Raw genomic sequence first — 144,179 nt, forward strand, 5'->3', positions numbered from 1 at the left:
TAGTAAACAATATTTTAACCTTCTTTTTGCATTGTTACTATTTTCTTCTTCATTATTCACATTGATTAATACATTGACTTCAATCTCTTGGCTTCACCGATTTTATTTATGTTCGTGAACCATTCATGAACTCGGTCATTTCCTTAATGAACGAACACAAACATTAAATCTTGTTCGATAAGTTTTTGTGAATCGTGCATGTACACATTATTTCCATAAAGAACGAACATGAATAATCCCTTGTTAGAATTCGTTCGGTTTGTTTGCATCCCCACTTCTTACACTTTGTAGTATAAAAAATCATTATGCTTGATACTTACATATGCGCGCGCGCGTGTGTGTGAGAGAGAGAGAGAGAGAGAGTTTGTGTGTGATAGAGAATCGTGTAGGGTGTGAAAAAAACGTAAAACCGATAGGCGTAACCGAATAGTATATGTACCAAAAAATCGATTCGAACTGCGAATTCATTTGATTTTTGGATATAAAATTTTTAACATAGGCTTATTCTGTTATCTAATTTAACATTTTAAATTTAAAGTGAGAGATTCTTTTTTTCAATGCCCAACCCAAACTCCAGCGTGTCACACCCAAAACACGGTCTAGGAGCGTGACGACTATGTTGGTACCTGTCACACCCGGCCCTGAGCGGCGGAAACAGCCGGGCGCGCGCGAGTGGGGATTGATAATTAAGCACGGGCCATTGCAAACATTCAAAGTAAGATTTTCATTGCGCATGAAATGTTTAATACAAATACATTACATTGTTTAAAAATTACATAAAAACATCCAAGTATAAAAACTGTTGAAGATTTCCACGCCATATCCCCTTGCGCGGCGGGAACAACCACGCGCATCGAAGGGATAGAACTAAAATCTTCCAAAAAGCTAGTTTTAGATGTTCAGCGTGAGGTGCTCTAAGTGTGACTCCATGCGCTACCTAGTTATCTCCTGAAAGACACGTAAAAACATTTGAATCAGTATAAACTGAGTGAGTTCACAAGTTTTAGTAACTTGATAAATCGCATTGCATCATAGTCTTAATAAAAATCATATTGAAACACATTTCTGATTTCATGTCTAAACATATACTTGATAATCCGTATGAAAACATAGATCTGACACATATTTCTGATAAAAATCGTTCAGCGGGCTACGCGCGAACATTACTGGGAATCGTGCTCGTCTGTGTAAGTGGCGCTGCCACTACGAGCGAAATAAGTAATACCGTCCCGCGGGTTACGCGCGAACGTTTCTGGAAAACGTGCTCGTCCATGCAAAGTGGCGTTGCCCCTACGAGCTAAATAATGTAATGCCGTCCCGCGGGTTACGCGTGGACATTTCTGAAAAACCGTGCTCGTCTATGCAAAGAGGCGTTGCCCCTACGAGCTAATCAATAATACCGTCCCGCGGGTTACGCGCGGACGTTGTGCCGGAAAACAAGGCGCTCGTCCATGCAAAGAGGCGCGACCCCTACGAGCGGGCTCAAACCCATAGTACTGCCCCATGACCATACTAGGCACTCGTCCATGCAAAGAGGTGCGACCCCTACGAGTGGGTGGATCAAACCAGCAGTCCCTACCCTTAGAGTTCCAATGGTAAAGTGATTACTTACTCGAATTCTAGCGCACATACATCGAAAACCATAGATAACCGTTCGCATTGCTCATCATGAAACATAATTTAAACACATAATCGTTTGCATAGCTTGTAAGTATACCATGATAAAACATTATTTAAGTACGTGTCCCTCGCCCCGAAAACAGTTTAAAAGTAGTGAAAACAGGGGCTGTGAGACTCACCTGTGGTTCTTGTTAAGGGATTAATCGAGATTCAGGTTTTCTTGGTGTTGGCCTCGGAATCGAAGGTCTAGAATATGATTAAATAACAAGAAGTATATAAGAAATAGGAGAATATAAGGGTTGGAAAGTAGATCTCAAGGTTATATTCTCGGCTTACCTAGTAACAACAACGGATGCTTGGGAGAGGATTAGTGCAAGTTTGCAGTTCTTAAGAGAGAAGTTTGAAGTGTGTTTTGGGTGATAATTTAGGTTACATATTTATAGGCAAACTCAAGGGAACACAATCCCTTGCTTTAGGGGATTGTAATCTTTTCATATCTAGGTGTAATGATGATAAAGTATGGAAATTATTATTATTTATTTAAAAGTGGAGTAGTGGATAAAAGATTTTGATTTGATTTGGACAGGACATGCAGGTCTGTGGTTGGTGGGAGTAGGGTGGCTGACAGTTGACTTTTCATGTTACAGTGTGCTTTTTCAGGTACTTTTGTCAGTGTACAGTAAAAAGTGGAAAATCTCTGAAACACGCTACTGTTTCCTTTTGGGCGGGAGTAATCTCCTTACATCTGGAGAATAGACTAAGTGTTCTGCGCGTATCACTTTGTGCGCATAGCTTTCTGCGTGAAGGACATTTCTTTGCTGCGGGTAGGTACGTAACCTTCTCGCAGTCAGGGACATTGAGTTTCATTTGTAGATTCTCCAGGTGGTCTTGGTATTTCAACATAGTGATCAGTTATGTTGAAGTCAATTCCATCTTGGAGCTTCAGACAAACTAGCTCTCAATGTTCCCGCCATGCGGGGAGGTTAGTTCCCTTTCCGCACGCGCATAAACGATTTGGGATGCACCCGCCTTAGCATCATGCGAGACGGTCAACCCAATAGACAACATTATGGATACATAAAACCAATACACTCGCGCATGGCGCATATAACATATGCCCACGCAGGTTCTTAACATGGTGCGCTCGCGCAGGGCGCACATAACATGCCCGCGCTGACTAACATGGCGCGCTCGCGCACGGCGCATATAATAAATGCCCGCGCTGTTTCTAACATGGCGCGCTCGCGCACGGCGCATATAACAAATGCCCGCGCTGATTCTAACATGGCGCGCTTAATATTTACAATCACCTAATTATTAGGTTGATTACTTAGTTTATAGGATTGGGAAATTACCGGGTGTCACATTCTCCCCCTGTTAAGAGAATTTCGTCCCGAAATTTAGGAGACGTCGCTGGCAGAAGCCATGCTCTGAAAGAGGTGTGGGTAATTCTGGCGCATTTGATCTTCTCTTTCCCAAGTGAATTCAGGCCCACGCCTTGAGTTCCATTGAACCTTTACTAACTTGATTCGACTTCTGCGCAACTTTTGTTCTTTCCAATCGGTTACGGCTATAGGCTCTTCTACGAAGTGCAGTTGTTTGCCGATGTGAATCTCTTCCAACGGTAAAATCAACGTTTCGTCAGATAAACACTTTTTGAGGTTGGACACATGAAACGTATCATGAACTCCACTGAGTTCGGCGGGTAAACGGAGTTTATAAGCAACCGGACCGATCCTTTCCAGGATCTCAAATGGTCCAATGTAGCGCGGATTTAACTTTCCTCGCTTGCCGAAACGGGGGACTCCTTTCCATGGAGAGACTTTCAAAAGTACTCTATCCCCTACTTGAAACTCCAACGGTTTCCTTCGCACATCTGCGTAGCTCTTCTGTCTGTCGCGCGCTGTCTTAAGGCGATCCCGTATCTGAAAAATCTTGTCTGTTATTTCTTGGATCAATTCTGGACCAGTCATTTGCTTGTCACCCACTTCAGCCCAGCACAGTGGGGATCTACACTTGCGCCCATACAAAGCTTCAAACGGCGCAGCCTTGATGCTTGTGTGATAACTGTTGTTGTAAGAAAATTCAACCAATGGGAGATGAGCATCCCAGCTACCACCGAAATCGATTGCGCACGCGCGCAGCATATCTTCCAATGTCTGGATTGTTCGCACGCTTTGCCCATCCGTTTGGGGATGATATGCCGTACTCATGTCAAGACGAGTACCTAAAGCCCCTTGTAACGATCTCCAAAATCTTGAGGTGAACCGACTATCTCTATCAGAAATGATGGACACTGGGACTCCATGTTTTGAAACTACTTCTCGAATATACAATCGGGCTAACTTTTCCGTCTTATCGGTTTCCTTGATCGGCAGGAAGTGCGCTGACTTAGTTAGCCGATCTACAATAACCCAGATCGTGTCGTAACCCCCAGGTGTCCTTGGCAGTTTGGTGATGAAGTCCATAGAGATTTGTTCCCACTTCCACGTGGGAATTTCTGGCTGCTGAAGTAACCCCGACGGCTTCTGGTATTCAGCCTTTACCTTCGAACACGTCAGGCACTTACTGACATACGTCGCGATGGCGCCTTTAAGATTGGGCCACCAATACAGCGCTTTAACATCTTGGTACATTTTGTCTGCTCCAGGTGGTACGGAATACCGCGTCTTGTGAGCCTCGTTTAATACTTGCTCGCGCAATCCTCCCTTGGGAGGGACCCATATGCGGTTAGCGAAATATAGATTGCCGTTCTCCTTAAGTTCCAAACTCTTAATCATACCCCCAAGGGATTCGTTTTTAGCAAACTCTGGTTTCAAGGCTTCTTGCTGAGCGTCTCGGATGCGGGTAGAGAGATCTGCACGAATGGTCAACCTTAGAGCCTTGACTCGTAGCGTTTTTATTCGCTCCTTCCTACTTAGCGCGTCTGCTACCACATTCGCCTTTCCAGGGTGATACTTTATTTCACAATCATAATCATTCAACAATTCAACCCATCTTCGTTGCCTCATGTTTAAATCCTTTTGATCAAATATATGTTGAAGGCACTTGTGATCCGTAAAGATTATACACTTTGTACCATAGAGGTAATGGCGCCAAATCTTTAGCGCGAAGACAACCGCTCCAAGTTCCAGATCATGCGTTGTGTAGTTCTTTTCATTGGTCTTGAGTTGGCGCGAGGCATACGCTATGACTTTGTCTCGCTGCATAAGGACACATCCGAGTCCCTGATGTGAAGCGTCGCAGTAAACGACGATGTCATCCGTCCCCTCGGGCAGAGACAAAATTGGCGCACTACATAACTTCTGTTTCAACATTTGAAACGCTGCTTCCTGATTTTCGCCCCAAACAAACTTCTTGTCTTTCTGAGTTAGCGCGGTCAGAGGTAGAGCTATCTTGGAGAAGTTCTCAATGAAGCGTCGATAGTAGCCAGCTAGTCCTAGGAATTGCCTCACCTCAGTTGGGGTTTTTGGCGCTTCCCAGTTTTCGATGGCCTTGACTTTGGAAGGATCAACGTGTATTCCTTTCTCGTTTACAACGTGACCGAGAAAGTGAACTTCTCTAAGCCAAAACTCGCACTTGGAAAACTTCGCATACAACTTTTCTTTCCTCAACAATTCCAAAATCAATCTCAGGTGTTGCTCATGCTCGGCCTTGGTCCGAGAGTAAATCAGAATATCGTCTATAAATACAATCACAAACTTATCCAAGTATGGTTTGCACACGCGGTTCATCAGATCCATGAATACAGCCGGCGCATTAGTTAGCCCGAAAGGCATCACTAAGAACTCATAATGGCCGTATCTAGTTCGGAAGGCTGTTTTCGGCACATCTTCCTCATGGACCCTAAGTTGGGGGTATCCGGACCGTAGATCTATCTTCGAATAATAACTGGATCCCTGCAACTGGTCAAATAAGTCGTCAATCCTCGGTAAGGGGTACCGATTCTTGACTGTCAGCTTATTCAGCTCCCTGTAGTCAATACACATTCTGAACGAACCATCCTTCTTCTTAACAAACAGTACTGGAGCTCCCCAAGGCGAAAAGCTTGGGCGTATGAAACCCTTATCCAATAGTTCCTGTAACTGATTGGATAGCTCTTGCATCTCAGATGGAGCTAGTCGATAAGGCGCTCGAGCTACTGGCGCAGCTCCTGGGACTAAATCAATACGAAACTCGACTTGTCGCGGCGGCGGTAATCCGGGCAAATCTTCAGGAAAAACTTCTGGAAATTCGCGCACTACTGGTAAGTCTTCAATTCTTCGCTCATCTCCTTTCTTCTCTACTACATGCGCCAGGAAGGCATAGCACCCTTTCCTTAGGCACTTGCGCGCCTTTAGGCACGAAATCAGTTTCGTCGCGACTCCCCTTCTTTCCCCTTGAATCACCAAGGTTTCTCCGTTCAACAGTGGGACCCGAACCTGCTTCTCATGACAAATAACTTCCGCGTGGTTCTCGACTAACCAATCCATACCTATCACAATGTCAAAACTTCCCAAGTCTATTGGCAACAAGTTAATATTGAACCCGTGACCTCCCATGACTATTACACATTGTTCAGTTCTTTCGTTCGCGCATAACTGCCTACCATTGGCTAGTTCTATAGTATAAGGTGTGTCAAGCCTACTGGTTGCTAGGCCTAGGGAGTCTTTAAACTCAGCGGATATAAAACTTAGGTCAGCGCCAGTATCAAATAAGACAGATGCAAAATGACCGTTAAGCAGAAACGTACCGGTTACCACATTCGGCTCTTCTTTAGCTTCGCCTGCGCCGATCACAAAAGCTCTCCCGCGAGCTTGGTTTCCCTTTTGCGGGTAATCCCGACTAAAATGCCCTGGCTTCCCGCATGCGTAGCAGTTGTCGCTCGCTCCAGCTTCTCTGATACGGCAATTCATCGCCTTGTGCCCTGGTCTGCCACATTTGGCGCATTCGATTCTTGCGCATTCACCCTCGTGGTGATACTTGCATTTGTTGCACCATGGGCGAGGCCCGCTGTATCCTTTTCGTGGTGGCTCCGCGGCCTGAATCGCATAAGTCCTTGCGCTTTCTTGCTTCTTGAACGGTGGCTGCTTGGAGTCGGACCCTCGGTGGTGAGAGTTCCACTTCCTCTTGGGATCAGAGGTTCGCTGCTCGATTCCGCGCGTAGTCAACATACCCACACGGACCGTATCCCTTGTAAGGGTGATGGCCCGCGCTACCGCCTCATCAAAGGTTGGAGGCGCTGCGGCGTTGAGCGGAACCCTAACAACAGGAGGTAACCCAAAGATATACCTCTCGATCTTCTTTTCCTCCGTGTTTGCCATGTCTGGCACCAACTGGCAAAGCTCGTTGAACAGGTTATTGTAGGCGTCGATATCCGTTCCTACCATGGTGTGGTTCCAGAATTTCTGTTGCAGACTCTGAATTTCTGCGCGAGAGCAGAACTTTCTCATCAACATTTCCTTCAGTTCCTCCCAGGTCTTGTGAAGAGCAACTTCTCGCCCCAAGGTCTTCACTTGAAGCTTCCACCAAGACGAAGCTGCTTCTTGGAACATGCAGGTCGCGTAAAGGACCTTCTGGTTCTCACTACATCCGCTAATGGAGAGAACTGTCTCCATCTTGTCAATCTAGTTGTAGAGCCCAATGGCCCCTTCGGTACCCTTGAATGGCCAAGGCTTACAGGCCATAAATGTCTTGTAGGAGCATCCTTTGTCCAAAGCTCCTGATTCGGGTTCTGAGGTCTCGTTCTCCTGACGACCCTGACTAGATTCGGCCTTGCTGGCCTCATGTGTTGCGATCGCTTGCGCGATTATTTCCGCGAGTTCCTCGGGTGTCATGGTAATTCCCTTGGCTCTAGTTGGAGGCATTCTCGCTTTAAAAGAGTGAAAATATATCAACTTAGAGCATGTACTCTGAGCACATAATGTTTTTATCTTTATTTACTAGACACTGTGTGACCCGTGTTCCTAAGTGTGTGTATAGTTTCTTTTGAAAATATTTTCTTTGAAAAATATTTCATGCGATTTCCCCAACGGTTATAGTCTAGGTTAAAACTACTTTTCCTAGTTCGCTATAACCAGTGCTCTGATACCAATCTGTCACACCCGGCCCTGAGCGGCGGAAACAGCCGGGCGCGCGCGAGTGGGGATTGATAATTAAGCACGGGCCATTGCAAACATTCAAAGTAAGATTTTCATTGCGCATGAAATGTTTAATACAAATACATTACATTGTTTAAAAATTACATAAAAACATCCAAGTATAAAAACTGTTGAAGATTTCCACGCCATATCCCCTTGCGCGGCGGGAACAACCACGCGCATCGAAGGGATAGAACTAAAATCTTCCAAAAAGCTAGTTTTAGATGTTCAGCGTGAGGTGCTCTAAGTGTGACTCCATGCGCTACCTAGTTATCTCCTGAAAGACACGTAAAAACATTTGAATCAGTATAAACTGAGTGAGTTCACAAGTTTTAGTAACTTGATAAATCGCATTGCATCATAGTCTTAATAAAAATCATATTGAAACACATTTCTGATTTCATGTCTAAACATATACTTGATAATCCGTATGAAAACATAGATCTGACACATATTTCTGATAAAAATCGTTCAGCGGGCTACGCGCGAACATTACTGGGAATCGTGCTCGTCTGTGTAAGTGGCGCTGCCACTACGAGCGAAATAAGTAATACCGTCCCGCGGGTTACGCGCGAACGTTTCTGGAAAACGTGCTCGTCCATGCAAAGTGGCGTTGCCCCTACGAGCTAAATAATGTAATGCCGTCCCGCGGGTTACGCGTGGACATTTCTGAAAAACCGTGCTCGTCTATGCAAAGAGGCGTTGCCCCTACGAGCTAATCAATAATACCGTCCCGCGGGTTACGCGCGGACGTTGTGCCGGAAAACAAGGCGCTCGTCCATGCAAAGAGGCGCGACCCCTACGAGCGGGCTCAAACCCATAGTACTGCCCCATGACCATACTAGGCACTCGTCCATGCAAAGAGGTGCGACCCCTACGAGTGGGTGGATCAAACCAGCAGTCCCTACCCTTAGAGTTCCAATGGTAAAGTGATCACTTACTCGAATTCTAGCGCACATACATCGAAAACCATAGATAACCGTTCGCATTGCTCATCATGAAACATAATTTAAACACATAATCGCTTGCATAGCTTGTAAGTATACCATGATAAAACATTATTTAAGTACGTGTCCCTCGCCCCAAAAACAGTTTAAAAGTAGTGAAAATAGGGGCTGTGAGACTCACCTGTGGTTCTTGTTAAGGGATTAATCGAGATTCAGGTTTTCTTGGTGTTGGCCTCGGAATCGAAGGTCTAGAATATGATTAAATAACAAGAAGTATATAAGAAATAGGAGAATATAAGGGTTGGAAAGTAGATCTCAAGGTTATATTCTCGGCTTACCTAGTAACAACAACGGATGCTTGGGAGAGGATTAGTGCAAGTTTGCAGTTCTTAAGAGAGAAGTTTGAAGTGTGTTTTGGGTGATAATTTAGGTTACATATTTATAGGAAAACTCAAGGGAACACAATCCCTTGCTTTAGGGGATTGTAATCTTTTCATATCTAGGTGTAATGATGATAAAGTATGGAAATTATTATTATTTATTTAAAAGTGGAGTAGTGGATAAAAGATTTTGATTTGATTTGGACAGGACATGCAGGTCTGTGGTTGGTGGGAGTAGGGTGGCTGACAGTTGACTTTTCATGTTACAGTGTGCTTTTTCAGGTACTTTTGTCAGTGTACAGTAAAAAGTGGAAAATCTCTGAAACACGCTACTGTTTCCTTTTGGGCGGGAGTAATCTCCTTACCTCTGGAGAATAGACTAAGTGTTCTGCGCGTATCACTTTGTGCGCATAGCTTTCTGCGTGAAGGACATTTCTTTGCTGCGGGTAGGTACGTAACCTTCTCGCAGTCAGGGACATTGAGTTTCATTTGTAGATTCTCCAGGTGGTCTTGGTATTTCAACATAGTGATCAGTTATGTTGAAGTCAATTCCATCTTGGAGCTTCAGACAAACTAGCTCTCAATGTTCCCGCCATGCGGGGAGGTTAGTTCCCTTTCCGCACGCGCATAAACGATTTGGGATGCACCCGCCTTAGCATCATGCGAGACGGTCAACCCAATAGACAACATTATGGATACATAAAACCAATACACTCGCGCATGGCGCATATAACATATGCCCACGCAGGTTCTTAACATGGTGCGCTCGCGCAGGGCGCACATAACTTGCCCGCGCTGACTAACATGGCGCGCTCGCGCACGGCGCATATAATAAATGCCCGCGCTGTTTCTAACATGGCGCGCTCGCGCACGGCGCATATAACAAATGCCCGCGCTGATTCTAACATGGCGCGCTTAATATTTACAATCACCTAATTATTAGGTTGATTACTTAGTTTATAGGATTGGGAAATTACCGGGTGTCACAGTACCACATTTGTAAATATATCAGAGTTGCGTTAATTTAGCGGAAGACTTATAAACTTGTGGATTAAAGTTGTAAATATTTACATATACAAAAGTCGGGATTATAAAAGGTTCCTAATTAAGTTTAATTGTTTTACAAAACCACCATTTATATAACTTAAGTTTATACAAAACGAATCCGAGCCATCGGATATTAGTAGCACTTCGTTACTCCAAGCGCTATCATTGTTCACCTGCAAAATGTAAATAAAATACGTCAGCAACGAATGTTGGTGAACACGCTGACGCTAAAATATTTTCTTTTACTTTATTACCCCTCGAGACTACGCCTGCCTCGGCCCATCGTGGCTTAGGAATAACAAAGTTAAATAACACATTATAAACTCGAGCATCTACACTAGGTCATCTCAGCAAACACCGCAGCGTTCGACTTAGTTAAGTACCCGTAAGTATACACATGGTTGTGCTTCCTATAGGAAAGCGTCCTACGACCAAGCGTGGTGCGATGTGCCCACCGCGTACTACCACATATGTAAGGATCCAGACGCACATATACTACAGCCTGAGGGCTAGACTTATACCCTTATTTATAACGGTTTTAGGAACACATAGTTCCTTGTAAACGATTTTCATATAACATGTTTGACTCATTTGAAAACAAGTTTATAAAAGTTTAGCGGCGTATTCACCTTTTCGCTTTGGGATCGGCTTCACTCACCGTCCGAGGGTCTTTCCCTATTTTATCTCGCACCTATAGTACGAGTATAAATATTTGTTAGTCGGATATACAATCCAGCTTAAGACCTTTAGTCTTATTTTATATCTCTACCTCGATGAACCTTTAGTTCATAAATCTCTTTTACTTGAAAACCTTTAGTTCAAAAGTAATTATAAATCTTTAGTTTATATATAAAACCCGACGTTTCTTCTTCTCCAAGAAACGTATTCTTTTCTTTTTTATTATTTAAGAATACTCATTATTACTTAAATAATATTTTCATAACAAAGAATATACATATATACTTACACACATATATACATATTTACCATTCAATTTTTTATTCTTTTCTTTGTTATGTTTATTTCTCTTTTATCGAGGTATCGAGTATAAACTCGACTTAAGGCTTAAGCCTTTAATATAATATTATATTATATTTATTTATCGTTACGCCTAACCTTATTGGCGTATTGAAAACCCTATGAACTCGAGCAGTACTCCAACGCCGCTTGGTTTCCTTCGTTGTATTGGTCAACGTATCTCCTTGTCGCCAAACGATATCACCAATTCTTCAATACTCGTTGACATGCTTTTCGAGAGTCATTGCCATGAACACACCTTCTTGGTTGTATGCGGGTGGAGGGTGGCATGTATTTTGAGGAAACGTCGGCACGGAAATTGAGGAAATCGGGCACGGTTATCGAGGAAACAAGGCACGAACTTCGAGTTATGATAATATGGCTAGAGAGATGTTAGAGAGAGAAATGAAGGCTGAATTTGGTGTGCCTTGAATGAGATCCCGGACTTGCTATTTATAGGCAAAATCTGGGATCTCATCGCGGTACGCGACGGGGTCCTTGGTACCCGTCGCGTAGCGCGACGTAGCCTTGCGCAGTCACTGCTTAGGTCTGCCACGTGGCAGACGGTGTGCCACGTGTTGACACGTGGTGGACGTCGTGCCACGTGTGGCCACGTGGCGGGACCCAGACGACAATATTCGTGAAACTTGGCGTTGTATTCATGAAGGTTCGTCCCCACGACCTTAAGATTGAGAAATTTCGTTTGGATTTGGTCGGTCTCATGCATGGGGCAAAATTTTCCCATTAAAAATGCCTTGAACTCATCCCAAGTCAGGCCATACATCACTTCTACCCTTGCTCATTATCATCGTATTCCACCACTCAAATGCCTCTCCTTTGAACATTAAGGCAGAATATTGGATCTTTTCCTCATCAGAACATTTGCTTGTTATCACTATTGTTTCCATTTCCTCAAGCCACCTCACGGTTGAAATGACTCCTTTATCACCATGGAATTCCTTTGGTCCATAGTACTTGAAATCCTTAAACGAACACCCACTAACCTTTAACTTTTTAAATTTTTGCCTAACTTCTCCATCAGTGTTAGACTCATGAACACTTTCCTCGACACGAGACGGTTTCGGACGGGATTTAACAGATTTGGAAGGATTAACAGATCGAGAATTTCTAGATTGTCTAGAGTGAGTTCTATTCATGGATTCTTCTCTAACCGCATCCTTAATCATCTTTTGTATTTTATTCATATATTTTTCGGGAATTTATTCTTCTCGTTCGTTCTCGGGGCCTTTCCCCTTGTCTTTTATTTCTTTTTCTTTCCGTACGTTTTCGTTGTTATTACCTTGTTCAGACATTTTTCTTTTTCAATATGTCTTTAACTGAAATTTAGCAAATTTCTTATGTTAAACACATGTTTTATTATATATATATATATCACGAAAGAATATATATATATATATATATATATATATATATATCATTTGATAGATATATATATATATAGATCATCCTATCTTTATTTCAAGAACGTTTCAACGTTCTTGTTTCATACATATTTTACATAACATACAAACTATATTATACACATAACTTCATTTTGCATCCATCTTCATCATCTTCGATCCTTCAAGAACTTCTTCACCACCTTTGTTAACTTGTTGCATTTGCGAAGAAGTGTTTCTCCTACTTTCTTCTTTTTCTTTCCTTCATCGGCCACCTTCTTTCTCCAATCGTCCGTTTCATGCAGAGCACGATCCAAATGTTCTTCGTACGACTGCGGGACTACGTTGGGGTATCCATATTGTGGGGGTGGGTCGCGGTAACCCAATGTCACTATCTCATAGTGATTCCTTGGTTCTTGATACAGAACGTAAGTCATGTCGGATGCTAAGTAGAGGAAGGTTTTAGCAGCTCGGTTTTGTTCTCGGATCTCATCTGCTTGCTCTTCTTCTGTTGGGATCATGCCTTTGAATGGTGGAAAACTTGATGAAGCTTGATTCTTGAGCTTCTCGAGATATTGGACATATGGATCAACAGAACCGTAGCTTGGGTTTTGGGAAGTCAGTGATCCCTCCTTTGATGTTGATACTTCATTGGGATTATCGGGATGCTCTTCTTCCGGTTCAGATTCCTCCTCAGGATCCTCATTCTAGGCATGCGGGACGATCCTTCACCGTTGTTTGGTTGGGAGTTGACTTCGTTGAAAGTGGAGTTTCCGGTATGCCATCATCGTTGGTCGGAGTGGCATAGCATCTAGTCAGAGGATGGGGATCTTGGTTCTTCCTTGATGGGTAAGTTGGAAAGGAAGGCATATGATGGATGAGGATTTGGTGGTAGGTATTTAGTTGGGTGGTATTGTGGTTCCTTAGAGGGTTGGTAAGTGGGGATCTCAGATGGATGGTACGTCGGTATTTCAGAAGGATGATACATTGGTATGGTTGGTGGATGGTAACTTGAGTGCCTTGGTGGTTCAATTCTTTGTTTTGGTGGACTTTCGGGAACGTCTATTGGATAGTGTTTACTTCTGGGGTAGTATACAGGTTTGGTTAAATCATGTTCCACATCTTGGTCAAAGTATGCCTCATAGTATCCTTCACTCATGTTATCCTCGGGGTAAGGTTCGGCGATTCCGGCCTCTTTTACCTTGCGCACATAATTCTCTATATGAGCTTTGAATGACATTTATTAAGGGTGGTTTAGAATGTGGAGGAAAAGAAAAAGGTTACCAGCCTATCTTATCCCTATAACAAATAAACAATTATTTCATATACTTGGATCGAAGCTTGGGTATTGTTTTATGATACCCAATTCCCTAAGATTGATGGCTCTGATACCAACACTTGTCACACCCCAAAAAACGGCCTAGGAGCGTGACGACTATGTTGGTACCACATTTGTAAATATATCAGAGTTGCGTTAATTTAGCGGAAGACTTATAAACTTGTGGATTAAAGTTGTAAATAATTACATATACAAAAGTCGGGATTATAAAAGGTTCCTGATTAAGTTTAATTGTTTTACAAAACCAGCATTTATATAACTTAAGTTTATACAAAACGAATCCGAGCCATCGGATATTAGTAGCACTTCGTTACTCCAAGCGCTATCATTGTTCACCTGCAAAATGTAAATAAAATATGTCAGCAACGAATGCTAGTGAACACGCTGACGCTAAAATATTTTCTTTTACTTTATTACCCCTCGAGACTACGCCTGCCTCGGCCCATCGTGTCTTAGGAATAACAAAGTTAAATAACACATTATAAACTCGAGCCTCTACACTAGGTCACCTCAGCAAACGCCGCAGCGTTCGACTTAGTTAAGTACCCGTAAGTATACACATGGTTGTGCTTCCTATAGGAAAGCGTCCTACGACCAAGCGTGGTGCGATGTGCTCACCGCGTACTACCACATATGTAAGGATCCAGACACACATATACTACATCCTGAGGGCTAGGCTTATACCCTTATTTATAACGGTTTTAGGAACATATAGTTCCTTGTAAACAATTTTCATATAACATGTTTGACTCATTTGAAAACAAGTTTATAAAAGTTTGAGGGCGTATTCACCTTTTCGCTTTGGGATCGGCTTCACTCACCGTCCGAGGATCTTTCCCTATTTTATCTCGCACCTATAGTACGAGTATAAATATTTGTTAGTCGGATATACAATCCGGCTTAAGACCTTTAGTCTTATTTTATATCTCTACCTCGATGAACCTTTAGTTCATAAATCTCTTTTACTTGAAAACCTTTAGTTCAAAAGTAATTATAAACCTTTAGTTTATATATAAAACCCAACGTTTCTTCTTCTCCAAGAAACGTATTCTTTTCTTTTTTGTTATTTAAGAATACTCATTATTACTTAAATAATATTTTCATAACAAAGAATATACATATATACTTACACACATATATACATATTTACCATTCAATCTTTTATTTTTTCTTTGTAATGTTTATTTCTCTTTTATCGAGGTATCGAGCATAACCTCGACTTAAGGCTTAAGTCTTTAATATAATATTATATTATATTTATTTGTCGTTATGCCTAACCTTATTGGCGTATTGAAAACCCTAGGAACTCGAGCAGTACTCCAACGCCGCTTGGTTTCCTTCGTTGTCTTGGTCATATCTCCTTGTCGCCGAACGAAGCGTTCGACTTAGTTAAGTACCCGTAAGTATACACATGGTTGTGCTTCCTATAGGAAAGCGTCCTAAGACCAAGCGTGGTGCGATGTGCCCACCGCGTACTACCACATATGTAAGGATCCAGACACACATATACTACATCCTGAGGGCTAGGCTTATACCCTTATTTATAACGGTTTTAGGAACACATAGTTCCTTGTAAACAATTTTCATATAACATGTTTGACTCATTTGAAAACAAGTTTATAAAAGTTTGGGGGCGTATTCACCTTTTCGCTTTGGGATCGGCTTCACTCACCGTCCGAGGGTCTTTCCCTATTTTATCTCGCACCTATAGTACGAGTATAAATATTTGTTAGTCGGATATATAATCCGGCTTAAGACCTTTAGTTTTATTTTATATCTCTACCTCGATGAACCTTTAGTTCATAAATCTCTTTTACTTGAAAACCTTTAGTTCAAAAGTAATTATAAACCTTTAGTTTATATATAAAACCCGACGTTTCTTCTTCTCCAAGAAACGTATTTTTTTCTTTTTTGTTATTTAAGAATACTCATTATTACTTAAATAATATTTTCATAACAAAGAATATACATATATACTTACACACATATATACATATTTACCATTCAATCTTTTATTTTTTCTTTGTAATGTTTATTTCTCTTTTATCGAGGTATCGAGCATAACCTCGACTTAAGGCTTAAGTCTTTAATATAATATTATATTATATTTATTTGTCGTTATGCCTAACCTTATTGGCGTATTGAAAACCCTAGGAACTCGAGCAGTACTCCAACGCCGCTTGGTTTCCTTCGTTGTCTTGGTCATATCTCCTTGTCGCCGAACGATATCACCAATTCTTCAATACTCGTTGACATGCTTTTCGAGACTCATTGCCATGAACACACCTTCTTGGTTGTATGCGGGTGGAGGGTGGCACGTATTTTGAGGAAACGTCGGCACAGAAATTGAAGAAATCGGGCACGGTTATCGAGGAAACAAGGCACGAACTTCGAGGTATGATAATATGGTTAGAGATATGTTAGAGAGAGAAATGAAGGCTGAATTTGGTGTGCCTTGAATGAGATCCCGGACTTGCTATTTATAGGCAAAATTTGGGATCTCATCGCGGTACGCGACGGTGTCCTTGGTACCCGTCGTGTAGCGCGACGTAGCCCTGCGCAGTCACTGCGTAGGTCTGCCGTGTCGCCACGTGGCAGACGGTGTGCCACGTGTTGACAAGTGGCGGACGTCGTGCCGTGTGTGGACACGTGGCGACCGGTGTGCCACGTGGCAGGCCACGCGTCTCACTGTCATATACCCCATCGCGTATCGCGATGGGTCTCTCTTCTGATCCATCGCGTAGCGCGATGGGTCAGGAAATCAAAATTTTCATTTTTAACCATCAGGTTTGGAATTTGGCAATTTTAGTCCCTAGACTTTAAAAAGTTTACATTTTGAACTCAAAATTTCTCGATGTTACACAGCGTGTAAACCCAATTACTCCAAGCCCATCCCCTCCATGTGGCAAGAATTCTTTCGGAACCTTGTGGGGGTTTTAGGTCAATTCCAACAAGCGTATGCCACCGATAGGGGAGAACATCACTGTCATAAGATTCAAAGTCAGGTAAGATGAGTGAAATGCGGGTGATAAGTCCTTTCGATTCCGACGACAACCAGTTACACCCAATGCCATTAAAAGAAAAAAATATTTATCTCACGAACAAAAGATAAAATAATATCGATATCATCTCACTCAACGCAAAGCAGGTATGCAAAACCCTAAAATCGTATCAATCTAATCTCACAGCCTCAAAATCCTAAATTTTTCTTTGATCTCATGAACTCAAGCCAAATCTGGTATGCAAACATTATAATTTTATGATGATTGTTGTTGCTGGTTTGATTTTAGAAAAAGGTTGTGTAAATGGCGGTTGGTTGTTGTAACTAATTATTAGCGCACCCAAAATTTCATCTTCATGAAATGAATGTTAAGATCAAACCCAATGCAATACAACTATGATGCATTTGTGAGTTATGACATCGATGATGAGTTGAAGAAGAAAAGAGGTTAAAAAAATCCTTAACTAAGTGTATGCGTGATGCGTTGTAGTATTATGAGGGGAATAAGAAAGACTGGGCAGAAAGGGAATGAATGAAAATAGTGATGTGACGTGTTTATTAATTTACCACCAAAATTCGTTTATCTACAAAGGATTATTGTTTGATTTTCATTATATTAGCATAACCTAAATATCTTTTATTTGTATAGTTTTTAAGTTTTTTTTATTTGTATAGTCAAATTCAGATCTTCCAGATGACATCACTTTGTTTGGGTTTTAACCAAAACTGATCTAAATAAAATTATGTTTGGTTAGACAATCCCGATTTAGCATAATTAAATTAAGCAAAAAAAGGTACGTCTCAGATCCGAATAAACCAATCCAAACACCCATATATCTGATTTTCGAACGGTAAATTGTTATCCCCTAATCACTCCAATATTTTTCTAAGTTTAACCACACGTAATTACTATATTGATTTACTAATTATCTAAAAAAACCTTAGTAAAAGATGAAAGTCAACTCAATAGCTTAAACAGTGAAAAATGGATCAAAACATGAAAACCCCTTAAACCCTAACCGGCGAGCATGGGGAGCAGCAGTCAAGCTCTTCTCGGACTCGAAAAAAATCCTTCTTCCAAAGGTATGCTTTCTTAGACACATTGATAGCATCAACTCCTATGCTAAACTGCTAATTAACGACCGGTTTATAAGCAGAATCAACGCTTCTTGTTTGCAAATCAGATGACAATGGTTTGTTGAAGAAGCTCGAAGCCGCGAAAGCTAAAACTAAAGCTAATGCATTTCCTGTTACCAAACCTACAATTGCCGCTCCTCTTCCTAGCCAAGGTTACATTTCATTTCATATATGCGTTTCTATATTACTCCCTCCGTCATATGTCAATATTTCCTTTTTTGTCTGTCCAATTACAGATATCGACTTTCAAAATTTATTAGTCAATTTCCAAGTTTATCCTTAAACACACACAACTAACATTAATAAACAATATTGATAGACCTAATTTTCAAGGGCATTATTGTCATTTGGTAAGCAAAAAATGTGATCATTCAATATACCTTGAATTTTGTGTTTTGAAACCATGACACTTATGATTGGACGGAGAGAGTATATGTTTAATATCAATGACTTGTGCAAATTTGTTTCCGGTATCTGTTAATTACAAAATTCTACTAGTTGACTTACGGGACCTCAAGCTTGACCTTGGCTTTTTCAAGCTCTTTTTCTGAAGCTTAAAGCTTCGCTCGTGAGCTATTTATTCAAGCTCAGGCTCGACTCTTTTATTATTTATTAATTAATTTATATATTTTTCTAATTATATTATATATTTTGTGGAAGACCTTAAACGAATTATTGATATTTTGATGTGAATTCATGTTTGAAAATGGTGTTTGTTATACAAAGATGAATGCATCGATCATCATCTCCACACGAATGTGTGTAATTAGTTTATCAGTTCCTTCTTTAGAGCAAACAGGATGTTCATGTTGTTTTCATTGCTTCAGTTATGAGCAAAGCAAGGGATTTTTTAGGAGTTATGGCAGAATCAAATAAGAAGTTGCAGCAAGATGCAATGGTATGCAAATATTATTTTGTTCATTGTTTAACATGTTTATAGAATATATGCATCTTACCAAATTGTACATTTATATGTGCAGAACTCCAAGAATTATGATATTGAGGCACTCACTCGAGATGAATCAGAATATATTGAAATGGTTTGTTAGTCTCCTTATTTACCTTTATATCATTTAAAATTCTATTATCACATTGTCACTTAACTAACTTGCAGGATTTAATGTTGGGTGTTGCGGATCTAAACACCCCCGAGGCTGTTGCAGCTGCTGAATCCGCCATTACTGGTTCTCAACCAATAGTATCTCTTGATGCTAGTAGCAGTGAATCTGAATCAGAAGATAGCTCTGATGATGACAGTTGCAATGATGAAACTAGCAAGACGATCCGATCTTCTGTAAAGTCAAACGGTCAAACGGCTAGTGATAAATCAGCAAATGCGATGTCTGAAAACGGTCAAAAAAGAAACGAGCAAATATTATTGAGCTCCAATAGTTGTAATCAGTTTTTGACACTTGACTTGTTAGATGGGCTAAGAAGAAAGAGCAAATGACAAATGTACCTTTAAAACTCTAATTGTTTTTAAGAGTTGGTTTCGAAATTTCATGGGGTCTGTTTCGAAAGCTCATGAAGGGTGATCGGGATTTTAGCAAGCATATAACACTAATATTGCTATTATGAAGAGCGGTTGCCCCCATTCTTTCAGTTTAGGTCCACCATTATTGTCATGATACTCCACATCTTCTTCCTTTTCCGCTATAGTGAAATCCAGTAACTGACCTCTTTATCAACCATCTATAATCAAGATTCACGCACACTTCCCAATATCAATCGATGTCATTTCTTATGGTTTAACTTAATGAAGTTATTTATATTCAATTGAAACAAATATGAAAATAGGTTCTATTAAATCATACTGTTAAAACTCATAATTTCTTCATCATCACTTGGGATGGTAGCGAGCTCCATGTTGAAATGGTGCTCTTTATGAGAAGTTTTTCATATTAAACGATTTGCATCAAACGCTTTACAATGAAGTGACAGGTAAGTGGACAACAAGCTGCACCGCAACCCCTTTTAGATAGCAAACCCAATCCTACTAAAAACAAAGTTTCAGTTCTTATGAGCCGATAAATTACTATACACGACTTTCTAAACTTTGTTCAAAAGGTTCATGGCATGTGGAGTCTGAGGGACTGAGTGACTGACGGTTGTTTAAGTTTGGTTGTGAATAAATAATGTAAATTAAGGAGTGGATTTAGTGGTCTTTGAATTTGCCGTTAAAAATAATGAGTCATCAATTCAGAATATCAAATTTCTCAACTTGGAAATAATGAGTCAAAGTCAAAGTTTCTTAAAATCAAAGTTGAACATGGTTTCCTAAAAAGGATAGCCGAAAAGCATGAGACAAAATGTAGGTAAACGGTAGGTACAAATCACTTGTCGTGTTGCACAATAATTAAAATGGTACTCAAGTATCACATAACATTTATTTAATGCTTTTTTTAAACCGTCAACCAATAGAAAATTATCTAGGTATTCTGTATGAGGTGATCTCACGTCAGTTGGTCTAACTCAACCATACAGAGAAGCGCCTTCAAGTTATCTCATGTTTAGGTGAAAACTCATTCGCCCGAAGACCCAATGATAGAAAAATCCGGACGCGTTCAGTATCGAACTGTAGATTACAAAAATCTCATTCTTCCTTTATTTAAATGTTGTTAAAAGGGTTTTTTAAAGAAAAAGAAAAAGCATCCCATGTTTATTGCAATCGTGTCACCTCATAGATATGCCTAAATGGTGTAAAGGATTTTTCTTTATGTATTATGAAATTGAATGTCTAATTAAGTAATTATTATAACTTCATGATAATCGGAGCAAATTGTGTATTATCAATTTACATATTTAGCCCTTTAAAGTGTATGAATATACTATAAAAAGTATTTAAAAATTGATTTATTTGTTGTATAATACATGTGTAAAAATCATGAGTATAAACCATATGAGAGGGTATTCAATTTCTACACAACTTCAGTTGTGAAGATTTTGGACTTCTAAAACTGGGTCCACACACAAACATGCTTAGCAAAATCTCGTTAATACCAAATATATTAGTAGAGTTTGAAGATGATAAGATTGTAACAATCTAAAATTTCTGTAACACTGGTGTATGGTATTAGGGTAGTGTACGTTGTCCCATGTGTGACTGAGCTTGAATGATTCATTAAAGTATTATGACCGATTGAAAATTTTTATTGGGTTGTAACTTGTAAGTTTAAAAAGTATAAGTCATCAACTATTACATGTACCAATAATCCTACTTCAAAGTATCAGTTGTCCTCAAGCCTACGTGTGTGTACACATTTGTATATGGGGTCAAGTTATTCTATAAAAGAGAACAAAAATGAGAAGTATGAGAATGATTTGTAGCAAAAAATAAAGCATAACTCAAAATTTAATAAAAAACTGTAACGTCCTAAATTTTATAATATTGAATAAAGAAAGACTTCGTTAAATGATTGAGCGTTTAATGATATTAGTGAATATCAAGCAAGAAATGATCATGGACCTGGATTTAATTAAGATGGATTAGGGGTAATGGGCCTTAGGTCCATGGGCCTCGAGGAGTATAAATACCTCCTTAAAACACCTTTAAACCCTAAACCCTCATTATTTCCATCTTATTCTCTAAATACTCCAAACACACACACCACCTCCTACGGCCGAGAGAGAGAGAGAGCGGATTCAAGTCCGAAGATCTAGCCAACCATTATTGGATCTTCACTATACGAGCTAGATACAATATACCAAGCCAACCGCTACCGCATCGATCGCATAAAGGTAAGCCTTTACCTTAAAGTTTATGTTTTTAGGATCGGTTAGCCTCGAAACTTAGAACGGAGATAGGTCAAGTGTAAACAAAATGTAAAGTTATAAACTTGATGTTAAAACAAACCGAACGAACCCAAGAACATAAACGGCTCGTTAAAATGGAACCCTAAGATCTAGTGTTAAATGTTCTAGCTTAAAGGTCCAAACTTTACACTTATCCGAGTCAAGTCTTGTCCGAGGTTGGCTATGGGATTGTTTACAAGGACAGTTAAAAGGTTTATACGTTGAAATATAGCCGATTAGCGGAGTTAAAACCAAACCAGTGGCCGTCACTGGATAACTTCGCTGTAAGCAGGTTCATGGTAGGCAACTTCGCCTGCAAAGCTAAGTTCGCTGGATGATAATTTCGCCAAGCCATAACTTCGCCTGGTGATAAGTTCGCTTAACACTAAGTTCGCTTACAGTAAGTTCGCTTAATGTTAAGTTCGCTTAACACTAAGTTCGCTTACAGTAAGTTCGCTTAATGTTAAGTTCGCTTATTGTTAAGTTCGCTTAATGTTAAGTTCGCTTAACACCAAGTTCGCTTACAGTAAGTTCGCTTAATGTTAAGTTCGCTTATTGTTAAGTTCGCTTAATGATAAGTTCGCTGGAGTTAGCAAATTGGAAAATAAATTAAAAACCTAATGAAAAATGTGTTAAGACAGCTCGACCCCAGCCAGGGGCTCTGCCCCTTGGACCCTGCTAGGGGCTGCCGCCCCTAGACCCCGCTGCCATGGGCGCTGCCCCCGGACCCCCGTTCGTTGTGGGTTATATAAAGATAGAAATACAACATGAGTAGTAGTAGTTAATTGATACATGTAAATATTATACAGTTAGCCGTGCACAGCTCAAGAAGGGAATAACGATTAACGGAGAGCGTAACAGGATTCAGGTGAGTTTCTAGCCCCACTTCCTTGTTATGTTTTCGGGGCTGTGTGCATACTCGATGTGATAGTTAATACACTTATCTTAAGTGGTAAGTGTATGCCTTGTATGATTTATGTATGATGATTGTTTACGGTGCGTGAACGATCTTCGGATATTGCATGTACCGTCAGGTGGTAGTTAAGATATGATTGATAAGTATGATGAAAGATATGATGTATGTATGAATATATGATGTATGCATAATGTATGTATGTTATGATGATGGTACGTGAACGCTCTTCGGAGATTGCACGTATTGTCAAGGAAAGTATGTATGAACAGGTACGATACAGTTACACGAAACAAAGGGACCAGACCCTTATAATATCTGTGATGTTAGGGACCAGACCCTAATAATATCTGTGATGTTAGGGACCAGACCCTTATAATATCTGTGATGTCAGGGACCAGACCCTTATAATATCTGTGATGTCAGGGACCAGACTCTTATAATATCTGTGAGGTTATAGGGCGAAAGGCTCTTTAAAACGTATGATTATGTATGTAAAGAAAGTATGAAGGTAAGAATGAAAGTATATGCACTTATGTGTGTATGAAAGAAAGTTAAGAGGTTAAGTATGAAATGTAAGAAGGTATTGTATGAGTATGTGATTAACTAGAACTCACTCAGCGTAGCTGACTTTTAGTATGCACGCAGGTGAGTAGAATGAGGCAGGTAGCTTGAGGAGGACACATGACAGAGTTGGACGAAGCTGGCATCTGAAGATTTTGCTATGACGTTTTATTTTAAAAGACTATGTTTTGTTTTTAAATGACAATGAATGCTCGATAAGACAAGAATTATGGTTATGGAATGTAATGGTTTGAATGTTTTTAATGTTCCGCGAATGTTTTAATTAACTCTGATATTTAGAACTGCGTTATGAGTAAATCCAACACGAAAGTAGGGCTACCGGTAACGGGGCCTTACAAAAACGAAAAAAGTAAAAACACAAAAATGTTTTCACCGTCTTTCTCGTTCTAAAATATAAAAACACAATGGTGAGAGAAAAAATTCGTTGTGTCTTTTTATTTATCATTGTGTTTTGGGTTTATTTTCGTCATTGATTGTGCCTCTATAAACCTATGTATCAGGTTTGGGTGGGGTATAGAACTTGGTATTTTAAAACCGGGTATTTGAATACCCCTTTCCGGGTATTGAAAAAACCTTATTTTTGGGTTTTTTTCGGGGTTTTTTTTCCGGCTATTTTTTGAATATAGATTGTATTTTTTTAAGGGGTTGCATTTTTCGGGGGTATTTTCCGGATATTTTTAGTTATTTCCCGGGTAATTTCGGGTATAGATCAGGTATTTGAAAAACCTGATTTCGGGTATTAAAAACAGGTTCCGGGTATGTAATCGGTTCCGGTTTTCGGGTATTACCAGGTACAAATCGGGTCTGGTTCGGGTACGAGTTTTGATATTGAAATGCATACCCTATCCATACCATACGGGCAGGGTCGGGTACGGGTTCGGGTATTAAAAATCCAGATATAAAAAAAACCGGTTCCGATTTTATTTCGAGTCCGGTTCCGGATTCGAGTGTTTTTTTCACCTCTACGCTATATGCCAGCAAAAAAGTTTATTTGGACTTTAGTACTTATTGGGTCTAAATGGGGTCTAAATGCAAAAACAGGCCTATATAATTAGGTCAGTATCTATCCATGGAGAATCCTTAGTTAATCAGTAGGCATAATAAAGTTATTATAGCCCAAAAGCCCAATAAAGTAAACGCCGACATAAAAGCCCAATAATAAACCCACAGTCCCACACGTATGTCGGCTTCTCAAAGTCGTATATGTATTTAAGTCGTTCGTTAATCTGGGACCAAGGAATCAATCAATCGAATATTCATTCACCGTTGGCCATCGTTGAGAGATAAGGTTGCGTACAATCGTCGTCAATATTCACCGTCGGCCTTGAAGATTTGTGTTCCGGTAAGAGTTATCGTCGCCTTTGATTGATTTGTGGCCTCAAATAACCAAAGACCGTCGCTAATTATTATCAGTTTGCTATTTGCCTGTTGATTTCTCATATTCTGTTGTCGATTCGAAATAGGGTTTCGGTTAATAAAATTATTTTGTGTATTTGTTTGTTCCGATCTAATTTGGGGCTAGGGTTTTTATTTTTAATATTATTATCTCTGGTGTATTGGATTATCGGTTGCTGAAAATCAGTTGTTGGTGTTTTTTGTTTGTTATTAATGATGGCCACAGGGAGACTTAACTTCTCGAGAAAAAGTTCGATTCGTTCTAATGAAGAACCCGGTTATCGAGTCTTTGGTCTTTATCGAACAAAGTTTGCTAGAAGGTCGAGTGGAAGAAACATTGATGATGAAAGATGTGGATTTGTTGACGGTGATCGCTGCGGGTTTGATCACGAGTTGCAGAACAGAAACCGAGAGGTGGATTGTAAGGAAAATGGGTTAAACTCGGGACCGAACAACAAAAGGAAGTTTTCACCTGTTGTCTGGGATAGAGTTGACAAGCAGGTGAGGTTCTCTTCCAAGAGCAGAATTCGTTCTACCTCGTCCGTCAGGTCTGATATTATTCGTTCTTCATCACCAAAATCAGTTAAAGAGAGTATTGAAAGTTGTTCAGTTTTTGCTGAAAGTGATCTGCAGATATCTTCTGTGGAGTCTCTTGTGTCTAATGTTTCAGATGATTTGGGTGCGAGAACCATTGAAGGGTGTGATCAAGAAAGTGAGAATGAAGATGGAGAGTATGTGCAGGAACCGAACTTATACAAATCAAAGTGGGCTTTTAACGACTCACCCGTAATTGGATCAGACGTCAACTATTCAAGCCCCGAAAGTGGGGAGTTTAAGCATGAAGGTTTTGAAAGGAGTGGTGAGGTGTCTTCTTTGTCTACTGACGATAACCATATTTTAGCTTCATCCAGTGAAAATTCGGGTTATGTTGAAGATAAGGGTTATTCAAGTTTTGATAGTGATGATGACCGGTTACCTAACGTGTTAGGCGTGATTCCAAGCTGTAGAAACGTGCACGAGTTTGAAAGGTTGGGGAAGATTAGTGAAGGAACATATGGCGTCGTTCACAAAGCTCGGGATTTGAAAACGGGTGACGTTGTGGCTTTAAAGAAAGTTAAAATGGAGAGAGAAACAGAAGGTTTTCCAGTAACCGCTTTACGTGAGATCAACATCCTTGGTATGTTACAACACCCGTCCCTTGTCAAAATGAAAGAAGTTGTTATCGATGACTTCAATGGTGTTTACATGGTAATGGAATGTGTTGAGCATGAACTCAAAGGATACATGGATCGCATGAAGCAACCGTTCAGTCAAAGTGAGGTCAAACGTCTTATGATCCAGCTTTTAGAGGGTGTATCTTATCTTCACGATAACTATGTGATGCATAGAGATTTAAAAACATCAAACTTGCTCTTGAACAAGAACGGTGAGTCGAAGATTTGTGATTTTGGGATGTCGCGTCAGTATGCAACTCCACTAAAACCGTATACTTCATTGGTGGTTACACTTTGGTACCGGGCTCCTGAACTTTTGTTGGGGATGCAGAACTATACAACCGCTGTTGATATGTGGTCAGTTGGTTGCATAATGGCGGAGATGCTGTCCAAGAAACCATTGTTTGATGGTGGTAGAGAACTTGAACAAATTGACAAGATTTTTAGCACTCTTGGTACACCGAATGACTCGATTTGGTCTGGTTATTCGAAGCTGCCTGGAGTTAAGTCTAACTTTGTGAAGCAACCTTATAATTGTTTGAGGAAGAAGTTCCCTGTTGCTACTTTTACTGGATCGCCTACACTAACCGAGTTGGGATTTGATCTGTTGAACAAGTTTCTGGCATATGATCCGGAGAAGAGAATAAGTGCTAAAGACGCTCTTAATCATGGATGGTTCTTTGAGGCTCCTCTCCCTGCTGAACATGTTAGGATTTTTAAATAGATTTTATTTCTTTGATCATTGTTAGTGTGAAACATTTTTTAAAAGTCAATTGAAGATGGTCACCAAAAATAAAGGTACGGCTCAGGATATTTAAACGCCCAAATCTGATTAGCATTTAACATAAAACAAATTAAAAAATATATCAAAGCTATTATGCAGATTGGCAACTTAAATATCAATTACCTCATAAATAGATTTTGCACCAAGAACTTTATTCTCATGAATTTCTTTTTTAAAGGCTTTTCTCATGCATTCTAAACACCTTCCCATATGTATCTTTTGAATCATCTCTGTCCAATATCTTAGCATGGATATAGCAGTTGAAACTGTAAATTTGTGAGCACAATGCACATAATGAAATCTGTTTATTCGATTAAGATTATGACCAGAGTTTCAATACAAATTCAAAGAATGAAATTAAGTATGCTAAGAGTTTCAATACTAGCTTACTAAGGTTGTGTTTGTTTTGCTTATAAGGTCCGCAACGAGCCTATGTCTGCGGGTGCGCAGACATAACCTCTTGAAGACTGTTTGTTTTAAAGAAAATAAAAAGATCTGAAAACTGTTTTTATGGTCTTAAAAAATAAGTTTTTTTCACCATCTTCACACTTCTTCACTCTTCTTAACATCATACCAAATACTAACACCCAATATCCAACACCACCACACCCACCGTCCGCCACCACCACCCACCGTCCGCCACCACCATCCACCCACCACCTTCCGCCGCCACCACCCACCACCACCACCCACCGTCCGCCGCCACCACCACCATCCGCCGCCACCACCACCCACCACCACCTTTCACCGCCACCACCACCCACCACCACCACCCACCGTCCGCCACCACCACCAACCACTCACCACCACCACCGTTAACCACCCGCCACCACCACCGTCCATCACCACCACCACCCCCGTCAGCCACAACCACCTCCACCACCACCACCCACCGTCCGTCGCCACTACCACCCGCTACCACCATTCACCGCCACCACCACCACCCACCGTCCGCCGCCACCACCACCACCACCCGCCACAACCATTCACCACCACCATAGTCCACCACTACCGTTCATCAACACCACCACCCATTGTCGGCCACCATCACTGTCCACCACCCACCACCACAACCGTCCATCACCACCACCCACCGTTCATCGCCTACCACCCACTTCCATAGTTCGTACACCACTACCAATTATTTTAGCAGTGTACAAACGTTAAATGACTTTTATCTACTTTAATATATATGATAGGTAACTAATTTTTAGCTTATGCAGACGATTTCCAATTTATAAAACAAACAATATTATATTTTCAGATTGCAGACCTTCAGACCACATCTTCAGTAGCAGACATTAAATCAGATGAAATCAGATTGCAGACAATTTTTGTCTTAAAAAACAAACAACACCTAAATCTTGTAGTAGCAACGATGAAAGGGTAGGAAGATTCTTATTCTCAGAACTCAAATAAATGCTAGAAGCAAGTTGTGAAGAGGAAGGTGATGCGGATTTCAATTTTGTCATAGTCCGGTCAAGATTTAAAATCTAAAGATTTTAGATTGCCAAAGCATATAAGTCAAGGAACATGGATAACATGAACAAACCACCTAAACATACCCAAATCAAATGTCCAATATCACTGCAAAATGTCTTCCAGATTCGAGAAAAAAAAAATACGTCCAGACCCCAAACTAACATATATCAGTATGTTCCGTCTCTATTACTAGAATAGGTGGCCTCAAAATTAGATGTGAATTAAAATTGTGGAAGTGGGGGTACTCCATATCACACTACTCAAGCTACCACCGCCTTCGCTCCGTCCATCATATTTCATCGGGGGGTCATGCTGGATACTTAGAGAGGCGTCCCAACTAGAACCTTGAACACCCAGCATTATGATGTGTATGTAGCCAAAGTCAAGGCTGATGTAGAGAAAGCAACACATATAGTCGCTGGTTCCAATCACGTTCACCAACTTATTTAAATATTATGTATTTTGTTTTAAAAATTTGATATTGTAATTGGTATATTTCACATTATGTGAATTTAATATTATTATGGGAATTCGTTAAAGACTTGTAGAGCACTTTACAATCTAGTCGTCAATTTCACGATCCAGTCGGCGATTCATCGGCGATTCACGATCTAGTCGGTCCGACATAGACACGAATGCAGTCGTCGGGCCGACTGCTTTGTTGGCGTTTAGACTGTCTTCACGATCTAGTCGTCATATTCAGCTTTATGAACACGTGTTAGTTTTTCATTAGCTTTTTACGAACTAATCATGGTGAATTATTAGAAAGTCGTCACGACTTTTTCGTAATGAACATTTTGAGAATTTTCCTTAGATATATTATGTGGGGCAAACAGGCGAAGGTTAAATAATATTTTTAGGCAAATAGCATGGTAATATAGAAGCCCAAGTGAAAAGCCCAATAACGTCCCGCTCCTCATACGCGTTTTAACACCATATAATAATAATAATAACAATTTGGGGACAAAGGAAGGTATCAAATTATCAATCAAAGACGGCTATCGTTAGAGAGATAAGGTTGCGTACGAGTCTCTGGTCAATCAATATCCACCGTCGTCGTTCATCGGACTCGAAGATTCGTGCTCCGGTAAGAAACATCGTCGCCTTTGATTGATTTTCGGCCTCAAAAAACGAATTCCGTATTTGAGGTTCGAAAGAAGAAGATCCTCACCGATTCACCATCTGTTAATCAATTTGCTAGATCTGTGCTATTTGCTTATTGATTTCTCATATTCCGTTACGATTTCGTGTTTGCCTTTGTTGATTTGAAAATATCTGGTCGATTTTTGAATTAGGGTTTCAAAAATATTTTGTGTATTAGTTTTTAAAAGAAAAGCGATTGAAACGAGTTGAATTGTTAGGGTTTCGGTTTAATTTGGGGCTCTAGATCTGTGCTAGTGTTTCATTTCAATTTCTTTGTTTTATTCGATTATCGGTCGCTGAAAATCAGTTGTTGGTGTTGTTTGTTTGTTATTAATAATGGCCACAGGACGACTGAACTTCTCCAGGAAAAGTTCGATTCGTTCTGATGAAGAAACTCGGTCTTATAGAAACCGATGCGATGAAAGGTATGGAAGAACCTGTGAGAATAGGAGGGATTCGTTCGTTGACGGTGATCGTGGCCGGTTTGTGCACCAGCTTGATCACAAGTTACGAGACGGAAACCGAGAGGTTGGTACCAAGAAAAGAAAGTTCTCGCCTATTGTTTGGGATAGAGATGAGAAGCAGGTGAAGGTTTCTTCGAAAAGCTCTTCTGGTAGTTCTGGTATCACTCGTTCTTCCTCACCAATATCTCCTGAACGTCTTAAAAATGTTGTAAGATGTTCGGTTTCAACTGAAATTGATCTGCAGATTTCTTTTGTGGAGTCTTTTGTCTCTAATGTTTCAGATGATTTGGAGATACCGAGCTTGTTGGCTTCAAAGTCTCCTGAAGGGCGCGCTCAAGAAAGTAAGAATGAAGACGGAGAGTATGTTCAGGAGCCAAACTTGTTAAAATCAAAGTGGGCTTTTAACGACTCGCCCAGAATTGAATCTAATGGCAACAATTCAAGTCCGGAAAGTGGGGAGTTTAAGCAGGAATGTTTTGACAGGAGTGATGAGGTGTCTTCTTTGTCTACTGAAGATGATCGTATTTTAGTTTCAGCCAGTGAAGATCTGGAGAATGAGGATGATAAGGGTTATTCAAGTTCAGAAAGTGATGACGAGCATGAACCCCGGTTTACTACCGGGTTAGGCGTGATTCCAAGCTGTAGAAACGTGCATGAGTTTGAAAGATTGGGGAAGATTAGTGAAGGAACATATGGTGTCGTTCACAAGGCTCGTGATCTAAAAACAGGTGAAATTGTGGCGTTAAAGAAGGTAAAAATGGGAAGAGAAAGAGAGGGTTTTCCGATAACCGCTTTACGTGAGATCAGCATTCTTGGTATGTTACAACACCCGTCCCTTGTGGAAATGAAAGAAGTTGTTATGGATGACTTCGATGGTGTTTACATGGTAATGGAGTGTGTTGATCATGAACTCAAAGGATACATGGAGCGCGTGAAGCAACCTTTCAGTCAAAGTGAGGTCAAACACCTTATGATCCAACTTTTAGAGGGTGTCTCTTATCTTCATGACAACTATGTGATGCATAGAGATTTAAAAACCTCAAACTTGCTCATGAACAAGAACGGTGAGTTGAAGATTTGTGATTTTGGGATGTCGCGTCAGTATGCAACTCCTCTAAAACCGTATACTTCACTGGTGGTTACACTTTGGTACCGGGCTCCTGAACTTTTGCTGGGGATGAAGAATTATTCAACTGCTGTCGATATGTGGTCAGTTGGTTGTATAATGGCAGAGTTGTTGTCCAAGAAACCGTTGTTTGATGGTGGTAAGGAACTTGAACAGATTGACAAGATTTTTAGGACTCTTGGTACACCAAATGACTCGGTTTGGCCTGGTTATACAAAGCTGCCGGGGGTGAAGTCTAACTTTGTGAAGCAGCCTTATAACTGTTTGAGGAAGAAATTCCCTGTGGCTACTTTTACCGGATCACCTGCACTTACTGAGTTGGGATTTGATATTTTGAACAAGTTTCTGACTTACGATCCGGAGAAGAGGATAAGTGCTAAAGAAGCTCTTAATCATGGATGGTTCTTTGAGTCTCCTCTTCCTGCTGAACATGTTAGGATTTCTAGATAGATGTTAATTCTTTGATATTTGTTAGTGTGAAACATTATTCATGATCTTCATAGGATGCTTTGTTGTTAAATTATTCTAGCACTTATGATTTTACATTTTCCATGAGTTATCTTTGGCTCTCTTGTTCTCAATGAGTTATCTAACGTTTGTGATGCCCTAAGTTTTCGTTATTTTTTCATAATACTTTACACGATAGATGTCAAAGCTTAGAAACATTTCATTATCTGATGGTTAAAATACTTGTTACTTCAAAACACCATTCTTGAGCTTTGGGTAATGGCTATTTGTTTAATTCCAACAGTGTTTGAACATATCATTTAGGATGCTTTCATACTATCAGACTTTTAAAAGTTGATTCTAGGTCAAAATCACTAACCTGTTACTAAGTCCGAGAGTTATATATGTATGCCTTTTTATATTATCTGAAAAATTGAGATGCTACAACATTACTTATTTCAACAACCTTTATCTAATGGCATAATGCATACAATAGAAACATACAGAACCCCAGTGACTGAAAAGAAAACAATCTAAGGTGAAGTTGAGGGTGTCAATGTCTTGATCTCCTTCAGCTGCAAGTACCTGTTAGGAAGAAACCATAGGTATCTGATCAATCCGTGCTTTGCGAGAATTGGAAATGTTTTTAATAAAGCTTACCCTTGACCTCTTGCCCAACGTGAAAGTTGATTAAAGTTGAACCGTTTCATTTGAGGCGTGGCACGCAAGAAGTAGATAGTTGCGAGGTTGAACCATCCACGCAAATCTCATGCACAAAGCCGAATATACACACATCACTGAAAAACATCGGTTATATTGATAATCTCACTTGCTATAAGTATTTTTGTTTAAATGTGCGGCTACTAACCTCCTGTCATGTTGCCAGATAACATTTCCGGAGGTTTGTTGAAGTCAACCATTGCCTGCCACAAAGTTAAAACCTCTTCAATAAAAGTACCAAATCATCACAGGTCTCATGTTTATATCAACGGTTTGATTATCTGGTTATTCAGTCATAAGTCGTAACCGAAAACTGAACCAAACCGAATTCAGTAAGGTTCATTTTTCGGTTTCAACCGAATAGATTTTTTAACATTATTTTTGTTACTATTAATTGGTATTGAATTGGATTGGGGTAAAATTGTAATTGGATTTTTTAACATTATTTGTTATTCTGGTTCACATTTTGCGAAACCAAAAGCTAACGAAAAACTGACTTACCAATTCGGTTTCGGTTCAAAACCAAACCGAAAACCGAACCTGTAAGTTGGATAGGTTTGAAAGCGATAATTAGTTTTAAGAATGGAGGAAACACATGCATGCATACCGCTGCAACGAATCCCCAGTTGGCAACAGGTCCCCAGAAATGAGTGGTCTTTGGTCCAACAGGACTGTTGAGGAAAGTTTTGAAGAACGACATAAATTATCTTGCAATTAACTAGCTCTCTTGGCTGCGGTATATAGATGACAAATACAATTCACTTCCAAAGAAAAATATGTGACGACTTGGTCGTCCCCAAGGTAGTTTTATAGGAGAAAAAAAAGATTAGTTGGTGTAATGAGTATTTCATTATTCAGTTTTTTCAACTATGGCAACTGACTAGTTAAAGGAGAAAAACGTTTAGTTGGTGTAATGAATATTTAATAACGTGCTGCCTAACCCTTATTATGCCATTATTCAGTTTTTTCAAGTTATGACAACTGACTAATATATAGAAAAGAAACCCACCAACAGTTTACAGTTACACCAACCCAAAATGTAAAAACCACCAAAAAAAACACCTAACTTAGCCCCACCATTCGCGAACGACTGCGAACCCAAAGAAAAGCGAGAGATTTGAGGTCATCAGCCACTTTCACTATAGAGATCAGCTTCTGGCTAAAAACCAACTTGTTCATCGCCTTCCAAATACACCACCACTGGGCAGTTAGAATAGTGGCCTGGAATTCCTTCGCTTTCTTCTTGGGGGACTTTTAAAGAGTTACGAAAGCTCAAAACATCTCTAAAATCAAAGGCAAATAATGGGTGTAGCTTAAATCGCCGAGGGACAATCTGCAAAGTGCCAAATCGATTGCGCAAAATAACACGCCAAGATAAAATTTGTTGTGCAACATTTTTTCCGATATTTCCAAATTACAATTTACTTTTTCTTTCTTTGAGACCAGTTCTTAAATACACTAAAACAATCAGGTTACTAAGTAATCAAAATGTACATGATGTAGGATACTAAAAGTCTAAAACCATTGTAACTTAAGTAAAATGTAACTGGATAATTAAAAGTACTGCTACCAGCCAACCAGTATGCTACATATAGTTGCAGTGTGTGTCTATTACGGTATATTTTGGTGCGGTTAATCCAAATTAGATTACAAAATTAGTATTTTATATTTGTTAATTTGAGTGTTTGGCATAAATTTTAATTAGTTCTCTATGATATAGCATTATCACAGTAACTATCACTTCTTTTGCATGAAAATAGTATTTAGTTTTATGCAAAGCTGGTTTGACATTAACTACTTGCTCTAGTCTAAATTAGTATTTCCAACATGTTACACAGTATTCTAGAGATCTTTTATTTCTCGATAGGTAATATTAGTTATTTATGGCTTCTCGCTCGATTTAAATAGTTCGGCTAGATATGCACTTTTGGACTTTTGGTAGTTGATTCATATGGTAAAAGTACCAAATTCCATACGCTTGCAACTTCTATGATTCATTCTATTTATTCCAAGTCAATGATCTATACAAATGCTAAATGTTACAAATTGTTGGGTTAAAGTAAGAGCCAATATTAAGCCCAAAATGAGCTCATTGGCTAGTATTTACACATACATTCCGGCACAGGAAACACTGTTACATCTCGGTCTCTCCTCTTAGCCCTCGGCTGTGGTTGCCCCTTGAAACCCATAGAACTTGTCACATATTTCCTATGCCCCGCATATGCTCGATGACCCTGAAAAAACACACAAAAAATTTCATAAAATCAAATCAACCATAAACCATTAACTTGTGAGAATCATGATAACGCATACCTGCAAAGCTCGGGCCATGTGACCATTAAAAGAAGGCACAAAAACATCACTACTTAATGAAACAATATAGTCGACTGCTGCCAAAACAGCGGTCCTGTTTCTGTATGAATTAAGTTCACCATCTCGAGCCAACATATGTTTAGTCACCACATTATCAAACTCAGTCTTCAATGGCTGAATGGCCCGATCACCCCCAAACGGGTCGCCACCCGCAACATACACCCTAGTATTTCCTGGTGCACCGGATTCTTTAAGAAGCCTGCATTTGTAATTTGGGTCAAATTAAAGCATTTTTCAGTAAAGAAAACTTGTGAGTTGTGAAAGTTGTACCTTGATGCTTCTAATGCATTAAGAGGGCAATTAGTGTTTAAATTTGTAGCAAGAAACTCGGGTCTAGATTCCCGTTCTTTGTTTATCACGATGTCATACTCCAGGCCTAAGCCCGTTGGGCAACCGGTTCTTACCCATAAATCTTTTTCAAGACCGAGATGAATGGCTACATACGGACCCTCAATCCACATTCGTCTAGCAATTCGGTTACCAAGTTCTCTAACGGGTTTTGCAAATTTCAGTGCGTGAAAGGCCACCTTGCATTTAAGTTTCTGAAGGTCTGGTGAAAGATTCTTTGACAGTTTAGAATCTAACCCGGTTAACACAAGCGACCCGTCTTCGTTAAGCTGCAAAACATATTATAAACAGTTAATAATAATAATAATAATAATGGATGTTCCTAGAACTAAAACCGAGCAGATATTGCGGTAAGTGGCCCATGTGGTTGATGTTTCTTACTTTCTTGAAGAATCTTGCACGAATCCAAAACGGAGGGACGTTATGTGGAATTTGATTCTCTAATGACTGCCATGAAACTGAATGTGTAGATGGAAAAGATGATACTACTCGAATATCGGCTTTTAACGTCTTTCTAAAGTGCTCTACATCAAAAATTTCAGAAAATTCACTGCATAATAAAGTGTAAAAAATTAGAAATCAAGCCTTAAATTTATGAACCCTAAATTAATAATTAGCAACATAAACATGCACAAATTTAACCCCCAAATCAATTATGAACCCTAAAATCAACAATGAACACAAAACCCTAAATAAAACAACCTCTCGTCTCCGTTTAACACGGGCAAAACCAACGCAGCTTCAAGAACTCTCGCGATAACAACCGCATCAACAATCTGAGCCCTAATTCGAAACAACCCTCCAGAAACCACAACCACTAAAAACCGCTTCTTCTCATTCGCAATCTTAACCGATCTCCTTCGATACTTCAACCCAAACATCAAACACGGCCGAAACCCTTCTCCGTCCGGCTGTTCCCAGAACCCCGACGCATTTCCAGACACCGAACGAGGCGGCAGTGGCACCATTGAAGTGACGGAGAGACTTACCGGAGAATGACTATCATCCGCAGTTGGATCTTGGTACACGGAGGAGAGTGAGGCCAGAAACAGAGGAGAGTATGTGGATGTGTGGGTGGTTATGTTAACCGACGGATGGATTGCTGCGAAACAGAGAATGGAAGCGAGTAAGAGAGTGATGGATAAGAGTATGCAGGTTGAAGGTGTGAAGGTTAATTGGGGGTTAATGAGGAGAAATTGAGGGTGGTTTTTGATTAATTTGGGTTTAGCCATTAGAGCTGATTAATTGAGAGACCTGTGTGTGTGTGTGTGTGTGTGTGTGTAACTGAATTTTGGTGGTTTTTATATGGTGATATTTAACAGTTTTTGTGAGGGTTTGTTAAATTTGGCGGGAAAATGAAGAGATTGGAGTGTTAGTTGTAACTGTACCAAAATATATATGTTCTTTAAGAGTCCTTCAAGTTTGGAGCATTTGTAATTCTGACACTAACTTTACAGTACCTTTTAATTGGGAAATTTTTTTAACTGTGACAAAATATTATGGTTAATTGAGGTGGAGGGTTGCATACTTGCATCATCATGCCCAAGTGAGGAACAAACAAAGAAGGGAAATGGAGGAGTTGCAAGGAGAAGTGGGATGGAAGGGTATGTGGTATGGCGGTAGAAGCGAGAACATTGGCCCCTCCGTTGGCAAGGGGAAGCGGGACATAGTGGAAAGCTAGAGGAATGGTATGACACCCTTCACGCTAGCTATTCCTTTCTAGGTTTGTTTGTTTTTCCGTTAGAAACTTAAAACTTACTGTTTTGATTTTGGCGACCACCACCATGAAATACTAATCATCTAGGCATCTATCTTAATACGCTTCATGAGAGATTTTAGATAATAATAATATTATACTTTAATAACTTCTCAATATAATATGTTTTTTTTTCTCAAAACGGAAACTCAAATTTTCTAACTATACGTCTGAATTACACCCTTTGTTGACCACCACATTTATTAAGCTTCACACTCTTAAAGGCAAAGTAATATCCAAGATCTTGGTACCTTGGATCAAGAACCTATCTATATTAATAAACAAAAATAGTGAGGTTTATGTGTTATAACCACATTCAGTCCTTAACTTCAATTTTCATTGTTTTTTCTAATCTCTACTCTCTTTAACTTATGCTATCCATGGGTCATGTGTTTAATGGGTATGACTCATTAGTTGTAACCCATATGAAAAAAAAATGTATTTAATGTAATTTAAATCACGCTAACTTTTACTAACACGTTACATCTAATTTTTCTATTAAACATAAAAGTTTGACCATGATTTTTTAAAAACCATAAACTATTGAATATTTAATAAGTTTAAAATCAAGTTGTGAATTATTAAATTAGTTAAATAATAATTTGCACCATTATCATATAATAACTAGCGACCTATGTTTATAATAGATTTTTAGTTATGTGTGACAATATTTATGATATAACAATTGTAAAAAAACTGTTAAACTTACATTCGTATTGATCATATAAATCATATTTAATATGTTTAGGTAATCACCGGTATTTGATTTTATATCACCTAAAGACATTATTTCAGTCTTAGAAAATGTAAAACTTAAATATGTAACATTTGAAGTGTATTTGATAACATTAAAATTATTCAATAAGTAAAAAAGAAAATCCCTAAATTACATATGATTGAATACCTAAATTCAGTTATTTGATAAATCCCGTGTAAAACACGGGTTCCAAATCTAGTAACTAATATACAACTATTATATATATTGACTTTGTGAATGTTATTTTGACCAAAAATTGAACTTTTGAGAAGGTTAAACATCTTACATTGACAACTTTCGTCAAACAGTTGATGTTCATATAAAATCACAACTGGCCATTGCGGATCATATAAAAAAAATTGTTTGTTGAAGAGGTAGGTCCCAGCAGAGCCCAGTTGGACCCGCAAGACTCACCTTAAACAGGGACGTCTGCGCAGAGACCAACTGGATCCGCAGAACCAACCATGCTCAGAGACGTGACGTCCTTACGCGCAGTACGCAAGCTGGTCCCGCAGGAAAAGCCTCCCAATGGTGAAGGACTCTGCCTGTCCCCGCAGCCTCGGATACAAGCCATTAGGGAAGGCCACCCGCGCAGCATGGCTACACGCACAAGGCACTTAGCTCTCGATCATTCAGTGTCACCTGAAGGAATGAGCAAAGCCGGGAGCAATCCCGCACAGAGGCGGGAGGGGGAATACTCCCGCCCAAATAAGCCAGTCTGTATACTGAAGGATCTTTTACTGTACCTGACGTAGGTCCCAGCAGAGCCCAGTTGGACCCGCAAGACTCACCTTAAACAGGGACGTCTGCGCAGAGACCAACTGGATCCGCAGAACCAACCATGCTCAGAGACGTGACGTCCTTACGCGCAGTACGCAAGCTGGTCCCGCAGGAAAAGCCTCCCAATGGTGAAGGACTCCGCCTGTCCCCGCAGCCTCGGATACAAGCCATTAGGGAAGGCCACCCGCGCAGCATGGCTACACGCACAAGGCACTTAGCTCTCGATCATTCAGTGTCACCTGAAGGAATGAGCAAAGCCGGGAGCAATCCCGCACAGAGGCGGGAGGGGGAATACTCCCGCCCAAATAAGCCAGTCTGTATACTGAAGGATCTTTTACTGTACCTGACGAGGTATGGGCGAAAGATCTGATCAGAGATACGACAGCTCACTGATACAGTATGGCGAGCAGCATGCTCCTGTACTGTATCACTATTAGCCGCTGCCTACTCACCAACTACTGTCATACCACGTGCGTAGCCGGCAGTTGGTGGAAAGGGAATAGTATACAGCAGGCCTGGTCACTATCAGCCGCTGCCTACCCACCAACTACCAGCAGGGCACGTGCGTAGGCTACTGTTGATGAACAGGAACACTGTTGCAGCCGGCCATACCTCCTTGGAAACCTACCTTCGGCTATAAATACCCCAAATGGTATGATCATCTGAACACATTATTACATTATCTTATATCATCATAATATACCTGATATCTGCTCTAGCAATCTCTTAATATACTTTTATATTTAAAGAGCAATCTAGTCTGATTCTCACGCCGGAGGGTGGTCACAAGGAGGAACCCCCCCCCTTCTCAGTGACGAGCTCACGGTGTCTGTTTTGCAGGTTATCAGAAGAACTATCTTCCAAGGGTCTAACCCCTCGTGGGAAACAGCTATCCAACCCCCAGGTTACCAGTAATCTGTCAGGGGTCCGGTTAGTGTTTCTTCATTGGCGCCATCCGTGCATAAAGCTAGAACTACAATTTTCTCCAGTTTTTTCAAACTTTTACAAAGATGGTTAGAGAAATTCCGGTAACCACAACCCCAGCTACTGGGGGGAATACCGGCAACACAGTTTTTACGAACACTACCCCGGCTACCGAAGCCGGGGCAAGTGAAGTAAATTTTACGAACACTACCCCACTTACCAAAGCTGGGGCAAGTGCAGTAAATGATCGCCTACTGGGATCCACCGATACCCAGTTTGAGAAACGAAGACTCCCCCGCCAGACTCTCGATGAAGTTAAGGCATGGGCGGAGGCACGACAAAAGGAATTCCAGGCTGAGTTGGACGAAAGCTTGCGTTCCGTGCAACAGGCCGACGAATTCGAATACTGGGAGGATGACTCGGAGGAATCCGACTCCGACGCGAACCCTCGCCATAGGGCAAAAGGGAAGCGTAAGGAAACGGAATCCCAACCGAAAAGGCATTTTGGACAAGCCTTCAAACCAAAAAGCACAGGTGGAAGTCCACGAGACTTCTCCAAAACGTTCAGACCAAATGTTGCGAATGCAGGAACGTCCAAGTTTGCAAGGGACATTGCGGAAGCAATCGCCCCAAAGAGTGCCAAACAAATGCCTAACATAGGCACATATGACGGTTTATCTGATCCAGACGATCATTTGAACAGGTTCATAGCGGGGGCAACCGTCAGCAATTGGACGGAACCCACGTGGTGCTACATGTTCCAAATGACGCTTGTTGGGGCTGCTAGAGCTTGGTTCGATCGTCTACCGGTCAACCACATCTACGACTGGGCAGACTTCCAACAGAAGTTTAGCCAACACTTCAGCCAGCAACGGAAGTATACCGAGGAGCAATGGACAATCCTCAAATGCATACGAGAGGAAGATGAATCTCTGCCAAACTTCATCACTCGCTTCAACTCAAAGAAGCTAAGTTTGGGCAATATCAGCGAAGATCTTGTTCGCGCTGCCTTCATCCAGGGCGCACATGACCCAGAGCTCATCCGCACCCTAACGGGTAAAGATGGCATGCCATCCACATGGGATGGCATCATGACAGCAGCAAAACGCTATGCGGAAACAGAGAAGCAACTGGGTAGAGATCTCCCACAGAGCACAAACCTCTACACTCAGAAGACGAGAGAAGACAACGTCCTCACCGCCAGACTAAATAAAAAACGGAAGCTATGCATTTGGCAGTCAAGGGTAAACTTTGACACCTCATCCGGCTTGCAACATCGAGTGGGCGGAAGGGATAATGTACAGTCGCACCGGAACTCCAGATGGACGCCACTCACCAAAAGCGTCACTGAGATATTCGCCACTGAAGAGCTCCCATGGCCAAAGCCTCCAATAATCCGACATCGTCACGATGCTGATCGGAGCAAATACTGTGACTTCCACAAGACAAAAGGCCACAACACTGAAGAATGCATAGACGTAAAGGACATGGTCGAAGCATTTGTCAGAGATGGGACGCTCGCGCACCTCGTGGCACAATAAAGGCTGAGCAGGCGGGTGCGTATAGAACCTCAGCTGGGGAAAACACGAATCAATTCCAGCTTCAAAATCGAGACTACATGCTGCGTAAAGAACGAGATCCCGAACCAGGTGCGTATCGGCTCGATGGCACTCCCATCCCAACATGGAAGGGAGCTCATTTACACAGTCTGCATGTAAATCAATTCCAATTTGTAAAGAAAAGGCCAAGAGCCACTTCTAATGGAAATGATTCTCTTTAAGAACATCGAAGCTGATGATTTTACATTTATACTTTTCTGAACACTAATATGCCGGTTTTCACCGCATAATTACGTGAAGTCATTGCATGGGAAGGCGGTCCTACCCGCACGAACCCAATAACGTGACAAACCTACACGCAGGTCAGATAAGGGTAAAGTTTTGCCATCCTACTAAGTGCAAGTGACGGTTCTACCCGCACAATCACGAAAGAGGAAGCAAGACTTCCTGTTATCAACCACGTTCAAAGGTTAACTTATCCTCAAAAGGTGAGGAAAACCTACACGCAGGTCAGATAAGGGTAAAGTTTTGCCATCCTACTAAGTGCAAGTGACGGTTCTACCCGCACAATCACGAAAGAGGAAGCAAGACTTCCTGTTATCAACCACGTTCAAAGGTTAACTTATCCTCAAAAGGTGAGGAAAACCTACACGCAGGTCAGATAAGGGTAAACTTTTGCAAACAAGTAACCGTAAGACGGATGCGGGTACAGTGTAAAGGCAAAACCCTTCACATACCGAGCACCCGCAGAGAATTGAAGCCAAGTACCTCGGCAACCAAGTAACTATAAGACGGCTGCGGGTACAGTGTTTAGGCAAAACCCTTCACATACCTAGCACCCGCAGGGAATTGACGCCAGGAATACCTTGGAAGTAAAGTAACCGTAAGACGAGCGCAGGTACAGTGTTAAGGCAAAACCCTTCACATACCTAGCGCTCCGCTGGGAATTGAAACCAAGAAGGATCTTCTGGGCAATGTTTGCGGAAACGGAAATAACATCCCCGCATAGCGGGAACGTCGAGAACTACGTTGTTTGAAGCTCCAGGATGGAATTGGTGGTCTTAACATAATTGATCACTATGTTCAAAACTACCAAAACCTCATGGAAAATCCATACAACTGGGACTCAATGCTCCTGACTTGCGAGGAGGTTACAGACCTACCCGCATCATACCCAAAGACTAAGCAGGAAACTCGGGCATTTCTGCAAGTGACAAGGACTTCCGCGGAAAGAATCCCCATGGAAAACCTTATAAAACCCTTTTCAAAACCCTTTGCTCAAGTCCAAAAGTTCACCTCACTTTATTAAACACTCATGAGAAGAACATTGGACTGGGGGGACTTGAAGAGGTAGGTCCCAGCAGAGCCCAGTTGGACCCGCAAGACTCACCTTAAACAGGGACGTCTGCGCAGAGACCAACTGGATCCGCAGAACCAACCATGCTCAGAGACGTGACGTCCTTACGCGCAGTACGCAAGCTGGTCCCGCAGGAAAAGCCTCCCAATGGTGAAGGACTCCGCCTGTCCCCGCAGCCTCGGATACAAGCCATTAGGGAAGGCCACCCGCGCAGCATGGCTACACGCACAAGGCACTTAGCTCTCGATCATTCAGTGTCACCTGAAGGAATGAGCAAAGCCGGGAGCAATCCCGCACAGAGGCGGGAGGGGGAATACTCCCGCCCAAATAAGCCAGTCTGTATACTGAAGGATCTTTTACTGTACCTGACGAGGTATGGGCGAAAGATCTGATCAGAGATACGACAGCTCACTGATACAGTATGGCGAGCAGCATGCTCCTGTACTGTATCACTATTAGCCGCTGCCTACTCACCAACTACTGTCATACCACGTGCGTAGCCAGCAGTTGGTGGAAAGGGAATATTATACAGCAGGCCTGGTCACTATCAGCCGCTGCTTACCCACCAACTACCAGCAGGGCACGTGCGTAAGCTACTGTTGATGAACAGGAACACTGTTGCAGCCGGCCATACCTCCTTGGAAACCTACCTTCGGCTATAAATACCCCAAATGGTATTATCATCTGAACACATTATTACATTATCTTATATCATCATAATATACCTGATATCTGCTCTAGCAATCTCTTAATATACTTTTATATTTAAAGAGCAATCTAGTCTGATTCTCACGCCGGAGGGTGGTCACAAGGAGGAACCCCCCCCCCCCCTTCTCAGTGACGAGCTCACGGTGTCTGTTTTGCAGGTTATCAGAAGAACCATCTTCCAAGGGTCTAACCCCTCGTGGGAAACAGCTATCCAACCCCCAGGTTACCAGTAATCTGTCAGGGGTCCGGTTAGTGTTTCTTCATTTGTGTACAGGGATGACAAATATACACAACAAAAGAATCCAAAAAATGCTTTATAATCAACTGAAGCTGTAACTAAATAACAAGAAAACGTTTAAGAGAAAGACACGCCCAGTGGGACTCGAACCCACAATCGCCTGATTAGAAGTCAGACGCCTTATCCATTAGGCCATGGGCGCTTTGTTGCTTTATGTCTAATATTATTTTACATGTAACATAGGATCCATTTCATTAAAAAAGTGTAGAAATGCTCTTTTTTCATAGAAAAATAAAAATATATCCACTTTACTATAAAGTATAACCTTTTTCTTTTCCACAATCATGAAAGTGCATTTATTTCACAAAGCTAATGTATTATCATATCATATCTTTGCTTTTTTGAAATATTTTAGGAACGTTTATTTGATTCTGAGCATAATTTCCTACCCAAAATAATTAACAAATAAGTTAATTAATTTTATCTTTTATTGTGAAACGTAAGAAAAGAAGGAATAATCATGACCAATGTGACGGTAGATACATAATTATTTAAGATCTTAGTTAACGGATTTGTATTTAAAAAGAATCTAAATGTTTGATTACAATCTTTGTTAACGGATTATCATGATTTGTTGTGATACTGTATCTTGACACACAAAAAAGAAAACATATAACTGTTACATTTTATGCATGTTTTGCAGTTAGAGAGATGATTCATTAGTGTAAAGCCTTGAAATCATATGCATGATGTGCTTATATGCCCTTGGATCTTAAGCATTTTTGTTATGGTCTAGGCTAAAAACCATACTAACCGTATTGTTGATCGGATTTATAAACATGAGACCGAATATTAGACGAGTAAATGGCATGTCACCCATGGTTATATGCTATATCTATATGAACCAACCTTGTATCTTTAAAAAACATTGATTTGTTGTTTCTTTCTTTAGGGTTTAAAACACAACTACCATACATAGTAAATTCTGAATCATAACAAACTTAGTACTTGGGTGACTGGGTCTTGGGATTGTGAAGCGTAGGCAAACCATGAGAGGATAAGAAAAGTTGCTTCAAGAGAGGCATCCCGCTCTAACATCATATACGCACAAAAAATGTTATGTATGAAATCTAAGCAACTGAATACAAGTGCTTAAATTATAGTATTATTAAGCTACTAATAAAAGAAAAACAAGTAAAATAATCCAATAGTAACATATAAAACATCAAAGAGACACATGCACCTCAACCTTCTCATACCCGCTACCTCCTAATTACGTACCCAAGTTTTCTTTTGGTCCAACAGTCTGTTCCGTACAACATAGTCAATCAAACTACAACTCTATAAAAATTTCCTTTAATTCCAATATTAAAGCATAAGATCAATGTCAAACTAGGTTGTTCCCCTTTCAGGCCCGTTCAAGTGTGGTTCCATTAGGTATTAACATAAGTTTTATAACCGCACTAACCATGATGATTGTAGATAGACTAAGGTTTATGGTTACTAATAACAATAAAATTAGATAAGTTATTTGATTTTAAATAATTATTGTAGTGAATGACTAGATAACATGACTAAGACAATCAAAGGTTCTTAATCAGATTATTTGGATGATATAATTTAACAGATTAATTCAATTATTTGATAATGACAAATTGTCTCTGAATGATTTGAAAAGGATGTTTTGGCCGTTACATCATGGTGGGCTCTACCTCTTTAATATTTTGTACTAAATAATAATATGGTCATCAAATGCTTTTTCCCTTTGCATTTTAGTTGGCCTCCAAATTATTAACATGTTATGGAGCCGTCTGTAACACATATTTTATTAAAAGGATTTTAAAATATTTTTTAATATGAAAAAAATATCCAATTCTATGAATTTGTATCTACATTTACTATAATAATAATTAAAATAATAATAAGATTTTTAGGTACGGTTTATTTTTTCTATGGATTCAACGGAATGAGAATTGAAAAATGTATTCTTAAAATTTGTGTTTTGCATATTAAAGATGAATTGGAAATTTGGAATTACAAAGCATTCCGTCAAATTTGATCGTTTAGTTCAATGGTATTTAATAACTTAGTTCTTTTGTATCATTATAAAAAGTCTTTTAATGGAATAAAAAGGTTTTTAGCTTACTTGATAAAATCTTTGACAATTTACTTCATGATGATATGGTTACCAAACAGCCTCTAGTTTCTAGATATAGAGAACATCTTAGATTTAGGGTGTGTTTGTTTATGGTCTGAATGGGCTGAAGTCTGATTCTATCAGACTTCAGACTGTTTGTTTCATAAAAAGATCACATCTGAATAGTTCAGTAAGCCTATTAGCGATTCAGATTAGAAACATCGCTGAATGAAAAAGAGACCAAATTACCCACACGCACAATCATAGCTCCTTCCTTCCTCTCTTCAGGCCACCAAAGCACAACACCGCCATCCTAGCTCGATTTCAGCCCGATTCCAAGCACAAAAAGGTATGATTTTTTGTTTCTATCATCCATTTCTGCTCTAGGGTCGTACGATTGTGACTAGAAGCTAGGGTTTAGGGTTTAAACGGCTAATTGATGTTTAGTTTATGCTATTTGATGTTCAATTTGGTTAAATCTTGCTTTTATATTGACAATTTGTTTAATCATTAAACTCAACAAGTTATGTTCTTGATTATGTTTTATTAAGACATGATTTTGGGACTGCAATGGAAGGTTGGGTCGAATTGGGAAGAAGAATAATATGATTTTCGCAGCCTTTTACACTGATTTTTGTCAAACTTTGAAAATTTATATAAAATCAACCAAATGTCCGTTTGGGTGTGTTTTATAGTGTTAAAAAGCTCGTTGAGTCTAGTTTCTACATATCTTAACATTAAGAGATAACATGGACAATAAATACATGATAACTGTAATAAAAACCAACATAGCAGAATGGTTAAAGCTGAATTTTCGGTTAATATATGAATATGTCATATTTAATCATATAAAATCAACCATCCACCCGATTAAAGTGATTCTTATTTGGGTTGAAAACTTTATTGAGTCTAGTTTCATCAAAATTTTAGAACGAAGGAAAACATGATCATTAAGCGGATAAAATCAACCATTACCTCAGCTGTGCAGATAAGTGCTGCAAAAACAAATATTTTTAAAAGTTGTTAAATATGAATAATTGAGTATACTTAAACCAAACATGATACTTTGGTTTTAAAATGTTATATTCATCTGTTAGGGTATTTTTTTTTAAAGTGTTTGTAACACTAGCAATTGAAATAACGAGCCAAACAGACATATTAGTAAACAATACATTCTTTTGATTTTGGTTGATGAACAAAAGAGGGTGTTGATTATCATATAGGGATACAAATATTGTGATAAACATATTATACAATATGCATCCTAACTGTGGTATGTTGGCTTGTAATTAAGCTAGGTGCGTTGAAGCTTAAAAGGCAACAGACAAACTCAAACAGATGCAAAAAAGACGGATTTTCAAATGTGCAGCCCAAGTACCGTGAAATTTTGAAGACTTTGAAGACAGCTATTTATTTGTTGGTCCTTTATTTTTCGGTTTGATCTTTGGATATGTTTAAGATTTTCTTAGGATGAGATGTTTAGTCTTGGTTGTACTTGTGTGGATTGAGCTTGTTACTAAAAGTTATGGTTTGGTTGGTTGTAAGTTTGTTTTTAGTTTGTTTTTTGTGTAATTTAGATTTGGTTGGTTATAATGAAAGTTTGTTTTAAGATGTGTTTTGATTAGTTTATAATTAAAGGTTTATCATTTAGTACAATTATTAAGAACTCTAATTATACAAATACATTTCATTTAGCACGAAATAGTTAACAGGGGTAAAATAGTCATCTGCACAGTCATTCAGAGATCCAACCAAAAAACACATTCTGGTTCAACACTTATGTTAGTGCACAGAAATTTGACACTGTGGATATGTTATCCTGGCATATGTTTTGGATCAGTTATCCTTAGCGTGTGTTCCAGATCCCGTCAGGATCAAGGATCTACAGTACTTATTATTTACTAACGGTTGTTCTCATGTGTAATCTAATATTTAGCAGGTATAACGATTAGAAGACTCAGTCTATCTACTAACTTGTAGTCAAGAAGATATTTACGTATCTGGATCAATTATCCTTCTGAAGAGTTCCAGAGCTATGTCAGGATCATGGATCCTCGGTATTTTGTGCTATTAACGGTTATTTCTTATATGAAGGCTGATATTTATCAAGTGTAACGGCTCCAAGACCTGGTCTACCCCCTATTTCGCAGCCTGAGTGATGGAGCACATGGTCAAAGTGGCTGTTACGTTTACATTGAAGATAAAGGCGGATTTTTAGGAAAATTAGTTAATAGCATTTATTATTAATAACTCCATTGAGTTATTATCTATTATATATAATTGAGATTATGATCAGTTATAGGACACATTGTATACACACACACCTGAGTATTCTCTCAATGGGTCAACAAACTCAAGGATCCTCGTTCGTTCAGCAATGATCATCTATCCTTCAACAGGGGTCCATGGGTCAACAAACTCAAGGATCCTCGTTCGTTCAGCCAGGATCATTTATCCTTCAACAAGGGTCTATGGGTCAGCAAACTCAAGGATCCTCGTTCCTTTAACAAGGATCATCCATCCTTCAACCAGGATCCTCTGGGTTGTATCCTCAAGGATCCTTCGGCTCCCAACCTCAAGGATCCTTCTGGCAGAATCAAGGATCCTCAGGAATTCAACATCAACGATCCTCTGAGGTCCATGAAGGAGATATAATCTCCATGCAGACCATTGCCTCTAATGTACCTGCTACTGTAGCAGATGCCTCTTGTCTTAACTACACTTCTGGGATGCCAACGTTCAACCAACCAAGAGGTAACGCCAATAATTACATATCCTCAGACACTAACCTTGGCTCTATGCAGGATACATGTATCAATCAGGCTATGGCTAGGGAACTTCAGAAGCTTAAGGATATGATATCCAGCGTGCCAAGAGTGGTCCGTCCAATTCCTGAGATACCTGAGGGAAGTCACAAGTTATCCAGATTTGCTCCACCTATCTGCGATGCTGAAATCCCGAAGCGGTTCCAAACTCCCAATATGAAGACTTACGACGGGACCACTGATCCTGATGAGCATGTGGCACAATATAGAGAAAGGATGGAAATCAAACCTATCCCTGAGAGACTCAAAGAAGCTTGCTTATGCAAAGGCTTTGGATCCACACGGACAGGATCAGCACTTAAATGGATGCTAAGTCTTCCTCCTTATTATGTTATTTCTTTTTCACATTTAGTTAACTTGTTCAACAGCCAATTTTCTTGTAGTAGGAAATTTGAAAAGTTAACTAGTGATTTATATAGAGTTGTCCAACCTTATGATGAATCCTTAAGGGATTTTGTTACAAGGTTTGGCAGGGAGGCCCTAGAAATACCTAATCTTGATATGGCTACGGCTGTTGAAGCATTCAAGATGGGACTTCAAAGGGGCTCCCCATTTTATGACGATCTTGTGATGACTCCGTGCAGGACCTTAGATGAAGTCAGGAACAGGGCGTTAAGATTCATCCGATTAGAAGATAATAAAAGGATCCAGGATCGTCTTGGGGGACAAACGAAACAAGAATTCCCCGACAAGAATAAAGGATCCTCATACAGGAACAACAATTCGAAGCCGTACACCAAGTTCAACAATCAAAACGTACAAGCAGTCGAAGAAGGAGATGACGATGAAGACTATCCTTGCATCTCCGACTATTGTTTCTCTGTGGACACTCATGGCTTGATCTGTGCTATGAAGGACCTTGGGGAAAAAGCAAGGTGGCCCCGAAATAACGAGAAGACAACCGCGTTCAAAGACAAGTCTAAGTGGTGTGCTTTTCACGAAGATTTTGGCCACATGACAGACGAGTGCATCGGATTAAGAAGGGAAATTGGATACCTCTTGAGCAAGGGCCACTTTAAAGAACTCATGGGAAGGAAGAAATCCAAGATCCAGGATCTTGAAGACCTTCCACAAAAAGCGACACCACCACCACAAGATGCTCATGTAATCAACTTCATCGCCCGAGATTATGACATATTTCAAACCTATTGTTCTGAAGAAGTAGAACCTGTCAAGTTGGACGATGAAAGAAGGCCGCTCATCCACACTACTCGAATAACTGATCAGAGAGTCTTCTTCGATTCAAGTATCCAGGATCCTCACTAGGATGAAATGGATGTGCGAATGGTCAATTTCATCTCTGGAGGATCAGACATATGTGGAACTTCCTTCTCCGCAACAAAGAGGCCCGCTAAAGAGATCAAGTTGGATAACGGAAACCGACCGATAGTATCTACCACTTTGACAACAGATAAAAGGATCTTCTTCGATGAGGAAGATAAACTAAACATCCAGGATCCTCACCATGACGGTTTGATTATTACTTTATTTATCGCTAACCATTATGTACGCAGGATCCTAGTTGACGGTGGGAGCTCGGTCAACATTATCCAGCATGACGTCCTCAAGAAGATGAATATACCAGATTCGGAGATCATTCCTAGAACATCAGTGCTAGTCAGTTTCAGTGGAGAAACCAAGAAGACATTGGGGGACATCACCTCCCAATCTATATTGAAGGGTTAAATTCATATAAAAAATTTTGTGTTATTGATAACCTTTCTTGTTGCAATGTTATTTTAGGAAGGCCCTGGCTGCATGGAATGAAGGCGGTGGCCTCAACTTACCACTAATGCATCAAATTACCTACTCCGTGAGGAGTTGTGAAGATAGTTGGTGATCAGGCAGAGGCCAAGAACTATTATTCTTCATCAATGAAGCCAACGACCAAGCAAACTATAGCATAGCAATTACAGCAACATCCTAGGACGTGCTGGAAGCTCGGGAGAAAGACCTTAAAGAAGTATCTTTGGACCCCGAGGATCCAGAGATAAAGGTGTTCCTAGGATCCAGTATCCCTAGCAAGATCGAGGAGGATCTTATATCTTTCTTAGGGCGAAGAAAATCAACCTTTGCCTTCAAGCACTCAGACATGACAGGTATTTCAAAGGAGGTAATTACACATAAATTAGGCCTTGATTTATCTGTTAAACCCGTCCATCAGAAGCGAAGAATATTCGCTCCTGAAAGGAACAAGATCATACAAGAAGAAGTTGAAAAACTTCTTAAAGCCGGTATGATCAGAGAGGTTAAGTATCCTCGATGGTTAGCTAATGTGGTTGTTGTTTCTAAAAAGAATGGAAAATGGAGGGTGTGTGTCGATTTTACTGATTTAAACAAGGCATGCCCCAAGGATCCTTTCCCATTACCACATATAGATTCCATGGTGGATGCAACGACAGGACATGAAATGCTTACCTTTATGGATGCTTCCTCTAGATTCCAACAAATTCAGATGGAACCATCTGATCAAGAGGATACAACATTCATGACTCATACTGGCATATACTATTATACGGCTATGCCGTTTGGACTAAGAAATGCAGGGGCAACATACCAAAGACTAGTCAACATGATGTTCAAGGATCAGTTGGGCAAGACTATGGAAGTATACATAGACGATATGGTGGTAAAATCAAAGAAAGCTGAGGATCACCTTAGAGACCTCGAGGAAGCATTGAATATCCTCGACCAATATAACATGAAATTGAATCCGTCAAAATGCCACTTTGGTGTTAAGGCTGGAAAGTTTCTGGGATATATGGTGACTAAAAGAGGAATTGAAGCAAGCCCCGAGCAAATTGAAGCCATCCTCAATTTGAAATCTCCTGCAAATGCAAAGGATGTCCAAAGGCTCACGGGAAGAATAGCTGCCCTCAATAGGTTCATCTCAAGATCCTCCGAGAAGTGCAAGGACTTCTATGACATCCTTAGGAAGAATAAGAAGTTTGAATGGACAGAAAAGCATGAGGTTGCGCTTACAGCCTTGAAGGATTACTTATCCTCAGCTCCAGCTCTAATGAAGCCTGTGGATGGAGAATCCTTATATCTGTATTTAGCTGTCTCAGGAAATGCAGTAAGTGTCGTTTTGGTAAAGGATCATGAAGGTGAACAACATCCCGTATATTATGTAAGTAAAAGCCTCTTAGACGCAGAGGTCAGGTATTCTCACCTTGAAAAATTAATTCTTGCTTTGATTATGGCCTCAACCAAGTTGAGACACTATTTTGAAACACATACTATTATTTTGAGAACTAACTATCCTGTTAAGAATGTGCTTAGAAAACCAGAAATGTCAGGTAGAATGGCCAAGTGGGCTGTGAAGCTAAGTGCATAAGATATTCAGTATGAGCCTAGAACAGCCATTAAATCACAAGCGCTTGCAGACTTTGTGGCTGATTTCAGTAGTGACATGCAAAATGAAGCTGATCTAGAAGTCCAACAAATTGAAGAAACCAAGGATCCTTGGATCCTCTTCACAGATGGAGCATCCAATGTAAGAGGAACATGTTTGGGCATACTACTAAAATCGCCACATGGGGATATAATACCCCAGTCCATTGCATGTGCATTCTAAAGCAAACAGCCCTGATAGCTTAAAGTCTGATTTGGATTCTGCTCTCGTTGTTCTCAAAGTAGCGAAGTTACCTGAGGAGAAGCTCGTCTTCCTCCTGTTGAATCGACTCTTGTAAAGAGTACGTTATAAGATAAGTAAGGGCGAGAGGAAAGAGACAACAACTGTTTACTAACAAGCATTGAAAGCAGATGTCAGAATGACTTTTTGAACTGAACGACATAATAAATAAAGAAACTAACTGCCATCAAGACTGGATCTCTGGATCTCCATCCAAGAAAGTCAATAGATCTTTTTTATGGCTTTCAGTGCCCCTAGCACGAGATCATCGAACTGCACTTTAATTAAGAGGTTCGCTTCACTGCTGGTATGCTTTAGGACTCTTCACTGAATGACGACTGCCTAGCGGATTTAGGGAACGAAGATGGCCCTCTACCTACATCTATACTAGACTCCTGACTGTTAAGAAACTTTTGCTTTTTTCCGAGGGAGAAAGGCTTCACTCAAGGTGATAAGTGGAAATGCTAACCGAACACGTCCAAAAAGTCTCGTAACGAGGCTAAAGGGGCTTGATTCAAGTCCTCTGGGTCGTCCACTAAGTGAGGTCAAGCCACCAACAATGAGGCAGAATATGAAGCACTTATCGCAGGTTTACTCTTAGCTAAACAGATGAGGATCAGGTATCTTCAAGTTTATATGGACTCTTTACTTATAACTAACCACTTTAACGGTTCTTATACTGTGAAAGGTGAGAATATGGTCAAATATTTAGAAATTGTGAAGGAATTGGCGAAATCCTTCGAATTGTTTAGTATAATACAGGTACCAAGGGAAGAGAATGCTGGGGCAGATGCCTTAGAAAACTTAGCATCATCGTTATCCCGGATGATGTAAAGATACCCATCATTTATATATTGTCTCCGGCAATTGGAGAACAAGAATCCGTGAAGATAACAGTGGATTGCATAGGAGAACATACGGATCCTCCATCCTCTTCAAAAGTAGGATCTTGGATCCTTCCAATCAAAAAATTCCTTCAAGATGGAGAGATCCCTGCAGGGGAAAACCCTAAAGCTTTCAGATGAAAGGTATCACAATTCATTCCAAGATATTATGTATAGAAAATCTCTTGCAGGTCCCTATCTGAGATGCATTGAGGATCCTGAAATACAAGAGGTACTTCAAGATTTCCACGAATGCAATTGCGGCAACCACACAGGGGGAAGAGCATTATTCTTCAGGATACTTAGGACTGGATACTTCTGGCCAACAATGAAGAAGGATGCTATGGAATACTCAAAGAAGTGTGATGCTTGCCAAAGGCATGGAAACATTCTTCACCAGCCAGCAGAACCTATGTATCCTATATCCTCTTCATGGCCTTTCATGAAATGGGGAATGGATATTGTAGGCAAGCTACCAAAGGCACCAGGCGGAAAGGTCTTTATGCTTGCTATGACAGACTACTTCTCTAAATGGATTGAAGCAGAAGAATTCGTGCAAGTCCGAGAAAGGGAAGTTATATCCTTTATTAAACGAAATATTATAACTAGATTTGGTATCCCTTCTGAAATCGTTTGTGACAATGGTTCCCAGTTTATCGGGAAAAGAACCACTAACTTTTGTGACAGTTGGGGCATCAAGATGATCACTTCTACACCAGTTCATCCTCAAGCCAATGGTCAAGCGGAGTCTAGTAACAAAATCATCATCAACAATTTAAAGAAGAAACTAGGATCCAAGAAGGGAAAATGGGCTGAAGAACTTCCTATTGTTCTTTGGGCTGATAGAACAACACCTAAGAATGCAACAGGTCAAACACCCTTCTCATTGGTGTTTGGATCAGAAGCTGTAATCCCTACAGAAATGGTGGTTCCTACTGCTAGAACAAGCATCCGTGATCCTGAGGCCAATAACGAAATCCTTCTCCAAGATCTAGATACCTTTGAAGAACTCAGAGACCTAGCCAAGATCAGAATGGCAGCATATCAACAAAGGGTAGCTGGGGCATACAACAAAAATATAAGGATAAGAAGATTTCAAGATGGAGATCTAGTCTTGAGGAAAGCCTTCCAAAACACAACCAATCCGGCAGATGGGAAACTAGCACCCAAGTGGGAAGGTCCTTATCTGATCGAGTTGGAAGCAGGGAAGGGGGCATATCATTTGCTCACCATGGAAGGCAACAGATTACCAAGAGCATGGAATGCTATCCATCTCAGAAAGTATTTTTTCTAGTCAGGATCTAGTATCCTTCGAAAATCAAGCATCCATCTAGGATCAAGGATCCTAAAATTGGTAATTCTATCTAATCACTTATTTATTTCATATTCTTGTTAATAATTTAAGGATAATGTATTCTTAACATTTATTTTTTCCAAGTTTTTAAGTAACAATGCAGATTTCAATAAGAGGTTCAATGTCTAAGAGGTTGGCCACCTCTCCCTCATGCTTAAGGTACATTGCTATTTTCCTTGGCCTAGCCCACGATTGGATATGACCCTCGATGGTCGTATCCTCCAAGGTTTAAAGGTTTTCACCTTTCTTATAAATTAGAGTTTCTACACTCTCGCCTGGAGCGCACGCTATCCAACGTATAGTCCGGGGCAGCGGGACCAGTACACGCTTAGTGGCTGACAATTTCGTTGCTTTCGGCTATATAGAGGATCCTACGATTTATGGTAGACGTACCATACCACCGGTTTATAACATTTTCACGTTATCTCAAGACAAAGGTTTCTTACATTTTCATGTTAACTAAGGTTTATAACGTTTTCACGTTATCTCACGTTTGGGCTAAATCCCGGTTTGGGCGAGTCCCCAGTTAACATCCGTATTTGGGCTTGTCCCCAGTTTTGGGCTTGTCCCCAGTTTTTGGGCTTGTCCACAGTTCACGGGCTTGTCCCCAGTTTATTTTATGGGCTTGTCCCCGGTTTACTGGGTTTAATCTCAGATAATATCATAAATTATTTGCATCAGGTATCATAAATTAGATTATGAGGATCACCGAAGGATCAATACTTATGGATTCAAATCCTTTAATTCAGTTTTATTAGGATTGCAAAAGGATCAATACTTATGGTAAATTAGGTCTAACCAGACCTTACGGTATGATTTCTGTTTATCGGTTTACACTTATTTGATTTCAGTTTATATCTTCATAGATATAAGGATTCATTATTCTTAATCTATTTTTATAAGGATTTAAGATCCTGGTTTATTTTTGCAAGGGTATTTTATCCTAAAAACTTTTTACTAAAGAATATTTCTCAAAACTTTCAACAAGTCTAAAGCTATATCAGACATACTTTCAAAATAACAGACAATCAACAAATAGTTAAAAGATACTATTCACTTGCAATTACCAAAAATCTTTAACCCGGATTTCACCATTTAAAGATGGACCATCCATCCAGGTTAAACAGGTGTTACTAGTTGTTCATGATTTGCAGGGAGAAGGATATACAGCCGGAAGGGAAGTTCCCATGGAAACTCCATTGATATGTGACAATTATATCCAACTTGTCAAATCTCATATGTTTTTACAGGAAGTTTGAATTCAAAGGCAAAATGACAGCTGTGATCTTATCACAACTGCCATTTTGGGGGCAATTGTTAGTGCACAGAAATTTGAAACTGTGGATATGTTATCCTGGCATATGTTTTGGATCAGTTATCCTTAGCGTGTGTTCCAGATCCCGTCAGGATCAAGGATCTACAGTACTTATTATTTACTAATGGTTGTTCTCATGTGTAATCTAATATTTAGCAGGTATAATGATTAGAAGACTCTGTCTATCTACTAACTTGTAGTCAAGAAGATATTTACGTATCTAGATCAATTATCCTTCTAAAGAGTTCCAGAGCTATGTCAGGATCATGGATCCTCGGTATTTGGTGCTATTAACGGTTATTACTTATATGAAGGCTGATATTTATCAAGTGTAACGGCTCCAAGACCTGGTCTACCCCCTATTTCGCAGCCTGAGTGATGGAGCACGTGGTCAAAGTGGCTGTTACGTTTACATTGAAGATAAAGACGGATTTTTAGGAAAATTAGTTAATAGCATTTATTATTAATAACTCTATTGAGTTATTATCTATTATATATAATTGAGATTATGATCAGTTATAGGACACATTGTATACACACACACCTGAGTATTCTCTCTATCACATCTCACACACTTAAGAATTATTGTACCACTGATCATAATCTCCACAATTGTAACACCCTTTTTGATTAATAAAGTGGTGATAGATGATTTGTCATCACCCGGGGTTTTTGTGCCGGTGATCCGAACCAGATCAAGGGCTTTTCCCCGTAACAAATCCGTGTGTTTGTGTTTGCAATCGATACATACTTGTTTTCATCACCATAGCACTAATCCTCACTAAACGAATTTGGATACATTATCCTTGAGTGATTTTTATCCGAAACAACTTACTGATTTAGAGTCTCTTAATCATTCAGACATCTTACTGGTTCAATACTTAATGGTTTAACACTTGTCAAATAGCCCCTTAGCTCTAACATAAAATAATAAATAAATTAATAAAATGATTTTGTTATTTAAAGCCTTAAAGGTAAATACACAAAAAAAAGTTTGAATAGTTGAAGATTTTATTTTATTTTTTTATTCCAAAGTATAGACGAAATCATTTTAAAGATGTTAATGCTATAATAATAAAATTATTAAACAACCTTTGGCCTAAAGTAGAGTGTGGATCTTTTTCCTCACTCGGTTTAAGTCCACCGACGTCCTTTTCAAAACAGTGATTCACTGAATTTCAAATTATATGAATGTCGTGGAACCTTTGAAATTTGCCCATTTTCATATTATTGAAAGACACTGACAGCTTGTCTCTTTAACCTTGTCACCAAAATCAAGCAAACAATCCCTTTGCTATCTTCATCATCCATTGCTACGGTATGTCGAAAGGCAGGCAGCCATTCTTGAATGTCATACAACACCCAAAGTCAAATTTTATAATAGTTTTTAAGATGTCCTTGCATGTGTCTTAAATATCAAATGAAACATTTTGTTTCCAAATTTTAGATTTTAGCGAAATTGTAACTGAAAAATAATTATTGTCACTAAAATATGATATTAGCACAGCTGATTTCACTTGTAGACCAATATAAATAATAATATGAATTAAACAAGTTAGAAGATGCGAGACACACGTTTATTGAATTCATTATGATGTTGCCCCTAACGAACAGGGATTCCAAACGGCCCTTGGCGGGGGTCTAAGGCATTGCTCTCGGTAGTAGGGTCTAAGGGGGCACATCCCCTGACAAGGCTTCGATTTTGACTGTTATTGCTATGTTAAAAATTAATTAATGAATTTTTGGATTTTGTCACACGTAAAGAAGTCACGAAATAACGATATGATCCATACAAAATTAACTGATGCATTTAACTTTTGTGAATGTTAGAATTCATATAATATTTGTTGTAGTCATGCAAATCCATAAAAAGATGTAGATGCATTCTCGTATGTGAAAAAAGTGAAACGATTGTTATACTTTGTATTGAGCTTGTTCGAAAAGATCACGTCTGAGTCTCACTAGAGACAAGTTTGCAAAAAGGCTCGCTTAGAATCTGCTTGCATCGGTCTTTAAACAAGTCCATTCAGGGCCAAGATAAGCTCACTCGTTATGTGGTTAATTGATTTGCTCATTTAAATTAATATACTCAAATTTTAATATTATATAAATTATAAATTATGTATTTGTAAATTCTGTATTATATTACAATTATAATTTCTGTTTTCATATATAAGTATGTATAAATACAAAATAATAATTATAAGAAAAATATTGTGTTTATTTGTAAAAAACTATGAGTTTGTTGTGGAGTGGTAAGAGAGAGATTTGGTTTTCATGTGACTGAGGTCAGGGTGATGATGAGAGAGTAAGTGATGAATATGTGATTTTCACTAGGTGTATTTTTGAACTAAACGGGGTTTATCTCACCGTATTGTCATGCTTTCGGGTAAATGTTTACGAGCATTGACCTTAGGTGTGAGTTTTTTCCGAATCGGAAACGAGTGTATCTCAATGTGATGAATCCGGCCAGTAGCTCATTCAAAAAATTTGTTTGCCTAAAAAAAGTAGAAAGTTAAACTTGAAAAAAAAGAAAGAATAAAGTTAACCTTGCAAAAACGAGTTTATCTCAATGTGATGAATCCAACTAGTAGCTCATTTGAAAAATTTGTTTGCCTAAAAAAATAGAAAGTTAAACTTGAAAAGAAAAGAAAGAAAGAAAAAAGTTAACCTTGCAAAAACAAACTAGAGATTCGAAAAGAATGATTAATTTAATTGTTGAAACTGTGATAAAACCCGTCTTTAAAACATCAATTCTCCAAGTTGCTACTAAATTAAGCACCGACTACTACAAGCTGTCACGTGAATTTATTGCTGGCTGTCTACCACTCTACCCATTGACCACTAGTAGTATCATCTACATCTACTGATCTAAAGTCAATAGGTACTAAATACCATGCATCAAGTACAACTTTTATGTTAAATTTAGAAATTTGATCACTTCTAAATTCTTGTTGGGAGTTGTCATTTAACTCTTGAAATCTAATATTAGGAATCCATCCCCAAATACCCACCTCTTAATTTCTTCATCTTCATCTCTGTCCTCTTCATTGGCAGCAGCAACTCCACGTGTGGACAGCACTTAATGCATTGGAACTTCAAATCTCTTACATTTATTTTTAATAATTTCAACTACCCACTTCATATTTCATCTTTGTTTGCTACCTTATTGCTTTGATTCCACCAAATTTTATAAAAAGTTTCAATGTTGATTTCACATGAAACAGAGGAATCTTGATTTCTGAAACAGAGCTTAACCATTTGTCTGTTTTTGATCTTTTAAAGCTTCAATCTTCACTTCCACCTCTCAAAGATTCAATTGGGTCACCATAAATCAACTCAATTTTTGTAAATTTCACACCTTTTGAAAAATCAAGAAACAGAGCATTTTAATGGAGTTTTCAAGCTTTTATCTCCTGTTTTTAACTCTTTCATGGAGTTTATTCTTCACAACTGCAATTCAGCCTTCACAAAAGCAAGTTCTGCTTCAAATAAGAAAGCAGCTTGAGTACCCAAAGCCATTAGACTTTTGGGCCAACACAAGTGATGATTTATGCTACTTGTCATCACCACAAGTCAACATCACTTGTGAAAACAATTATGTCATAGAGCTCAAAATCACAGGGGTTTCAGGTGATCTCAAAAAGGTGAGTTTAGCCTTTAATGGGCTTCCAATTCCTTCACAAACTCTTTCACAAAACTTCTCAATGGACTCTTTGATTGCCACTTTATCAAGGTTAACAAGCTTAAAGGTTCTTAATTTGGTTTCTTTGGGAATATGGGGTCAACTTCCTAATAAGATTCAAAGATTGTACACACTTGAGCATATTGATTTAAGTTATAATTACTTGTATGGTCCAATACCTCCAACTTTTACAAGATTAGCTGGTCTTCAAACTGTGAATCTTGATGGTAATTTCTTGAATAATAGTTTCCCTGATGGGGTTGACTTATTATCAAATTTGACCAGTTTGAGCCTCAAGGAAAATGTGTTCACAGGTCAATTACCAGATCTACCCAATTTACCAAACAGTTTGACTGTTTTGTATCTCAGTAAGAACTTATTCTCTGGTCAAATTCCAGTCAAATATGGTCAACTCAATAACCTTCAAGAGCTTGATCTTTCATTCAATTCACTTTCTGGTGTACCTCCACCTTCACTCTTCTCATTGCCATATCTTACTTACTTGAATCTTACTTCGAATAAGTTGACCGGCCAACTACCGAGCCGCTTACAATGTGGGAACAAACTCGCAACAGTTGATATTTCGCTAAATCGGTTTTCGGGTGGTTTACCTTCCTGTTTAAGCAATGGGTTGAGCAATAGAAATGTTAAGTTTGATGGAAATTGTTTAATGGTTGATGTGAAGCATCAAAATCCAGCAAGTTATTGCGTGGAAGAAGCGCGGGGAGTTGCAGTGGATCCGAAAAACATTAAAGATTCGGGAAAAGGAAACGGAAAGAATCCGGTAATATTTGTGGGAGTGATTTTGGGCAGTATTTTAGTTCTTGTGCTTTTGGTACTCGGGTCGGTGGTTATTTGTAGAAGAGTTTGTGTTCGAGGCTTATCAGAACCGAAATTGCTGCCGAAACAGGTGCAAGATTATTCTGTTACCGGCAATCCATCTGAGCTCTTAACTAGTGCCAGTAAGTCCTTTTAGAAACTTGATCTTGAATAAGCTCTTTACATGGTATTATAGCCGGAAAATTTTACAAAAGTTACAATTTTTCAGAAAATTCTTAAAACGTTAGAATGTTTCATAAAATCTGTAAAAACTAAAAAGTTACATTTTTTAAAAAAGTTTTAAAAAGTTACAATTCATCAGAAACATGATCTTAAATAAGCACTTATCATAATATCATTGCCAAAAAAATTATAAAAGTTACAGTTTTTCAGAAAATCATTAAAAAGTTACAATTTAAAAACTTCTAAAAGTTCCATTCTTTTCAGAAACTCTTTAAAAACTTACAAATTTTCAAAACATGAACTTTAACAAGAACTTATAGTTTGAGATTGATGATATAGTCTTGATACATTTTGTTTTTTGAACCAGGGCTTGTTTCTGAGGCTGCAAAGCTGGGTACAGGAGGACTCCCAGTGTACAGATTGTTTACTTTTGAAGAGTTGAAGGAAGCTACTAAAACCTTTCATACTTCTACCTTATTAGGGGAAGGTTCAACTGGCAAGGTACCAAACTTTCGTCACACAATGTAGTCATTAATAACTACAAATGTCAAAACCGATAACTTGATGATACGGGCAGGGTTGGTCAACCCAAAACACCGTCTATAAGTTTTAAGTTCTAGCTGATACAACAACATTCCATTTTTTAAAACAATATGATAGATGAGGTTGTACGCATCAAAAATACGTTTTGACTGACTTTTAACCATTTTAAGCTACTTTTAACCAACCCATTTGACCCGTTAGAGGTGAAACATAATCCAAATCAACGGGTCGAAATTACCACCTCTATAATAACATGTACAAATGTAAAATGACGATTATATTATATTTCTTTTTTATTTAGATTTACAAAGGGATGCTAGAAAACGGAACGTACATTGCGATAAGGCATTTAACCGTGTCCAAAAAGTACACGATAAGAAACCTTAAATTAAGGTTGGATTTGCTTGCACGCCTTCGACACCCTCATTTGGTTTGCCTTTTGGGACACTGCATTAGTAATGAAGCGCCAAACGACAGTGATGCAAACAAAGTATACCTTGTGTATGAATATGTGAACCATGGGAATTACCATTCTCTTCTTGCTGGTAAGTATTTTGGTTCATGTTATAACCATAAGTTTGAAATTTTTTTTAATTTATTTAATTTTTTAATGCAGGGAATGTTCTTAAATGGGAAGATAGATTGAGGGTTTTGTCGGGTGTGGCGAAGGCCGTGCATTTTCTTCACACGGGACTCATTCCCGGTTTCTTCAACAACCGATTAAAAGCAAATAATATCTTGTTGAATGAAAGCGGGATGGCAAAGCTGAGTGACTATGGGCTTTCTATTATAGCAGAAGATACTAAACAAGAAGATGTATGTAAAATAATATTCTAACAGAAAAAAAAAAAAGATTGTTCATGTACATAACATGATCTGACCTTTTTATTCTTGTTTTTTTTTGCAGGCAAATGGGGATGGTGTTGAATCATGGTAAGAGATCTCTCTTGGTGAAAACTTATACGGGCTGAAATGGGCCGTGTCACGTTTGTTGGCTGGTAAACACAATATGTTTATTTTTTACTCTTTTTGTAAGTAATGGGTTAATTCAAGGGTTGACAATTTCCGACATTACCCTAAAGACGACCCAAACACGTCCGAAGTTAATCAAGTTTTGGGTTGGCATATCTAACCCGTTTAAAAACAAGTCGTGTAGTGTCGATGTGGTTAATTAAACGGGTTGGTTCAGGTTGACCTGTTTAATCCGTTTAGTTAAACAGGTCGACCCACGAACCCCCCTATTTATTACAACTAATCAAGTCGATTAACATGCTTACAACTTGGTTATCGCCCACCAACTCCTTTGATACGTTTAGATAAATGGGTTACACGGTTCATGATCGGGTTACACGATTTTAAGTGTGTGCGGGTTAGGGTTGATGTTTTTGACACAAATAAAAATATGGGTCGTGTTCAGGTTTAACAATTCAACCCGGAACGATTGACACCTAGTTAATTGTAGTTACAAAAATAAGTTATAGTAATAATAAACTGAATATTTGAATGAAAATGATTTATATATTTTATTTGACCCGTTTGAGATAAAACAAGTTTTTTCATGGATCTTTTCTTGCAGGCAAATGAAGAACTTAGAAGACGATGTCTACAACTTTGGTTTCATTCTACTCGAAACCCTTGTTGGGCCTTCTGCGGTATCTAGAAAAGACGAGTTTCTGGTGAACGAAATGGTATTCTCATTAAGTTAAACTAAAATTTAATATGATCACGAAAACGAGTTATTATCTTTGAAGTAGTTTAAAGTACTTAATTCCTTTCTTGGTATATTTCAGGCTTCATTTGAGACCGAAGACGAAAGAAAGAAAGTAGTGGACCCCATTGTCCTTGCTTCATCTTCACCTGAATCATTGTCGGTTATAATCTCCATAACTAAGAAATGTTTTGTCGGTGATTCGTGGGCCCGTCCGTCTTTTGAAGACGTGCTTTGGCACCTTCAGTATGCTTCTCAAGTTCAGGCTAACGCACACCGCCCTGCTGAAGCAGTTCTGCTCACGAAATGCTGATGTTGAGGTGGTTGTATATTATATAATGTGCTCAATATAGATGCCATGATGAAGAATAAGCAGATAATAAATGTTATTACTTATGTTTTGAGTTAAATGTAAATAGGTATATCTATTATGTCAGCAACCTTTGTACTTGTAATAAAATAAAATGTTAAAAAGTTAAAACTTCAGCTCTGATTTTTTATTAAGTTTTTCTTTGAGTAAATGTATTGATTTTATGTAATCACACAAGAATTTGCTGATAGAGTAAGATTAGTTTAGATTACACCCTTAGTAGCAAGTTTCCTGAAGTATGTAAAAAATATGTTCACTTCTATTCTATCAAATTGGCAAGATTGTAAATACCTAAAAGAAATGAATTTTCTTATTTTGTTTTATTTTAGGTCAACTCTTACGATTTTTTTATGATGTTTGGGCTATAAATTTTCTTACTGTCTTCAACAGTTCAACTTATGGTTTTTGAATTGATTGAATAAGTGAATAACCCTTGATGGGGGTGCACAAAAAACCCGTACCCGGAACCGGACCCGAAAAAAATACCCGGAACCGGTTTTTTTTGTACCCGGGTATTCTATACCCGAAACTGGAACCGACCCTATCCGTAGGTTATGGATAGAGTATGCATTTTGAGGTCAATACCCTTACCCGGATTTGTACCCGATTTATACCCGTAAATACCCGAACCCGGTCATACACTGTACCCGATACCCGGTTAAATAAAATTTAGCCCATGATCACCATCTTAAATAAATTGCTTCAGCCTAGGGTGTTCACGGTTCGGTATAAAACCGTGAAATCGTTCAAACCGATCATCGGTTTGGTTTCATGGTTGATTTCTTTCTTTACTTTCGGTCGGTTGGTTTCAATAGTTTTAAACCGTGGCAAACGGTTTGGTTTGCGGTTTATACCAAAAACCGGCCGTATAAAGCCGGACCAGACCGTGGGTTTTGTTTATATATTAAATTTTAATATTTTAAAATTTTATATTTCGCTTAATATATAATTAGGCTAACTTGGTTTTTATACTCTATGTTAGTCCAAAGTCATGTCCAATCTCGTTTATGAAACCTGCATGTTCAATTCCTATCCCAAAAATGTATTTATTATACATACTTATTTTAATCGTTATTATTTTTTAAAACTGAAGTATGGGCTTTATTAGACCAATATGCAAAGCAAAACAAAGCTATCAAAAGAAGAGAAGTACGCATATAAAATGTAAAGCTTAAATACTTCTAGAAATGAACTATTCTGTATGAAATCTCATGTATAGCTATACTAGTTTATATACCCGTGTGATACACGGGTTGAAAATTTTATTTTTATAACATTACCTGTAAAATGTCAAAACAATAGTATAGAAAAAGTAAACACCAAAAGAAGAATATTACTACAACATGTACAATAAGTAATAAAATAAATACCTCATAAGTAACAACATGCTTGCATCAAGCAACAAACTATTCAAGGTCTATATGAAATTTATCGGCTCATTTCTAATACATTTTTTTAATCTAAAAATTATCTAAAAAAAATACCCATTCAGATCCTAAACAACCAAGAACATAATTAAGTAAAAATCCATCATGCCTTGGGTTATAAAAAAGCCGATTTCAAATATCTTTGTAACTAAGCCAACACTTGAGGAGTTATTTCCATAGGCCAAGATTATAAGCATCATTCGAACCACCCTCTTCAAGCTACAATTGTTCATCCATAAAAATTTACAATTCAAAACAAATGTTATGAAATCAAATACAAATTCATATCAACCAGATTTTGACTTTTTGGTCAGTTTGACCATAAAAGTCATCCTTTGGCCAAATATAATTTGATCTACACAATGTTAAAGCTGTCCATGAAGTCCAAAATAACCAAAACACCTCCGTATTGCATATTTTCAATAATGCCTAAAGCATCCTTGATGGCATGAAAATTCATTTTATTCACATTATTTCTTGACTTTTGTTTATATGTTCTAATCACCAAATTGTCCATGATGTTGATAATTTCATTTTGAGTCATTTGTTTTTCCTGTTAAGCACTCTCATGGTTGATGGTTGTTCCAAATTTAAACATCATATTTCGTATATATATTTTTTTAACTTTCAGTTGTTTATCAAAAGACCTTTCATGGTAAACCTGTAAATGAACCGAACCTTGAGTGAGTTGTTCGTGAACCATTCGGCAAGAAGTGTAACAGGTTTTTCAAATATGAAAATAACTCTAGAGTTTTGATGAGTAGTACTTACAGAGTTTTGATGAGTAAACAATAACTCTATTTTAGGGTATATGAAAATAAACAACAAATATGCTTTTTCTTGGTTAAGTAACTGAATAACCGTTTTTTGTGAAACATTTTGAAATGGTGATTTGTCTTTATAGTTGACTAAATATTAAGTCTATACAGAAAGGATGTTCACGGGTAAGCAAAATGTTTTATTTTGAAAAGATGCTAACGAATTTTATGCAAGGGAAAAAAAGAGATTCCATACATTTTTTTATAAAATCAAAAGAAAACTGTCAAAAGAAGAAAGAAAAGTTGTTTTTGTAATTATTTTATTAGGTTCAAAAAAATTAGGAAACTTGAAAAGATGAAGAAGTCTACAGTGTTTTGGGAAGACAGATTCTTACCTTGTTGGTGCAATGTATAGTTGACCAATATTATGTATTTCAAAAGAGTGTTCACTGGTTAAAACCATGTAATATCTTGAAAAGATGCTAAAATGAAAACTCTCAAAAGAAGAAATAAAAGTTCCTTTTGTAATTTTTTTAATAGGTATGATAATTAATAAATATAGGAAATTTGAAAAGTTAAAAAACGTAGCAGTGTTTTGGGAAGATGGTTTTTTATCTTGATGCAATGTATAAATTTCATATTTTAGAATTTAAAGAGTGTTCACTGGTTAAAACCATGTTTTATCTTGAAAAGATGCTAAAATGAAAAAAGAAAAAAAAGCTCCTTTTGTAATTCTTTTTAGTATGTATAATAAATGTAGGAAAGTTGAAAAGTTGACCAATATTATGTATTTCAAAAGTGTTCACTGGTTAAAACTATGTTTTATCTTGAAAAAGATGCTAAAATGAAAACTCTCAATAGAAGAAAGAAAAGTTCCTTTTGTAATTTTTATAATAGGTATAATAAATATAGGAAAGTTGAAAAGTTGCAAAACGCAACAGTGTTTTGGGAAGATGGTTTTTTACCTTGTTGGTGTAATGTATAAATTTTGTTGTGAAACCACGACGACCTTGCAAGTTGTATGTCACTTTTGTCAAAAGTTTTGGCCACATAAACACTCCACATATTTCAAATGTCTGAGATTTGTCCCCTGTATATTTTACCTTTTGTGTAGTATAAATACTGCTTCGATGGAAATGAAATATCACCCCAGTACACTTCTCATATATTTACTTATTTCTATCATATCCAATATTCTTACAATTGCGGTAATATTATAACACGTTATCAGCACGAGCCGCTTATATCCTAATCAAGAAAGATTTAAAATGAAAATCACCGAAGCACAAGATCAAACAAATGAAGAAGATATATGTATAGCGGATAGTGGAGCCACGCATACTATACTTAGATCTAAAAAATATTTTTATAAACTGAAACCAACAAAAGGGATCATCAATACAATATCAGGTCCTACAACCTTGATAGGAGTGGGAAAAGCTAATTTAGCATTACCAAATGGTACAAAGCTCAAAATAGAAAATGCTTTATTTTCCCCAAAATCTACAAGAAATTTGTTGAGTTTCAGAAACATATATCATAATGGATGTGATACTCAGTCAAGGACTGTTAGTAATGAAAAATATTTGCATATCATAAGCAAAGATCAAATATTGGAAAAATTGCCAATGCTCCATTCTGGTTTGCATTATACATATATAAATGTGCCTCAAGCATATACGGCAGTCAAAGAAAATTGTTGCGATTCTGGTATCATAAACTTATGGCATGACAGATTAAGCCATCCAGGATCCACAATGATGAAAAGGATCATTGAAAATACACATGGGCATCCACTGAAATGTCAAAAGATCCACAAAATAGATAAAATGTCTCAATATACATCTTGTTCTCTTGAAAAAGTAATTACAAGGCCTTCGCCATTAAAAGTCGATAAAGAAACACCAATGTTTCTTGAAAGAATTCAAGGTGACATATGTAGATCAATTCATCCACCATGTGGACCATTTAGATACTTCATGGTCTTAATAGACGCATCCAGCAGATGGTCTAATATCTCTTTATTATCGACTCGTAATGTTGTTTTTGCAAAATTTCTTGCTCAAATTATCAAATTACGTGCACATTTTCCGGATTATACCATTAAAAGAGTAAGGCTTGATAATGCGGGAGAATTTACATCACATGTTTTTGATGATTATTGCATGTCTGTGGAGATTGTTGTAGAACACCCTGTTGCTTATGTACACACACAAAATGGCTTAGCCGAGTCGTTGATCAAACGCCTACAGCTAGTAGCTAGACCATTAATAATGAGGACAAAACTCCCTGTTTCTATTTGGGGTCATGCAATTATGCATGCTGGATCATTAATCCGTGTGAGACCAAGTGCAAATCATAAATACTCTCCCACACAACTTGTTTCTGGAAATGAGCCAAATATCTCTCATCTTAGAATTTTTGGGTGTGCTGTGTATGTTCCTATTGCACCGCCACAACGCACAAAAATGGGTCCCCAAAGAAGGTTGGGAATATATGTTGGATATGAAACGTCTTCCATCATAAGATACCTTGAACCTTTAACAGGTGATGTATTTACAGCACGTTTTGCTGATTGTCATTTTAACGAGACAATGTTCCCGGAATTAGGGGGAGAAATGAAAAAGCAAGAAAGAGATATATCATGGTGTGTGCCATCATTGTTACACCTAGACCCAAGATCAAAACAAAGTGAGACAAAGGTTCAAAAAATAATACATCTACAAGAAATTGCAAATCAGTTACCTGATGCATTTACTGACATAAACAGGGTCACTAAATCTCATATACCAGCTGCTAATGCTCCAGCTCGAGTTGAGATTCCAAGCAAGCAAAACCATAATAATGCACCTCATGAATCTCAAAAACGTTTAAAACGTGGAAGGCCAATCGGTTCAAAGGATAAAAATCCTCGAAAAAGAAAGGGTTCTGAGAAGGATACTGACCCTAAGGAAGGAATGATTGACAAAACCTTCCCTCAGGAAAGAATAAATGGTATAACATTTCCTCAGGAAGAAATAAATGATTCCAATAAAGAATTGTCAATAAACTATGGTAAATCACATATAATGTGGGATCGAGATGAAATGGAAAATATTGATGATATATTTTCTTATTCTGTGGCAAGTGATATCATGGAAGAAAATGATGACCCTGAACCAAAATCTGTAGATGATTGTAAAAATCGACAAGATTGGAACAAATGGAAAGATGCCATGCAAGCTGAATTAAATTCCCTAAATAATCGAAAGGTTTTTGGACCTATTGTCATTACACCAAAGTCAATGAAACCTGTAGGATATAAATGGGTTTTTGTGAGAAAACGAAATGAGAAAAATGAAATTACAAGATATAAAGCAAGACTTGTAGCTCAAGGTTTTTCTCAGAGGCCAGGAATTGACTATGAAGAAACGTATTCTCCTGTTATGGATGCTATTACGTTTAGATATTTAATCAGCTTAGCAGTCTCTAAAAAGTTAGAGATGCGTCTTATGGATGTTGTCACAGCTTACTTGTATGGATCACTAGATAGTGACATCTATATGAAAATTCCCGAAGGATTTAAACTCCCCGAAGCAATAAGCTCAAAGCCTAAGGAAATGTATTCCATCAAATTACAAAGATCCTTATATGGACTGAAACAATTTGGAAGGATGTGGTACAATCGTTTGAGTGATTATTTGATAAGCAGAGGATACACAAATAATCTTATTTGTCCATGTGTCTTCATCAAGAAGACAACATCAGGATATGTGATCATAGCTGTGTATGTTGATGATCTAAATTTAATTGGGACACAAAAAGAAATTAATGAAGCAATTGCTCTTTTAAATAAAGAATTTGAAATGGAAGACCTTGAAAAAACCAAATATTGTCTTGGTTTACAAATTGAACATATGCACAATGGAATACTTGTGCATCAGTCAACTTATACTGAGAAACTCTTAAAACGTTTCAATATGGACAAAGCAAACCCTTTAAGCACACCAATGGTTGTTAGATCACTCAATGTTGACAATGATCCATTTCGTCCTTGCGAAGATAATGAAGAGATTCTTGGTCCCGAAGTACCATACCTCAGTGCAATTGGAGCACTTATGTATCTTACTAACTGTACAAGACCTGACATTTCTTTTGCAGTTAACTTATTGGCAAGATTCAGTTCATCCCCTACTAAAAGACATTGGAATGGCATTAAACATATTTTTCGGTATCTAAAAGGAACTGCTGATTTAGGTTTATTTTATCCTAACGATTCAAAATAAGGGTTAGTTGGTTATGCAGATGCAGGTTATTTATCTGATCCCCATAAAGCAAAATCTCAAACTGGATACGTATTTAAGAATTGAGGAACTGCGATTTCATGGCGTTCTCAGAAACAAAACTCATTGCAACATCTTCAAATCATGATGAAGTCATTGCATTACATGAAGCTTCAAGAGAATGTGTATGGTTAAGATCTATGTCACGACACATATTGATTTCTTGTGGACTAGAGAAAGATCGAATTCCAACTCCTATCTATGAAGATAATGCAGCTTGTGTCTCGCAAATGAAGGAAGGGTATATCAAAAGTGACAGAACAAAGCATATACCACCAAGATACTTTGAGTATACTCGAGACCTTATTAAAGACAATTAGGTTGAGATGAGATATGTCCAGTCCAGCAACAACTCAGCTGATCTTTTCACAAAAGCACTTCCCACAGCAACATTCAGGAAACATGTTCATGATATTGGCATGCGCCATGTACGGACAATGTAACGACCTGCAATATGAGGGGGAGCTATATACTGCACTCTTTTTCCCTTAGCTAAAGTTTTTTCCCATTGGGTTTTTCTTTAACAAGGTTTTTAATGAGACAGTACTTCAAGACCCCGAAATTTTGAAAAAGTGTCATCCAAGGGGAGTGTTGTGAAACCACCGACGACCTTGCAAGTTGTATGTCACTTTTGTCAAAAGTTTTGGCCACATGAACACTCCACATATTTCAAATGTCTGAGATTTGTCCCCTGTATATTTTACCTTTTGTGTAGTATAAATACTGCTTCGATGGAAATGAAATATCACCCCAGTACACTTCTCATATATTTACTTATTTCTATCATATCCAATATTCTTACAATTACGGTAATATTATAACAAATTTCATATTTTAGAATTTAAATTTGACATAAATATAAGATACATGTCCTGAATACAACTAAAAAGCAACTTAAATTTCAGACAATTAGGAAGAGTATGAAATATTTAACTTTCATACTATTAAATGTGTCAAAACGCTATAAAGAGTTTTATTTTTCTAAAAACATTATAGACATAAATATGTTGCTTTGTATATTTATAAACTATGTAACAGTTTCAGTTAACACTTTGTTATGATGGAATGTAATTAATGAATATTGGTAAACGGAATCAATCCTAATGACATGAACCAAGATGTGAATTGACTTACAGTTTCATCCACTTGACATAAAAAGCAAGATGTGTCTTCAATCCATAATTTCATCCTTATTGCAACCAAATAATGTGATATTCCAAAAGATTGTATAAAAATTTGCAAAATAATCAAAATCAGATATAAAATAGTGTCATTGTAAACTACAATTTTTGAGAAGAATTGTGACTTACTATTTAATCCATTCAAAATGAAAAGCAAAATCTGAATCTATATGTCCATCATCATTGCAGATCCAACATTATGTGTGATTCCCAAAAGCTTGACAAAAAATTACACAATAATAAGAATTAAAAGTGAAATTCGATAATTTAAGCAAAATATAAAGGGAAAATTCCCAAAATAGCCCATTTATAAAATGTGGTTCCAAGTTTGTCCCCCCAAATTCAAGTTTCCAATTTTGTACCTTTGGTATCTCGTCGCCGGCGACATGTTAGCGAACACCGACGATGTGTTAACGTAACATAGGGTTGACAACGCGTTATGTTGTTAACATAGGTTAGCAGCGATGCGTTAATGTTTAAAGTAGGGGTTCCACGATGCATTAGCTGATAAAGCATCACTGCTACCCTATGTTAACAACATTAACGTATCTCGTCGCCGGCGACATGTTAGCAAACATCGACGATGTGTTAACATAACATAGGGGACGATGTGTTTATGTTGCTAACATAGGATAGTAGCGATGCATTATCAACTAACGCATCGCTGCTACCCTACGTTAGCAACATAACGCATCGCCGCTACCCTACGTTAGCAATATAACGCATCGTCAACACAGATTCCGGCCACGTGTCGTTATCCTATTTGTTTCAGTAACGCATCGTCGGTGTTCGCTATCATGTCGTCGGCGACGAGATACCAAAGGGGCAAAGCTGGAAACTTGAATTGGTGGGGATAATTTTAAAAACACATTCTCTAAATGGGCTATTATGGGAATTTTCCCAAATATAAATCAACCTAATCTAATTTCAATGATAAGTTTGTTTTACCCAAATGTTTTTTGGGCCAAGATATTGGATTCAATTTCGGATTTTGTGGTTCATTTCGGTTATTATGACTAGGTTCGGTTCGGTTTGGTTTCGGTTGTTATGAACTCTATAAAATTTAATCATAGTAATTTGGCCCATTTGGTTTCGGTTATTATGGGCCATTTCATTTTTGGGGTTTAACAACATTTTTATTTTTGAATGTTATAATAATTTATAGATAGTATTGCTGAAAAAGGAACATCACAAAATATAGATTCTTATTTTTATTCTGACTTTTTTTATTGAATATATGGATTCTGATTTTTATTTTTTTTATTGAATATAATAGATTAGGTTGAAATTCGATAAATTAAGCAAAATATAAATCAACCTAATCTAATTTCAAAGATAATTTTGTTTTTTGGCCCAAGATATTGCTATTGCTGAAACTGAGGAAGGATTCTTAACATTGGTTACTGACACTGCTGGGGTGGAACCGTTAATTACCATCACAAAACCATACTTGAAAGTGTAACTATTATTACGTACCTTTATGATCTGTACCCAAATGTTACATACCATCACAAAATCATACTTTATGATCTGAAATAGAAACATAAATTGGTCAAATTTCAAGTTTGGGGTAAAATTAGGGTTTCAGATTGAAACAAAGATTTGAGTTACCTTAAGCATTGGCGTGTGATGGTGGATGAGGAGAAATCGAACCGTGCAAAGAATTATGCTTATGGATGATAAGGAAGAAATCATTGGAAGATTTATTGGTGGAGAAGAGACAGGGAAGAAAGAAAAGAGAAGAAATGAGAGGAATGGTGGATCTGTGAAACAAAATTAGGTTTTGGAATATTGAATGGGAGGCGTGGCCACATAAAAATTGAACAGATAGTAAATGCAATGTGGAGTGAACACGATAGCATTTGGAATATTAGGGTGACACGTGTCCAAACCATTTTGCTTTATTATGTGTTGAGATTGAGATTATTTGTCTTTATTATGGAGTTTACCTGTTAGAAATCCTAAATCGTGAAACCAAATCAGAACCAAACCGTTAGTGACGCTTGGTTTGGTTCGGTTTTAAATTCTAACAGTTCGGTTTTCTTTGATTAAAAACTGTAGGTAACGGTTTGAACCAAAAACCGTCAAAACCGGATCGTGAACACTCCTACTTTAGCCGATAAACACGATATATTTAAATCAAATCGCACTATGTTATTCACCATTCATCATTTGTATAAAATAATTTGCTTAGGGTACAAGCTTCTTATGCATAACTTCGTTGTTGACTTTATCTTCTTACTCACAAATATATATATTTAGACAGAATAGCAAAATTCGTCCTTTACGTTTGGATGCTTTTTCAGTGGATGTCCTTTAGTAAAAAAATGTCATAAAACATCCTTTGTGTTTAAATTTTATAACGGTTTACGTCCTTTGGTCCAACTGTCATTAGATTTTACAATTAAAGCCAGCCACTTGAAAGACACATGCGGGTATTTTGGACCTATACCCTTCTAGGGACTATTTTTGTAATTAAGTAAAATCCATCACCCTAATTGGTGGTGGTTATGGATATTAGAGACGGAATGAAGATGGGGTGGTTGATGACTATGAATCGATGGCAGAAGAAAGAAAAAGAATGAGTTTTTTTTTTTTTTAAATTAGTTTTAATTATTTAATAAATTTGTAAAATTACAAAATTACCTCAATTTGTCTTCCATATTACCATATTTAACAGAAAAAATTAACTGAGTTATGGGAAAGGATATAACGTGATAGGATTTTGAAACAGAAAATATGTATTTGACACTTTTTTTACTAAAGGACATTCACTGAAAAATCATCAAAATGTAAATTACGAGTTTTTCTGTCATATATTTATTGAAAATCAAAGTATGTGGCTCTCATTACTAACATTGTTCATCTTTCTAAGTTGTCTTAAACACAGAACAAACACATATATGCATAACTTATATAAACATATAATTACTTTTCAGCTGCATATCTCCTACAATTTTAATGCGCTAATCATGGGAAGCGAAGTACGCTCCGAATATGTCTATTAATTTTGTTGGCATTATGGCTTTTTATAATCTGTAATTTGAGTGCGTTAAATGTCTTGTAAAAAGTGGTGTACACCACCATTGGACGTAGGGATGAGCTCAGTATCGTACCGGTACCGACCGATATAGGTACCAAAATACCAATCCCAAAAATCACAAATACTTGGTACCAGTACTGGTATCGAAATATTCGGTTCGGTACGCATGTTTCACAATGTCAAACGGTCAAACAAATGGTGGAATTTCCGGATAGTTGGAATTTAACGGAGGGTAAAAAAAAGAATGGTCAATGCAGGCATGGTAACCGCATATCGGCTTATTTGTAGATCAAGAAACGGGATAACCTTCAACAATGAAAACATCTCCATGGTAGGAAATTTAAAATCAACTTCTTATCTTTGGGTCAAGTATAGAGCGGGTCTCAAAGCTTTGGATTGGAACAAATGACGGAGTTTTAATTTCGAGTAATTGTTATATGCTTTGTTGGCACAACAGAGTGCAAAACAGATCAATAACCGAATAATTTGATAAACTTGCACTTAAATTGATAAATCTTGTTCATACATGCATTAGACTTTCTAATCGTTGTATACATTTTGTGGTGGGTTTTATAATCCTAGAACTGGCACCACAAAATCAATGCAACGATTTAGCATTTAACTTTGGTAAATTTCTTATACTTAGGGCAAGAGGGCACCATTGGGTACCATACCCGATTGTTGAACGTTGTCGTCGCCTTATAGTCCATTTCAGGTACCCAAAATCGTGGACTACCAGATGGAGAGCGAGAGAGAGTGTGTGTATGTGGAGAGAGAGGGGAGAGATAGAATTAGGGTAGTTGTGATAAATATTACCTATTGTTTAAATGGTTTTATAGTAGTATTGGTGTAAATGACATGATATTATGAAATTGGTGGGTATTAGGATACCTTGGGTTACCACCTCTAAACTGGGGGTGGAAATGTGACCCATTAGGGGGGCTGTTTGTTTCAAGTCTGAATGGAACCATTAAGAGGTCCATGTCTGATTCGGTCAGATTCAGAGCGTTTGGTTCACTTAAACACCACCTCTGGATGGTTCAGCATAGCTCTGAATGGTTCAGCTTCTTCTTATATCTGAATGGTTCAGCAGACACAAATGCCCTTCACCCTTCCCTGATATTCACGTTCTTAAAAAACATCCCCCCCCCCCCCTCCCCGTAACGATCTTCACCATTGTTTCAACTCCCCACCATCACCACCACTGAACATCCACCACCGCAGCAACGATTTAATCCACTACAGCCTCAATCAATAGCAGGTATGATCTTGATTTCTCTCACAATTACTCTAATTTCATTTTTTGCTTCAAGTAAAATGTATGATTGAAGGATGTATCTATATATGTTAAACATACGACAACAACAATATGAATTGAGTCTCGAAAATATGCTTAATTTTCCAGATCAAATTGGTTTTAGGCTACATGAACATAACCCTAATTTTTTAGATCAGTAATTGAGTTTCATGTAGGTATACGCGAATCACGTTGGCAATTAAGCGCAATTGAAGACAATTCTAGAATCTCAAACGAATCATAAAACCATAGAATTTCCATTTTCAAGTTTTGCCTAATTTGTGTTCAATTTCAAGTTTTGCATACTGCCAATTATTTTCGGTAACGAGTTTGTACGAGTTTGGTTTCGGGTCTTTGATATGGTTCAAGTAAAGCTAAATTCCCAAATGATACATGCAAGTTTGTTAATGAGCATATGACCCAAATGAGTTTCAATCAGTTATGGGCAACATATAAGTTTTTTTTATCTAAAAAGGCACAACTTTTTAAAAAAAACATACAGGTTTGGTATGAGCATTTGACCCAAATGAGTTTCAATTAGTTATAGTCTACATATAAGTCTTTCGTTTTAAATGTGTTGAGATTTTAGAAATCAAGAGAACACAGCTGCAAAACATCAAACAAGAAAGGGGTGGTTATTTTGATATCGAAATCGTTTTATATTGGGATCGGTTATTTTGTTGAGATTTTATAATTCTTTAGAAGTTATGTTTGGATGTTTTGCATCACATGTAATTTGGAGACATCAAAGGGATGGGTTTTGTTTCGATTTTTGTTGTCAACCAAAAAACTAAAAAAGTGAACCGAACCCAATAAAAAATTGACGGATTGGTTTTGTATTGGGATCGGTTATTTCGGTTTGGGTTTCTTCATTTTTTGGTTCATAGCGAAATTGAAATCATTTTTTTCTATTAGGTTCGGTTATTTCATTTTGGTTTTTTCAAAGTTAAGTTGATATCAAATCCGCACTTAATGGTTCAGTCTCTTAGTCATTCGGATTGATAAAGGTTTAATTAAAATGTATAATAAGTTAAAATATATTAAACTAAAATGGTTAAGCACTTAATAGTTCAGTCTCTTAGTCATTCGGATTGATAAAGGTTTAATTAAAATGTATAATAAGTTAAAAATATATTAAACTAAAAGAAAAAAAATGTTAAACTGAGTGAAAATGAAAATGGTTTGAGATATCAAAAACCTCTTAGAAAAAATTCAAAATAAATAAATAAATAAAAATTTATAACTCAAATTATAAGTAAAAAAAAGTAAAAAAAAAAGTTTTCTACGTTGTTCTTAGTTAAAAAAATGTTATCCCATTTTGGCTCATTCCAACATTTTCCTAGTTTGACTCATTATATATTTTATATAAACCCATATCAATTAAATCATAATTCGTCACATTTGTCACCTCTACCTTAGAGCATTTTGAGCAGGTCCTCCATGTTATTGTGAGTGAACTCTATATATTGTAAAGAGTAATTGTAAGTGGTTGTGAGTGCAAGATGTAGAAAAACTTTTGTTGATGTGTAAATTTGGAGAACACTTTTCACCATTTGTAATTTTTTAATGTTTATTGAAAGTGGTTGTAAGTTGAAAAGAAGGAAAATGTAATGATCGATAAGAGTATAAAAATATTATTTAACTAAAAAGAAGAGAGAAAATATAGTGTTTTTTGTGTAATTATAGAGTTACTGATATATGGATGCTGAGAATGCTCTCGGTATAGTTTAAGAGCGTTCCCATATGAAAATTTGGATATCCAAGCGGATTCATATTCGATTGATTTGAACTCCAATAACGATAATGACATTGCACCACCTAGCTAGTACTTCCCGATAATGACATTACAGCACCTGGCTAGTACGCTTTTGTAATTTTTTTCTAAAATAAGTCATCTTTCGTACTACACAAAACAATTTCCATGTTTAAAGATGTTCTACGTTTAAGTTATCACATGGCTGATACAACATCACTGAACACTTCAGCACCCCATGTGACATTCCATGATTGAGTTACAACACACATGTGTTTTGTGTGTATACTCTATTTTTTTAACACACATCACATATGGGATAAGGCACTTATATATATAGAGTTGATAAAATTCACCATGCATTCACAAAATATATACACACCACACTTGTCATCGTCACTGAAAATTAACACAAATTCCTAGCTAGCTAATTAAATTGCATATACGTACCATTGATCGAGCCATGGAGGCCGAGACGTTGAAAACACTTCCACGGCACACTTGTAACTGATTGAAAGGCCAGCCCCCCCTATACAAGTATCAAAACCTTTGGACCTTTCCACATTTACTTGAAGCAATAGCATCGGCTCAACAAAGCTTCAAGGCTCGCCCAAGTGATGTGTTTTTGTGCAGTTTTCCCAAAAGTGGCACAACATGGCTAAAGGCCTTGGTCTTTGCCATCTCTACTAGAGACAAGTTTGAAACATCCAATAGTCCTCTGCTCACAAACTTGCCTCATAATTGTCTTCTTTTCCTTGAGAAACAACTTGAACAAATTGTGGCAAACCAAAAGAACAACTTGAACACCATGCATGTGGCCACACACCTTCCTTACAATTGCCTCCCAAAATCAATCCTAGCTTCAAACTGCAAGATGGTATACATATATCGTAATGTAAAAGATGTCATAGTCTCTTATTACCATTTCGCAAGAGAAATAGCAAAACTGTCTATTGAAGATGCCCCATTTGAGGAGGCATTTGACGACTTTTGTCAAGGTATTACATTGGCTGGGTCATATTGGGATCATATCTTAGGATATTGGAAAGCAAGCTTGGAGAGGCCTGGGACAATTCTTTTGTTGAAATATGAAGATATGAAGAAAGAGCCAACAACCAATGTCAAGAGGCTTGCTGACTTCATTGGGTGTCCATTTACAATCGAAGAAGAGAAAGCGGGTGTCATAGAAAACATTATAAAGTTGTGTAGTTTTGAGAACTTGAGCAACTTACAAGTAAACCAAAGTTGTTGTTCAAATGGAGTTCTTGCGATTGAAAATCGACTATACTTTAGGAAGGCTAAGGACGGAGATTGGAAGAACTATTTCACGGATGAGATGATCGAAAAGATTGATAAATGAAGAAGCGTGGATCGACTTACCTTGTATACGATCTACGTTCCTCGGGTATGAGTGTGCTATATCACCGATGGTTTTCCGAGATACGAGTTCTTCCACCTACAAAACGAACAGCACCGTGAGCTTACCCCTCAGAAAGGGACAGAGGGGTCCTCTTTGGGGTAACCCTCCGGTGTGAGAATAAGATATTGCAGGAGAAGATAAGAATGTGAAAATGAGAAAAGGATTCAGAATATATTTCTTTCCCTCTTTCCCAACTGTGGAGGTGGTGTGGTATTTATAGTATTAGGGTTTCCAATGATTGGGCTCAGACCCAATTAGGGCCTTTTTGGCCTCCTCCTATTGCTTCCCGCCACGTGTACTTAGGACACCTGGTGCTTTTTCATTGATTATTCTCTTACCAAGGTATTTTACCTGACACATGTGCCATCACGTGGTGGCACATGGGTTTTGCTAAGTTGTCCACCCTTCATTGGCAGCTGTCAACATCAGCACATTCTTTATTCTTTAAAAGATACCTTCTGGAAGGTTGTCTGATGAGTACAATCATGGTTGTCCTTATCCTGATTTGGATTAGACTATTGTCTTATTTGTTATGTTGTCCTTTATGCGCCTATCCCGGGGATGCGCAAGGTCTTTACTTTATTCTCACGCGCAGATGTTTCATGCGCAGATGTGATATGCGTGAGCATATGATATGCGCCACGCGCAGATGTGATATGCGTGAGCATATGTGATGCGTGAGCATATGTGATGCGTGAGCATATGTGATATGCGCCACGCGCATAGGTTTTGGCTTTGTGTCTTCGTGACATCCTGATTTCAAGCCTCTTGTCTACATCTTGTGGGTTGACCCGCCCCGCTCGATGTTAAGGCGGGTGCATACCCCTTCAAGCCCCCTAGTCTAATGTGTGTCTTGTCTCGCGCGAGCGAGGTAAGATAGATATTAGACTTAATAGTTTGCTCTTTTAACAGGGTTTGTCTTTTCTTTTTCATTTCTCATATGTGCGTTGCGCGAAATTCTATCCCTTTGGTTAAAACGAATCGTCAATGCACGTGGTTGGTTGATGCTGACATGCATCAGAGATGGAGACGTTATGTGTCAGACCTTTCGCGTGCTCGAGGTGCTACAGTTGCCTTTCACGTCTCCTCATACAGTGTCAGGGACACGTGTCGCGCTTATGTTGGCCTACGCCTGCGCGTGGGGGCGCGTGAGCGTAGATCTGATTATTACTTGTTTCTCTTTCTCTCCCCTGGGCCTATAAAACCAAACCTTTTGAACGGTTTTTTCTTCATTTCCATTGTCATTTTCAGAGCTTTTGCTTCTTCAATTTACATTCCGATTAAGAGCCTTTATCTTTGCTTCCAGATTTCCGTGCTTAAAGTAACCATATTGTTCGATTCGCAATTGTATGTCTGATAACCCAGACACCACAATTTCCCCTAGTAAAGGCCGTGTAAAATCAGTGGTTATGTCTACTTTGAAGAAGACCGGCAAGGGTAAACGGGTTGCCGAGGCCTCGTGGGAGGAGGGAGGGAAGAACAAGGCGGTGAAGAGATGGGATGAGATTCCCTGCAAGTTGAAACAATCTGACTTTGATAATCTCGTCGCCTCTCAGGGTTTTCTCCCTGAGTATGGCTGTCTGCTCCCGGTGACCGGGCAAACGGCGGCGGATCCTCCCGCCGGCTATATCTCTTTATACTCTCATTTTTTCACCCACTGTAATCTTCGTCTTCCAATGACGAGGTTTATAGGTGCGCTCCTCCAGTTTTACGGGATTCATATATCTCAGGTTCATCCCTGTGGACTAGTGCGCATGACTCATTTTGAGTTCATGTGCAAAGCTCAGCGCGAGGAGCCCACCCCTCGGCGCTTTCAATATTTTTATAAGCCGAAAATCCAAGATTCTTGGTTCTCATTCACACCGCGCAGTCAGAAGGTTAAGTGCTGCACTGTTTCCTTCAAAAGCCTTCATGACTGGACTGAAAAATTCTTTTATATCAAGGCTGGTGTGATTCCCATCCGCATGACTACGCGCGCGATTACTTCCGCGCCCGCGGATGATGACGTTCTTAAGAATCCATCTGGCGCGTGGGTTAAGAAGTTATCTGCTGAACCATCCCCCGCCAGGAAAATTTGCGAGGAAGCGTTGGTGGGGGTTGGCATGAGCAAGAGGTGGATTGACAGCGGGACTGAGCCTGTCATCCATGTTGATGGCTCAAGTGGGTTGTTTGTTCATTGCATTAATTTTGCGCGAGTATAATTCGTTTTGCTGATATCACTTGTCTTGTTTTATGCAGAAAGCAAGGAATACATCCACGCCGCCTATGACGAGCATACGGAAGGTGGCTCTGTCGCGCTGCGCGCTGGGGAAGTTGCTTTCCCTGATCGCTTCGATGATATGTTCATCCCTGTCGATTTAGAATTTTGTTTTTACAGCGATGCGCCTGGTAAGCCTTTGTATTTGTGCTTAGAGTACCAAATTTGGAGTACCAAATTTGGTTTTAACATTTCTGTTGCGCGTATTATAGATGCGCTCGCTAATTATGAGTTGGAGCTTGTGGAAGAGGAAGTGGAGGAGGAAGAAGCTGAAGCGCAAAAACTCAAACGCAAGGCTAAAGGCAAAACTGGCGCAGGGGCCAGTAAAAAACAGAAAAAAGATGATGCCTCTGTTGCCTAGAATCTTCCTTCTACTCAGGCGAAGGGACTTGAGAAAACCAAGGGTTTTACTTCCAAGTTTTCCTCGTCTTCTTTGCCTCAAGGTGTGGGCAGTCCTCCCGCCCACACGAGGTATAGTGCCGCCACCTCGTCTCTGCGCGCGGCGGACAAGGGAAGCGGTGTTGTGCCTGCTGTTTCGTCTTCTCCAACAGGTATACTTTGTTTATTTTTTGTGGTTTTATGAGCGTGATTCTGATAGTCATTAATGAAGCTTTGTTCACTCAAATGTTTGTAGAGCCGGCATAGTTGGTGGCTCAACCTCAGGCGCAGCAAGGTGCCGAGGCTACGCCGAAGATTGTTTTGAAGTCCCCTGTTTTACCCTCGAAAAGGGGGAAAATGGACTTCATGGCGATGTTTAATTCGCGGACTGCGGTGCGCCAAGGTATTTATTGTGCTTTGATTGTCTGATTTTTTCTTTTAGTTCAAGTCATGAATCATTTCTCCTTGTTGGTTTTTTAATAGGAATTATAGCTGGCACACAAGCTGCTGGTGGCACTGCTAGCGGTGGCGCAGTTAGTTCTGCTCCTGCTCCAACAAGTACTGAATCTCCTCTCATTGGGATCACTAAGGAGCAGGAGACTATTTTACGCGCTGATCTAACAGCGTCAAGACCTCCCTCACCTCCTTCTGCGCACAGCCCTCCTCGTGAGACTATTTTTGATTTTTCCAAGTCGCAGGAGAAGAGACCTATTATAGAGGATGATGAGGAGGTTAATTTTGAAGATTCTGATGGTGGCCGCGTAAGCCCTATAGCGCCACGAGATTTCGTGGCGCAGCCTTTTTCTCATGGGGCGGGCAGGAGCTCACCAGCTGGCGCTAACCTTTCTGCCGGTTCTCCGCAGGTATAAGTTTATTTTGCTCCGCTGTGCAGACTTCCAAATTAGTGTTTAGATAACTAAAACCTTTCTTTGCGTTGCTTTGTGTTTGTAGAGAGCCGATCACATATACCGCCCGAGCTGGAATATCGCTGAAGAGAGCTCGTTCCAATCCATGGGTGTATGTGAAGACTTTTGGGCTCACTCTGTTCCTCCAGCTGAAAGGAGGTTTCAAGAGAACCGCGCTCGCGTGGACTTGCTTAATGACCACCTTTTTGCTGGGTCTGCGTTCTTTGCTGCCTCCCAAGAGCTTCGCAATGATTATATAAAGGTACGTGATGCCCTTGCGGAGGCCAAGCAAAAGGCTAAGATTTCTGCTTGGAATCTTTCTGATGCCCGAGAGAGGGCTGAGAAACTCAAAGCAGAACTTAGCGAGAACCGGGCAAGTGCCAACGCTGCTTTTGTGAAGCGCGGGCTTGAGCTGCAAGCTGCGCGGGAGAAGCTGCAAGCGGCAGAGGCAGACGCGGCCAAGTACGCGCGTCGAGCGCGTGACCTGGAGTTGGAAGCATAGGCGCGTGACCAAACTATTGCGCAGGTTAATACTGACAAATCTTTATTGGAGAGTGAGGTTGCGCGCCTGAAGAAAGAGCTCGATGCTGCGCGAGCGGAAAAGAATGAAGCCTTGGCGGCAGTGTAAGGCCCCGTTACCGGTAACCCTACTTTCGTGTTGGATTTACTCATAAACACAGTTCTAAATATCAGAGTTAATTAAAAACTTTACGCGGAATATAAAACTTTCATAAAACATTACATATCAATTCATAATCATGTCTTTAAACATTCCCCTTGTCTTTCAAAATCAAAACGTAACTTATAAAACATATCGGATCTTCGGATGCCAGGCTTTAGTCTTCTGCCATGTGTCCTCCACTCAAGCCAGCTGTCTCATCCTACTCACCTGCATGCATACTAAAAGTCAGCTACGCTGAGTGAGTTCTAGTTAATCATACACTACCATACAATATCTTGTTACATACATACGTACTTAACCTCATAACTTTCTTTCATACACACATAAGTACTCATACCTTCATTCTTACTTACATACTTTCTTTACATTCATAATCATACGTTTTAAAGAGCCTTTCGCCCTATAACCTCACAGATATTATAAGGGTCTGGTCCCTAACATCACAGATATTATAAGGGTCTGGTCCCTAACATCACAGATATTATAAGGGTCTGGTCCCTAACATCACAGATATTATAAGGGTCTGGTCCCTATCATCACAGATATTATAAGGGTCTGGTCCCTATCATCACAGATATTATGAGGGTCTGGTCCCTAACATCACAGATATTATTAGGGTCTGGTCCCATGTTTTCGAATATTAGTAGGGTTCGATTCCCTCTTCGTTACCATACAACCATACATCATACTTCGAGTATTATTAGGGCTCGGTACCCTTTTCGTAACCATACAACCGTCCTTTCCTTCTTTTATTAACATTATCACATTCATACACATAAGCATACATATCATATCTACATTCCTGCTAGCGTACAACTTGGCAGTACGTGCAATATCCGAAGATCGTTCACGCACCATCAAGCAATCATTCGTGCATAACATACCTACCTTATACATAACTTTACAACCTGACAGTACGTGCAATATCCGAAGATCGTTCACGCACCATCAAGCAATCATTCGTACTTACATATTATTCACATAAGGCATACACTTATCTCTTAGGATAAGCGTATTAACAAACATATTGAGTATGCACACAGCCCCGAAAACATAACACATAAGTGGGGCTAGAAACTCACCTGGATCCTGTTACGCTCGCCGTTGATTGTAATTCCTTTCTTTAACTGGGCTCGGCTAACTGTATAATATTTACACATATCAATTACTACTACTACTATTACCACTACTCATTTTCGATAACCGCCTTAACACATTTTCCATTAGGTTTTTAATTTATTTCATAAACGAACTTCACTTCAGGCGAATCTTGGAAACAACTTGGTTCTGGCTTGATTCGATCGAATAGGGACATATTCGATCGAATCTGAGACACACTCGATCGAACTAGACACACACTCGATCGAACCAGTTGGGAAAACTCGTTCGGTCGGACATGGCACTTGTTCGATCTACACATTCGATCGAATGGACTGATTCGATCGACTGATTCGATCGAATGAGTCTGATTCGACTCCTTCAAGCTGGGCGACGGAGAAAACTACGGGTTTTCCAGATTTTCCAGATTTTTGACCCAAAATCGAAGTTTTTGACATGGAAATGCTCGGGATTGAAAGGGCTATCGATTCCTAGTACTTTTAAACACAAAAGCTTGCATTTTGACACCAAAACAAGGCGGTTTTTGACCCGAAAACTCAAGTTACGTTTTTGCTCGATTTGAGGCCGAAATGGTTATGAAAACGGATGATTTTCGAGAGGGACTTACCAAAAACGACTAGGAACAAGATTGTGAACTCGGATTTGTGATTTGAGAACTTTCTCTCTCTAGTTTCTCTCTCTAGAATTGAGAGTGTTTGGGTGTGGGAGTGAAAGGGAGTTAGTGAAATGGTATTTTGGGCTCGGGATGGGTATTTATATCTCTCGAGCCCACGGACCCAAGGCCCATTCTCATTTAACCCATCTTACGTAATCTAAGCCCATGACCCGTTCCTTTCTCGACATTAAATAACTAAAACGTGAAATTACTAAACATAACTTTCTTTTATTTATCATATAAAAATTTTAGGATGTTACAAGTCTTCCTCCCTTAAAGAGGTTTCGTCCCCGAAACCTAACTATTACATAAACAAACTAGGGTAAAACTTGCGCATCTCATCCTCGACTTCCCAAGTAGCATCTGATCCCTTGCGGTGTTTCCATATCACTTTGACCAAGGGTATAATCTTGTGACGAAGCTGCTTCTCCTTGCGATCAACGATCTTTATCGGTTGCTCGATGTAGTTCAATTGTTCATCAACCTCGATGTCCATTAAGGGCACGTGAGACGTGTCATCAGCTAGACACTTCCTCAGATGAGAAACATGGAAGGTTGAATGAATTCCTTCTAACTCATCGGGTAAATCCAGTTTGTAAGCTACTTCACCCACACGTTTTACAATCTTGAACGGTCCAATGTACCTCGGACTCAACTTTCCTCTTTTCCTAAAACGGATAATCCCCTTCCAAGGCGAGACCTTAAGCATCACATAGTCGCCAACGTTAAACTCAATTGGTCGTCGCCGCTTATCCGCATAAGACTTTTGTCTGTCTTGAGCGGCTTTCATTCTTGCTTTGATCTGATCGAACTTTGAAGACGTTTCTTGAACCACTTCTATACTTCCCATTTCCTTCTGACCAATCTCACCCCAACACACCGGGGTTCTACATCGTCTACCGTACAGCATCTCAAACGGTGGCATACCAATACTCGAATGGTAACTGTTGTTATAGGAGAACTCTGCCAGATGCAGATGATCATCCCAACTTCCACCAAAATCTAAAACGCAAGCACGTAGCATATCCTCAAGGGTTTGGATCGTCCTTTCAGACTGTCCATCGGTTTGAGGATGATACGCCGTACTGATGTTCAACCTCGTCCCCATAGCTTCATGAAATTTCTTCCAGAACCTCGAAGTAAACCGTGTATCCCTATCAGACACGATCGATAACGGTACTCCATGCTTGGTTACAATTTCTTTAATGAACAAGCTTGCTAACGTTTCTGACGAGATGGCCTCTCGTATGGGCAGAAAGTGAGCACTCTTGGTCAAACGGTCCACAATCACCCAGATGGTATCATGTTGCTTAGCTGTACGAGGTAGCTTAGTTATGAAATCCATGGTGATGTGTTCCCATTTCCACTCAGGTATCTCTAGCGGTTGCATCTTCCCACAAGGCTTTTGGTGTTCGGCTTTGACTTGTAAGCAAGTTAAGCACTTACCAACATAATCCACTACATCGCTCTTCAATCCTGGCCACCAGTAATCTCTTTTCAAGTCTTGGTACATCTTTGTAGCTCCTGGATGGATTGAGTACCTTGACTTATGAGCTTCATCTAAGATTCGACTTCTAAGATCACCATGGCGTGGGATCCACATACGGTCGAACCTAGTTTTAACTCCATGAGTGTTTTCCACCAACTCATCTTGCTGGCCATAAATCCTTTCTTTCTTTACTAACCCTTCATCTACTAACACCTCCGACTGCACTTTGATGATTTCTTCAAAAAGACTTGAGTTCACAATCAGCTTGTATGACTTCACTGTTGCAAGGACTTCCTCATTCTTACGACTTAGCGCATCAGCAACCACGTTAGCTTTACCGGGGTAATACTTAATCTCACAGTCGTAATCCTTTATCAATTCTAACCATCTTCTCTGCCTCATGTTCAATTCTTTCTGCTCGAAGAAGTACTTTAAACTCTTATGATCGGTATAGATAGTACACTTAGTGCCGTACAGATAGTGCCTCCATATCTTAAGAGCATGCACTACAGCTGCTAACTCCAAATCATGCGTCGGATAAGTACTTTCATGGACCTTCAACTGTCTGGACGCGTAAGCTATCACCTTCCCTCGTTGCATCAACACGCAACCTAATCCTTGATGCGAAGCATCAGCACAAACAACGAAATCCTCGTCACCATCGGGTAGAGTAAGGATTGGAGCTTGCGTGAGTCTCTTCTTCAATTCTTCAAAGGCTTCTTCTTGAAATTTTCCCCAGCTGAATACTATCGACCTTCGGGTCATACCGGTCAGCGGTGCGGCTATCTTGGAGAAACCTTCGATGAATCTCCTGTAGTAGCCGGCTAACCCTAGGAAACTTCGTATATCAGTCGGATTTTGCGGAGTCTTCCAATTCGTTATCGCTTCAATCTTAGCTGGGTCCACGGTAATCCCTTCAGGATTAATCACGTGACCTAAAAATTGCACTTCTCTTAGCCAGAACGCGCACTTCGAAAACTTGGCGTACAACTTCTCTTTCTTCAGTGTCTCCAATACCTCTCTCAGATGCTCAGCATGGTCAGACTCGTTCTTTGAATAAATCAATATATCGTCAATGAAGACGATAACCGACTTATCCAACATCGGCCGACACACCCTATTCATCATGTCCATAAATGCTGCAGGAGCATTTGTTAGACCGAATGACATTACGAGGAACTCGTAGTGTCCATACCGCGTTCGGAACGCTGTCTTAGGGATGTCTGCCTCCTTCACCTTCAGCTGATGGTAGCCTGATCTGAGATCTATTCGTGAGAACCAACTTGAACCTTGCAGTTGGTCAAACAGATCATCGATCCTTGGCAAAGGATATCTATTCTTTACCGTAAGCTTATTCAACTCACGATAGTCTATGCACATTCTCATACTTCCATCCTTCTTTTTCACAAACAAAACCGGTGCGCCCCACGGAGAAACACTCGGTCTTATGAAACCTTTGTCGAGGAGTTCTTGCAGTTGTGACATCAATTCCTTCATCTCGGACGGTGCTAGACGGTAAGGCGCTTTCGCGACGGGCTGGGCTCCTGGTACTAGATCTATCTGAAATTCTATCTCTCGCTCAGGTGGCAACCCCGGAAGATCCTCAGGGAATACTTCTGGGTAGTCGCGCACAATAGGAACATTCTTCATTTCTTTCGTCTCGGCCGTAGTGTTGACAACATACGCCAGGTAGGCACCGCACCCTCGCCTTAACAAACCCTCGGCTTTTATCATCGAAATGACATTAAGTCCATAACTCTCCTTATCACCATAAACCGTCACCGCACTACCATCCAATGACTTTAACCTTATCATCTTACTTTTACATACTATCTGAGCCTCAAACTCAGACAACCAATCCATACCCAAGACTACATCGAACCCTCCTAAGGCCATAACATACAAAGTAACAGGGAACTCATGTCCCTCTAACTCTATCTTACAATTCTTCACCATTTTTGTTATTTTCACCGAAGTGTCACTTGCGGTTTCTACTACAAAAGTTTCAGACACTCGGCAGCCTTTCATTTTAGCTAGTTTACTAAACGTCGTAGCTACAAAACTTCTATTCGCACCAGAATCAAATAATACAGAAGCGGAAACATCGTTCACTAGAAACGTACCTGTGACGACATCCGGAATCTGCCTGGCTTGTTCCTGGGTCAGCATGTAGGCTCTAGTTCTGGGCCTAGCTTGATCGGCATCCTTCTTTCCACTACCTCCAGCTACACCTTCAGTGCACTCCCTTGACATATGGCCTGTCTTGCCACATTTGTAACATGCTGGCTTCGCACTGCACTCATTGGCATAATGCCCTACCTTCCCACACTTATAACAGGCATTCGACCCCATTCTGCATTCTCCACCATGAGCCTTTCCACATTTGAGACAAACATTAGAACTTTTACCCCACTTGCACTCACCACCATGCCTCTTTCCGCAGGTCTTACACGATCCCTTCTCCCACACTTTTTGTTTCTTATCCCTGGAGTTCCATAACTGAGTACCGGGTCGTTTAGCAGGAGTGACCCCTTTCTTTTCTTTCTCTTCGTCCCTTTCCACCCTATCATCCGCGGCCACGTCAGCATAGACCATTTCCGCGAGTCCAACAGCCGAATCAAAAGTAGCAGGTTGAATCGCCCTGACTAACATGCGGACCTTTTGTGGCAACCCCCTCACATAACACTTGATTCTCTTGACCTTAGTGTCAACCATGTCAGGCACCAACCTAGATAGTCGGTTGAACTCCGTGGTATACTCACGATGCGTCATCATACCGGCTTTTAAATTCTGGAACTTCATCTCCGTTCTTTCAACCTCGGCATCTGCACAGAACTTCTTCATTACCAACTCTTTCAAATCTTCCCACTTCATCCCTTTGATCTCTTCACGGGTCTTCCTCTGCTCCACACTCTCCCACCAATACATAGCCTCATCTATGAATGACTGAGTAGCATAGCCCACAGCTTGGTCGGGACGGCATTCGCTAATGCGGATAACCTTGTCCATAGCGGTTATCCACTGGAGAGTAGCGATTGCGTCTCCTAAACCAGTCAGCTTAGGCGGGTCACAACCTTTGAAGGACTTATAGCTGCACCCACCTTGTCCTCCTCTCCTATCATCGACTTTCACAGACTTATCCCCACTCGAGGCCCCTCTTTCACCTTCCCCATCCCTTCTACCATCACCACCCGCTCCTTCAGCAGTTCGTTCACGGCTTCCAGCAGATCCTTCGGGATTCAGGTTCTTCACAGCAGCAACTACAGCCTGAACAATGGCTGCTTGAACTGCAGGGCTAAGTTGAACTTCCTCGTTGTTGTTCTGGTCTCCTCCAGCTGCGCTTCCTTCATCTTCGGTGTGGGAAGCTTCTTCTACCGAGGGTTGCCGGACAAGACGAGGCCTGCCACGACGCCCAGTGCGACCCCCAGTTTCAATAAATTCTCCAGCTCCAGCCATCAGTATCCTATATGAGAAAACACAAACATCATCACTCAAGGAACTATCTAGTACAAGGATAGTAAGGCTAACAGGTAATAACAGTGGCCAGTTGTGATTAGCTGATCACGTTACTTTCCGTGTCATATACACTTCCCTTTATGAGTCTATTTGTGCTGGTTCTACTTAAGCAGTTTGTCAATTTAAACAGTCAATTATTCCTATCCCTATCGTTCACATATCCTTTCTTTTCTCATTAACAATTATCATTTAATCATACACCCTTCCTTTACTGATCTTGCTTGAGCAACACATGGCATTCTTGAACTGGCATCTTCTTTCTTTTCTTACTTAAATCCCATTCTCTGTTCGAGTCTAAGCATGTAGGATGCTTAAATCTCTCGAACTTTGCTCTGATACCAACTTGTAAGGCCCCGTTACCGGTAACCCTACTTTCGTGTTGGATTTACTCATAAACACAGTTCTAAATATCAGAGTTAATTAAAAACTTTACGCGGAATATAAAACTTTCATAAAACATTACATATCAATTCATAATCATGTCTTTAAACATTCCCCTTGTCTTTCAAAATCAAAACGTAACTTATAAAACATATCGGATCTTCGGATGCCAGGCTTTAGTCTTCTGCCATGTGTCCTCCACTCAAGCCAGCTGTCTCATCCTACTCACCTGCATGCATACTAAAAGTCAGCTACGCTGAGTGAGTTCTAGTTAATCATACACTACCATACAATATCTTGTTACATACATACGTACTTAACCTCATAACTTTCTTTCATACACACATAAGTACTCATACCTTCATTCTTACTTACATACTTTCTTTACATTCATAATCATACGTTTTAAAGAGCCTTTCGCCCTATAACCTCACAGATATTATAAGGGTCTGGTCCCTAACATCACAGATATTATAAGGGTCTGGTCCCTAACATCATAGATATTATAAGGGTCTGGTCCCTAACATCACAGATATTATAAGGGTCTGGTCCCTATCATCACAGATATTATAAGGGTCTGGTCCCTATCATCACAGATATTATGAGGGTCTGGTCCCTAACATCACAGATATTATTAGGGTCTGGTCCCATGTTTTCGAATATTAGTAGGGTTCGATTCCCTCTTCGTTACCATACAACCATACATCATACTTCGAGTATTATTAGGGCTCGGTACCCTTTTCGTAACCATACAACCGTCCTTTCCTTCTTTTATTAACATTATCACATTCATACACATAAGCATACATATCATATCTACATTCCTGCTAGCGTACAACTTGGCAGTACGTGCAATATCCGAAGATCGTTCACGCACCATCAAGCAATCATTCGTGCATAACATACCTACCTTATACATAACTTTACAACCTGACAGTACGTGCAATATCCGAAGATCGTTCACGCACCATCAAGCAATCATTCGTACTTACATATTATTCACATAAGGCATACACTTATCTCTTAGGATAAGCGTATTAACAAACATATTGAGTATGCACACAGCCCCGAAAACATAACACATAAGTGGGGCTAGAAACTCACCTGGATCCTGTTACGCTCGCCGTTGATTGTAATTCCTTTCTTTAACTGGGCTCGGCTAACTGTATAATATTTACACATATCAATTACTACTACTACTATTACCACTACTCATTTTCGATAACCGCCTTAACACATTTTCCATTAGGTTTTTAATTTATTTCATAAACGAACTTCACTTCAGGCGAATCTTGGAAACAACTTGGTTCTGGCTTGATTCGATCGAATAGGGACATATTCGATCGAATCTGAGACACACTCGATCGAACTAGACACACACTCGATCGAACCAGTTGGGAAAACTCGTTCGGTCGGACATGGCACTTGTTCGATCTACACATTCGATCGAATGGACTGATTCGATCGAATGAGTCTGATTCGACTCCTTCAAGCTGGGCGACGGAGAAAACTACGGGTTTTCCAGATTTTCCAGATTTTTGACCCAAAATCGAAGTTTTTGACATGGAAATGCTCGGGATTGAAAGGGCTATCGATTCCTAGTACTTTTAAACACAAAAGCTTGCATTTTGACACCAAAACAAGGCAGTTTTTGACCCGAAAACTCAAGTTACGTTTTTGCTCGATTTGAGGCCGAAATGGTTATGAAAACGGATGATTTTCGAGAGGGACTTACCAAAAACGACTAGGAACAAGATTGTGAACTCGGATTTGTGATTTGAGAACTTTCTCTCTCTAGTTTCTCTCTCTAGAATTGAGAGTGTTTGGGTGTGGGAGTGAAAGGGAGTTAGTGAAATGGTATTTTGGGCTCGGGATGGGTATTTATATCTCTCGAGCCCACGGACCCAAGGCCCATTCTCATTTAACCCATCTTACGTAATCTAAGCCCATGACCCGTTCCTTTCTCGACATTAAATAACTAAAACGTGAAATTACTAAACATAACTTTCTTTTATTTATCATATAAAAATTTTAGGATGTTACAGGCAGCGGCGTCTGACAAAGAAGAGCTAAAACAAGCCAAGGAAACTGTTGAGTTGTTAAACTCTCAGATCCCTGCTCTTGAGACGTCTGTTTCTTCCCTCGCGCAGGACCGTCAATGGCTGATTTCACAGGGTGTGACTCGTTGCGCTTATGCGATGAAATACTCAGACGAGTTTCAGACCCTTGTGATGGATTGTAATGCGGCGTCGCGCTTGGTGGGTCGAGCTGAAGGGTTTAAGGATGGTTATGAATATGGCATGATAAAGAAGAATCCATCCGACTACCCTTATCAGCTCGACGTTGTCTGCGCTGACATGGCTGAGGTGGGGGAGAAATACCTGAATACTCCAATTCTCATCCTTGAGCAGGTATTTTAACCTTAATGAGTTTACTTGACCTATTTTCATAATCTTTTGTACTCATACTGTTCCTTGTGACTTGCAGATAGCCGCGCTTGCTGACCGGCCCGATCTTGGCGCTTTAAAAAAATTACTTGATGAATGTGAAGGGACTGGTGGCCATGATGATGGCGCGGGCAACGCTACCTCTGCCAGCGGCTCTGGCGTGGCCAAAGGACCTACTCCTGACGCTATCATAATAGAAGACGACTATATTCAAGACGAACAGCTTGATTATGGTAAGTTTGGAGATGACGAGGAGCGGGCTGCGCCAGATGCTGAGGGAGGAAGTAATGATGAGGACGATGAAGAAGCTGATATTGATATAGAGACTTGAAAAGCCCTTCTTGTTTTTTTTTTTTTTTGTATTTGTAGTTTTTACCTCATCATTTGTAAATTTTTAAACTTCTATGTTTGTGGAATGAAATTTTGTTTTTCCCTTATTCGCATCTTGCGCATTCCCAATTCGTCTCTTTATATTGCATGTTTGTGCTCGTTGAATATAAGGTATGCTTACACATTGAAACTTGGACAAGGCTGTAAGGAAATTATTTTATTTAATCCTTAACAGTTGTCATATTTCAAGTTATTTTGCAATATTCTGAATATGCTGACACGTGCCTTAGCATTTCATTGTTCCTCTTTTGCGCGACGTTCGTGCATTTATTATAGGGAATTATGAATGAGTTTTTTAGCCTTTACGTGTCAGTATGTGTTACTCTGCTTATATCCATTATAATCCCATGCGCGGCCCCGACCTGAGACCTTAACAACTATGCTTTGGCATGTGCTTTGCCTTAGTTGTGCTTAGGTATTTTTATGGTCCAGCTGCGCAATACGTAGGATGGATGCTATGAGTAATTTGAGCTAAGGCTCATATTATTGGGCTAAGGCCCTGAGATAAGGCTCATATTATTGGGCTAAGGCCCTGACGTTTTAGAGTTAAAACTCGTTAACGCGTTTGAGCTTGAAGCTCGCGCATGTATGTTTTACTTCGTTTTATCTTTAGTTTGATGTCAATACAATGTTGTCATATTGCTCAAAATTAATAAAGGGAAGTGTGAAACATGTATGCAAAAGGTAATAGAACGCATATTAAGAGAAAATAGCGCGTATCATTATTCATAATGGCTTAAAAAGCCTTGATTACAAACTTGACAACTTTTACATGAAACATTTTCTAAGTTGTGCTGCGTTCCATGTGCGCGGGATCTTCTTTCCATTTAAATCTTTTAAAGCGTATGCGCCTTTTCCCAATTCTTCCGAGACTTGATAAGGTCCCTCCCAGTTGGGAGACATCTTTCCCGGAGGTATTGCGCGACTAGCTTCATTGTTCCGAAGGACAAAATCATTCTTCTTGAAGTGGCATTCTTTCACGCGCTGATTGTAGTATTTTTCTAGCTTTTTCTTGTATTTGGCTTCACTGATGATAGCCGCCTCTCTGCGTCCTTCAAGTAAATTGAGATCCAACCTCCTTTCGCGCTCGTTATCCATCTTACTCATCATGAGCACTCTATAGGATGGGCATCCAATCTCTGCTGGAATCATAGCCTCCGTTCCATAGGTTAGGCTGAACGGGGACTCGCCATTGCTGGTTTTGCTTAATGTCCTGTGCGCCCACAGGACATTGGGTAACTCCTCGACCCATGCATGGGACTCTCCCTCCAACCTTTTCTTCAGCCCATTCAGCAAGCTTTGGTTCGCGCGTTCCACTTGGCCATTCCCTTGAGGGTGGTATACTGAAGTGAAGACCTGGTTGGTGCGCAATTCCTTTAGCCAACTAGATATCTTCCTGTCAGTGAATTGTTTGCCATTGTCGCTCACGATTTCCATGGGCAGGCCAAAACGGCATACGATGTGGCTCCAAATAAATTGCTTCATTGCCTCAGCTGTGATTTTTGCCAGTGGCTTGGCTTCAACCCATTTTGTGAAATAGTCTACTGCCAGTACTAAAAACTTTACTCGCCCTGGCGCTTGTGGTAAGGGACCCACAAGATCGATTGCCCACTTGTGGAAAGGCCATGCAGAGGTCACCGGAATCAATTTGTTCTTTGGCCGCATGGTGTTTGGCGCATAGCTCTGACACGCTTTGCATTTTTGGATTTCTTTTAACGCGTCCAAGTACATGCCTGGCCAATAGTAACCTGCGTTCATTTCCTTGGCAACCACCATGCGCGGGCCAGCATGTATTCCACAGATTCCTGCGTGTATCCCTCTGATCACATAGCTTGCTTCCTCAGCGTCTAGGCATTTCATGAGCGGTCCAAGATAAGAGCGTCGATATAACGTACCATCAAGCAGTTCGTAGTTCTGCGACTTGTGTCTTATTTTCCTCGCCTGTGCGCGATCGTCTGGTACCTTTCCCTCCTTCAAGAATTCCATTATTGGAGTTATCCATGATGAAGGTGTTGTATGAATTACAAGGATAGACTTCGCTCCCACTGACGGGTTGCTCATTACTTCCACCCTGACATCTTTGCCAAAATGATCGAAGCTGGTTGATGCCATCTTGCTTAGCGCGTCGGCAGACTTATTTTCACTGCGCGGAATGTGTATGATTCTGAAAGAGTCAAATTGTTTCGGTGAGTTTCTTCGCCTGCTCTAGATACAGAGGCATGGTGTTCTCCTTGGCATCATGAAGGCCATTGAGTTGTGCTGCTACCAGGTATGAATCTACATGAGCCTCTAGCTTTTTAACTCGGAACTTGCGCGCGATGCGCAAACCAGCCAGCAGGGCTTCATACTCAGCTTCATTGTTGGTGCTCTTGAAATCCAACCTGATTGCGTAAGTATACTCATGATTTTCTGGATCCACCAGTTTGAGGCCTGCGCCGGACCCTTCGTTGTTTGAAGCTCCATCAGTGAATAATCTCCAAACGTTTTCTTCATTATTGGCTGGCGGAGGGTCTACTTCACGCTGAGCCTCTTCGACTTTTCCTTCAGGAATTTCTGCGATGAAATCAGCTAAGACTTGTCCCTTGATTGCTGGACGAGGCTTATAGGTGATCGTGTGCTCCTCTAATTCCAGCGCCCATTTTGTCAGCCTTCCTGAGAGCGCGGGACATCGCAAGACTTGCTGGATGTTGTAATCAGTCAGGACTTCAATAGGATGACCATTGAAATATCTGTGAAGCTTGCGCGACGCATGCGTTAGTGATAAAACTAACTTTTCTATGATGGTGTAGCGCGTCTCAGGATCTGTCAGCACCCGACTTACATAATAAATTGGTGTTTGGATTCCCTTGCGATCCACCAATAATACTGCGCCAATGGCGCGCTCTCCTGCTGACAAGTACAACGTTAAAGTTTCACCAGGTAGTGGAGCTGTGAGCGCAGGCAGATTTATCAGACATTCCTTTATCTCATTGAAAGCTTGCTCGGCCTCAGGCGTCCACTTGAATTGGCTTTTCTTTAAGCAATTTCTCAATGTGTTAATGAATGGGGTAGATTTGCTTGCATGGTTTGCTAGAAACCTGTTAATTGATACCAATCTACTATTCAACTTTTGAACTTCCTTCATGGTGGATGGTGAGGGCATGCCGAGGATAGCCTCCACCTTTTCTGGGTTCACCTTGAAACCATCCTTGGTGACCATTACGTCGAGAAATTTCTCTTCTTCCACGCCGAATGTGCATTTGCTCGGGTTGAGCTTCATGTTTACTTCCTTTAGGCGCCGAAGGGTTTCTTCGATGTCTTTGAGCATTTGTTTTTCCTCCCTGCTTTTTATCACCAAATCATCCACGTAGACTTCTAAGTTTTTTCCAATCTGCTCGTTGAAAATTGCGTCCATGAGTCTTTGGTAAGTGGCTCATGCATTCTTCAAACCAAAGGGCATTTTTGTGTAACAGAAAACACCCTTGTCAGTTCTGAAAGCAGTCTTGTCTTCATCCTGTGGTGCCATTTGAATTTGGTGATAGCCCTTATAGGCATCCAGGAAACATTTGAGCTTAAATGGCACCACAGAGTCCACTTTCATGTCAATGTTTGGGAGGGGGTAACAATCTTTTGGACACGCCTTGTTGAGGTCCTTGAAATCAATACACATTCTCCGTGACCCATTGCTCTTCCTTACCATCACAGGATTGGCTACCCATGTTTGGTATCGTATTGGGCAAATGATATTCGCGCGCAGTAGATCTTCTACTTGCTCATTCATGGCATTTGCCTTCTCGTCTCCCATGACTCTTTTCTTTTGAGCAATTGGCTCTACAGACTTGAATGTGTTGAGAGAGTGCTGCGCCAGGTCTCGCGGAACCCCAGTCATATCAGAATGTTGCCACGCGAAGACTGACATATACGTTGTGAGCAATCTTTTCATTCTCACTCTTGTGTCATCTGATATCGTAGCTCCGATTGTGATTGTCTGTTCTGGGAATTTTGGGTTGAGAATCCATTCCTCTGGCGCGTTGTTTGCCACTGGAAGCTTCATTCTCCCTTCTCGAGGTATACTTGTTACTGCGCATAAATGATCTCGATACACAAATGTTACTCCTGTTGGTGTTGGGAACCCCAACGCACCATGCGCTGGTGACGGTATGGCGTTGAATTGGGCAATCGTTCCTCTACCCAAGATCATACTATGGCATGAAGTGGTGGGCAAGACCAGGAAGTTGACAATTTCAGCTCGCTTGTGCTTCTCATCCCCCATAGTTAGTTCGAATTGTATCTGACCTAGGGGGTGAATAATTTCGTTTGAGACACCCGAGATTGGTGCACTCACAACTTCGAGCCTTGCTTGGTCTTCTGGATCCAACTTCCTGAAACATTGCTCATACATGATGTCTGACTCACTACCAATCCACCAGGACTCTTGACACCTCATAATGAGCGATGTGTGTAGTGATGACTAGAGGACTGCTGATAGACGGGCCTCCTCTGATTTTTGGAAAGATTACTTGTTGCTCGCGCCAATCCCCTTGGATTTGCGCGCTTCTCTTCCTCGATCTTTGCCCTTGCTTTTTTCCTTCAGCTACACAGATTCTTTTGAATTTTTTACTGGCTGAGGCTCCGTCTGGTTGTTCATTCTCTGGTCTTGGATTTTTTACCATGTGAGCCAACTTGCCTGATTTCACATCCTCTTCGATTGCATCCTTCAAATGATGGCATGCATCGGTGTTGTACCCTGTGGATTTGTGAAATTCACAATATTTGCCACTGTTCGGTGGTCCCTTATGGAGTAATGGCCTGGGGCTTTTAAACTGGACATTCTCTGTGCTTAACACTTGCGAAGGCGTTTTGGTGAGGGGAGTCCATATTCTTGGTAGAGGTCTGTTAGGCTCTCTGCCACCTTCCTTCTTGTCACCTTCTCCGCGATTAAGAATGTCTTTTTGGGGTGGGGGTGAACTTTGTTGCGCTTGCTTTTCTGCGGGAGAATAATTGGTTTGTTGCAACCTGGACCATACGGAGTTTTGTTTGCCCCTCCTTTCATTGTTGCGTGGTGCTTCTGTTCGATGCCCTTTATCTCTTGCTCTGTCTTGGGCAATTTGTTTTTCATTTCGCGCGAAGACTCGCGATGCTTCCATAAGCTTAGCCCAAGTGGTTGGCATGCCTTCTCTGCTCACGAGAGCTCTGCGGAGTTGATCACTGCGCGCACCTTGTATAAAGGCCACGCGCAAGAGTTGTTCAGTGATGCCTCCAATTGCAAGAGATTCCTGATTGAAACGAGTTATGTAGTCTTCTATGGTTTCATCATTCCTGCGTACGCAGTGCATGATGTCATCGGGGTCGCGCGTGTGTCTGTGCTGCTGTACAAAGTGAGCCTGGAACTTTTCCAATAGCTCTTCGAACCCATCGATTTGTCCTGTCGGCAAGCTTTCGAACCAGACACGCCCTGCACCCGTGAGGCAGCGAGCAAACATGTGACACCATGTTGGCATCGTCTAGCTTTCTAAGTTTCCAGTGTTATAAAAACCTTGTAAGAAATCATCTGGATCTGTTGTACCATCGTACTTGCCTAAACCACTTGGCATCTTGGTTTTGTGTTGGATGGGAGTCTTCGCAATGCGCTCAGCGAATTTTGAATATTTTACCAAGATGGCTGGCCTATATGGTGTGGTTACGTCCACTTGCCCTTTCGCTTGTGGGTTGTATGGTGTGTATAAATCCATATCAGCTTTGGCTCCAGGTGCTGTGTGCACGTGTGCGCGAAGCTGTGATCCTCTTGCATGAGTATCTCGCGTCTTCTTCATGCTGTGCACCTCTTCCTCATCACTAATATCAGCTTGTTCGGTGTGAACAGAATGACCGTCTTCCAGCGCGCGCGTTTTTTTTGTTGTTCCCTGAATGGTTTGTTTATCAAATGCGAGCCTTTGTGTTAAATCGGCTAACTTTTTGTGTTTTACCAACTCATTGTATTTGTACATTAAACGCCGTTGTTCGTTTATGAGCCATTCTTTAGGGTCATTGGTTTCAACTTCCGGGCCCATTGGTCCTTTTTGTTTTGTACCAGTCAGATTTTGGAACGTGAGATCGTCTGGGGGAGTTTCAGTTTGATTATGAGGTGTTGTGTTGAAGGGATGGTTACTGGCGGTGCGCGCGGTGTCACGCGGCGCCCTCAGAACCTGATGTCCCTCATTAACATCCTCAAGCTCATTATCCTCCAGAACTTGATCGTTGTTTCGAACACCGGAAACCATGGTGAAGATTTTCAGAGAGAAAATTGATGAAATAGTGGTTTTGTTGCCGTTGTAACAGGTGATGGCGCCAATGAAGAAGCGTGGATCGACTTACCTTGTATACGATCTACGTTCCTCGGGTATGAGTGTGCTATATCACCGATGGTTTTCCGAGATACGAGTTCTTCCACCTACAAAACGAACAGCACCGTGAGCTTACCCCTCAGAAAGGGACAGAGGGGTCCTCTTTGGGGTAACCCTCCGGTGTAAGAATAAGATATTGCAGGAGAAGATAAGAATGTGAAAATGAGTAAAGGATTCAGAATATATTTCTTGCCCTCTTTCCCAACTGTGGAGGTGGTGTGGTATTTATAGTATTAGGGTTTCCAATGATTGGGCTCAGACCCAATTAGGGCCTTTTTGGCCTCCTCCTATTGCTTCGCGCCACGTGTACTTAGGACAACTGGTGCTTTTTCATTGATTATTCTCTGACCAAGGTATTTTACCTAACCCATGTGCCATCACGTGGTGGCACATGGGTTTTGCTGAGTTGTCCACCCTTCATTGGCAGCTGTCAACATCAGCACATTCTTTATTCCTTAAAAGATACCTTCTGGAAAGTTGTCTGATGAGTACAATCATGGTTGTCCTTATCCTGATTTGGATTAGACTATTGTCTCATTTGTTATGTTGTCCTTTATGCGCCTATCCCGGGGATGTGCAAGGTCTTCTCTTTATTCTCACACGCAGGTGTTTCATGCGCAGATGTGATATGCGTGAGCATGTGATATGCGTGAGCATATGTGATATGCGCCACGCGCAGATGTGATATGCGTGAGCATATGTGATACGTGAGCATATGTGATATGCGTGAGCATATGTGATATGCGCCACGCGCATAGGTTTTGGCTTTGTGTCTTCGTGACATCCTGATTTCAAGCCTCTTGTCTATATCTTGTGGGTTGACCCGCCCCGCTCGATGTTAATGCGGGTGCATACCCCTTCAATAAACTAATTGATGAGAAACTTGGTGGCACTGGTTTAGTTCTAAAATGAAGGACTTAAGATTATTCTATGTGAAGGTTTAATCTTGATTTGTTAAAAGTTCCCCGGGGTTTAGCTTTGTAAACTTTATTTTAGTGTGTTTTCTTTAGTAAGGTAAGAGTGTTAAGGGTTGTTTAGTTTCCTAGATGAGGTTGTATTGTTTTCCAAGTTACGCTTTGTAAGGTCGTTTGATTTTATGAAAAAAGTCGTGGGTTGTCACCCCAATATCTCGTGTTCTACAGGCGCGTGTTGTTTCCTGCTTATAAATCTAAAGCGTTTCATGCGTTGTGTTAAGTTACTATGTGGTGCATTTGGAAAAGGTGAAACGATGTGGTGAAGAAGGGTGTCTCGGTTCAACCACGTAGCTTGGTTGAAGAGATTAAAGTTTCGCCTTTCTTTGGATCAAAAGTAGGTTCAAAAGGAGAGGTTTGCTATGAGATGATTGGTGTAGATTTAGATTTGTGTTTTGTTTGTTTGTAGTGGCGGCGAGGCGTAGGTGGTCTTTTTCTTGTTGCCTATGTTGTGTTGGTAGGTTGTACCTGGTAAAGTCTTAATATGTTTACAAAACACTAAAGTCTTAATATGTTTAATTTTAATGGGCATTTGATGATTTGGACTCTGGAGATATATTTTTGCAGGGGCCATTATGGCGTATTGATATTCTGTCACTTGGTGAGACTTTAGGGTCAAAATTGAAAGCTCCATGTGTTTTGTATAGAGTTGCATTATAATGGTAATTAAACAAGTATTTATTTAGGTTTGACCCGCTATTGGTAATCGACATGGTCTCATTCTGGAGTTGACCCTGTAAACCTCCATGATAGTATTTATTTCGGTTGTTTTAAGGAGACGTTACCTATTTGAAAAGTTTATTTTTCTCTAAGCCGACTTAACTCGTCTTAGCTCGGCTCATTTACAAACCAAACTCTTTTTTAGGGATAACATGGTGAATGAAAGCAACACCGGAAGAATCCGGGGTTAGAAACCTGGGTACATAGCATCCAACCCACACAACTAAAAACCCGGGGTTAGTGACCAGGTTGCATTTTGGGGGTTTGGTACTCTACTTCTTAAAGAAACAATAAAGAAAAAAAATTAGACTACAACTCAACAATAATTGATGTATTACTCACGTAGTTCACGTTATTAGTTGTTATTTTTATATCTACATACTCACACACTCTATACTACTCTATATCTACACATTTATCTAGACTACGAGACTTGGACCATAATCATTTAGGTAGGAACACCTCTACCCAACATCTTGGTACCAATAGGACGAAGGTCCCTTGATATTGTCAATTGTTAATAGTTTATATTATCTAAAAACTATCAAATTTTTTATATTGCACTTCATCATATTTAACAAATCTCGCAAGAAGAAACAAATTTATGATTATTAATACACATACAACAAAACAATATAAGAGCATCACATAATGACACAAGGAAAATATACATTCAAGGAGAGACATAACCCTCAACTATTTTATGACATAAACTTCAAACACACTAGAATCAAGCAGTTTTTACCAAATGCATGGTGATTTTGCTTCTTTTACTAATCGATCAAATACCAATCTTAAGGTTGTGAGTATTCTTTTCCGAAACCTTATCGTTACTCTCCATATATTATTATTATTTAGGGCCGGCCCATAGGGGTGGCAGGGTGGTCGACGGCCACGGGCCCGACACCCTGTTAGGCCTGAAATTTTTTTTAAAATAAATTATATTTATTTAAAAAAAACAATATGTATATTTAATGTTTAAACTTAATTATATGATAACTAGCTTGGCCTAGTGGCAAAAAGGTATTACTCTCAACCAAAAGGTTATAGGTTCAAGTCTCATTTGAGACATGTCAAATCCTTTTTTTATACAAAAATTTTTTACACAACCCAAATTATAACCAAGTAAACCTATATAAAAATTTAATTGTTTAAACCAACAAAATACTCTTTTTTAATTAAGGCCCAAAAAAATTTTCGCCTCTAGCCCAAAATTTTTTTTGCTTTCTCGAAGCCGGGCCTGTTATTATTATTATTATTATTATTATTATTATTTTGCTTTCTCGGAGTCGGGCCTGTTATTATTATTATTATTATTATTATTTGAACAATTTAATATCATAGAAACATCCAAACGATTTACAATGAAGTGGCAGGTAAGCGGGCAACAAGCTGCGCCGCAACCCCCTTTTGGATAGCAAACCCAATCCTACTAAAAACAAAGTTTCGATTCTTATGGGCCGATACGTTACTATGCACAACTTTCTGAACCCTATTCAAAAGGTCTACGGCATCCGGAGCTAAGAAACCAAAAGTGTCAAAGGCAAAGGGGATAAACACGTGTTGATTCTCCAAACAAGCTCTCTCGTGTTTATCAACCTTGCCCGATGCCGCCTTCAATGCTGCATGGCCTGCTACAAACCCATTCTCCCTAATCCCAACAAGAGGGGACACTCATGTGAGGTCGACACAAGCGTGTTTTCCCCCTGCCAACCCAAAAACAAGAATATCGGTCGGTCGTAATGTAGATCTTCCTTCTCGAGGATCCGTAAGAAAGTTTACGGGAGCTTCCTTTTTAGCCGGAATTCCGGCTCGTTTAATAACATCGCATAGAACATCCCTCACCAAATCATGCCTGTACTTAAACCCAGGCAACTCTTTGCAATGAACCGCATGCTCGCCAAAAGAATCCAAACAAACCTACGGCAAACCGGGCACGGCTCATCTACCGAAAACAAAAGGATTATTAACCGATACTTCAGGATGGCCCGGTACTCCAAAGCCGACATATGTTGGTCCAATCCTTCAATAGGGAGAAAACTTAAGAAATCTTGAGCCCGAGGAGCCCGAAGACACTCAAACTCCGTTTTCTGACGAGAGGATAAATCAAACTTTATTTCCAAACTCTTGATTATCCACTATAAAAGGCACTCGCCAAAGCATGTTGGGCTTTAGGGGGGGGCGGTGTCTTTATTAGAGAGACCGCTAATATCAAAATCGGGAAGTGAAATGTGCAACTGATCTATCGCACTCCCATAATCGGAGTCAAACCCAACAATACCACAACCTCGAAGAATGTGGTCTTGCAATTCCCAAGACTGCGCCCTCGAGGCCACAAACGCATAAGTAGAAACGTCTAAAGCTGAACATTAACCCAAACCTCCAAAACGAGTCGGAAGTGATGCCAACCTCCATTGAAAATCTCCAAAGAAGGCACCATCACAAACCACGATGTCCTCAATCGCCCCCCGAAGGCCATTGTCAAACACAGAAATTGCTTCCCCTACATACGCAGGTTGGCATGTTCTGAGACCGAACAACAACTTTCCAACTCCCATACATGAGCGGAGCAAAAGGAGCTCGCATTGAGGGTCCCGCAAATACGGGAGATAGCTCATCAACTCCACAGCTCGCGAAGCCCTTTTCATAGCAAGTTCACTAATGAACCCAACATCTCGGCTAACGGCTCCCCCGAGGAGTTCCACACCTAGCATCGGTCTTCTAATCTCACAGGGAAACACCCCCTCCTGTACCTTAACCCAATTGCACGACGGCCAAAATACTTCGGTTTTCTTAATATTAAGTTCAAGGCCCAGGTAGGAACCCTCCGACCTGATAATATCTAAAACTTTAGCAACCTCTTTAGAGCCCCAAAATTATTTTATTACAATTTGCATGTGTAGGACAAATGACTAAACCTGACTTGGCATGGAAAGAAAGTTAAAAATCCTAGGTTTAGAGTTACTACTATTTAAATTCTGACATTTCATATATTGAATATTTTAAAACTTGGGGCAGCATTGTTTGCTATAGTCACATTTACTTTTGTTACAATACATTACATGCCCAAAAAATTGTTGTTTTCGGAAGATTTGTTTTGGACACTTACAATAGTTTGAATAGGACCGAAGATGAAAGTCTGGTGCATAAAATGCCGTTTAAGGTTTAGATTAACTAAAAAATATTTTTATTACGGGTTCCACAACAAAGAGATAATGAGGAATGCGGCTTCTTTGCGTTTTATTATATAAAACTCTTTGTTGAGAGTGCTCCAGAAAGTTTTAGCATGACCGATAGGTACCCGTATTTATTAAGTTTCCGATGCCAAATTTTTTTCATTTCTAAGTTCTAACATAGCAAACAATATTAAGACTATTATTTATATGTTGAAGGATTAGATAGCTTTTGCAAAACTCTTCCGTCGAGCAGATCAAGATAAAGGAACTAATAAGGTAAGGGCCCAAAAAAAAACGAGAGGAAGCTGCCGGTTCAGAAAACTATCAGCCATGTTGAGAGAATAGATCCTTGCCACATCAGCATAGGGTGTAACAGATTATTGCGACATGCGCATTGTAAAATATATCAGTATTTATTTTTGTTGTTTCTAAGATATGAGATGCTTTATATGCCAAGAAAACAAACTATATTTTGTAAGGACATGATATGGTAAGCATCATCATCAATTAAATATTTGGAAGAGTAATTACAACTAACTAGTGATGTTGTTTAGGAGTAAGATTAGTTGATTGTGAGATTGTCATTCTATAAAAAAATTACCAGTCATAACCATACAATTACAACAAGTGTTGCAAAAGGATTACTACTTAGTTTTCTACATATTTTTAGTTTTCCGACTACTTCTAGTACATCTTTAAACAGGAGGGACTTACTAGCAATTAGTTATTTCTTAGGTTTTGCTTAGCTTAGACCGTAACTATGCATTCTCTGGTTTAAAATATAAGGAAAAAAAATGATGATATTGGATAGGTGAAGAAAAGAAAAAAAATTATATACTTAAAAGACATTCTCGAGTTAAATAAAAGAAAAGAAAGTGTTAATCACATACTTGAATTAGATTGGAAGAAATATAGGAAAAAAAATATTGAAACGTTACAACTATGTCCTCATCGCAACATGAAAAAGAGAATTTAGATAGTGCAAATTAATAATATTGTAATGAACTATAAACTTTCATTCACAATCAAGCCATATTTGGCTGGAAAGTTTTGAAGAAAAAGAGCTAACTTTTCTTTTCATTCTCTTTGTTTTCTTAAATAAAAAAATTCAAGAATAAAAAAGAAAATTTTTTTTCTCTTTTCTTTTCGAAACTCTAAAATGAAAAACTCAAAAATGCAGTGTAAAAGATTAGTAGATCACTTAAATTAGCAAACTATTAATGGCTTATTTCATTGTTTAAAACAGAAAAAGTAAACATATCAAGAAATGCACCAAACCTTCGGCACACCAAACCAATTTGCAAACCCACCCATCATCACGTGTCAACATTTTAATACTTTTTAATTTATTTTTCTTTTCACACTTACTAGTTTTAATTATAATATCATTTTTTCCTAATAACTTTTAATAATTCAGTTTTTAAATAAATCTATAAACACTTTCTTGTCCGGTTTTTTTAGACACACCGGTATTAATTTTACTAAAAACAGAGTTTGTAAAACAAATATATTTTGGTTATATAACTTGATAACCTACCAATTTGGTTATGCATATGTGGTTTATAAGCAACCCAAAAGCAATTTGATTATGCATATGTGCCAAAAAATTTGATGATGATGAATAATTATGTAATTCCTATCATTTTTAAGTTTAATTTTATGTTTTATGTTATGATTGCAATTTTTTTATCTACTTTATTAGGTATGTTTGATGAATATAACTTTTTTTTATTTTCTTAATTATTTTAAACTAAATATATTGTTTATTTATTAAATAAAAAAATTATTTTTTATATTTCTAGTCATTTTAAAGAAAAACAATACTTATAAATCAGAGTTATTTAATAAAAAATAGAGAAAGTTGGGTTGCTAATGACGTAATGAATGTGAAAAGTTAAGTCTAGTTGGGTTGGGTGGATGGAAGAGCGATAAATTAGTTATTTATAATAAAGATTGGGTTGTGTTGGTTTGTGAATACGGATAATCTAAACTCTAAAGGAGTTGACATATTTAACTCGAGCTTGACTCATAAAAATATCAAGTTGACTCACTCACTGTTAGAACCTTTTAAATTTTGTATTTTACTCATGTAAGTATATTTAAGCCATGTTTGGGACTGAGTTTGAAAAGTGCTTATAGCTTTTCAAAAAGCTATTTTGAAAAGCCAGGATTTGAGGCTTTTGAAAACTGTTTTTTAACCCTTTTATAAAACTAAAATAAAATGTTTTTTTGTGATTACCAAACACCATTTAACTTATTGACTTTTTGAAAAAACCAATAAGGTATTTTCAAACTCAATCTTAAATACAATAAGAAAAGTAACACTTTTAGCATTACATGTTTTAAAATTTTTATAAACTAAATATTTTTATTATTTGTATTAAGTTTCAATATTAAAATCTAGACTTTAGTTAAACCAGTTAAATGTTGAGCTTACCTAGACATGATCTAGAAGTGCAAACGAGCTAAGTTGTTCGAGCACAAATCTATAAAAAGCTCGTAACAAGCCGTGTTTTTCCGAGCTTAAGTCAAGCCCGAGCATTCAAATAAAACTCGTTAGGCCCGTTGAGCCTTAACAAGTCTTGTGCATTTTTTTAAGTTTTACCTCTTTTGGAATTTTATGTTTCAATTTCACACTACACAACCATGTTTGAGTTGAGCTTTGGCTCGTGTAAGGTACTACACTAGCTTGTACAGAATTTGGACTCGTTTAATGTTTGTCTATAGGAATTAAAAACATATATGGTTAAACTAATAAATAATAAATAAGTCAAGCCTGAGCTTAAAAAAACAATTTACAAACCGAGCTTCAAAAAAAATCAAAATAAACCAAGTTTAAGCTCTAGTTCGGTAAATTAAAACGAGCCGAACTCGAGCCTAAATCACGGCCTAGTTCTGTCCACAACTCCACATGACTTATCTTGCTATAAATTGGACTTGGGTATTGTTTCAAGTCTTCCACTCAGCCGACTAACGAACTTCCGAGTAACTGCGGGACAGCAATCGGATATCTCATAATCAGGTACAGTCCGTTAATTGTGTTTCTTAGTTTCCATCTAATCAGTTAATTGATTATTAAATCAGCTTAAACATGCACCTCAGAACGATCGCAATTGTTCGTAGTTACTATATTTTAGTTAAACCTAACATATCTGTATGCTCATCATAATTTTCAGTTCAATTAGTGTATATTTCTATATTCCGTTCGATATTAAGTTGTAATTTCAATTAATTATGTATTCTGATTCCACAGTTTTGATATTATTATTAAGTGTTAAGTTCTGAGCTTATTTAGGTTTAAATTTAATAGAATTAATGACGGATAGGAATATTAGGTCTAAATTCTGGATAGAGTTGAAATTACGAGCTATGATTTTGTCTTTAAACAGTTAATATATCAATTTGACTTATTAGAATTTATTTATCGTCTAGAAATGGCGCCTACGTTCTATGTTGGTTCTGAAGCTGGTTTGAAGAAGCTCGATGAGTATCTTTTGTCTCGCAGTTACATCACCGGGTGAGTCTATTTGATATTTGAAAGATATCCAGTAATGCATAGTTTTTATGTTTTAATTCTTTATGACGCGGAGTGATTGTATATCTTATTTTCTCAGGTATCAAGCTTCAAAGGATGACCTCACTGTTCATGGTGCTTTCACAAAACCTCCATCACCAGAATATGTGAATGTGTCTCGTTGGTTTAACCATATTGAGGCTCTTTTAAGAATCTCGTGAGTTTTTTAATCTTGATCATTAGCTGTTTAAAGAATACATATTAGTTAGAGTTGGTTAAAGTTAGTTACCTGGTTATGTTGTTAGTAGTGTTGTCTCTAGTATAAATAGTTGATATGTCGTCTATTATCATTTGTAACTTATAATCACAAATTTCACATTTTACATGCTCTCATTCCTGTTCTTAGACTTGCAGAAGATTGGACAACGTTTATAATTCTTGTTATTAAATTTCTTGCAGTGGTGTCTCTGCTGAAGGAAGTGGTGTTACCATAGAAGGATCCGCTTCTTTCCCTGAGGAAACTATTGCAACTCCTCCTGTTGCTGAGACAAAGGTAAAATATGTGTACTTTTTATATATAATTGATGTGATTCACTATATGATTTAGCTTATGTTATACTTACTTAAAATATGATTGCGCATATATTATTCAGGCTGCAGCTGATGAGGATGATGATAGTGATGTGGATCTTTTTGGTGAAGAGACCGAAGAGGAAAAGAAGGCTGCTGAAGAGCGTGCAGCTGCAGTGAAGGCATCTGGAAAGAAGAAAGAATGTGGGCTTATGCTTGTTTTGTTCTATCTTCCTGAATATTGCTTTTGACTTCCATTGTGTCTTATTTACTTGATTTTGTGTGTGTGGTTACATTATCAGCCGGCAAGTCTTCAGTTTTGATGGATATCAAGCCGTGGGATGATGAGACTGATATGCAAAAGCTTGAGGAGGCTGTAAGAAGTGTGCAAATGGAGGGCTTGTTGTGGGGTGCATGTAAGTTTGTTTTTTTATATATATTTTAAATAATTTGCTGGTACATTTATATGCATAAGTTTGGGATTTATTTTGATATTTTGTTTCTATGACTGCAGCAAAATTGGTGCCAGTAGGGTATGGTATCAAGAAGCTACAGATCATGTTGACTATTGTTGATGACTTGGTGTCTGTTGACACGCTTATTGAAGAACATCTTACCGTGGAACCAATTAACGAGTATGTTCAGAGTTGTGATATTGTGGCCTTCAACAAGATCTGTAAGTTTTATATGTGGTTTCTGTTTCTTTATAGTTTCTGTTATTGATTTGGCACCTTGTTAACTAACTGCTTTTGTGATTGCAGAATTCATCAGCGTTTGCTACTATGATGCATGTGGTTTTGGTGGTTTATGGTCATGTTTTGATCATTGCTGTGTTAATGTTTGTTTAGTGACTGGATTTATGTATGAGTATGTTTGGATATGTTGTTGGCTTGGTAATCAGTGAATTGTGGTTGGTTGAATCGTTTGATCTGAGAAACCTAATACAAGTGATTCAGTGAACTTGTTAACTTTGACCTGACGAAGAAGTCAACCAAATGTGTTAAAACAGATATCTAAAGTGAAGGTGAGATTTACACTAGCATTAATCACATTTATCTGAATTGAGTTCATTAATCACATTTATGTGTCAATACTTGATGTAATGAAAGCATCATAGATTGTAGAAATACAAATTTACTAATGCCAAACAAGTTTCATAGATTACATCAGCTAAAACAATGTCAAAACATGCCAAACCTAAGTAATATACAAAATTTAGCCTAACATATAAAGAAACAAAAATAAATGAATGATAAGTTATGTACATGGTGAAAACAGAAAGATAAAACAAGGTAGAGAGTCTAAGCATTTGATTCTTCAATCATGGATACGTCATACGTGTAAACACTCTGCTTCACTCCTTCACCAAGTCAACAACTTTTACTCGATTATTATTCTAGCAATGGGTTTAATTCTTTGTATAATTGTTGTTTTAGTTTTAGGTATTGTGTGCGGGGATACAAAAAAGCATCGTACACCCGTATTACAGTTGGAGTCTTTATATCTTATATTTTCAATTTCTTTTATCATCATCCATCTTTTTAGCTCGGTTTTCTTCGAAATCTTCCAATATGTTCATCATTACCAACAAATTCACTAATCATACTATAAGTAACTAATAAACATGATTTGCAAATAAAACATTTGAATGTAAGGAAATGTATAGATAAAATATGTGTAATATAGCACACATCAGTCATATATAATTATAATAATATGTGTATCTAACTATATTATATATACCTTTTAGTAATTTGAATCACATTAATCTAAATTCAAACTAAACTTGAGTTTCTTAAGCGAATCAAATTCCAAAGCTTTTAAATTTTGGGTTTAAAGTTTGAAGATTCGAATAAAATGATCCGGTAAACTCGAAATTCAATTAGTTACTTAGTCTAAATATCCAACGCAACCATTAAGTTTTTTTTTTTTTTTTTTTGAAGTTTCAAACCAAAATATAGAATGAGTATAGTCAGCGGTGTAAAAATGATATTCTAAAACACACACAAACAAAATAACCTAAGTTGTTTTCAACTTTCAAGTTCGCTACCTAGGGTGTGTTCGGGATTGCTTATTGTTAAGTTAAAAATTTGTTTGGTCAGCTGTATTTCAACACAACAGGAGATCATGAGTTCAAATCATATAGATGTTAAGAAAAAATGTTTGGCTAACTCATAAAAACTTTTTATTTAACTTATCAAATAGTGTAACTTATCATTGGTAAATGTTAGAACTTTTTAAAGCCTCCTTGTAAGTTATTATTTACAACAGTCTTCAAACGCAACCCAACCCAACCCTACCGCCTCTCAACTGCCACCGCTGTCATTAAGGTTCTCGATTATTTGCTCGTCCAAACCCTAGTCTCCGTACAGTTGGATTTTAAATCCGTATGATTATCATCTATTTTAAGTAGGTGGTGTGGTGTGGTGTGGTGTTTATATGAAGTTTTATGTGTATATAACGAAATTTGAGTGTTTCAGTTTGTGTAGATAAAGTATGCTTAGGCTAATTAAACTATAGATTTTGATGTGTTAATAAGAAACTGTTTGGTTTGCAAATGCTAAAGTAACAACTTCAGTTTCATACCAGACTACTACTTATTTGAGTTGGCATTCTTTTAACTTTCCTGCCTATAGCTTTCTAAATTATAATTTTTTATTATTAAGTTTGTGTAGGCAACAATTCTGTTTTGTAGTCTCTTTTAATTGTTATAGTGTATACTATTATTATGTGTCTTCTGTGCATTATAGGTCATAATAGTGGTAATATTCAAGATTGCTGTTTTATTCAATACTATAGAATGTGATTTTAGGACTACACTGATTTGTCGCCATGTATCATATTATGGATGAAAACCGCCCAAATGTTGTTGTTTGTGAAAAAACAACTAAAATGAATAAACAAAAATTCTTGTGGAATAATGCTAGTTCAAGGAGTTTATCGATGCGTGTTTGTAGTTATGACTTATGATTGCTTCATGAACTCCATTATTTAATTTGTTTATCTTGTAGGTAGATAAAGACTTTGCAAAATTTAGGGATTTGGTTGTTGTAGGAGATCAAACTATGATTCCGTTGCAACTTCAAAACGATAGCAATACGAACGGTGTTCGACGTGAAGAAAACATAGAGGGCAAAGGAGACACTGATGAAGTATTTTTAGGTCTTGGTGAGCCTTTGTTTCCTAGTTACGCTGGAAGTAGTTCGAGTAAAAGGAAGAAGTCTGAGGATGTTGCCAACAAACGTTCAACTAAGAGCAAAATTTCATCTTTTGAGGAAAAGCTAGATGTTGCATTAGATGCCTTCTTAAAAATAAGCACACAAACTTTTCCACCAAATAGTTCCTCCCCAACAATTGCAGATTGCATGAACATTGTCATCACTTTTCCTAGTTTCGAAGAAGGTTCCAAAGTTACCTGCATTGCGTGTTTTGACCAAAAAGAAAAATCGTGAAGGTTTTATGTATCCAAGGACTCATGAAGCAAAGATGGAGTTCCTTAAGTTTCTTATGGAAAAAGGGTTTGTCGCTTTACATTATATCTTTTCGTCTGACACCATGTGTTATTGTTTTACATTTTATACGTGTTATCGTTTTATTTCTACTTTTTTATATTTGTGTTATCGTTTGATGTTATAAGTGTTATTGTTTTTCATCTTATGACTCATGTGTGTTATCGTTTGATATTATGTGTTATTTATATAGGATGGATAGTGATGACTCTGATTCAGATGATGATGATGAAGAAGAAGAATATCGGGTAAATGAGGATATAGAATTCATAATATTATGCAGATTGGTTGTCGAAGGTATAAAAATAGCCCGTGACTTACGTAACGCACAAACGTAATGTCATACGTTCGATCGAACGTGGCACATGTTTATTCATGAATATTAAATGGCCATCGTAGACGATGTTATGTAATATTTAGACATGATGTACCATGATGGTGTTATGCATATGGCAACGATAAAAGATATTATTGCGTAAGATATAATGGAATTTCGGAGATGAATGTTGCATGATATTATTTTATTATTATTGTGCATTTTGGGTTTTTTTTAATGATTTATTTACAATTTGTATGAACGTAATATTATTATGGTCTAATCAAGAAATTATAAAATATGTAAACGTATTTTAAGATATATATTTCGTAATTTCTAAAAAATATGTTAAGTTGCTAGGGATAAAAATAAGGTGTATAAACACTTTTTAAAAAACAACTTATCGACTTATAAAAGATTGTCCTTTTTTTATCATTTTACATGAAAAAGTTAAGCTAAACGTTTTTTAAAAATCAATTTATTGATTTTTCCAACTATAAAAGCTAATCCAAATGTGTTTTCAAAAACACCTTTTAGTAATGTTTTTAAAACCAACACGAACCGGCCAGTTCAACTGGCTAAACCGGATATCGCACATTGTCAGCAGTTTTTTTTTCTATAATACCGGTTTGTACCGGCAAACCGGTTTTTCCAATTTTAGCCCAGTCAAAAGAATTTAATTGTTGCAATATTTTGTAAACAAAATGTGTTAATTTGGAGTAATCTAAAATAGATAATTTTTATATTTGCGCCCGGTGTTTTTTAAAATTACTTTTAAACTAGTTATTAACGTTGAAATGAGTAAATTGTTGGGTCATTTTTCGAAATTTGAGTAGTTTTGTATTATTATTATTATAGATAAACATTTGGATTATTTTTTGTGCTGGATTTATGTACTTTTGGATTATTTTTTGAGTTAAAGTTGCGTTTATATGAAACTAGTTTTTTTTAGTTCCTCATATTACGGGGTTTTTTTACATTTGTCGTTTATAATACTGTGAATGTATTTGTTTAATTTTAATATAATTTATTGTAAAGAAGTTTGTAATATACTTGGACCTATTTTTATCCATTTATGTTTGGTTATGTTTGTTTGTGTTTATTTTTTTATGCAACATTGAATGAATCATCTAACTAATGTTTTATATTTGTTAATTTATGTTTATTTAAATGTGTTTATCCATATTCGTTTATGTTTATTTGTGTTCAATTACGTTTGTTCACATATGTTTGTTTACATTTGTTCAATTAAGTTTGTTTATGTTTATGAACTGTTCTTTTAAATTTTACATGAATGAACATTTAACTGGAGATTGTATCATATAACATCAAGATCAATAACTAAATCAACCATGCTTTTATAAATTTAAGATAACATAGTATATTAGTAATCCGCCGCCAGTTATAATCGTTCTAGGCCTGGAATCATGGTTGGCGTGGTGGTGGTGGTAGTATGGGTGATGAAGATGAAAATGAATGGATTCGGATAGAGTTTTATAAATAAAAGTGGAGGTAAGGGGCAACCAGATCTGAACCGGTGACTGATTAACCAGTGTTCATACGACGACATTTTAGGAGAAATCCAACACAGAATGGACGGTCTATGAGTTAAAAACCGGTTTATAAAACATCTCCTTGTTGGAAAGACATAAGTTAAAAGTACTTGTTGACTCGTGTGGTGGTTTCTGAAATTGAAGGAAGATCGTGGTGGATATTAGCCCTGCTTGCGGTGCGCACATATGATGTATATATGTGTGAACCCTCGGGTGGGCAAAAGTGAAATTGCACTAATTTTGACGTTATTTTACTAATCTCGTGAAAATAACGTTAAAAGTGACGGACGGTTAATCAGGCATCATGTAGTGGCGTTGATAGCTGAAAGATAAGGGTACATGCACCGATCAGCCGGTGTCCCGATGATTGAGTGCTATGTGCCTTATGTCCAAGGCTTGATGCAAAACTACTATCGAGCCGGGGGTCTCACCGGAAGCAGTCTCTCTATCCCTATGGGATAGAGGTAAGGCTGCCTACATCTTACCCTCCTCAGACCCTACCATAGTTTTGCTATTGGTGGGATATACTTAGTACAATGATGATGATGATCGTGGTGGATATTAATTATGCCGAAGAGGGCGACTCATACGTACTCGAGCGAGGATTGCACTGCCGGAGGGACCAGATTCCGATCTCTTCGTCTATTACTGCAAGCATTGCAGCTCTCACCTTCTCATCACCGGTCGGTTAACCTAACCTAATTTCATTCTACTTAACACCTAACTGTTTAATATTGCCTATTAATTCACTTGTCTAGTTTCTCAATTTCACATCCACCAAATAATAAACAAACCCTAATTAACCTGAATTTACTCTAATTTCAATGGCTTCTATTGGCAAACTGTTAATATAGAACTATTTACACACCCTTACTATTTAGTTCAAACTAACTAATGTTAAACCACTAGAAATCCATATTTATAAATCCAGTGTAAACTGGTTAGGTTAGCATAACAAGTCGGAAACGACACGATAAGACATGGTTGCCTGTGGTGCTAGACACGATACAATAACTAATCGTGTCATTTTTTCCAAACACGAACCTGTTTAGAAACGGCCTGTTTATGGACACTAAAAACAGATGCTGTGATTCGCGGCCGGATGAAGGACTTTGTCAAGTGTTGCAAACAATGTATGCTGTGATCGGAGGCCGGACTAAGGACTGGCTGGACTTGGTGGAGTTCCCTGTTGAAGACGAGAAGCTTGTGGCTGCAGAAGAGAACTAGGTTTACTCAAGGTCTAAAGTCTAAGGGGGGCTACGGCGAACTGGTGCTTATTTTAGGCATATATTTATTTAATTATTAAAATTAAAAAAAAAATATCAGCAGGTTGCTAACAGGTTAGCAGGTGTTTTAACCTGGTTGGACACGAATATATAGTGTCTTATACGTGTCAACCTGTTTAAGACACAAAACATGTTAAACTCGAACCCAAACTTGTTAAACTCCGTGTCATTTCGTGTCGGGTTAACAAGTCCGTGTCATAAATTGTTAGCCTTATAGTAAACACCGCACGGTTATGTGACAGATGATTTGACCAAGTTTTATTAGTTTATGATTTTCACTCTGGATTGAAACCAGTTACACAATATAGAATGCTGGAATTACTCTAGAAATGTATATAGAACAATCTTACTTTTTAAATTTGTCATTGATAAATTGTCATTTGTCATGTATCTATACTATTTTCTCATACTAAAGTATGATTGTAGATACATAATTGCAGAAAATGCCCAAAAGAAAAACCGACAAAGCCTACGTATTGGATAAGAAAAAGCATCTTACAAGGTTAAATATAAACGAGGCAGGCAAAGTTCTTCTAAAGCGGTAAGCTGTATCTATCATGAGTACTTTTTGAAAAACTGGTACAGAACTGTATTCTGTTACAGAGGTGAAGGGAAGTTAGAAAAGCAGTTTCGCATGAACTGCATAGGGCGTGGACTCTTTGTTTGTTACCGGTCTGAAGAAGACTTGGACTCTGCTTCTTTCATATATGTTGTTGATGGTGCACTCAGTACAATTGCGGCAGAAACTAACCCACAGGTAACTAACTGTAACAAACTAGTGCGATATGTTTATTGTTTAGTGTAAATGCATAAAAGTTGTTTTAAATTAATATCATTTGGTTTAATGATGCAGGATGCTCCTGTACCACCGTGCATTTCTCAGTTAGAGGGAGGACTTGTCCAGGTGGCGATTGAAGTGGAAGACCGTGCTCAGCGGTCAGCAATTACAAATAATCTTTTTTCCATAATAAATATTCAATAACAAGTGTTTTAACTAACATATTTTCATAAAATGATAAAATCTCAGAGGCTAAATTATGTTTGGCTTGAAAACTTTACAGGGGTGAATGCTGATGATGTTAGAGTCACTGTGGCTGCACCTGCAGCACGCGGGGAAGATAACAATGAACTTTTGGAATTTATGGGCAAGGTCTGTTTCTTCTATTGGTATTTTTTTGCTGTAATATTTTATTACTTTGTGGGGTCTAGCTAACTTGATTTTGTGTTTATAGGTTTTAGGTTTGAAACTAAGCCAGATGACCCTTCAAAGAGGATGGAATAGCAAGTCTAAGCTCCTCGTGGTGAGTTGAAATAAAATTTGTGTTATTAGAGGAAACAAAGTTATTAGATTGTGTGAATAGTGGGGTTTTGATTCATATATTTCGGAGCAGGTGGAAGATTTGACAGGGAGAGAGGTATATGAAAAACTGCTTGAAGCTGTGCAGCCTTGAATGCAGTCCCTATGATGAATGATCTTTGATTAGCTCGTCTTAAGTCACTTCCTTTTCTTGAATGTACTCACAATGTAAGACGTTTTTTCACATACATGAACCGGTTCTGATTTCTGTCTGGTAGAATCTGAATGAATCAATGAAGTGAAGTGAGATTTGCAATTATGAACCTTCTGTTTCATCATGTCACCTTGCATGTTACTTATAAAGGATATTTTCAACTGGTTTTTGCTAGGATGGAAACCCCGCCGGTGCACTCCTTCTGTTAGAAACGTTTTTTAATCAGGTTGTTTATGTATTTTCTTTGAATGTACCTTGTTTGTAGCATTTACGTCCCAAAAGTTGTCTTCCAACATATAGGAGCAAGAATATTCAATCAGCTTACATCAACTAAATAATAACCGAAGAATGTATTCAAAAAAACTAAAGAGTAATAATAAAAGATGTTTAGTGAGAGTGGGGATATTGAGATGACGTTTAAAGTTTGGGAATTTATGAAAAGGAAACAGTTTGTTCTGAGTTTGCATACGTTTTCGGTTCTTATTAACGGGTTGTGTGAATGAAGATGCTTCTCAAGCTTGTGTGTTAATGGAAGAAATGATTGAAAAATGAATTAGACCACCGTGGTTGACTCTTGCTGTCTTGCAAGACTGACGAAATTGCTTATGGATTTGGTTGAGTTTCTGTTGTACAGAAGCTGGATTTATTGGTAAAAGCGCCGGTGTGTGGTTGATTAAAAACATATATATAATCTTAAATATATATAAGTTATTGCCACATCCACAACAGCAATATCTGTGGAAAGAAAACTACAACAAAATCATTCAAAATTCTTAACATTATATGTTTGCATAAAAGAATTAGGATGGATTTTCAGTGTATGAATGTTCCCTGCTAAAAGTTAGCATGTTGATTGATAAATACATACTAAAAAGTTATATATATAACTATTAATCGGGTTATTTGGGTTAACCCGAAACCCGATTTTTTTCTAAAAGAACCCGAAACCCTACCCTACTAACTATTCGGGTTAATCGAAATAACTCAAATAACCCGATTAATACTTTTTGACTCTATTTATCCCAACCCTAATAGGCTTATTCGGGTTCGGGGGTTTTTCAGAATCGGGAATTTTGGGAACCCCTACTTCCATCCCTGCCACATCAACTTTCATCTCAGCTTTATACCAAAATATCTGCCTGCGCCTGGCTTCATCTTTTGATCATTCAGTCTGCCCAAACAAGAACTGATTTAGTTTCACTATAAGTTTGTATGTTTTCCCAAACTTTATGCTTGTATGTGTTCCCCTGGTTTCATTTTCTTGCCAGTTTAGTTTAACTTACAAACACCAATAGTTGTTTTCCGTTAAGTTAATGTCAAATGACCTAAATATTCTCAATAGCAGATAAACAATTATCATACTTTACCAAATTATCATCTTGCTTAGTGTTCTCCACCAATTAAACACACGTCACCTTCTTTGTCTAATTGTCTGTATACACATACACATCTTTACATCTTTATCTAGTTATAAATGGAACAGCGGCACATTTTTGATTGAATTGGAACAGAGATCGCCAATATTCAAGCAGTAGATCGAGTTGAGATTTAGAGAAATAGAACCGAAGCACATTCTGTTTTCGCCATTGAGCATGGGCATAGGCATAAGGGTAGAAACCAGATTAACTAAATAGAGTAGCGTCGCATTTAACTATTGCAAGGCCAACGCTTAAATTTTAAACTACTATAGTTGGATTCAACTTGTCTGCAAAGCTACAAAGTTTGCAAAGCCAACTCTTAAATTTTAAACTACTCTAGTTTGGTTTATCAAATTTACTGCAATGCACAAATCACTACTAGCATGAATATAGCTAAAATAGCAAAATCAGACATGAACTCAACCAATCAAAAATAGAACCAAATCACAGTTGGGACATCAACCATGAATGAAACAAGTTTCTTAAATACTGTAAATCCATAAAACTCCACCACGATAATTGATATGATAAGAATCTTTTGAAAATTGAAATATAACAAATGAAAACAAAAACAGCAACACTATTGACTTAAGCTTGGTTCTTCTTGGTTCTGGGAGCCAACTGAGTCTCAGGCTGCATTAAGTTCAGAATTAATCAAAAACCTTTCAGACACACGTTTAACATTAACATTAAAAACAATGCAAAAAATGAAACTAACCTCCTTTTTAACGGGTTCTTCCTTCTCAGACAAAGTGAGCTCAATGTGACAAGGAGATGACATGTAAGCTATACATATAACATATGTTTACATTATTCACCCAAATCAAACTTTTGACTCAAAAAAGTTAAAATAAGTTAATACTCACGGTTGATTCTTCCATGAGCACGGTATGTACGACGTCTCTGCTTTTGTGCTTGGTTCACTTGGATGTGAGAGATGTGAAGAGCATCAACATCCAACCCTTTGACCTACACAAAACATGCAAACAATCATAAACTTATAAAGCTAATGATTTAGGAAAAAGTAATAATATCTTGAAATGACTGTACATACTTCTGCGTTACTTTCAGCATTCTTTAGCAGATCAAGGATAAACTTTGCTGACTTTGCAGGCCATCGTCCTTGACCGTTGGAATGACGGTTCTTTGCCTGTGCGGTACGTCCAACTCCACGACAGAAACGAGTGAAAGGAATAGCTTGCTTATGGGCCAAAACATCTTCTAGGTATCTCTTGGCCTTGATCAAAGGCAACTTACGGATAGCATGGGCGGTCTCACGAGTGTTCTAAATAGATACAATAAGTTTATATCAGATGAATAAAAAGATAAAACCAAACATAATAAGTTGAAACAGCAATTTATAAAACCAAAGCTATTGTCATATTTATCAAGTTACCCCAATAGAAACCGAATACTTAAGTTTATAAAAGCAAACAAGTTGGTTTAGAAACAATAACATTTTGTAAAAGCTTGACAATATCTAGTAAAAACTGCTAATTACATTAATAATCATCATATTAAATAAAAAAACACTATGCGTCTTGATTTGGAGCAGAAAATGCATTAAATTGATAAACTAGGTGTTTTGTGGTCCGGTTTTTAACAGTTAATAACCACAACTAATCCATATAATATTTAACAGTTCATATCAAATTTACATCCAATATTCAAGTTATCCATATGAAACAATGGCCCGAAAGAAACAGTACGTTACCTTGAAATGGCACCTGAGATCAGATCCCCTGGCTTTGCAAGCTGATAAATTACACATTAATACAAAAAAGGATGAATTAGTATGCCTATAATCTATACAGTCCTAAATTCAACAAACAAGTCCATACAATCACAACCTAAAATACTCATTCGAGTATTAGTTTCAATTCATTTGCTTAAAATCGATATCGATAATAATTATGCCAATTATAACATATTAGTAGTTTTAATTTCAGAAAATAATAATAAACAAACGTAACTGAAAACTTACATTTGGTAGGGTTTTCTGGTTCCTTAGAGTACTTGACCTGAGATGGAATAATAATAAAACAATAATAATAAGTTAGCTACACAGTAATAATAATAATAATGTACACCGGTGAAAACTCACCATGGCGGCTGCTGATGGCGTATCCGGTGAATGAAAATGGTTTGTGTTCTTCGGAGGCCACCCCAACAACGATGAGCGTCTAGGGTTTCTAACTTTAATGGGGTCAGGTTTGGGCCGGGCTTATACACGCTAGCCCAGTACTATGTTTTTTTAATTGGGCTTTTTCGCATGCATATTATGAAACTGAAACATATTATTATTATTAGTCATACAATTTCTAGTTTATTGGAAACTCTCCTACTTAGCACTTGATAAAATCATATATTATAACCTTTTTCTAATAGTGTATTCAAACAACGTCTGTGAATTGAGTTACTGACAAGATTGTAAAACACAACATGGAATTTACAGGTTCGGCTTTAGTCTAAATAAAAAAATGGGTCGGGGTAAATTTCAGGTTGAACCTGTAAACACCTTTAGCTAAATTGGTCGTGTCTGTGTCAACTAGCCGGTTCGCGAGTTAACCCATTTAACTATTTATTTATTATTGCTTTTAAGTGAATATTTTCAACCCGTGTTTAAAAATAAATTAGCATAATTTAAAATGCTTTGAAAAAAAATATATAGGTGTGAATTTAGAATTTCAAAGAATTAATACGTAAAGGAAAATCAAATAACCATTTATCGGTCTAGACAAGTTGAGTTTGTGTCGCCCAGAGAATAAACATGTCATGTTCGGATTGGCTCTATGTGGACAGTTTTTGGTTTCGTGTTGAGTTCAACTCACCATACATCAAACACAGCCCGTTTATCAACCGCACTTCAAACATACGTGCGCACTTTTAATTCATGTTGACTTTCCTGCATCCTATCATTCTTCAAAGTATATGCATTTAAGATTAAGGAAACACGCCCTTCATTTCCGTACATGATTACATAATTTTGAGTTGGTGAATCGATCCGTATATGAAAGATTTGAGTATTGGTAGACAATTTGTGTTTAGCTTATCTCACAAAAATTAAAACCAAGTTTATGTTATAGATGCATTTTATGTCGATTACGTTAGTTTGTTTTAGATTAGGCTTTTAATTTCAAATGGAATGGTTCAAAATAATGATGATAATGGTGGAGACTACTAAACAACACGAAGCAACCAAGTATTTTGTGATACTTGACTCTCAATTTTTAGAATTTTAAAACCTGATTACGAAATAATTCCATCAATACCTAACCCAACAAATTAGCATGCAAATTGCAAAACTAAGCGGGATTATCATCATTGCGAAAACGACCACCTTTGAGGCTTTGATTATGCAGCATATCATCCATGTGTCACGAAGCACAATTTCAAATTCCCCCCTTGAATCCATCCGGTGTAAGGTCCATATTACACGATCAAATATCACAGAGGCCTTATAAAGGTAATGTGAGCTTATCATGTCCTCTCATACCTATCAATAGTTTTTCTATATGTGTGCTTCAATGTTACAATACATATGTTTGTAACATTAAAGCAGTAATATCTTATTGACTGGTTTGAAAGTATTCCTACTTTTGAGTCATAGCTTTGCTATAAATAGAATTACAAGAGTCATAGCTTTGCTACAAATGGAATTACACTGTATCACATACACCGTATCTTAGTGTTTGTTTTAAAAGTATTCCTACTTCCGAGACATGCTTCCCCTTCATAAAGTGTAAGTACATAATTTTTTATCATATGTATTTAATCGGACGTGAGTACAGAATCTATCAAGTTTTGAACAATGAAGAGCATGTTTGCATCAAATTAGTTAGAATTTCAAAAATGATTTGAGGTATTTGTGTACTTAATCAAATTTCAGCCATGAAAAGCGTGTGATCACAATCACAAGTGTGTATTGATCGAACAAGTGATAAGATATTCAAGCATGTCACAATCGTAAACGTGTATCAATTAATAAAGAACTTCAGTAACTTGTGTCACACAATCACAAGTGTGTATTGATCGAACAAGTGATAAGATATTCAAGCATGTCACAATCGTAAACATGTATCAATTAGTAAAGAACTTCAACTTGTACCGAATCCATACAAGTGCAAGGATAATTAAATCCTAAACGGCATCAAAGGACTTCAGTAACTTGTACCGAATCCATACAAGTGCAAAGATAATTAGATCCTAAACGGCATCTAATGATACTGGGTGGTTGGCATGCTTTACTTATTGATTCCGCATAATTTTTTGATGACGTTAATGGATTATATTCGTGTGGTATACAACTTTATGATTAGAATTTAGACTCCACCAATTATATATACTAGAAGTGAGAACTACATGAATGAGACCTGAGGGGACAGATGCTGCTGATGTACTTGCTAAAGCTTTGCATGATTCCACAACCCCGTGTCTTTTTGTTACCCGGTAGTTAAGGCTCACACACCCATCAATAATATACTAACCTATGGGACCAGATAAAGCACAACTTACACCGGGCAGTTGACTTTTAAAGGGTTACAGGTCAATGAAGATGAACGGTTCTTCAGACGTTTCGAAGTTAGAACCATGCAGGAGGTAGGTGGTAACAAGGCAATTGTATACAAGTATCCTATATATTAAATTTCTCCTAACTGCTCCCCAGATTTGTAAAGATCACAAGTTGGTTAAAAGCACTGACCATTTTGCCATATGGTAATATAATAACTAGAATTGGCAAATTGGCAATATATATGGGTTGGGTGGTTAAGGTAACATGTCAAAATAGGTAGCTTTTGTACGGATTAGATTGACCAGAAACACCTTTTATCTAAATATAATTATAATACGCGCTATAGCGGGTTACACCAAGAAAAGTTTATATAACGTAACAAACGCCCTAGAAAAAGAATATAAAAGACCTCATGATGAATGCCCTAAACCTAAACTAGTGAAATGTAATTGGGAAATGTTAGCAGCACCACAACTCACCTAGATGGTTAAGAGCTAATAACCTGGAGGTCAAGCTACAACAACAAACAAGTAAACCATCAAATACATGATGACATAAGTTACATGTAACATATGATCTAACATACATGTACAGAATTATTACAGTATACTGGGCCAGACACAACAACAAAAATGCAGACCAAACCATTAACCATCATCATCATCATTAACATGCTGATTGCATTCTATGTACCTTTTCGTTTTATGTTGTTCAAAACCGCAGGTTTCCCTTCAAACAAATCCGACAGGTACTTCTCCAAATCATCAGGGGTGTATTTGACATACTTGCCTGCATGTCTTCCACTGTCCAACTGACTCCCGAACCTCCCGAAAAACGAACGATAAGCAGGAAGCACCTTCAGATATTGATATTCTAAGCTCTTCACGAAGCTGATCATCCGGGACCCGCCAAACAGATTGCACCCTGTAAAGTTCTTCAAAACACGCGTTAAAGTTTTTGAATCTTTCTTTAAGAACTAACTTTGATGCACTGCTTGACCCCCCACCAACCCCTTCATCCTTCAAACACAACAACGCTTTCCCCCAAGCTGATCTCAGATAACTCGTGTGCCATTGACGAATTTGCCCTCGGTGCTTCCGAATCCACCGATCACCCAAAAGGTTTCTAAGCTCAGAATCTTTAACCTTTTGAACAATGTAAAGTATATTGTTCATCAAGAATATGTACCTAAGGGCATTATCGTCATACAATTTCGATTTCTCTTCAAGATTCGCTTGTAACGACGTAATTAGTGACAACAACCGGCATGAAACGGGAGATAACGTATCACCACTATCGATATCATCAACCGTTCAGCAATTATATCATGATCTCGACTATTTGGCAACAGGTTGTTTAACGACTCGCTATAATCAACCAATAACTTAATATAATTCATAACATAACGAGTTACCGGATGAATCTCACCGCCCTGCAACGCTCTCCTAGAATTCCCCCCCTTCACCGCATTCTCAAACTCAACAAACGTCCCAATCGCCGCTTCACCTAACCCACTCAAAACAGACTTCACCTCATTACAAACCGACTCACCAGACTCATCAGCAAACAAAGCTTCAACATCATCCAACACATCCGCAACAACATCATACATATCAAGTATCCTAAACAGCTTCTCCGACGACCTCTGACCAATCGCAACCGCCTCACCAAAATTCAAAAGCTGCATCACGCACCCTTTCGCAGTCTCGACGAAACTAATCTCCTTAATCAATTCAGACTCACTAAACACCTGTTCACATAACTGTTTCTCCCCAATCAAAAGCACTTTGACCACAACTTTAACCGCCTGAATCCACTTCTTCATCTTCTCATCCAACACCTTCCACTCAATCTTCTGCACCTCTTCAATACTCAACTTCTCGACCCCGAGAATCGACAAACACTCGTCCAACACATCGCGCCTCACATTACTATAAACCTGACAACACTCTTTCTCATAACCGGACCGAATCATCCGATCCGCAATCGCCTTAAGCTCCTTAATCGCCTCCGGATAAATCAACTCCACATAAACATCACCACCTAAACTCAAACCTCTATCATGAAAATAACCGCTGCTGACGTCATCATCTTCACGATAACTCTCAAACTCATCCTCAATCTCAATCTCACGTGACGTGTTCATCGTGTACATCGAATTCATCGAGCCGCCTTTACGGATCGATCCGTACAACCAATCCACGTCAAGCGGCACCGTATTACGGATCAGAATATGCAGAAACTCGTCTTCAAGCTTAGACATGGCTAATTGCAACGCGTTTTCAGCTCGATCCATGACCTGGCTGTCAAAATCGGACTGTACGGTTAGGTTTTCGGTTAGGTTAATGATCGTGTCAACGGCTTCGAGATACTCGGCGGTGGAGGAGTCAACGGAATCATTGATTCCGCCGGAATCGTGGCGGAGGATGAGGCTCTCGGCGGATTGGAAGCGGTGATCGGAATCTTCGCCGCCATCGATTAAATCGGTGATGTTGGATAAGCGGTTGTCGAAATTGGAGAGTATTAGGATCATGTCTTCGGTAGCTTGTGTGTTGATGTTGAGGCTTTTGACGATCTGTTGAGCTATGGCTAGGACTCTGTCCTGGCCTTCTATGGTTGTAGCCATCACTGGTGGTGTGTGTGTGTGTGTGTGTGTGTGGATTAATTAGGGTTTGTTGATGGCTGATTGTTTAGAGGCACCGGCAGTGGCAGTGATATTTTCCGAACAAGGGGGTTGTTGTTGGCCGGCTGGAATACGTCATGTCAAATACGGTTTAGGAAATGGGTGTATTTATATCAATATAATAAAAGTAAAAGGGTTTTGGTATTTGGGAGGTGACTTTTATTATTAGGTAGATTTACTTTGAATAAAAACAAAAATTTTATCATATGAAAATATAAAATTTTAATTTTTCTTTATAATTAGGGGTGTCAATCGTGTTGGGTTGATATGTTAATGGTTTTGAGTTGGCGGGCTAGCGTGTTGAGATTTTTCAACCCTAACCCAACCCCTATATTAATTTGTGGTGTATCGACCCACTTAAATTCGTGTCGTATTTAGATTGTGTTTCGTGTCAACCCATTTTACGTTCGTATACGAATATGAGTGATACTTAGTGAATTAGTAATAAGTTAAACTAGATTTTCATCCCGGCGCGTTGCGCCGGGGTAGCTGGCAAAACACAAAAGTTGAAACCCGAGCGTTGGTAAAACCCGAACGTTACGACGATGAGTCAACACGAATTCGGTCAGTACCGGTTGCGTTCATAACAATATAAACACCATTGGTAAAATTTGAGGGTTAAAACCTAAAATATTAATTCGTCAAATTAACATATAAAAGCATTAACATATAAAAAACAAATATTGAAGGCGATGTTTAGTTGGTTGGTAAACCCAGGCGGTGGTAAAACCAAAGCATTACTGGTCCCCGAGCATTGAGGCGTTAACTTGACACGAATTTGGTCGGTTTTGATTACGTACCTTACGGTACCGGAATTAAAAAACGAAAAAAATAAAAAACTTGAGGTGGACCGACGACCAATTTGGGGGGGGAGGGTCGGTCGGTAGTGTTGTCGGTCATGAGCTTTAAATAAAGCCGCGAGTTTGCGCAAACTCGGCCGGTTTCTTTCAGATATGTTATGGTACCATAACCCGATCAGTTTCCATTACGTTTATTGTGGTAACTAAACTAAAAAAATACAAAATTCGCCGACCAATACAGTGTCGTCAAGTGACCCAATAAGCCACTCGCGGCACCAAACTTTTAAATTATATATAGTTATAATACGGAGTAATTAGTTACTCTTATCCATATAAATTATTTTAATAATTTGTAATAGATCTAAAAGTTTTCCATTGCTCAAAATAAAAAATGAATAGTCCTAAAAGTTTTCATAGATTTTACTGGGCTGTAAATCATTTAAGAAAATCAGAAATAAAAGCTATAAACTAGTGAATTAATCATTTGTTATACTACCCTAAGGATAAAGAAAGATATAATGAAAAAAAATGTCTACGGGTAAACAGACATGCATGTTTCAGGTAACTGTGTCGGATATCTTCTAATACCACGTTTGTTCTATACCCACAAGTTTTTTAAAACTAGCTCGTAACTGGCCCAAACCCAAATATCTGCCACATAACCCACCATGAATGTTTCAGAATTTAGTTTGCTAGCTGCATTCAAGTTCATTTTGTCATTGCTACTCAAGAAACCATCGATTTTGAGCTACAAAAGGTTTTATTTGTCACATGAAGAATCGATGGCCCCTATTCCACCCCCATACAACACTGGATCCGCAATTGGCCAACATAACGCATTACTTGATCAAAAAAACTTGTAAACTTCATCAAATATTAAGCTAAACGCCTAAACACACAATTGTATATACGTTACGACGTATCTACTCATCTAATAAACTATCTACTCGTCTAATAAACTTAGTTTATTAGGAGTTATTTCCCATTCATTTTCATAATGCCTTAGACAACAACTGTTGATTGAATCTACAATGTTCATCACTCATTGCATTTTCAATGTGTGAAGCAATGTATAAATACTTGTTTGAAAGTTCACATATGAAGTATGACACGTGGGTTCGTAGTCAAAATTCCTTAAATTTAACCTGATAATGTTTTACGTTGTGAACTGTTACATTTACATGATCTTGACTTATGGAATCTACACAATACATTTTTTGTCGTTTCTTGTAGTTGTTTGGCTGGCCGTCTAAAACTATTTTATGAAGTAAATGCCCATTAATGAATGTTATACATTTGTACATATCCCATTTGGTTTTTAAAAGACAAGTAAATAACTTCTTTATCGATATTTATTTTCAATCACCTTTTAAAACAAATATTATTGCCTAACTAAGACAACCATCTTTTTCGCAGTTGTTTTAACTATTTTATCACCAGCAAGGTGTTTTTTTTGTTTTTTTAAAACTAATTTTTATCATATATAAGACTCGAATTCAAGACCTCTCAACCCCTTAGTGTTTTAAAGTGTGTCTTTGCTTAAAAGTTATAAAAAATAAACACCTTATTAACAAAAATATTTGATTGAGAAAAAATTCAGTTGATATTTTTAACCGTTATCTCTAATTGTCAGGATGTTTAGAATGAAAGGATTGTTTTGTTTTATGCAATCCTAAATAAATTAATTTTAGAAGGAACTTTTGTTCTATTCATTTTCAACTTTTCATTGTTCACAAGGTATGGTCATGATCACATATTCTCTAAAGGTGTAGTATTCACAAATGTTCTATCGTACAAAATTAGATAAAGAGAAATGCTTCTTTTTAGAAGTGAAAGGATTTATAATTATTTTCCGTTGGAAAGAACTTTTCGATTTAAATTCTAAAAGATATATTATCATCATACTTTGCAATATTTTTGCGATGGTCACAAATAAAGCCCTATATATGTATTCATTATAAAATGTATACACTTCAAAGTATTTTCAACAGCTTCTCTATAATTATTCGAAATGAGTCTCTCAGTTTTTTAGACTTATAAGTGGTTGTGAGTAAATAAGAGATAAAATTTTAATTAAATTAGTAAATTTGAAGGAATACCGTTCATCCTTTATTTATTTTTAATATATTTTGAAAATGGTTGTGAGTGGTTCGAGGGGATGAGTATGAAAAGATAATGATAAAGATGTGAGAAAAAGACATATGGAGAAATAGAGAGATTTCATTGATATATGTGTATTATAATGAGGTACAATGAGATGTATATATTGAAGAAGTTAACTTGGAGAAAAAACTTAGGGGCTGTTTGGTTTATTCAGATCTGAATGAGTCAGATCTGAATGAGCATCTGTCCCATTTAGCAACAACGGTTGTTTGTTTACATCTGAATGGAACCATTCAGATATAAACATCTGATTCATTCAGACTTCAAACTGCTTGGCTCCAAACAGAAAAACATCTGAATGGTTAAAATTATGTCTGAATCATTCAAACTTGTTGTTGTTGCTGAATGGGACAGAGGTTCATTCAGACCTGACTCATTTAGATCTGAACGAACCAAACAGCCAGGTCTGAATGATTCAGACCTAATTTTAACCATTCAGATGTTTTTCTGTTTAGAACAAAACATTCTGAAGTCTGAATGAATCAGATGTTTACATCTGAATGGTTCCATTCAGATGTAAACAAACAGCCCCTTAATATATATATATTAGGTATTGATAATCACAATTATATATATATATAGGGTAAAGATCCTAAGAGAACCCTTTGCAAATTGAGAACTTTGAGAACCATTTTGGACCACTAAAAACACATTTAAAAAAATCATAAAACAAAAAATAATAAAAATTTTAAAAAAGAAAAAAAAAACAAAATTCTTATATTTCATTCCGGTTTTATTAAAAAAAATAAAAAAAATAGAAAAAAATAAATAAAAACGTTGTATTATACATACATGTATAATTTATTTAATATTTAGTTACGTAATATACATATATGTACAACATCATTTATCTTAAATTATACATATGTGTACAAAAAAGAACATGTAAATGTACGTATATGTATATATTATACATATGTGTATATAATTTAGCTAAAACGAGTTTTTTTTATGAAACCGGGATGATAAAATAAGAATTTTGGTTTTTTTACTTTTTTGATTTTTGTGTTTTATTTATTTTATGATTTTTTTTATTTTTAAGTTTTTTGTGGTCCAAAATGGTTCTCATAGTTCTCAATTTCAAAAAGGTTCTCTTATGATCATGATCCTATATATATATATATATATATATATATATATATATATATAACACTTCCCATTGGTTATCAACTTAATACACTTGGTGATGTTGCCTCGTTAAAAATTTTGCTAGGAAAGCCTATTGGACAAAACCATAGCTAATGAAAAAGAAAATGCAGCGCGTATTGTCTTCTCCTGGTTTATATATTCATTAGAATTGTAGATATCGATATTCTATGAAAGTTGTCGAATACTTTTGTAGTTAATCATTTGCGCCTTCGTCCCTTGACATGCGAATCCTTAAGCTGAACAATGTTGCATGATTTTCACGTGAAAACTTCTATTGCTACATCTTGTAATTATATCAATGTGTACATTATCTTCTAATTATGCTTATTGATGCCCAATAATTACATCATCAGGATATATCAATTAACCTATCAAGTATTCAATTACCTTAGAGAACTCTTCAAGAGTTCCCTTTATTTTCAACACATTCAATAATCGTAACATATTCGAATATAACTCTACACATAATAATCATTGTGCTATCTATAACTTACTTTACATGATTTGATTATTCAATCCTTTAAAGACTTTCTTGTAAACTTTTAGCATCAACTGAATCACAATATTTATCACATGCTAAACAATTCTCTCTTTGTATTACCGCACCATTAGGGTATTGGAAAGTCATTGCATCCACCACTAGAGAACACCTCTTCGCAATGGTCTTTGCAAAATCCTTGTGCCACAATTTTGCCTTATATAACTTAATTTGATTTTCAAGCGATTTGCATAAAAGACCCGCTTGTATCCAACATATTTCACAACTTTAGCTGTATGGATCGTTGGTCAGAAAAATTTCCGTTTCTTATAATTCTAACTCTGTCATACTTGTGTCTTTCAACTTGGCCAATCATTCATATGTTTTCATTCATAGACATATCTTATATCTTGATTCTCATGATTTCAAGCGCTACATTATATACAAAAGTATCACGACGTCGATTTTATTTTTATTACATATATCCTGTAGAAGAAAATGTTGTATTTTTTAGTGTAATTATATAGACAGAGATAGAGAAGTTGTCGGGAATGCAATGAATTGAATCGTTTTGCTTGAAGGAAATTATTTCTTTTGATTTCCTTCTTTTAATTGATTAAATGAAATCATTTTGTTGTTGAAGAGAACCATATTTCTTATTTTCCACATATACCAACATATCATGAGAATCACCGATTAGATTACTTTTATTTTACTGTCTTGTACCGCACTAGTGAGATGAATATTGAGGAGACCGCGAAACTTAAGGTGTACACCGGGGGTATTTCACACAAAGTATTAATAAATTGCCATATCATCGACGTGACATTGCAAGATTAGAAAATGTGTCCAGTTGACTCTCTTTCACCTTCATATAATGGAAACATTTAATTTTATCAACAGCCTTCCATTTAAATAGGCGTCTGATGTTGCAACTCTTCACATCTCAACCTTCCATCAAAATATATAACTTTTAACACGACACATCTATTTTAATCCATGAGACCATGACAAAATCAGAAGTAGATTAATGTTAACCTGACCCAATTTCTGACCGTATTTTGTAGAAAACATCCATCGCCAACAAAAACTAAAGACATTAGTGGTCATATGTTATGTTAATTGTAATCCGATATATTAAAGATAAGTGATTAAAGTTTGAATAGTAGAAAGTAAAGGGTAGAAAAATCATAAAAGTACGTTTAAACTTTAAATGGTTATGAACTTAGAATATCAAATTGACCATTACGAGCATATTCATTATTATAAAAATAATACTAACAATTTTCAATTGTAAATAAGAATATTTTATTATAAGACAAATGCATAGAAATATAGAATGATACAATATATGTTAATTTAATAATCTAAGACCGTGTATACGAGATAAACATTGGGATGGCACGCCAGTAAAGAATGGATTTAACGTTGTTGTATTCGGAGAAGGTCGTTCTGCAACAAATGTGAAATCGTCTACTTTTGACTTTATAGAAAATAACAAAAAATTTATAAAATTCCATTTCCCATTTCAAAAGGTCAAAGCAACTACTCTTTGAGGTATTCTAGGCGTTGAATGGCATATCCCACAACTTGACCATCACCACCATATTCATTTTATATTTTTGTAAAATAGTAGTTTTGCTGATTAAATTATTCTTTTTAGTTGAGATCAAGTTGTGTAGATTTTTTTTATTATTATCTACTTCAACTTGAATGAATCTCAATCTTTAATAACTTTAGTATTAATAACTATAGTATGAACTATAAAGGTTAAAAAAGTATAGCTAATGCTATTCATTATATGATGGTTGGTTATATATATCAGAAAGCTAAAATAATTCTAGTGGTTATATAAAATCCAAAGTTTTTTGTATAGTTTTGGGATCAAATCAAACTAAAACCAAAATTTTCTTTAGACAATTGATCGGTTTTAGGCTTTCAATTTTCATATTATGTATGAGTTCAATTCGGTTATGAGTCGACTACTCGACTTTACAGTTAAGCTTAAAACCGTTAGACCAAAAAGATGAAGAAGAAAAAAAGAACATTGGCCTAATATTTTTACCTATATTTTTTGTTATAGTTATCAGAGTGACGTGACAAAAAACTTTTGACCTAATATTTTTGGGCCACTAATCAAATAATAAAATATTCAACAAGTTTGATATCATATAGTTATCATTTTGGAATGAGGTAACCAAGATTGAATTGTAAATTTATGTTGAAAACGGAATCATCAATTGGTTTTAGTTTTTGTTAGTATTTCGGTATGAATTTACCATTTAACCTGGTTTCGTTTAGGTTAATTAGTCATTTTTTTCATCCTAGCCCTTTTTTTTAGTATCATTTTTTAAAGTTAAGGTGTCGTATCATTTATCACAAACGTATAGAGCGCTTAGTTCCCTAGAATTCAACTTAATCAAAATATGAAATCTAAATTTTATTCCTTGTACGTAGTTCGTAAAATTCCTTGAAATAATAACCACACCCAACAAAATTCCACTAGGAAACAAATAAAACTAAAAATTAACACACAATATTAGCGAGTTACCCATAAAAAAATTGGAAAATTTTATTGAAATAAAAGTTTGAAGTCAAAGAATGTCTGACGTTTATACCGTATACGAAAGGAGAAACAAATAAATTCCCTCATAATACATCAAACATTTTTTTTTTTCACATAATGAAAGAATTCAATCACATAGACAATAGTCTCCCAGTTCTTATTATTGTCACTTGTGGTGACACCGCTACCACCGCCGCCCACCGCCCTCACCTTCACCACTTCCTTTGAACAAATTAGTGAACAAATCAACATTTAAGTTATGTTCTGTATAACTCATAAAAATATGAATTTTGATAAACATAACATTTTAAGGTTATTATTAAAAGGTTAAATTTACGAGTCAATGACAATACTAACTGTTAGTGACAAATGGCAGCGGATTCAAGTTGAACTTAGTTTGAGGGTGGGGGTTGTGGGCTGGTTGTCTTTTGTTGTGTGCCACGATCTGGCACCACACCCACGTTTCAATACCTTCAGCTCAATTCCATGCAACTTTTATATGTTCTTTGTTTGTGTTTAGTTTGATAATTGTCGGTTTAGGGGTTGTTTGGTAGCATATTAATGGTTATTAAGAGACTACATCTTAATAATTCATAATCTCTTAATGGTTAAGAGGTAGGTAGCCTTAAATCTGAATGGTTAACATGTAACCTTAAGTTTGAATGGTTAAGATGCTTCATTAAGAGGTATGGTAGTTTATTAAGTAGTGGGTCGGTTATGTATCTTGGCTACATAAGCCGCTAGTTCTTATGTGTTATGGATTATGAATGAAAAATTATGATTTAAAAATCAAGTCTATGTTTTATCTAAATTTCTAATTTTGATCCTTTCTATTTTTTTGATAATTTGATTAACGAACGAGGTTCGTATCGTCTTTGCCCCAGTAGGGTGCAAAAATTCAGAATTTGTTTTAAGATTTATACTAATTTATGGCAATTTGGTCCTGTAACAATCAACTTGGGGGCATTTTGCACTTTAGTCATGTAACCATCAGCTTAAGGGGCACTTTCGTCATCTAGCATCTAAATACCAAGCTGTGGTACTTTAGTCATTAACTGGTTGCCAACATTGCAGTTGATGGAACTTGCCGTACAACAGAAGGAAACTTTATTTATTTATTTATTTTACAGCCAGAAATCTTATTAAAATGAGAGTATCAACCAACAAGATGATATACAAAGAATTATGAATCAAAACGAAAGCACACACCAGTTATCCCATTCTAACCCAACCATATCCTTGCGGTTCTTTACCCATAAAAATGATAAACGTTTGATGTCTTCTTTTATAGTACTATTCACCGATACTCTCGTCTTATTAATAAGTGTTTCGTTTTTTGTATTCCATAAACACCAACAAGGCGTAAGGATAATGGATAAAAAGAAACTTTAGTTTCCATATAAAATCACATTAATAGGTGCATTGCTTACAAAATTACTACTACTTATTTTGACTCAACTTGTACCTCACCAAAGCTTAAGGCTAAGTCTCGTCTCATGTTCTTCCCTATGTGTCGATATTAAGTTATTAACCATCATGGTCCTGTTTTCTACAAAACAAAGAGATCTTCTTGTGTCTAAGATAATGAGACTACAGCAAGCATATTGCTGGCTTTTGGAATTTATGATATTAACTTGGGCCCATAAGATCAAATTAGTGGTCTTCATTAGAAGGTATTTTAAATATTAAACAAATAATGTCAAGATTTTGCTTAAAACTATGGGGCAATCAAATTTTGCAATTTGTCATGGAATGGAGGAAGTGAAACAAAACACTGAGAATGAATATATCTAAGGTTATGAACTAAGAAGCAACTTTTTATACAAGTTGGGCAAACAATTTTTCCCATATTTTTATTTATTATTTGTTTGTTAAATTTCTTTAAACAAACGATGTTATTTCAATACTCAATAAAAGCGACTTTGCAGACTGTTTTATTATACAATAAATAGATTTTTGTGACTTTACTGTAGGTTTTTATTCTACCCATTTCATCCTAACAGCCGGTTACAACACCATATGATTAGTATGACTTATATATTTGGTTTAATGATTAATTGCACCCCACACGGCTTCAAATTCTCAAAAGTTGGTCCACCAAGAACATGGTTATACAATATGTGAACAATAAACAACATGATTTATTGAGTCAAGACGAACCTTGCAATCTTTCCATAGGGTTTGGAGTATGTACTCCACCGATTCCTATGAATTTCCTCTCACCAACAACGGCAAGTTCCCCATAATCCCAGCCCAATACGCGGCGCACACTATTGGGATATGATTCACACTTTCTTCAATGTTGCCAATTGTTTGTAGATCAACGTGCGATTGTTTTAGTCATGTCAATGCCACTTATATTTCAATATGATATTATAATGTCAATGCCACTTATAATATCAATATGATGTGCACACACCTTAGGGTAGTAATTGATTTATTTATGAACTAATAGTTTTATGATGATGTTTTTATTTCATTTGTTTTTGTCAACGTATAAACGGCTTTCTTAATATTCCTACCACTGCATACTTCCAAATGTGCTTCATAATTTCCTACTGCTGCTATGTAATCATTTTGGTTAGCTAAATTTAGTTATCTACAAGCTGTTACTTTGTAAGCTAGAACCTCTCATAAAAGCACATTTGGTTTAGTGAATATGAAGTTTTTATAAATCTATTCAATTTACTCGACAGAAACTTCTCACATATGTAATCACATTAAAGAGTTAATGAAATGACTTCATTCAACAGGAAGTAACAAAAGCGCCTATGTCCTAATGGATAAGGCGTCTGGCTTCTAATCAGGCGATTGTGGGTTCGAGTCCCATTGGGCGTGTCTTTTTTAAACATTTTTTTTTCATTACAGCTTGAAAAATACTTTCAAATTTAGTAGATATTCAAAAAAAATTTGACCTGAAAGAATTCAAAAGGTGTATAACTGTATGTTTTGATTATGAGCTTTGAGTTTTGTACTTTTGTTTTTGTTAAACAATGTGTTTTTGTAATTAATTGCAATTGCATGTTTACACCGAACAAACACGAATTGTCCATTTGACTCTAACCAAACATGAACACTAACAATTAAATGAACCATTAGATGAGTGTCACATCTAGATGTCTACTATAATCAAGGCTAAACATTAACATAAATTGCAGTAGAATAATACGACTTTTAAAAAGGTGGTTTGTGAAACACTAATCACAACATGCGTTTACCCTCCCTGATCTCCTCTCCCATCCCATTCACTATTTAATGGTTCATCAACCTCACTAACATGCTGGCCAATGACAACTTTTGTCTACAACCCCTTTTTCTTAACTCTCAAGCCTCCTTGTCTCGGGTTTAAGAAATTAAATATAGTTTGTATAGTTTGTATCTCCATCGGTCAATGAAGTTTAAACCACCAACATGACACAGGTTCTTTTGAGCAATATATCGAAACTCAAAATGAAGTTTAAACCACCAACCTGACACAAGTTGTTTTGAGCAATATATCGAAACTCAAATATTACCTTTCAGAAGTAAAAAAAACTTGCGCATGTGACGCATACACGATATTTTGTATCATTTGTCTCATATGCATTACTTAAAGGGATATATAATAAAATTACAATAATACAAAAGATAACCAAATCAATAATTGACTTAATAACTTGCGCATTTGAGTCTCTTATGTCTTATTTAGATTACTTATGATAATGAGACAAGTTCATCAAAGGCGATGCAACACAAAACCCCTTTACTTTAACTTTATTTATCCTTTTTTTCCTTTATTTTTATAACCATCTTCCTTAGGTTTTCCTTGTAGAACCATATGTTAGAAAATTAGATAATGTGAATAGAAATTTATTAAATTATTAATATTAACTTCTTTATGTCACCTGTTTGATTTATTATAATTTATATTAATATTAAATTCTTCATATGGTGAAAAACCTCTTGAGTATAACTCTTTAAGAATTTGATTAGTTTTTATTAGACTTTATGTCTCTAATTAAATTTCTAATTAAGCAAGATTTTTCATCATCCATAACTCTTATACACAGTAGGCTATGTGCGTCATTTAGAATGCTAGAACAAAACATTGGCTTGAAAATACAAGGAAAAATGTATGCATACATGAAAAGTTATTGGTGAAGAAGAAAGTCTTGAATACCCATTTGTTGAGAATCTATAGAGATGACTTTCTCTATTCGATTCCTCTATCTTTCATTTTTTTTATTGTTCCATAAGTTCTAACACTAAAATTTACCTGATGTAACCTCGGGCGCGTGGACATCTTCGGCAGTACAAACTGCTTCGGCTGTTGTACCCTGGGAGACAGACACGCTGTCTTATGTAGAGGCGCGGAATCTGTTTTAAGAGAAGCGTGTTGAACACGTGCTTTAGCCTCAACCGTCAAATTTTGTGGTCATTATTGCAGCCAACGAGACTACTAGAAGCCGTTTGCGGTGAAAATAGAAAATTTTATTTTAAGTTATTGTCAGGGAGATTACAAGAAGATGTTGCTGATTAACAAGTTGAAGACTTTACTATTTGAAGTTCTTGAGTTGAATCATTTAACATATTTATTATGTTTCTCGTTGTTCATTTTTATTTTGTATTACGACATTGTACTACTTATTTTCTCAAGTTAATAACGCAAATGTCGGTATTATTTGTATTAGTTTTAATATAAAAAGTGACTCAAATTCCTACACCATCAAAATAGAACCAAACGAAATCTAATCACCCGCCCGTATTACAAAAAACTAACAAACAATACAAGCAAAGTGGAAATATAGAGGAATTAGGTGTGACAACTGCCCAATCCGACCCGACCCAGGTACCCGTTTTCGAATCCGATTCTTTTTATGATTTAAAATTTGATTATTAATCTTTGTAAATTTAACATTAAATAAATCAGATATATATATATATATATTTTTATATTACTAATAATAATAATTTCTTTTCCGCCGACCCGTCCCTTTCTTTCCTCTCTCCGCCGTCCCGCCTCCCTTTTTCTCTCTTGTCGCCGTCCCGCCCCTCTGCTTAACCCTTAAGCCTGGAACCCCTTTTTCTCTTAACTCTTTGCTTGTCCTTTGGTTCTTCCCGCCTAAGGATGTCTGCGCAGCTCCACGCGCCAGACTCCTTACAAGGAAGCCTGCGTGAAGACCAGCTGTTCCTGCGATACGTGAGGCGAACTGTTCCCGCGACGCGCCAAGGATTGTAGTTCTTCCCGCGACGCGCTAAGGATTTTAGTTCTTCCCGCGGCGCGCTAGGGATTGTAGTTCTTCCCGCGGCGCGCGAAGGATTGTTGTTCTTCCCGCGGCGCGCTAAGGATTGTTCTGTCTGCCTTCGCCCTCGCGCGTGCTCGAGTCTTCTCGCGCTAGACCTTAAGTCTTTTCTTCAGTTTAGGTCAGCCTGTATTCTTTTGAAATATCTTATCTTTTGTATGAGCACTGTAGGTCAGTTCCGACATCTGTCCGAAAAGCCACTTTCGGCGCAGCATGCGCACCAATCCTATTGGTTGACATAAAAAGTGACTGACATAATCTTTTGAAATCTTCTTTTGCATGTCTTGAACAGTGCTTTATCTGACACCTCCCATGCTTTGATCTGTAACCTGTCAGCTTTTCCCCATCCCCTGCAGCTGCCGGCATATCTTTTGATATCTTTTGCTTTTGGTTTCTTGTGCTTTTTAATATCTTTTGCTTGATTTGATAAGATCTTTTCCCCTTTCAAGGGATTGTGTTCCCTTGGGTTTTCCTATAAATTAAGCTAATTTCTTGTTTCTTAACACTCCACACACTACACTTAAACACTCCCCAAATCTCTCTCCCTTTGCTCTCTGCCGTAGTTCCTCAGTAACGCCACTCATCTCTTTGCCTCAGTCTTCTCTTCTGTTCTGCCCAGAATCTCGGTAAATATAAATATATATATTTTGTTTTAATTTGTTTAACTAACAAAAATCGATACTTACTGCATATATCCTAGACATAAAAACCAATCGTTAAACCAATAACCTCTTATTTATAGGTTAACTTTCGCTTGTTTAAAAGTTGGTTCTTGCATTATCTTTCGACGCACCTTTTACAGGTGAGTAATCTCGTACTTAATCCCCTTTTATTTTTAACGTTTTGGGATGTTCATGTGTTCGTACAACTTGAGTCTTAAACTTGTTTATGAAATTTATGTGCGCAAAACCCCATGTGTTATGGACGTTTACTTGGCTGTTTATTTGTATGTGTGAATCATTAACCGCTTTGTTCGGCCTATTCCGAAGTTTTCATGGATTCATTAGATGAACACGGGAGACCTATCGTTTACGGTTTTCTTGTTTTGTTTACACATGCACGTATGATTATTTGTTTTTGTGCTCGATTGGGAGCACGGATTGAACTATGAGCTATGATCTATTTAGGCTTGATCACAATCTGATTACACCCTATGTTAAACCCCAGTTAAGCACATGTTGCGCACAGTGTTTATTATTATCTATTTACATCTATTAAACTTGATTTCTCACCGACACGCAAGTGTTGACGTTTTATTTTAACACATGTTCAGGTTTGCTGTAGCTGCTTTTGGGAATCTCAAGGACACGTAGGATGTTTTCTTTTTCTTTGGACCTAGATTAAAATGTAACAAGACAAATTATGCTATTTGAATATTTTAAGTTATGATATGATTTATGTTACTTTACGATTTGTGTTCTGCGCGTGCGCAATGAAAATGTATTTATTAAATATTGACACCCAAATAGTGTCACGAGTAATGAAACAATACGTGGCGCCCCGATGTATAATCCGCCATCGGTCGGGGTGTTACAGATTGGTATCAGAGCTCCGTGACTTTAGGATAGGTGGTTAGACGTAACGACCTAGAATACCTAAGAGTCCCTTCTCGCGCATGAGAAAAATCTCATGATTGCGCGCTAATTGTTAATTACTCGATATTTATAAAATATGCTTGCGCATACGCAGCACATGATTTCGTGTTTTATCCGCGATCTTTCGATTTTTATTGTTAAATTTCAATTTATTTCTTTACTTACATATTCGTTTGTTGTTGGGATTTAGCATTGAAAATCCGAAAAGTCATGGTAATACATGAATAGTTGATTTTCAATCCCCATTAACTTTATGTTTTAAATTGAAGATTTGAAAAGTCATGGTGATACATGAATTGTCAATCTCCAATATTCATCTACTCGATATTTTAAATTGAGAATTCGGAAAGTCATGGTGACGCATGAATTGTCGATTTTCAATTCGAATTCATTACCTGTATTAAGTTTGCATTTAAATTCATATTTTACTTCAAAATTTGATAGCATTTAACTCCGCGAAACAAGCTTTACGACGATATACTTTGCGCTAAAACGATTTCCCATACCAAGATATTAACAAAATTAAAACTTTTATAGAATGCCTCCGCTATCAGCTCGCCGTCATCAGAGGAGAGAAGCCGCGCGCAGACGTAGGCAGCAACGTTCCCAGGAAATGGCCGCCGCAATAGCCCAAGCCTTAAACCAAAATAATACCAACCCCTCCGGATACAATATTAAATCCTTTAATGCGGGTAACCCTCCGAAATTCACAGGGCTTGAAGGAGCCACCGTAATGCTCCAATGGCTCGAGAAAATTGAGAACACATTCCTCCATACCCAATGCCCTCCAGACCGACGAACCTTATACGCCTCAAGTGTCCTAGAATCAAGGGCGCTTACTTGGTGGAACGGAGTAGCTCACGCGCGTGGCGCAGAGGCTGCTTCTAGCATGCTCTGGGAGGAATTCAAGGAACTTTTGACTAGAGAATTATGCCCTCCCAACGAAATAAAGCGCCTTGAGGAGGAATTTTGGAACTTGAAGCAGTACAGTGGCGAAGCGCGCGAGTACGCTACGCGCTTCCACGAACTAAGTTTGCTTGTCCCACACCTAGTTACCCCTTCCCGCCGAGCCATCGAGAAGTTTCTTGGGGGTCTCCCCATGGAAATTCAAGATTCTGTATGGGCCAGGAACCCAGCAACCCTCTCTGACGCCATCGAGTTGGCCGCTGTGCTCAGCGACAACCATGTCAGGGCAGGAACCCTGTTCCTGCGGGGAGCCGAGAAGACCAAACTCACCAAGACTGTCCCAGAACCAACAGAAACCAAGCCAGAACCCTCAAACCGTAACAACCTCAAGCGTAGGCGCAGACCCAATCATCAAACCTACGCGCTTACCAACCCGCTCGTTGTCCAGCAACCCGCCTACCAACCTCTAGTATACGCTCCTAACCCACTGTCAACCTACCCAACACCCTCTGTAGTCCATAACTATGCCTTAACCAATCCCGCACTCCCTGCCCCGTCAACTAAGAAACCTTACACAGGAAACCAACCCTTTTGCCCAACCTGTAGACTTCACCATCCAACTCAAGTCCCGTGCCGACAATGTAACCGATGTAGCCGTACTGGTCACACTGCTGAGAACTGTAGAGTCCTTCCCGCCAACCCAATCGCGCAAACACCACCAACTTACCTGCTAAACCCACAACCAACATACCCTAATCCACGACCCAGGTCGTGCTATAACTGCGGTGACCCCAGTCATTTCCGGAACGCGTGCCCGAGACTGCAAGTACAAATTACGCAAGCTAATCCGGTTAACCAAATTTCAAACCAAGTAGCGCGCGGACGAGCTTTTAATATAACCGCGCACCAAGAGCAAGCGAATAATGACGTGGTTAATGGTACATTTTTACTTAACGGACAATATGCATCTATACTTTTTGATACTGGCGCCGATAGAAGTTTTATTTCTCGCGCATTTGAACAAAAACTTGCGCGACCGCGAGTAAACTTAAACAAAAACTTTTTAGTTGAATTGGCTAATGGTGAAACTATTTTAATAAACTCCGTGATCAAAGATTGCACGCTTAACCTTAATGAACATGATTTTCTAATCGACCTCATTCCCATGCCTCTTGGAAGTTTTGATGTTATTATTGGTATGGACTGGCTCTCGCAAAATCTCGCCGAAGTAATCTGCGCCAAGAAGTTGATTCGCATTCCTCGGGAAAATGGTCAAGATCTTCATATCTACGGCGAAAAACCATCTAAAGGTCTTAAACTTATGTCATGCTCTGAAGCCCGAAGACTTTTGCGGAAGAAATGTGTCGCGTTCTTAGCTCATGTGGTCAAACCCGATGAAGGAAAGAAGAAACTTTCTGAAATCCCCGTCGTGCGTGACTTTCCTGAAGTCTTCCCCGATGATCTTTCTGGTTTACCTCCCGCTCGGGAAGTCGAGTTTCGTGTTGATCTTGTCCCTGGCGCATCCCCCGTAGCCAAATCTCCTTATCGACTTGCACCCGCTGAAATGCAAGAATTAGCAAGTCAACTTCAAGAGTTGACCGGTAAAGGATTCATTCGCCCTAGCTCTTCGCCTTGGGGTGCTCCGGTTTTGTTAGTTAAAAAGAAAGACGGATCGTTTCGCATGTGTATCGATTACCGCGAGCTGAACAAGCTCACCATTAAGAACCGGTATCCCTTACCACGTATTGACGACCTCTTTGATCAACTCCAAGGTGCCTCTTGTTTCTCCAAAATCGATCTCCGTTCTGGCTATCACTAGTTGCGTATCCGCGAAGAGGATATTCCCAATACTGCTTTTCGAACCCGCTACGGTCATTTTGAATTCTTGGTCATGCCCTTCGGTTTAACCAAGCACCCGCTATTTTCATGGATCTAATGAACCGGGTGTGTAGATCTTTCTTGGACCGATTCATGATCGTGTTTATCGATGACGTTCTGGTGTATTCCAAAACCAAGGCCGAGCATGAACAACATCTTCAGTTGGTGTTGCAAAAGCTTCGAACCGAACAACTCTATGCCAAACTCTCCAAGTGTGAGTTTTGGTCTGATGAAGTACAGTTTCTTGGTCATGTTGTAAACAAGATGGGTATTCATGTCGACCCATCCAAAATTGAAGCAATCAAGAACTGGATTGCACCGACCACTCCTAACGAAATCCGTTCCTTTTTGGGCTTAGCTGGTTACTACCGGCGATTCATCTCGAACTTCTCAAAAATCGTCTTGCCTTTAACAGCATTAACGCACAAAGGCAAACCGTATATTTGGGGCTCGAAGCAAGAAGAAGCCTTTCAAACGCTCAAGCAATTGTTGTGCGAAGCTCCTGTTCTAGCGTTACCTGAGGGTACTGACGACTTTGTCGTTTATTGTGATGCCTCCAACCAAGGTCTCGGTTGTGTACTTATGCAACGAGGCAAGGTTATCGCTTACGCGTCTAGGCAACTCAAAATTCATGAAAAGAATTATACGACTCACGACCTCGAACTTGGTGCAGTTGTATTTGTCTTAAAAATCTGGAGACACTACCTCTATGGGACTAAGTGCATCATTTACACAGACCATAAAAGCCTTCAGCACATTTTTGATCAAAAGGAACTTAACATGAGACAACGCCGATGGAACGAACTCATCAGCGATTACGATTGTGAGATCCGATATCACCCTGGAAAGGCTAATGTGGTAGCCGATGCGCTCAGCCGCAAACCCAGTCAACTCAACTGTATCTTGCCGCGCACGCAGCTTCATTTCGCGCCGATCCAAAACGATCTTGAATCGCGCATTCGCGACGCGCAGCGCGCATCGATCAGCAAAGGCAACCTACGCGCCGAGTTAGCGTGTGGTGCAGAAGCGCATCTAGTCCCTAACCTGAATGGAATTCTCTGTTATCTCAATCGCATCTGGATCCCCAATGATGAGAATCTTCGCTCTGTCATACTGAGTGAAGCACACAAAACTCGGTATTCCGTTCATCCTGGTGCTGACAAAATGTACAAAGATTTGCGCCTTTCTTATTGGTGGCCTGGTATGAAAAAGGATATTGCTGTGTTCGTAGCTAAATGCCTAACTTGTTCTAAGGTAAAAGCTGAACATCAACGCCCATCTGGTTTGCTCGAACAACCTGAAATTCCTACGTGGAAATGGGAAAGTATAGCAATGGACTTTATCACCAAGTTACCCTTGACCGCAAGCAAACATGATAGCATTTGGGTAATAGTGGATCGATTGACCAAGTCTGCCCACTTTCTGCCCATTCGTGAAACCTACCGTGTTGAACTGCGCATCTTTATGTCAAGGAAATTGTCTGCCGTCATGGTACTCCCTTGAGCATCATATCCGATCGCGATGGCCGTTTTATATCTCGCTTTTGGAAATCTCTCCAATCTGCGTTAGGAACTCGTTTGGACATGAGTACTGCATATCATCCTCAGACTGACGGACAGTCTGAGCGAACCATCCAAACCCTTGAGGATATGCTTCGATCTTGTGTTCTTGATTTTGGAGGCAATTGGGATTCACACCTACCTCTGATCGAGTTCTCTTATAATAACAGCTATCATTCCAGCATCGGTATGGCCCCATTTGAAGCACTTTACGGTCGAAAGTGCCGCTCGCCGATTTGTTGGAGCGAAGTGGGTGAAGTTCAAATCACAGGACCCGAACTAGTTCAACAGACAACCGATAAAATCGCCAAGATCCGTGATCATCTGCTGACTGCCAGAAGCCGACAGAAGAGTTACGCAGATCGCAGGCGGAAGCCTCTCGAATTTCTAGTTGGGGATCTTGTTCTCCTCAAAGTGTCGCCCTGGAAGGGTGTTGTCCGCTTTGGGAAGAAAGGTAAGCTTGCACCTCGTTATGTTGGTCCGTTCAAGATTCTTGCGAGGGTGGGAAAAGTTGCCTACAAACTGGACCTGCCGCCCGCGCTCAGTAATGTGCATCCAACTTTCCATGTATCAAATCTCAAGAAATGTTTAGCTGACGAGAACCTCCACATACCACTTGATGAAGTTCAAGTTGATGAGTCTATGCATTTCGTTGAGAAGCCTGTTGAAATTATGGATCGCGAGGTAAAGCAAACCAAGCGCAGTCGCATCCCTATTGTCAAAGTTCGTTGGCAGTCCAAGCGCGGAGACGAGTTCACTTGGGAAAGGGAATATCAGTTGAAGATCAAGTACCCGCACCTTTTCTCTGCGCAACCTACTTCGAGATAAATTTCGGGACGAAATTTCTTAAAGTAGGGGAGACTGTGACAACTGCCCAATCCGACCCGACCCAGGTACCCGTTTTCGAATCCGATTCTTTTTATGATTTAAAATTTGATTATTAATCTTTGTAAATTTAACATTAAATAAATCAGATATATATATATATATATATATATATTTATATTACTAATAATAATAATTTCTTTTCCGCCGACCCGTCCCTTTCTTTCCTCTCTCCGCCGTCCCGCCTCCCTTTTTCTCTCTTGTCGCCGTCCCGCCCCTCTGCTTAACCCTTAAGCCTGGAACCCCTTTTTCTCTTAACTCTTTGCTTGTCCTTTGGTTCTTCCCGCCTAAGGATGTCTGCGCAGCTCCACGCGCCAGACTCCTTACAAGGAAGCCTGCGTGAAGACCAGCTGTTCCTGCGATACGTGAGGCGAACTGTTCCCGCGACGCGCCAAGGATTGTAGTTCTTCCCGCGACGCGCTAAGGATTGTAGTTCTTCCCGTGACGCGCTAAGGATTTTAGTTCTTCCCGCGGCGCGCTAGGGATTGTAGTTCTTCCCGCGGCGCGCGAAGGATTGTTGTTCTTCCCGCGGCGCGCTAAGGATTGTTCTGTCTGCCTTCGCCCTCGCGTAGAGGTGGTCAAAAAAACCGGTTACGGAACCGGTTTGGCCGGTTTAACCGAAAACCGGTTTTTTAAAAACCGGTTTTTTTAAAAACCGGTTTGACCGGTTTACGTAACCGGTTTACGTATCGGTTATAAGTTTTGGACCCAAAACCGGTTTTATAACCGGTTATAAAAAAAACCGGTTTTTTTTAATAACCGGTTATTAAAAAACCGGTTAACCGGTTTTTAAAATAACCGGTTATTACCGTTATAAAAAAAACCGGTTAACCGGTTTTTTAATAACCGGTTAACCGGTTTAACCGGTTTTCGAACGTTACCAAACGGCCTTATAGCCGTTTTTTTTGTGTTTTTGACCGTTTTTTAGCCGTTTTTTTTGGTTTTTTTACCATTTTACCCCCACAAACATCTATATATAGTTTAGGTTGGGTATTGGTTAGATCACACTTGATTATACAACTCCAAAAGCTCTAAACGTTTATTTCATACGCGATTATACAACTCCA

General features: G+C 38.4%; 5 protein-coding genes, 1 long non-coding RNA gene, 1 other non-coding gene and 6 pseudogenes across 9 annotated transcripts; 7 read left to right on the forward strand and 6 right to left on the reverse strand.

Moving 5' to 3' along the window:
• Positions 1-17,898: 17,898 nt before the first annotated feature.
• On the forward strand, positions 17,899-19,457 carry LOC143547684 (uncharacterized). Its single transcript, XM_077039047.1, has 5 exons — positions 17,899-17,953; positions 18,028-18,159; positions 18,835-18,905; positions 18,988-19,047; positions 19,122-19,457. The coding sequence occupies exons 1-5, from the start codon at positions 17,899-17,901 to the stop codon at positions 19,455-19,457; spliced, it is 654 nt and encodes a 217-aa protein (XP_076895162.1).
• A 5,095-nt stretch (positions 19,458-24,552) lies between these two features.
• LOC143547691 (uncharacterized) lies at positions 24,553-26,709 on the forward strand (annotated as a pseudogene).
• Positions 26,710-29,357: 2,648 nt separating this feature from the next.
• On the forward strand, positions 29,358-31,464 carry LOC143547692 (uncharacterized; annotated as a pseudogene).
• Positions 31,465-32,008: 544 nt separating this feature from the next.
• LOC143547693 (mitochondrial pyruvate carrier 1-like) lies at positions 32,009-32,787 on the reverse strand (annotated as a pseudogene). The gene is made up of 3 exons (XR_013137817.1): positions 32,680-32,787; positions 32,221-32,275; positions 32,009-32,149 (listed from the first exon to the last, which is right to left on the reverse strand). The product of XR_013137817.1 is annotated as a mitochondrial pyruvate carrier 1-like (transcript).
• Positions 32,788-34,006: 1,219 nt separating this feature from the next.
• On the reverse strand, positions 34,007-36,268 carry LOC143547694 (O-fucosyltransferase 37-like). Its single transcript, XM_077039052.1, has 5 exons — positions 35,496-36,268; positions 35,175-35,343; positions 34,716-35,062; positions 34,386-34,644; positions 34,007-34,306 (listed from the first exon to the last, which is right to left on the reverse strand). The coding sequence occupies exons 1-5, from the start codon at positions 36,023-36,025 to the stop codon at positions 34,169-34,171; spliced, it is 1,443 nt and encodes a 480-aa protein (XP_076895167.1). The 5' UTR covers positions 36,026-36,268; the 3' UTR covers positions 34,007-34,168.
• Positions 36,269-43,001: 6,733 nt separating this feature from the next.
• TRNAR-UCU (transfer RNA arginine (anticodon UCU)) lies at positions 43,002-43,074 on the reverse strand. The gene has a single exon. It is a non-coding gene; the product is annotated as a tRNA-Arg (tRNA).
• A 14,815-nt stretch (positions 43,075-57,889) lies between these two features.
• Positions 57,890-62,395, forward strand: LOC143547695 (putative inactive leucine-rich repeat receptor-like protein kinase At3g03770). The gene is made up of 7 exons (XM_077039053.1): positions 57,890-59,668; positions 60,076-60,209; positions 60,553-60,796; positions 60,868-61,067; positions 61,159-61,184; positions 61,828-61,939; positions 62,042-62,395. Exons 1-7 carry the CDS (start codon positions 58,414-58,416, stop codon positions 62,270-62,272), a joined length of 2,202 nt encoding a protein of 733 aa, XP_076895168.1. The 5' UTR covers positions 57,890-58,413; the 3' UTR covers positions 62,273-62,395.
• A 1,157-nt stretch (positions 62,396-63,552) lies between these two features.
• Positions 63,553-70,294, reverse strand: LOC143547667 (uncharacterized). Its single transcript, XR_013137810.1, has 2 exons — positions 69,971-70,294; positions 63,553-63,975 (listed from the first exon to the last, which is right to left on the reverse strand). It is a non-coding gene; the product is annotated as an uncharacterized LOC143547667 (long non-coding RNA).
• Positions 70,295-76,338: 6,044 nt separating this feature from the next.
• On the forward strand, positions 76,339-77,470 carry LOC143547668 (flavonol 4'-sulfotransferase pseudogene; annotated as a pseudogene).
• A 28,406-nt stretch (positions 77,471-105,876) lies between these two features.
• LOC143547696 (elongation factor 1-delta 1-like) lies at positions 105,877-107,982 on the forward strand. The gene is made up of 8 exons (XM_077039054.1): positions 105,877-106,000; positions 106,411-106,495; positions 106,593-106,709; positions 106,952-107,045; positions 107,146-107,266; positions 107,365-107,478; positions 107,577-107,738; positions 107,824-107,982. Coding segments are annotated over exons 2-8 (693 nt in total). The 5' UTR covers positions 105,877-106,000; positions 106,411-106,412; the 3' UTR covers positions 107,826-107,982.
• Positions 107,983-113,007: 5,025 nt separating this feature from the next.
• On the forward strand, positions 113,008-115,404 carry LOC143547669 (UPF0235 protein At5g63440-like; annotated as a pseudogene). Its single transcript, XR_013137811.1, has 7 exons — positions 113,008-113,123; positions 114,153-114,267; positions 114,330-114,483; positions 114,580-114,676; positions 114,788-114,876; positions 114,959-115,027; positions 115,118-115,404. The product of XR_013137811.1 is annotated as a UPF0235 protein At5g63440-like (transcript).
• Positions 115,405-117,084: 1,680 nt separating this feature from the next.
• Positions 117,085-118,857, reverse strand: LOC143547671 (large ribosomal subunit protein uL22y). Its single transcript, XM_077039039.1, has 7 exons — positions 118,760-118,857; positions 118,640-118,676; positions 118,370-118,410; positions 117,710-117,940; positions 117,522-117,624; positions 117,374-117,441; positions 117,085-117,288 (listed from the first exon to the last, which is right to left on the reverse strand). Exons 1-7 carry the CDS (start codon positions 118,760-118,762, stop codon positions 117,244-117,246), a joined length of 528 nt encoding a protein of 175 aa, XP_076895154.1. The 5' UTR covers positions 118,763-118,857; the 3' UTR covers positions 117,085-117,243.
• A 2,852-nt stretch (positions 118,858-121,709) lies between these two features.
• On the reverse strand, positions 121,710-123,975 carry LOC143547697 (exocyst complex component EXO70B1-like; annotated as a pseudogene).
• Between the last annotated feature and the right edge of the window lie 20,204 nt (positions 123,976-144,179).

This window comes from Bidens hawaiensis, unplaced genomic scaffold (assembly GCF_021521415.1).
Source record: "Bidens hawaiensis isolate Kalapana, Puna unplaced genomic scaffold, B.hawaiensis_p1.1 tig00014775_1, whole genome shotgun sequence".
Classification (NCBI taxonomy): domain Eukaryota; kingdom Viridiplantae; phylum Streptophyta; class Magnoliopsida; order Asterales; family Asteraceae; genus Bidens; species Bidens hawaiensis.

Bases quoted from the DNA above. Each gene is read 5' to 3' on its own strand.
- LOC143547684 (XM_077039047.1), top strand. From the start codon at position 17,899: ATGGGGAGCAGCAGTCAAGCTCTTCTCGGACTCGAAAAAAATCCTTCT. The intron at 17,954-18,027 runs GTATGCTTTCTT...GTTTATAAGCAG, and splicing joins AAAAAATCCTTCTTCCAAAG to AATCAACGCTTCTTGTTTGC. The intron at 18,160-18,834 runs GTTACATTTCAT...TCATTGCTTCAG, and splicing joins CGCTCCTCTTCCTAGCCAAG to TTATGAGCAAAGCAAGGGAT.
- LOC143547696 (XM_077039054.1), top strand. From the start codon at position 106,413: ATGGCGCCTACGTTCTATGTTGGTTCTGAAGCTGGTTTGAAGAAGCTC. The intron at 106,496-106,592 runs GTGAGTCTATTT...TTATTTTCTCAG, and splicing joins TCTCGCAGTTACATCACCGG to GTATCAAGCTTCAAAGGATG. The intron at 107,046-107,145 runs GTAAAATATGTG...TATATTATTCAG, and splicing joins CTCCTGTTGCTGAGACAAAG to GCTGCAGCTGATGAGGATGA.
- LOC143547694 (XM_077039052.1), bottom strand. From the start codon at position 36,025: ATGGCTAAACCCAAATTAATCAAAAACCACCCTCAATTTCTCCTCATT. The intron at 35,344-35,495 runs GTTGTTTTATTT...TTTATTATGCAG, and splicing joins GTGTTAAACGGAGACGAGAG to TGAATTTTCTGAAATTTTTG. The intron at 34,645-34,715 runs GTACAACTTTCA...TTACAAATGCAG, and splicing joins AATGCATTAGAAGCATCAAG to GCTTCTTAAAGAATCCGGTG.
- LOC143547695 (XM_077039053.1), top strand. From the start codon at position 58,414: ATGGAGTTTTCAAGCTTTTATCTCCTGTTTTTAACTCTTTCATGGAGT. The intron at 60,797-60,867 runs GTAAGTATTTTG...TTTTTAATGCAG, and splicing joins TTACCATTCTCTTCTTGCTG to GGAATGTTCTTAAATGGGAA. The intron at 61,940-62,041 runs GTATTCTCATTA...GGTATATTTCAG, and splicing joins AGTTTCTGGTGAACGAAATG to GCTTCATTTGAGACCGAAGA.
- LOC143547671 (XM_077039039.1), bottom strand. The intron at 117,442-117,521 runs GTGAGTATTAAC...TTATATGTATAG, and splicing joins TGCTCATGGAAGAATCAACC to CTTACATGTCATCTCCTTGT. The intron at 117,289-117,373 runs GTTAGTTTCATT...AACTTAATGCAG, and splicing joins AAGAACCCGTTAAAAAGGAG to CCTGAGACTCAGTTGGCTCC.